Below are 143371 nucleotides of genomic sequence, written 5' to 3' on the forward strand. Positions count from 1 at the left end.
TTGGAGCTGGTCACGCAACACTTCAGTGTCACTAAAAGAACCACCACATCTTGGATTGATGATGTAGGTCTTATTGGGGATGCAACAGGATGCGTTATTGCTTCACTACAAAAGATAAGTGGTCAAATGCGTCCCAGTGTATTTAACTTAATACCAGCCTATGAAGAGACTCTCAGTGGACACACAACTTGTCCTTTACGGAGGGATGGGAAACGAGAACTGGTTCCAAATAGTCCAATCCATTGTAATCACAAGCCTCCAAGTTTATAATTCATTTTATTGAACAAGAGGGAGTCGTGGCAGAGAAGAAGAAACAGTCCAAGGTGTGGCTTCATTTTACGAATTAAGATGAGTGCTGCTTGTAATGTCTGTAAAATGATCATTTCAAGTAAGAGTGAAAACACTAGCAATATACTAAATCATCTTTCCTATCGACATGGGCTTAAACTCCAGGAATGCCACGTATCTGACACTCTATGCACGACCACCGCTTCACAAACAAGCAGCATGTTCGTTATCAAGTTGTCTGTGTAATAACAGCTGATTTTTTCTTTGACTAAGAAAACCTAAATGAAAATGAATGCTGTACAAATATTCAAATATTGTAGGCCTACTTTTATTTCAACACAGAAAATTGATTGGAATTCAATAAGGGAATCGATGAAGAATCAGACTGTTAAGCTGAATGGATAATGGCCTTGGTATCAAAAGAATATTATCAGTTCCCATTCCCACACTTACTAGATTTAACATTTTGCATTTTCTCCATGCTGCAGAATCTTTTAGGTGTATCTTTTTTGTTGTTTGTGTTTAATTAACGGATTCAATTTTCTCTCGTTTTAATCGATTTCGTCAAATATTACAGCTTCATTGCTACAATAATGATTTAATGATCATGTGATCTGCTGGGGATGCCTTGTGAGCACATGAAGGCACCCATGAGACAACTTTTCCACTTTGCATCTTGACATTAAATGTGATCACTCGTGTGTTTTTCCACTCTCCCAGCACAGGCGACTCTGAACGGCACTTCTTGTTCAGATTCTAGTGAGGTGCGTTAATGGAGAGCTGTTGCATCACAGCAGATATAGTATATCTCTTTAAAATGGTTCTGCACTGACAGTGGGCTTTATTGGAGGTCCAAGAACTCTACCTTGTACATACTGTACATACAAGATTAAAATTTCTTCTTTATCACAGCAAAAACAAAAAAGTGTATGATGATGATTTTTGTGGTGTCTCACGTCTTCTTTCTGTAAAAACATATGCCCTAATATTTCACACATCTCATCCTAAATGTGCCCGATTCTTCCATCTGTCAGAGTGATTCCTAATTTCTGTCACGGTTCTCTCTCCTCTCGTGCGCATTAATTTGCTATCAATAATAAGCTCATCATTCGCTCAAGTGGGCCCAACAAAAAAATTATGCATCATGCAATTATGCATATTACGTTGTGATTTAGTTGCCAGCGAAAACAACTGGATTGTGACTCAGTTATTCAGACTGCATAAAGAACCAAAGCCATTCGAACAGCAAGAAAGACTGCAGTCGACGGGAAGACACATACAGCACGGAGATGCTTTTATTAAGCTTTTTCTTTCACAATTGCTTTGTCTCAGTTTTCACACCAGTCCCAGTCTCTTTGTGCCAAATGTTCTAATTATCATTATGAGCTAAGAATCATTTCTCTATAAACACTTTTTAGTTTTAAATTTAGGTTCAGTTTTTTACTTTGCATCAAGAATTTTGCTCCCATGCTCTGTTATGTTAAAAAAGACTACAAACTGTTGTTTCCCGGACGCCTTCTCATCTATCTCACAGTTCAGTAAGCATTGATTTCCCCCCATTTGATCTACGGGACCATCTGACCAGACAATCTGCACACTCTGCAGCCCACCACAAGACAGTCTGCTTCACTGCAGACTTCAGAGGCTTCAGCAGCTCCATTAAACAACTGCTCACATGTTTAAATTGTCTCTGGGGGTGAAGCCTAACTGCAGAAGTTGAGACCATCACAGAGACTTCGCTGTCTCAGGGTCTGCCCCTTGTTTTGCTTTGTGTAAGGACACACACCAGGCCTCACTGCAGGACACCAGTAGGTCTCAGATATTTGACTCTAGCACCACCTGTTGGCTTAAAAGAGTAACAGCAACATCCGGTTACTGATGAGCTGATTGTGTTCTGGTGCCTCTGAAGGAGCAACTGTGAGTTTGAAAATTACACTTTAACACTCTCACTTCATGATTTCATGAATTCAAAATTTGGGTTTCTGCAGACTCTTTATGCATTAAGCTTTGGTTTCAGACAAGAGAGTGCTCATTCACTCTGAAATCACATGATCAGCACACCCTTGTCTTGGTCCACCATTCAAAATAAGTTTGAGTACTTCTTTCAACATCAAGACCCGAGTCGAAATTACTTTTCTATGTGAAAGATCAACTTAAAGCTGCACTAATTAAACCTTTTAAATGAACAGCTGATGAAATGATGACTTCCTGTAATGTGAAAGGGATCACTCTTTTTGATGAACCCACATTATGATTATTATGAACCAATTCTGCAGCTCCTCTCAGCTCTACAGAGCTTTATTATTGTAAGGCAGGTTTCTCTCCCGTCTCTTACCTATAAAGTTACTAGTTACTGAATTAACTATCACAGGGCTGTGGGTGAAGTAAGACCACAGGGACAGATTCTCTGTGTAACTTAATCCACTTTAATGTCTGAAAAATAATGTAGGACAACACAACATCAACAATAATAGTGGCATCTCACATCTTATATATATATCTATATATCACTCCGCCAAACTTAATCATAACTCTTATTACCTGCACGTAAGGTGCGTGATATTAAGCCATTAAGTGTGACACCTCTTCCTAACATACAGCAAGCGAGTGAACTCTGACAGATGCGGTGCAAAAAAGTGTCCAGATATACTAGGAGTGACAACAACATTCAGGGAGCCTTCCGAGCCCTGAGGGACCCTAAGCAACGGCTGGTTGGTGCTCTGAAAATAGGTTGAAAGTATGCAAAGCTCCACCAAAATGGAGCCAATGCGATCAAAAAAGCAACATATCGCTTAGCCTGTTCTCTGACACACAGAGATGACATCAGTGCCTAGTGTTCCTTACTCAACTCTTTAACCATTATAAGCACACCCTCTGGGTACTAATAGCGCACTGCATTTTGCCATACTTGTCGGTGTGAATGTACTCATGTAGCGACTGGACTCTAGTGTCGTCTGCTTTGTGTTGCTATAAAGAGGCCCAGACCGTGGATATCTTTGGAGGAGATCTCCATTTACTCCTGACAACTATGACAGGAAGAGCTGAAAACAAAATCCTCCGTCAGATACAACCATATAAGCTCCAGCCCCTACACAAATTAAGTGACACAGGATTATGTTACCATAAAATGAATTTATAAACATGTCTTAACAGCGCTAAAACACGGAAATTACTACCAGAGCAATATTGCTTACCTCTCCCATGGACTACAACAGCAAAAGGGGAGAGGTAAGGTGGGAAACACCCCTTTATAGATGGGGTACCCCCAAAGGTGAACGTAGGGGGACAGAAACTGAGTATCAGATGTTCCACATATTGACTATGGAGACCTGAGCGTGTCAGGTAATAACAACTGAAACAACTTGTGTGTAATTATAACACAGAATATTACAAATGTACATTTAACTGCTGTATAATTGACCCTGTCACACTCAAGAGTACAGAAGAATACAAATTGAGACACAGTAGCAGTTAGCGACTAGCTGATGAACAGCTTTAAGCAGCAGAGACAGATATTTCTCTCAGAAGCTGAGACCAAAAACAGAGTAAATGTGGGTGTCACATTCACCAGTTGGCCAGAAACACAATCCCCATGGATGTGTACATAAGTAATTGTTTGATACCACATAACAGCTTCATAAGGTGATAAGATGTTTGGTTTACAGCTTGTTGGCTTACATTTAGTTAGCGGAGAGGACCCTAGATTTTTAACATTTTTACATTTTGTACATTTGACACATTTGTATGTTAAAGGGGACATGCAGGACATGTCCGACCACATTGTGCATGTGAAGGAATGTATAGACAAGTGTTAAATTTGGTGTCAGTTGGTGTGAAGCAGGAAGCTGGCTTAGTTGCTGGTGGGGTGTGTTTCACACAACACAGTAAACGACTCAATTCTAATAAACACCTGTGTTCATATTTTGCTGAACCCCAGTAAACTGCACATGTAGACAAATATAGCATGTAGGAAGTACTTCAGTTGCAGGTTTCTGGTACCATGTGTTTGATTTCCACTGCTGTAATATTCTTGTGTAATGGAACCACAAGCACATTGTGTCCTAAACCACACGTGGGCCAAGTAATGCCTATTGCAGTGGGGCCAAGGTCGGGGGATATTGCACATGAAGCACTTCTTTAGGTGGACTAAAGCTGAACTCATCTGTGTCTTCCTGTTTCCAGAAAGAAACTAAAGTTTACCAGCAGAACACAAACACACCTCAATCATTCCTGCTCATTTAACCACCCAATGTAGCTTTGACGAAAATGTTTAGTATTACCTCCCTGAAGCACGTTTCAAGTCCCTGAAAGCTGATTTCATGAAGCAAATTTAATACAGACCAGGAGCTGCTTTAAACAGGCAAAAATACGAGGTTCTTTCATGGGGAAGAGAAAAGGTGATTTAATTGATTATGACTGAAGCCAGACCACCCTCCACACAAAAACATGTCTGATCTTATAAATGCACTTCACATTGTCCACAGTACACAGAACCTCCTCAGACCCAGGACCTACCAAAGACAAGGATTACACTAATTCTAACTTTAGTTTCAATTATGTAAACACTCTTTGACGTATTTTCTAATGTTGATAAGATGGGATATCCTGGGGAATATATGAATATTATTCTCTCCCCAAAACTTTTTTTGTACTCTGTTGTAGGCTACTATTTGGTGCAGAAGCTCTAAAATGAATGGATGGATTACTCAGCAGACCCCAAATCATCAGGGGCCACTCTGGCTTTCACCTGAAAAATGTCACTCATTGTCGGTTAACACGTACCAGCCTGGGAGAGACTGACCAAAAAAATGAAAAAGAAATGCAAACCAAACAAAAGGCAGCACAAAATGGCCACCACAAAGAGTCACACACACACCAGAAAAAAAAAAATCTATAACGTCTATGAAGACACACAAAACACGACAACAAAACAAGAGGCAAAACCACCACAAATTCTGTGTGTCTTGCTCCTGTGTAGAAGAGGTGGTGGGGCCTTTTGCGTGTCTGTGCCCAGGGGCCCATTGTGTCAAAATCTTCCCAGGATTTAAAGCAGTATAAAAAGGCAAAGGAGGAGCTGTCGCTGTGTGCTGTGTCCTGATGCCTTCAGACGTTTTGGGAAGACTGGACTGAGTTTTCTCTGCAAAGCTTATAGAATCATTTAAGTTGCCTGTATTAGACTGTCTTTTGTTGTCACTCTGTCGATTTGTTAATAGGATTGTGTTTTCTGGGTATTTGGGTTTCTGTTTGCTGTGTTCTTTCCCTTCCTGTGATCCTATGCTGCCTTTCCGTCATTTGACCCTCTACACACCTGACCTGCATCAGCCTCGTTAGTCCTTCCCTGCTCCAGAGTTTTTACCCAACCAATCACCTTATGCCTCTCACCTGAGCTTCTCCTCCTTTTTCTCCACCTGCACCTCATCTCCTCATCAGACTGGTTTGTATTTAAGTCCTGGAATTCAGCTCAGTCTTTGCTGGATCCTTGGTTTTGTTATGTGGTAATCACTTTGCCTCTTTTCTACTGTAACCCTCAGTGATCTGTGTTTGTGTAGTGGTGGAGTTAAAAAGCTGCTGAGGACCCCTGAATGCCAATAACTGTTCCACTGGATCCTTAAAGATACCATATATCTTGATTGAACACCCTGCTGAATAAGACAAATTTCAGTGTCACTGAATATATAAACAGTTTTCACTTCCCTTTCTATTAATCATAGAACAAAGTGTTGCATGTCAAATGCTTCGTATGATTTATCTGAAGGATAAAATTGCGAAGGTGGTGGACAAAGTGAGCAGTTGAATGCAAAATGAGGTGGTGGAGGCTGCCTGTAGGATGGAGAGATCAAAGACAGGCAGAGTGAAGCCATAGCCAACGGTTAAGATCCCCTATGTGTGTGTAACAAAAAGTGAAACAGATAAAGTATCTCTGATGGATTGGGTCTGTTGACTGATATTTCCTGTCTTTTATTTTTTAATTTCAATCATAAAATGTCTCCGTGTAGGCTGCTCTGTTCTTGCCTTTGTGATAAAGTATTTTAATATCTTTTGTGTTATTTCTGTACATACCCTTATATAGCTGTTGTTAAGTCAGGGAAGTCTCTGAAGGACCAAAGTGACAAGGAGGAGGATTTATTCCCTCCAGTTTAATCATGATGCGAGGGAGACAAGTGTACAGACAGAGGAGGTGAGAAAGGGTGACTCACACAACCTGATGAATTTCAAATTTAACCAATAACCCACTTGGTGTGAAATAGTCCTCCAAAGTCAAGGCTACCCTGTCCTTTATGAGAGATGATAACCTGGACTGAAGGTTAAAATGAGTTCTTGCTTCTTCCATATGTACCAAAAGTTTATTTTGACAGACCAAACATTTAGCCCATGTCTATGATCTGATGTTTTAACCCTTATTGTAAGTGATGCAGCCGTGCTTTACTCTTATTGAATCTTTATTTAGTTTGCATTCATGAGAGTGCATGATAAGTCAGCTAGGTGAGTAAACATTGATATACTTGGTAGTCAGCACTGGGACCTTTTTTTGGACTTTGTTGGAAATGATGGGGCCCGGGCTCTTAGGAGTGGACTGTATGGACTAGCATGGTCTGAGGTCTCGAAATACATCTCCATATAGGTTAATGTGCTCAATATGCTAACTGTCTCTTCAACCTACCTGATTACCCCTGAGAACTGTGATGCTGTGAATCTTAACTCTATTATTTATTTTTATTTTATATATAAATATATATGTATATATATTATTTTATGCAATTACGTTCACTCACAGAAAATGCCACGGAAATGGCAAGGCTAGCTGTTTCTCCCAGTTTAAAGTCTTTACGCTAAGCTAAACTAAGCTAACTAGCTGTAGCTTCATATTTATTGTAAAGACATTACAGTGGTAATGGTCTTCTTCATTCTTTTAACTCAAGGTCTACTTACTAGATTTATTACTAGATTTACTAGATGTATTTAGATAATGGTTGGTCCATCACTTTGGTAAAAAACCTCTGTAGCAGCTAGCTAGCTAGCTAGTAAGTAGGCTAATGTTAGCATGTTAAACATCAGCATGTTAGCATTGTCATTGTAAGAATGTTAGCATGCTGACATTAGCCCAAAGCTCTGGTGTGACTACAGCCTCACATGGCTGCTAACAACTGTACACTCACAGATAGACAATAATACATCAAAACATATCTTGTACAGATTACAAATACTTGCTGATCAAATGTTTGAAAACAAAATACAAAATTCTGGTATGAGAAAAGGCATTTAATTAAATAAACGTAATTTAAAAAGACAAAAATACTCTGTAGGGACTGACATTATATCACATTTTACGCCTTTAGCCTCATAGGGGTCTGACTTTAAGCTCTCTGCATCAAAAAGATGAACTCACCACTCACCATTTCCTTGTCTCAGAGTCAGTGTATTTTTAGTGAAATGCCTGAAAATGCCTGTGGTTAACACGTTTTGTTCTACCACATTAAATGCATCAGCAAATACCCCACTCATGAACTCTGAAGACAGTTTCAGGGTGCCCAGTAGTTGACCTGGTTGAGCAAGTACCCCATATACAAAGGCTGTTTTCTTGCTGCAGCGGTTGCAGGCCTGCAGCTTCGACACCAAACCACAGTCCTTTGCTGCATGTCATCCCCCCCCTTCAAATTGTATCTGTACCATCAGATAAAAGCAAAAAGCCCCAAAAAACATCTTTAAAAAAGGCAGTTGCTAACAGTGGCTAAATCAGACAACACATCAACACGTCAAGTCGCACCAAACAAGGCTTTGCAGTCTTGTTATGGTCGTGACTTTTGGTCATGCAACCAGTGTAGTTCGTTTATGGCCAAATGTTAGTTTACTTCTGGTGATTGCATTTAGGCTTCAGTGATCACAGAAAAGATGATCTTGCTGAACAATTTTAAACAATTGTTTAAACAACCACGTTGGTTTGATACAGAGCTTATTTTCTGCAGTAATCCAAAAGCCAATGCAAAAATCCCATAGGTTTTGACAAGGGAAACAGTGCGAAACTAGCCTCCATGTTGGCCAGTCATCAGGATATCAGGAGTGCATGCTGAGTGCTTTGTGTCAGTCACTGTCATGATCAGTCGAGCTACCTGAGTTCATATTTGTCATACCCATGTTTCCTGTTTTATTTTTAAACTCTACCTTGATTAAAGTGAGTTTCTTCCCTTCTCTCTTCTCTTCATTCATCAAAATGAGGGAGTAGGGGGAGAGTTCAGTCCGCACAGTTACTGATCACCCGTCTACTGACCTGAGCCTGATTAAAGATCCTGACCTTTTATCTGAGTCTGTGAGTCTGCTTTGTGAGTCCTTCTCCAGTTTGTGCTTGACAGCCACAGCTACGAGCGCTAACAGGGTCAACAGCCAGTTGACAACCAGTTCTTTCAGTGAGTTTAATCAACTGTAGTCCCTTGGCAACATCAAAATCAATCAAATAATACCAGGTTTTTAGCCCCTCTCTCAAACTCAACTTTGCCCTCCTCCATTTAAGAGCAACACACATGAACTGCTTAGTGATTTGTATTCTAATAAAAAAAAAACACAAGATTTTAATCTACACACTGACAGATTAGATTGTAGTGATTCATGCAGAGTTGTGATGTTCAGATGGTGAAGCTTTATGGTGCAACGCTGTTGTTCTAGCACATTTCTTTAAACGTCAGTGAGTGTATTGGCTGGAAAGATGAGTCTAGATGGGGTGGGTGGTGTTGAGGAGGTTTTGTTTTCTGTGATAGTGGTCTTCACAAAACCACAGTTTATGACTAGTTTGTGACTAGCCGCTGCTTGTGGTTAGAACTTCCATTTAAGGTGCCGTGCAGGCGAGTTGTGCAGCCCTCCACCTCTTGTATAAAAGGTGTGTCACCAGATGCACAGACACTTGAGATCACTGCTATCTGCCAGCATGGAAAAGTCTTCATTCCTCCTTGTGTGCATTCTGGTGGCATGTTCAGGTGTGCTGATAATGTCTTGATTGTTTATTTATTGTGTTATTTATCATGTTAACTGTTCTTCAGCATTTTTTTTGTTTCGCATCTTCACAGTCTGGACAGTTGACGGGAAGAGACTCAAGGTCACCATTGACGATCAGGAGCAGCTGGACATGGAAATCTCAGTGATGGCTGACAAGGAAGTCTCTTTGAAGGACGGCGAGGAAGTCTCTGTGAAAGCTGGAAAGGTAATATGGCTGCTTCAAACACTGCTAGTCCAGCATTCATCTTCAAATATCAGATGACAGAACATTAGATGATCAGCAAAGGGTCACTTGCATCTTTGCTGTGTCTCTGTAGACTATGCAACCTGAGGTTGCACTTCCTTTTGAAGGTTTTGTAACCACTGTTCATATGGTGGTTAAGTTTACACACATTAGTCAACTATAACTGACCACACTATTTATATATTTTGCAGGTGTCAGCCAAACATCTATCTAAGTAGTATTTTATTGTCTCTCTTGTACGACATACACTTTGGAGATAATTGGATCTTTAAGTGCGTACCAAAATGTCTATGAATTTCAGTCAGATTATGCAAACTGCAGATATTCTATTTCATCTCTTGGAGGTAAAAATGCACAGTGGTTCCAGCAGCATTACACCTATGTGTGTAACCCTAAGCTTGGCTTTAGCTTGACACCGATCTAATCTTAAATCCTGACTTTATGTCCAATCTCAGCCTAAACCCAACCTGAATTAACTGTCTGCATGGTGATGTGGTCGGCAAGTGTAGTTTGGTAGAAGAAAATTCCTACGTGAAATTGCTCACAACAAGGTCTGTGGATTATCTGGGTCATTAATTCTGGAAAGAAATATTGCTGTTGCATTTTTCAGATGGTAATCTATTTATTTACTGATGCTTGACGAGCACCATCTAGTTCCATTATATTAGAAAGAAGGCAGACATCTTTGCAACTCCCACCTAAACATTCCATATTGATAAATAGCACTACAGTTAAGAGGTAAAATATGTATTTGATATTTTGTCCCATCAAAAGCACCTGTGACTCATATTATTTTATATTTAATCATTGGATTGTTAACACTGATGCAACAATGTGTAAGTAGCATTTTACTGCTGTAGCTGCTCAAAGTGGAGCCATATTTAACTACTTTACATGCACATATAGTGGTTCTCAAACTCGGTGCAGCCACTTCAGAGATCACAAGATAAATCTGAGAGGTAGTGAAGTGGTTAATGGGGGTTGGAAAGAAATAATCTGTTGTTTAGGAGTTCATTTTTATGAAAAGGGTAACACTTTACTTAAACCTCCTATTCAGCCTTTATAGCAATATAGACATTTACAACATACTATAATGTAGCTGTAAGCAGATATAAGGGCATTTTTAGGTGTCACAAGGAAATATTTTGTATGACAACTATGTTATATCATGTTATATTGTATTATGTTGTCAGTATATTGTTAAGTAGCAATGACAAATATGTTCATTAACACTTAACAAACTTAAAAAGTTTCTAGTTTATTGTTTATTTAACATTCTTTATCATGTCAAGTATTAATTTCATGATACATCTCTTCACACAGCTTCCCGGTGTGTGCTGGGCGTGCAAGTGGGCTTTGAACAAGGTGAAGAAAGCTATCGGACCCAACGCCACTGCAGAGGTAAATGAAAATGTTTAAAAGGCTGACAGATTGCCGGTGCATTGTGGGAAAGACTGGTAACAATCATAACAATTACACTCTTACAGAAACTGACAACAAAGCTGAAATCCATCTGCGACCAAATTGGCCTCTTGAAAGCTCTGTGCCGCAAGTTTGTGAAGACGCACCTCGCAGAGTTAATCGAGGAGCTCACCACCACTGATGATGTGAGAACCATTTGTGTCAACACCGGAGCCTGCAAGTGAGTCACCAGCCCGCCACTTTAGCATTCGACTAACAACATACCCAGAAATATTGAATCTTTACAAAGTCCTTCAACAATATTCATTATTCTATGGAAACAGTTAAGAGACGAAAGTATTTGAATTGAATGGAAACTGCACTTGTGCCTTTAGTTAAGCTATGGCGTGTCAAAGGTGGCACACACACCCAAGGTTGCTGACCCCTGCTGTTGTGTGTGGTACTGTTTTATGGTACATACTTATCCCCATACAAATAAATATAAAACAAATGAATATACACACTAATTAAATTGTAATTAGGGTCCGGGCAGCTAAGCTGCCAGGACACTATTGTAATCCTAGGTATTCTTTTTCTTTCTTCTTTCTTCTTCCGTGGAAATCATACTTCCTATGGGTGAAAACTCACCAAACTTTGCACAAAGGTCCAGTCTCATGCCAGATATCCTCAGCTGTAAACTCAAGCCAATAGTCCTGATGGTGGTGCTACAGCAAGTGTCTAAAGTTCAAAACTTTGAAAATTCATAACAAATCAACCATACGTGCTACAACTTCACAACTTTCATCAAACTGTAGCCCCAATACTGAAGAAACTTTTGTACATGTAAACATATTAAAAATTATGAAGTTCATCACTCTGTTTGTTTCAAAAACTGTAAAACTTCTTAAACCTATCTCCTCCCATAATTTTTGCAAGTGTCTCAATTGACACCAAACTTGCTACAGAGCATCTTCAGACTGTCCTACAAAAACTACGTTTCTCAGATTTTTGATTTATCAAAAATTGAGCCTACAGTGCATCAAAATGTTTGACTATAAACAGTACTGTAAACATATACATGCAAATTCTTGCTAAATAAATCTTCAATGTTCATGAAAAAAAGACAAAATTCTAGAGTCATGGTAGATGATGTGTGGCAAATTTCAGAATTTTTTGGAGTCAATGTAAAAATGGCAATTTTAAACATCAGTTTTTCACTTATGGAGCAAATCAATCATTGTTACAAATAAATTACCAACATCTCCATGCTGTCTAGATGCAATATGTGTATTTTCAGATTTTTGTCTTAATAACTGAATTTTTTACAGTGGTTTGAAATCTGCCTTTCCATACACGGATGGCTGCTTTCCTACACAACAGTGAATGGCTTACTCAATTTGTGAAGCCACTGTTGAGTTGCTACTTGCCAATTAGCTCAGAGCGGTAGATGACCATCTTAGGTTCCAGAGGTTGCGGGTTCAAGCCTCAACAGGTGCAGAATCCACATTGTAATGTAATCATCTTCTTGTGCTCCAGCTTATTGCTTAAAATTGCCTGAGCGTGACTGATCACTGTGCAGCATCTTCAAGTCTTTTTTCTGCTAGAAAATCTGCCTTCTCATGCCTGAAAATAAACCAAACTTTGCACAAAGATCCAGTGTCAATACTTCAGCATGAAACCATCTGAGGCTTCTCACTTTGCACATAGCTCACCTAGTTAAACATCAGTTTTTCACTTATGAAGCAAATCAATCATTGTTACAAACAAATTACCAACATCTCTATGCTGTCTAGATGCAATATGTGTATTTTCAGATTTTTGTTTCGATAACTGAATTTTTTACAGTGGTTTGAAATCTGCTTTTCCATGCATGGACGGCTGCTAAACCTGCACGTCTGGCTTAGTCAGTTTGTGAAGCTACACATGAATTGTCACTGACTAATTAGCTCAGTGAGATAGAAATTGATTCTTAGTCTCAGAGGTTGTGAGTTCAAGCCTCAGCTGATGCAAAAGGCAGATTGTGTTGCTAAATTCCTAAATGTCTTCCAATTCTTCTGCTTGTTGCTCAGAATTGCCTAAAAATGCCTGCACCTGACCCATCGCTGCACAGCAGCTATAATTATTTTAATCTTTTCCTGTTTCTCTGATGTGCTCTCTTCAGGCCAAAGGAGTTGGACCTGCTGGATTATCCACACGACGAGGATTCAGAGATTGAAGTGATTGAATATGTCCGAGATCGTATGCGTGCACAATAATCACGCTTATAATCACGCTGCAACCAGTTTGCTTGTGGCAGTGACGTACTGACCAACAACTCTGTGCATTACAATATGTGATAAAGGATTTCTTACAGCTTCTTTCTGTCACTGCTTTTACTTTGTGTTGCACTTTATGCCTGTAATGTTATTTTCTATTTTTGCGTCTGCACACAATGATATCAATAAAGGTTTGCATTTCAAATGTTATGAGTATTCTTTGTTGGTCTAGGTTAGAATTGCATCTGCAGCCTTAAACCCTTTTAAAATCTCATAACTTCAACTTAGGTACAAACAAACAAAAGATAAAACGCTCTTAGTCCATGAGAACAAGCTTTAACAGTCAGACAGTGACAGTGTACAGCTATATTTCATGTTCAGAGTGACTGAAACAAAATTAACATGACTACAAAGTGGGCTCCTGCCAGCGCAAAACCACAAATGAAACTGTTGTGGTTTTTGTGGCGAAGCTTCTCAGAAAATTTTGTTGATTTTTAAACTTGAATTCCTCTTTTATAAACAACAGTAACTGCGCAAAGGCATTTAGTGCTTCAACAGAAATAGACTGCATTTTATTTTATTAGCAAATTAAAAAAATAACAGTGGTGAATTTAAATTGCACCTTGTGGCATACGGAGAGTGTCTACATATACATACATGTTGCTTTTAAGTATAGACAGTTGGCAAAAAAAAAGACCAACCCTTCAACCACTGTTCTAATTTTCCTTTAACAGGATGTTGTTGTGGGCTGTTAGTACCCTGTTCTCACCAAAGCAACGACAAGACAGAAGTGTTACTTGCAGTTTTGTGTGAAACAGGTCACACGGGCTGGAAGACATGTAAGAATGGCTCACTGCAGAATAGAGTACACCGATGGCGACGTTAAACCCTTTAAGATATAAAGGCTTTTAATCTTTATTGCTCAGATTCAGATATGTGACTGAAAAGACTGAGGTGTTGCATAAGACATGGCCATTGGTCGTCCACTCAGATTGACACATCTCAACGACTAGAGCTCTGTACATTCATTCTCCAGGGGATGAATCTTGACCACTTTGCTGATCCTCTTGACTTTTCATGGTCAAAATTTCACCTTATCTCATTCTTCAATTATTTAAGCCCACCCAAAAAAATCACTTGGGAGGTTGGTGTTCACTTCCCATATGAATGTAGCGTCAAACCATGATGTTTATGTTGATGTCCCAGCGTTGGTTGCGGCATCCTGGAATGTCAACAGCAGACGCAGGAGGACACCTATCGTGTAACATGTAGATGTAAAAGGCCACAGACAACGCGGCACCAATGTGTATTCAATGTTGTCAGATAAATAAGTAAAAAGTTTTGCTCTACAGGATTTATAAAACTACAAAGAAAAAATGCACATTGAAAGACCAAATGAGTTTCTTTAATTGTTTTTTCCCCCCTTAAACATCAAATCATACAGTTCAGTGAATGCATGATGACAAACACTCTTAACATACAGTCACAGACTTTCACTAATGCACACACATAAATAAAGACGTACAAAATACATGAAACATATAAGCTATTTACACACACTGTCCGTAGACATCATGTCACTGCGTCTGCATTTCTGTGCAGTTTGCTCTTTTTGAAGATTTGAGTGTGCAGAAAGTTCTCTGTTAATGATTTCATATGGCTCAAAGTTTAGTGTCTCTGATGAACAACCTGCCATCATCTCCACAGCACATTTCATTTTTCCCCTCTTCATGAGGAGGCCGCAGTAGAGAGCAGGCACCTGCTGTTTCGGTCAATGAAGCGCCCATGTGACCGACCGGCTTCCCAGCTCTGCTTTAGGGCCTGACGGTCCAGCTTGTTGAGTCCCTGAGAGCAAAGACGGAGATCCTTGACCAGCTCTGACAAACCGTCCAGACCTGCACTGTCCCAGGGGCCAGACACCGCACAACCTGTGGAGGACGCAACCAGAAGCTTGTTTTATCTGTTTTTGGCTCAACGTTGTATTGGTCATGATAAAAGGTTATAATAACACCTCCTTGCCATAACCTTCTCACATAATCAATCTACCGTTTGTTTTTCACAGTAATTAGTAGCTAGCTCCTAAAATGTTCAGGCAGAGGGTATTTGCTGTAGCTGTGGTTGAGGGTGATAGGCTGTCAGCAAATGGTTTGTTGGACACAGGAAAACAGAGATCTGTGTGGGTACATGAGACCCTAAGAAAGAGGGTGGGTCATGGGGAGTACCACCAGTTGGTCCAGGAGCTTCTCCTCCATGATGGCCATTTACAGGCATATTTTAGGATGACTCAGAGGCAGTTTGACAAAAGTTGGGCTGTATAGCTCTGGGTGTCCAGCAACCACTACCACCAGTTTCTCCTCCATTGTTTACCAACTATAAACTTGTTGTCGTGACCACCACAGAAGACCCGCCTCTCAAATCATCTCATTGGACAAAAAAGATGATGTAAAAAGAGATGACGTGAGGCGCTTTTTTTTTGCTGAGTTGAAGTTCTTCCAATTTGAGGAGTTCAGAGCGCTCCGACAAAAACGCCAGGTGCCTAGAGCGCAGCAACCTCGAGGTTCGGTGCAATGCACAAACCGCAAGCAAAGAGCTTCCTTGTCATTAAAAACAATAACAAAAAGGAGCTTTAGTTTAAAGCAAATCACACTAAAAATATTTTTCACATTTACTATAATAGTAATATGCCACCAGAGGCAAAGAAGATGATTGCTAGAAAGCAAACGTAAACAATGCAGGTTTTAGATTCTAACCCCCAAAAAATGAGTCTATAAATGTTTCACGTAGAAGACAACACATTCAGCACATTTATTCAGCCTCAAACACAAGGTGTGTTTTGTTGAGAAATGGGGACTGTGCACCAAACACAACAGGCTACCTGTAACTTCAGTTCAACTTCACACACACACATACCTTGGAGGTTTAGAAGGGTCAAAGGTCGACAAGCCTCTCTGAGAGAGATCAGGATGCTGTGAAGTCCCGCTGAGGTGACAGATGGATTACCCGACAGGTTCAGATTGACCAGAGTGGGACATGAAGGCAGGCTCCTAAGGAGAAATCAAAAAGTTTAAACAGACACAGAGAACTGCAGAAGCAAACACAGGATGACAGATTGGACAACAAAAATCTTTTTGCGTCTCTCTCTTGTATCTGAATTCTGAACACATTCACAGACCTTTGGCTTCGAAGACATCATTACCCCTTAATCATTATATGGAGACTGTTATAATCATGATTAAATGTATGCATGTTCTCACCTGGCCAAGGTGGCTACACTGCTGTCCGTCAACCCGTTTGCTGCCAGACTCAGGTGGGTCAGTGAGCAGTCGTCCTGTGCCGAAAGACAAAATGTTTTAATTTGTCTGCACTGTAATGAGAGGTACAGTAGGACATGATTTATGTGTGTGTACCTGCGACAGGATTTTGGTGAGGTGTTCCAGTGCTGGGTAATCAGCTGGACCCCTGCGGACAGCAGACAGGTCCAGGTGTGTGAGGCAGTGGAGAGGCAGAGTCTTCAGCACCAACTCAAAGCCAGTGGAGCCCAGTGCATTGTGGGACATACACACTGATTTCAGGTGGCCCGATCCTGAAAGATCGCAAGGGTATTTAGCTATAAATAATCTTTTTTTTTTGCAAGCTGAAAAGATTCTGTTGGATCCTGATATGAAATAACATCATCGTTTGTCTCCATTTTATTCTTATTAAAAACATGATTTAAAAACATTTTATTGGTTCTGCTCAGCTTTAATTTAAAACCTATGAAAGCAAACACAACTTCAGAGTGTCAGAGACTCACCTATCAGAGCGCTGGCGAGCATCAGTCGATGCTGCTGCAGGAAGCGAGCGGTGAGGCCACATGCCTGCAGAGACAGCTTGGCTAACAGAGGGCAGCAGGACAGCAGGCAGGACAGCGACTCGGACACGCTATCACCCAGCTGGTTCATACTGAGGTCAAGCTCCTCCAGGCACTGTGAGAGGAAAATGACCACAAACAGTAATGTGCATGAGAGAGATGTCTTGATTAAATTCGATTGATATTAAACCGGTGACGTGTCAGTCTCAGACGTGATGGAAAAGCAGTCACTGCGGTTTGTGACACAGGGTGGGGGAGGGGGGGGGGGTGCAATTTCAGTGGTTCACACTTGGTTGACGGGACTTGACTTTAACAAACTGTAACATGTACGCTGCAGTGTGGGGGGAAAAAAGCCTTTTCTTTAGCGTATGGAAATCAAAACTGAAATTCAAAGTACCACCACAGCAAGACCATTTATACCACTAGTAGACACTACGTTCAGACTGCAGGCAAAACCAGCCAAAATCTGATCTGTTTTGCTCATGTGTGACTCAGATCTGTGTCAACAGCACAATCATATGGAATGTGATCTTGTCAATTCTGACTGGGGGGAAAAAGACGGTCCTAAATGAGATACAGGTCTGATTTTTTGCGATGTGACCTCAGTCTGAGCAGTCATATTGGAATTCATGCGGCTTTCGTCACCATTCTGCTCTGGTGGGAGTCATGCTGTGAACACTATCCCACCACTCGCGGCTCAGACTATGCATCCACACACTCGTCTGCGCAGCAGTAGCAGCCATTACGCCACACAAAGCCGTATTTAAAACGTTGGCTTCTCCTCACAGTCTTTCTCAACCTCGTTATCATCTGCTTGTGAATTTGCCAGCTTCAACTGCACATCAGCTTATAAACTAAACTGTGAACTGACTTCAGCAGCCTCCATGTTTTCTTACATACATCAGTGTGTTGCGTGTGACATGTCCAATCCATGACAGGTATGGGACCAAACTATCTTTAAAAGAAAACCGTGATGACAGCAGGAGAACTAAAAACACTCTTTACCGGAAACGCAGGATGACTCTGTGCCTTTAAAGCATTCACGGCCTTCTCCAGCCCCTCCCCTGTGATGCTATTGGCAGAAAGGTCCAGCAGCCGAAGCCGAGGCATGGTGACTGTTGTGGCGACCAGCTCGGGCAGAAGGTTGTCATGGAGACGGTTGCCGGAAATACGCAGCTCAGTGAGGCTGGCCTGCAGTTTCAGGGCACGAAGGAGCGGGTTGAGGGAGGAGGGCGCCAAGCCGAGGCCGCACACCGACATGGAGGAGCTCCCATCCTGCACCTCGCACAGCCGGGTGACACGCTTGTTCTCATCTGCAGGGCGACAAAAAGATGCTCCAGGATGGGTTATAGAAATGTGTGTGTGTCTGTGTTTGTGTGTGTTTGTCTGTGTGTGTTGCTCACCCACTGCCAGGCTGTCACAGGCCTTCTTGTAGCGCTCAGGGAGAGGAGGGAGATCCCAGGAGCAAACTTCAGCGAGAACCTGCAACACATTGCACTAGCGTTAGGTGATGCATGCACACATTGCTTTAATCAAGCACCGGATCTAACAAACCACAAACCACCCAAACCAGCACAGCTGTCAGAGCCCTGTGTGTGCAGGCAAGTTTCTATAAGCTATTAATAACTTATATTTATATAACTTTACCTGTGAATTAAAAAAATAAACAAAGAAAAATGACAACGTACCATCTTAATTCTGTCCTGATAAGAAAAGGTAAAAGTAATCCTAATAACACACTGTTCTTTACACCCGTCCTCACCTCTTCATTAGTGTGCAGAACAGCCAGCAGCAGGTCCTGCGGGGACAGAAGAGCACCTTCCTTCTGCAGCGAGAGGCGCGGCAGGAGGCCACATTTCTGGTAGTAACGCTGAGCAGCTTGCTCGCACAGCCATGACACAGTGCAGGAGTCGGCCTCACTGGAACAGAGGAATGTGGATATGGACAACTGTAAAACCAACGTGGAATCCCTAACATGTACAGAACCAGCATAATAGTGGTGTCATTCACTACTAGTTACACATATATAAACCTTTGTGGAACTGGGATGAGGAAAACATCTTCCTGAACTCTGACCCTCATTCTGATTGGTGGAGGCAGTGATGTGGGCATTGGAGCAGCCAAAGTTTGAGCTGGAGCCTGAAATAAAATCACAAATTAAGAAAAATAAATACAAGCAAAACACAATGGCTCCTTTAATAACATGATTAATAATAATACTCTATTTACAGAGTGTAATGAGTTTGCAGTATTCTTTTGTGACAAGGTTCAGACCATTAAAAATGCCATCAATTCCACAACACCAATAACAACCCTGCAGCCACCTAGACACTTAGAGCTGACTCATTTTGCACCTGTAACTGACAAAACTGTCCAAGAGATCATCACCAGTCTGAGTTCGTCTACATGCTGCCTCGATGTGTTACCCACTAGATTTCTAAAGTCTGTGCTGAGCAGTTTGTTACCACCACTCGCTCACATAGTTAACATGTCACTACAATCTGGAACATTCCCAAAGGCCTTGAAAACTGCGGTCATAAAGCCTCTCCTAAAGAAGAGCAGTCTTGATGCCACAGTACTGAACAACTACTGGCCCATTTCAAATCTGCCGCTTTTAGGCAAAGTCCTTGAGAAAGTTGTTTACCAACAGCTTACTGACTTTCTCCTAAAGAGCAACTCCTTTGATGTTTTCCAGTCAGGTTTTAGACCCCATCACAGCACTGAGACTGCTCTTATTAAGGTGACAAATGACATCCGCCTCAACACTGACGCAGGCAAAGTCTCAGTTTTAGTCCTGCTAGATCTGAGTGCTGCTTTTGACACTGTCGATCATGAGATGCTTTCACAGAGACTAGAGGACTGGGTGGGCATCTCTGGCACTGCCCTAAATTGGTTGAATTCCTATCTAGAAGACAGGAAGTACTTTGTTGAAATTGGTAACTGTGTCTCAGACCACATGGCCTTGACCTGTGGGGTGCCCCAAGGGTCAATCCTGGGACCCCTTCTGTTCAATCTCTACATGCTACCTTTAGGCCAGTTAATACAAAGTAATAATGTGTCCTACCACAATTATGCAGACACTCAGATCTATGTCTCACTGACAGCAGGTGAATATGGACCAGTGGATTCACTCTGTCACTGCATCCAACAGGTCAGTGTGTGGATGCAAAACAACCTTCTCCAGCTAAATTCAGACAAGACTGAAGTCATCGTATTTGGTCCACTGAAACAAAGAGAAAGTGTCAGCAGTCACCTCCAGTCTCTCTCTCTAAAACCTACAAATCAGGTTAGAAATCTCGGGGTAATAATGGACTCAGACTTGAACTTTAACAGCCACATCAAATCAATAACATCAGCAGCTTTTTACCATCTAAAAAACATTGCCAAAATCAAAGGTATAGTGTCTAAGCCTGACTTGGAGAGACTTATCCATGCATTTGTCTCTAGTAGGTTAGACTACTGTAACCTGCTCACTGGCCTCTCCAAACAGGCCGTAAGACAGTTGCAGTACATCCAGAATGCTGCTGCTCGGGTCCTGACCAAAACCAGGAATCTGAGCACATTAGTCCTGTGCTCAGGTCTCTACACTGGCTTCCTGTGGCTCAGAGAATAGACTTTAAAGCAGCTCTGCTTGTGTACAAGTCTCTCCACGGCCTAGCACCAAAGTCCATCTCTGACATGTTAGTGCCATATGAACCATCTCGGACTCTGAGGACCTCAGGGACTGGCCTCCTGCTGGTGCCCAGAGTCAGGACTAAACATGGGGAATCAGGATTCCAGTTTTATGCAGCTAAAATCTGGAACAGTCTTTCTGAAGATGTGAGACAGGCCTCTACTCTGACAATGTTCAAATCTAGGCTCAAAACAGCTCTGTGCATTTCACTGTGCATATGACTGAAAGGATCTTATCTTATCTGCACTCTTCTCTTTTAAAGTTCATTTTATAATGATTATTTATGTTTTTATTTTGTATTGTGATTTTAATGCATTTTCTTGTTCTGTAAAGCACTTTGAATTACTTTGTGTACGAATTGTGCTCTACAAATAAACTTGCCTTGCCTTGCCTTACAGAGTCCTTTTCATAGAAGAGATATAGCTCAAAGTGCTTTACAATAAAAAATAAAAATGCGACGCATTAAGAAGGGCAAAGAAACAATAAAATTAGACAATAAAAAGACAGTAGATGTTACAAAATATATAAGTGAAAGTAAAAAAGAGACAAGTGAGAATAATCAAAATAAATTAAAATATTAGTTAAAAAAATAAATAAAATAATATTTTAAAAAATAATAATGAAATAAATCATAATAAAATAAATAAAAATATATAAATATACAAAAATAAAATAAGGTAATAAGGTATAAATATAGGTTTTCAGTCGTCATTTAGACATGTACACAGAGTCTCTTACAGCTCTTGGCAGGATATTCCATAACTCTGGAGTGTAGTTAAAAAAAGCTCTACTGTCTATTTTTTTTAATATACTTTTATTAATCCCCCTGAGGGGGGATTCAATTTTTTGACACACAGGTCCGAAAGACACACACATGCACAAACAGGACCTATACATGCACAAAGTGGAGAGATGTTAGAGTGAGGGGGCTGCCCTTGGTCAGGCGCCCTGAGTGGTTGGGGGGGGGGGGGTTTGGTGCCTTGCTCAAGGGCACCTTGGCAGTGCCCAGGAGGTGAACTGGCACCTCTCCAGCCACCAGTCCACGTTCCATGTTTGGTCCGGACGGGGACTCAAACAGGCGACCCTCCGGTTCCCAACCCAAGTCCCTATGGACTGAGTTACTGCTGCTCTTGTGCATATAAGCGTGTGTATTTAAGGAACGAGCAGTAATAGATCTGAGAGTTTGTAAAGGATTATAGAGTCTGCAGTGCACGACAGTCCTGAAGCATTAAGTGCTTTATGAACAAGAAGACGACTTATAGTCTAATCTAAAATAAACTGGGAATCAATGGAGTGTAACTAAACCTCTGGTAATATGCTCTCTCTTCCTTGTTATGTTCAAGGTCTAACAGCATAGTTCTGAATGAGATGAAATCTTTTAACGGACTTTAAAGGAGAACTTCACCAAATCCTGAAATGAAATCAAGGCTAAGATGTGCAAATGCTGAAACTGAAACTGTGCAGCGTGACCTCATGCGAAGTTAAGATGTAAACTATAGTCAGTTTAGATCTAAAGGTAAAGCTACGATACAATACAATACGATACGATATGATAGTTTGTTGTCACCATAGGGAAATTTGTCTTGGACTCGGGAGATGCAAAAGTAACCCCTAAGCATCAAGCGACATTATTTAAAATCCAGGTTTGGGTTTTAACTGCACCGTCAGATTCCCACACCCGCTGACATACTGTACCTGACAACACTCCAGAACAGCCTCTGAAAATCCTCTGATCCACCCCAAACACCTGAAAGCTGACTTTCTTCAATCTGCGGCCGTGTCTTAAAATGGCGCTACCATTGGATCATCCCTCTCTTATTCACCAGCACATTCATCACTGTCTGAAGTTAATCAGGAATAAAGACATACGCCTGACAAATGATGTTCCACTTATGGCCCCTAGTGATGCTGAAACATTAATAACTGTCACTGAATAAGTGATGTGAAATCTCTTTTTGAACTTGAAATGAGTCATTTTAGAGGTACATTACCTCACGTGTATTGTTCCTAGATTTGACTACATCTTTAACTCATCAGAAATCTTTTCTCACCTGCATGTGTATTTGTGGGGGTGGTGGCGTCTCGGGCCTCATGTCGTCATTGTCTGTTACCGTGGGGCTGTGTGACCTGTTCACCTCTCGCCTGCCAAGCCGCACCATCCCGGGCATCTGAGTCATTTTGACCTGCTGAGGCCTCTGAGAGCCGTTCTTTCTCTGAGAGAGACTCCTGCTGGAGGAGTAAGGAGCTGCAGATCCTGAAAGAGAAGAGGAACATGATGAAGGTAAACTAAGCAAAGAAATGTGGAGTAAAATAAAGTAAGACATAAAAGTTGTTTTATTACCTCTGTAGGCATCAGAGGTTAGATGTCTGCTTTGATTTCTTGCTGCTGAAGCAGAGGCCATGTCCTCCCCTCTCATTTCGTCCTGCTCCACCCGAAGCCTCCTCTTCTTCTTCGGCTGGAATTCCCCCAAATCATCCTCCAGCCACTCGTCAGCCAGATACTCCTCCTCGGGAATGAGGGCTGATTTGCTGCTGGATGAAACAGCTGGCGTGCTGGAGTACTGAGACTGCGACAGACGACTTTTGGCGCTGCCCAAGCCTCGAATGGCACTGTGGTACTCCTCGCGTTCAAAGACAGACGGCGCGGGAGGCTCCCTGACGCTTTCTCGACACGAGCTGGGGATCGGGTTGGCTTCCTTGTTTGCGGGGACTTCCTTTTGACTGGGGGCTGCTGGGATGTTGTGTCTGGGGCGTACGGCACGGAGAGGACTGATGGGACAGTCAGAGTCGCTGTCATCTGAGGAGCTGCTGTTATTCTACGGAATACATATACATGCAAATCACGTACTGTAATTATAGATCTGAACAACACAGCTTCAGTGGCAGAATGACAATGAGTCTAAAGCCTTTACAAGAAGAAATGATGTAATATCAAGCATTTTTATCTACATACTCCACTAAGAAGCACTTGGCAGACATTACCCCATACAGAACAGCCGCCTCTGTCCCCCTGGCTCTGTGCCGCTGTGTTGAGCCGTTGCCCTGCCACCGTTTTGGGCTGGCAGGTGCTGCATTCACCTCTGGGTTCCTCTTGGTCCAGAGCCAGTCTTGGCTGGAGGAACAGCCCCCTCCAGAGGACGACAGCGGCTCAGAGTTCTCAGCATCAAACAGCTGGCTGTCCTGCAGGGCATCGAAAGGCTTGGCTGGGGCTGGAGCGGCGGGCACTGTGTTAGACAGAGATAAGTGGAGGGAAAAAAACGGTGTCTGAAAGGATGTTTAAAAGGCGAGCCGAGGCTAAACTGTTGTGTTGATGATGTAAAGGCCTCACCTCCCCCTGCAAGCGCCTTCCTCAGCAGCCTCTCTGTAGCCATGCACTCTTGCTTGGTGTCCTGGTCCAACTCTTTGCTGTACGTCCTCTGCCACTGACGGAGGGTGTCCATGGCAGTGTCACCCTGACAGAGAATGATGAAAGCATGAGACATAGATGCAAACATTAAACCCATTTGGATGGATTTAGTTGCCTGGGGGATGTAGGGTGATTTCAGTATTATCAGTCGTTGATTCTAGCCCATCTGGAGTTAATATGTCTTCGTGTTTTCACTCCTAAAAACAGCCTCATCAGTGTTCAGAAAGATAGATTGAAGTAGTTTGCACTGTCTGAAGAACCAGCTCCTGTAATTTACCAAAATGCCACACACACACCTTGGAGTTGCGCTGAGTGACAGAAGCCCCTCGCTCCACCAGGAGTCTTGCGACTTTCAAATTGCCACAGGCGAGGGCGTCGTGGAGAGGAGTCACTCCCTCGCATAAGGGACCGCCAGGATCATTAATGTTAGCACCGTGCTCCAGCAGCAAAGCCACAATGTCTGCATGACAGAGAGAGTTTGGAAAAGGTTTTTTAGTTTCATGAAACTACTTTTAAACAAGGTTATAAACAGTCAATCCTAACTTAGTTACCATAGTGACCGTGGTTGCAGGCCTCATGAAGAGGAGTCCAGCCACAATAGTCTCTGGGGTTCACCGGGTGACCCTGACATGAAGACAAGCAGCACATTGTTGAGTATCAAACCATCCAGGTTGTGTTTAACAAGAATTACCAGTCTTGTTTTTCTCACCTGTTCCACCAGATACTGCGTCTGCCTCAGGTTTCCGTCTATACACGCTCTGTGCAGAGACGTCTCGCCCTTCTCGTTCCTCTTGTTCCACTAAAGCAGGAAAACGCATACAAATAGAGCAGAGTGTAAAAAACTGGAGATGAAAGACACGGGATACAAAGACGAGAGCGACGACTGGTACATGACTCACCCTTCCTGCCTTCCTCCTTCCTGACACCATCTTGTCATAACCCTCCAAATCATCATCTAGATATGAAAAGTCAAATGAGACAAACATGATGTAACGTAAGGAGATATTAGGATCTATTTGTGTAGAGATGTCAGTGGGGCAGAAAGGGAGTTCTACCTGAGTCTGAGAGAACGACGTCACTGTCATCCAGAGGTTCACTGTTCTCCATCTCCTCCTCTTCATCCTCCTCACCATCGCTCCCATCTGGATTCCAGCCCTCGGCAGCACACAGCTCCTGCAGCCTCGCCTCGGTGTCATCAGCCTTTGATGAGCCGAGACGTCGCTGGGACGCCAGCCAGAGCCTCAGCACACGTTTCTGGAGAAGGCAAAGTGAGCGTTCATACACTGTTGTTAGACCCTTCCAAGACAAAGTATTATTCTTTCACATAGTAGATGGATTTGCAGATGAAAATGAATCAACCTTTTGAATCAAGTTTAATGTTTTTTGTTATGCAACTTTCAGCTGCTCCTTCCAGCTCACCTGTAGTCTGGTCTGCCCAGACTTCTGAGCGCAGTGCGAGGCTCTCGTGTAGCTGCTCTCTATGTCCTCGAAGACACAGCCGCTCTCCTCCTGAGCTGCTGCGATGTTGAGCCAAGTGCTACACTCCTGACAGACACATATGAGTAATTATTTGTGACTTGGTCCCAACATGATTTACCTACATCCATAAAACCCAGATAATATCACTTGGCCATTTAAAAAGAGAGCACTGTTGGGTGAAGATGTGTGTCATGTATACCTCAGTAGAGCTGCCCTGTCGTAGAGCCAGCTCCTGTCTGTAGTGCTCCACCGCCTTGCTGTGCTGTCTCAGGTCTGTGTAGGTCGCAGCCAGGGACACGTGGATGACAGCCAGCTCCCTGGCAGGCTTTCCCAACGCCTCAGCACCCCTTAGCTGCATTACATCAACAACAAGGCTAAATCAATTACCTTAGGTGTATGAACTGAAATATAAGAGGAGTTAGAAGGCAGTGAATATTGGATGATCAATATATATCTTACCTGAGCTTGATATGCATCCAGAGCTTTGCTGTAGCAGCCAACCTTACAGTACAGGTCCCCCAGCTGCTCTGACAGCCCCACAGCCTGATGGGAGCTTTTGCCCTTATCCTCCCCCAACTCTTCCTCCAATTTACAGCCCTGGTCGGCTGTGAAATTCAAACAAATCACGCCGTCAACTCAGCTACCTCAGTGAAAACAAAAGTCATTTTAATTAAACGCAGACTGAGTGGATAAAAAAAAGTCTCTGTCACCATATTTGAAAACTTTCTTCACGGCCTGCCTGTCCAGTGGCTGCTGGGAACCCAGCAAGAGAGCTTTTTTCAGAGATCGTCTAGCTGCCACGAAATCACCCAGAGTCAGCTGCACCTGTGGATAAATGTGACAGAGATGAACAAATTACAAAACCTACAGCCACAGTAACAGAAAATGGGTACACTGGTTGAATGCAATTGGGCTATTTTTGCTGTAGCTTTTTAAAGAATGAGTTTATACCTTGCCAATGCAGTGAAAGCACTCGCTCTCACTAAACTTGTCTTTGATCTTCCTCGCGCACTCTTTGGCCTGTTCAAGGCAGCGCACGGCATTAGACTGCTGACCATGACGGAAGTAGATGTTGCCCAGGTTAAAGTTTGCACGGTAGAGATCCTCAAGCAGCTGACTCTTCCTGTACAGGATTAGAATGAAGAAAGCATGATTAGCAACACTTAATGGTAATCTTTTTATGTACAAAACACACTTGAAGTTAGTACACTCACTCTCAGTAAAGAGTAAGACAACAGGACACCTTTCTGACAATGTCCCTATCTTCCCACCTGAGTTTTTAAATCAACATGAAGTTAAGGAGGATGTTCTTACTCTGCAATAAAGACACTTCGCCTGATAAACTCGCTGCAACGTTTGGGCTCCCCCAGATGATCACAGACCAGACCAAGATTGAGGAAGAGACGTGCCTTCATCTCACTTATCTCTCGCCCCGGCACAGTCCCTGGAAGTACGAAGAATTAAAAATGTTAGTACAAACAAGGACTACAAAAACCATAGGCACTAGTTAATTTAGCACCCATCATATAATCCCCGAAAAGCATATAGACAAACAGACCTTCTAGGCGATCATTCACAATGACCAGGCTCTTTTTGAAGGCGTCCTCTGCTTGCTGCAAACTGCTCTTTGACTGGTCGGATTCATACCGAAAGAGGTAGGTACGACCAATGGTGGCTAGCGCTCTTTGCTCCTCAGCGTGATCTCTGACAGAGCGGGCCAGGTCCAGGTGACAGCGCTGGTGCTGAAGAAGAAAAATACATGTTACGCTCTATGTTTGTATCATAAGAATTGGTTTAATGGCCACAAAGTCATTTTTGCAAGCAGTTTCAATAAAGCAGACCAATCTACTCACTTTCAAAGCAGCCTCAATGTTTCCCATCTCTGCATAGCACTCTCCTATCTTACGATTGGCCACGGCTCGTCCAATCACGTCGTTCAGCACCTCAGAGAGAGACAGTTCCTGCTGGTGCTCACTAATGGCAGCCTGATAATCACCTACGTGACACAAAAAGCGGGAACAAGGATGGATGAGTAAATCTAGAGCAACACTTTACATTACTGGACATCATTGGATGGGTTATTGTGACAAGTGCAGAGAGGCGGCAAGTGCATGTACACATAAGAAAGAGGGAAACAGGAATTGATTGCATATATGCAGGGATTAGGACTATTAAGGAAAGTATACGCGGGAATGGAGTGGGGGTCAGGCAAACGATTGGTGTATGGCGTTTTTGAAGGACGACTGGATTGATTAAAAGACTAGTAACCACATAATGAGAGGGGGTGAATCAATTAGGAGGCAGCAGCAGCTAAAGAAGACAGTGGTGGGTTTAATGGCTTGAAGCAATTTGACTGTATTTCCTGATCTTTGCTGGGTAACAATTTTGTGGGAAGGGAATTAAAGGCTTGTCCCATATATATGTTTGTCCCAAAACTCCAAACTCATCAGCTCTGTGTGTATATTTCACAAAATGATGAGTGACTCTGTATAACCTGCACAATCACTACTATCTATTCAGATTGAAAACTTCTGATCTGTGTCCTTGCATCTATCTGTCATGTCCTTATTCCTTTAATGTACAATATAAATGCAATCTGCACATATTCCTATGTACACACTTCTTCATTTAACAGTAAATTCAATATCATGAATATTAGGAACAGCTCACCATTTCTGGACAGCAGCTCTCCCAACTGATTGCAGATGTTTGCTTCCTCTTTGAGGTTGTTGTTGTTCTGGGCTTTGCTCTTTGCTTTCTGCAGCTCTGCAGGGTGAACACACATTATAGGCTTATATCATATCAGCTTCTAGCAAATCAAAAAAGTAAGTAAAAGCAGATCAATACTCACGTTTAATCTCCCGTGAAGAGCTCATCTTGATTCAGCACAGATGGGTAACAGCTTTGTTAGCTAACACACAGCTGGTAGTAAATGACAACGCAGCGCGCTTCACGTTAGCTTAGCGCTAGCTGGACGAAACCCAACTGACACATCGGAAACGATCGAAACAAACCACTTTTTCACCTCATTATCACTGCGACATGACTTTGCTAGTCCATGTATATCATCGCTGTCATTTATATATCCGATCGTGATCGCTATCTCATCAAAAAAGCTGCACTGTAATAATATCAGTAAGCATATTTTAGCTTTCAGCGCTCAGTCAACTTTACAATGCCGCGCCAGTACCGCGCGAGCCAATAACTTCCCTGTTCAGTGTAAGGAAGAATTTCACCCTGGTGTTAGCCTGTCAGGCACAAATCCCGCAGCGCTCGCTGGGATTAAAAGGTCATGTATCCAACTCTGCCCTTAACCCGGATCATGTGCTGTAACGTTGCACTTAGACATAAAGTATGTGATGTATGAACGTGTCTGTGGACGATGTACAGCATGTGGACAGAGTGTGCCTGTCTGTCTGACAGACTATACTCAGGGCAACAGTATTAGTTTAAATAAACGCTGCCGTTCATTGGCTAACGCCAGAGCGTGACGTAGTTCTACATAGAAACAGTATCCATGTGTGGTAGGTTGTGTGAGGAGTAACTAGTGTCTTTATTCTGTTACAATTCAGCAATTAGCGTTGTTTATACACTCAAATTCACACAATGAAAGCTATAGTACAAATGGCGGAAGTATTTTAATAGCTTGTGAGTGAAACAACAGATAGAAGTAACAAACAATGAGCAGCTGGTGCCTGTTACCTGGTGTGACTCTGCTGTGTGGAGGCCAAGTGATGTCAGTCAAGGTAAAAAGGTAAATGAGGTAAGAGTCCCTTTTGTAACTGAGCCAGTTTTGAAGAACACATTGACACATTATTAAGTATTACGTGTTTTGCTGTGGCAAGGGACATAACTGTTTTGGTTTTAGAGTAATTTAAAAATACTGAAGGTTAAAGCAAGGAGCCCATTTACTTCCTGGAAATAAAAAAAAAACTTTCAAGAATTGGAATTGCTAAAATTAATTAATCTTGTAATAATGACATAGCAGGGGGTCAAAATGCTAATATCTCATAGTTATTAAACCAACTGATATATCCCAGTGGGCAATATTGGCTTTACAGCACTGCCCAGTTTGGCCTCTGGGGAGCACTGACAAGTTTGGGTTTTAAAATGTCACTGTATATCACTTAAAAGTCTAGTGTGTAGGATTTAATAATAATGGTAATAATAATAATAATGCATTTTACTTAAAGGTGCCTTTCAAAGCACTCAAGGACACCTTACAAGACACAGTTAAAAGAAAAACAAGCAGCAATGTATCCATAGATCGTAATAAACAAACTATTCCATAATAAAATTACGAGATAAAAATCGTAATTATAAAGACAAAGTATAAAATCATCATCAAAAAGTCATCATGAATATGCGTGTCTCCATTAAATCGGACCGGATATGCCAGCTTGAAAAGGTGTGATTCCAGACGGATTTGAAAGTGGAAAGGGAGTCAATATTGGAAATGTCGCGAGGCGGGGAGTAGAACGGCTGAAGGCTCTAGAGCCCATGGTAGTCAAGCGGTCAGATGGTGATGTGAGTTGGATTGCAGAAGAGGATCCAAGAGTGCAGGAGGATGTGTAGATATGAAGGAGTTCAGACAGGCAGGAAGGGGCTTGATTATGGAGGGCCTTAAATGTGAGAGGCAGAAAAAGTGTGATATGATCTATGGAGGGAGTTCTACTAATTACACAGGCGGCTGAATTATGAAGACACTTGGTAGAGAGACCAAAGAGGACAGAACTGCAATAATCAGTACGGGATGTAACCGAAGAACGAACAAGGATAGCAGTGCTCTGAGGTGTAAGTGACAGGCAAAGATGAATAATAATTCGAACTGTAGATGAAAGTATGCAGAGCAAGTAATGTTATTAATGTGGGCCTCAGAGGTCAGTGCACTGTCCAGGATGACACCCAGACTCTCTGGTGGCATCTAGCGGTGAGGTTGCAGAACTGAAGGACCCCCTCGAAAATGAGATGATTCATCTCAAGGGATTTATCCCACCCTATATTAAATTTCTTCAAGCTTTTCCCGTGTGCCGAGTGTGTAGGAGAGTTACGGTGGCCAACAAGAAAATGCAAAACACAAAAACACAAATGGCCCTATTTAGAGTCAGTGTTTGGTTTGTCCATCCTGGGCTACTGTAGAAACAACATGGCAGACTCAGTGGAAGAGGACCCTCTCTGTATGAAGATATAAATGTCTCATTCTAAGGTAACAAAAACACAATAATTCTTATTTTCAGATGATTATAAACTAATTAAAACATAATTATGAATAGTATATTTTATTTCTGCCAATACATGCCTCTATTCTCCACACACTGAACCGTTTAAATCCTAAATTTTATTATAAGAAAGAGGACATTCATCTGATTATTTGTCGTCTGTGTTGCTTTGTGCATTTGGTGGCTCCTGAATTTGCTCTGTCAGCAGGACTGCTGTGGAGAAGGATCCACAAATCTGAAACACAAACAATGCCTAACATTACTTACACAAATTTTCAGATTGACGTCCATGGAGCTAACCCAAATTCATGATCTTATAATCCAACTGCTAAAAAAAACAAAAAACGGGGGGACACATGGCCGGTGACGTCGACGCTGAGACGTTTTTCGATTGGCTTATTCAGACGGACAGCAGACCTTGACAGACAAATAGTGGTGCAGCCTCTAGTGAGTTGCTAAACTGAGAATTACAAACATTATTTAGCTTTTTATGAGGCAGATTGATAAGCATGTGATGATCAGACTCTGTTGGGAGCTAATGTATGTCGTCCTCTGTTTTTAATCCATCATCTGACAGAATATAGGACCAAATCATCATTGTCTGTCTTAATATTCCATATTATATGTCCTCTAAAATGATGTAGATTTCTAGGTCTCTTGTTTAAAAAAACTCAGCTGGCCTTATTTTTGCTGGATGTGTTGACACATCAACCTGTGTAATCAGTTTTTGGAGCATCCAAAAATATTCCCAAATCTGAATCCCTTGAGAAACAACAGCAGACGCAGCAGACAGCAAGAAAATAAGAATCAGAAATTATTTATTGCCACGTGGGTTTGCACATACAAGGACTTTGGTGATTTAGTGCATAGCAACAACCACAGTGCAAAAGTCTGAAGACATAATATGAAAATAAATCAGCAATCATAAAACCCTTCATTCATTATTCAGGTTTACGTTAAACAAAACTAAAATCCTGCAACCAACAGGCAGAAATGCATATCTGTTATTTTGGGTCAGAGATTTTTGACATGCCAGACACGAGACTCCCGCATCAGAAGGAGCTGAGAAGCCTTTTCACATCAGACACAGAGCTCCCTCTCAGCCTCTGTGAGTCTGCATCTCTAAACCGTTGACCTTACAAATGAGCGTGCCGCATCATTGTGAGAATTGGTGTTTCTGGGCGGTGCAAAGTGGAGTAGAGCACATCAGAGTGCAGGATATCTGAGCACAGCAGAGCACAGAGAGGCAGGCACATCCGCCGCTGGAGGGATCAAATCTGTACCATCTGACGCTCAAGGATTTATGGGTTTAGTCAAAATTGCTTTTCCCACTGTGGAGATTAAGCACCGTAGGATGTTTTCCACTCAGGCCATAGAATAGCTGAGTGTAGCTGCTGCTGCTGCTGCTGTTATTTCCTCCCCCTTATCGACTCCGGCGGTGGAGACGGGAATGTCTCAGCAAGGCAGAGTGCTCCGAACCCTTCAGGGGAGTAAATTCTGACTGACAGGAGAGGTCCGTCCTCTGGGGAATGTGAACCATGCAGGTGGATGCTGTTCTTGTGCTCTTCTGTGTTTGGCTGGCGGGTGCAGCGGGGAGGATAGCCCAGTCGAGGGGTCACAAGCTGGAGACCTACAAACAGAGCAGGTAACGTGAAAGGAGACATAAATGTTTCAAAGACTAAAACTGTAAATGCTTGTTTTTATGGTCTCACTTAGACGCAGAAGCTGTTTTAAATGAAGCTTTAAATGCAAACGTTAAAGCTCTTTTCCCCATAAGGGCTTTATTATGTTCTTATAGATGTTTTCTGAGGTTTACACGATGTTGTCCGGTGTTTCCTGTGTCACCTGTGCCGCTCCCTCCCCCTCTGAAAACAGACTTATTCAGACAGCAGATTGGAGAGCGGAGAGAGGGAGAGAGAGAGAGCGAGGGAGACCTAAATCCCCACATCTATTTATGCACTACGAGCGAATGCTGTGTTCTCTTGCCCCACAACTGCTGCGGGCCAGTTAATGATTGTTTCCCCCACTGGCAGCAGTTGTAGCCAATGTCATTTCCAGGTGATTATTTAGGCTAATTGCTGCCTTGTTAATGCGTCCGATGGATTAGATGTTTTAGTCGGGGACTGAACTACATCTGGGAGTCGTCAGAGCACCCTCAATTCTACACCGCCACATTATTGATTGAATTGGCTTCAGCGCTGGACGACCTTTAAATGGGAACAGATTGAATTTGTTTATCTGACTGTTTGAAGTTGTGTCACTGCTGTGAAGTGCGGGGAGCAGCGTGTGGAAGGGCAGTACTTGGAGAAAATGTCACATTTACACTACAAAAACAAGCCACTAGCATTTTGGAAATGCTGATAATAATTGTTTTAATGATACACTTATATTTGAGGCACACACTGAAGCATGAAAACACTACGTAGAAAGCCGAATGCTTAAATATATTGCAAAATTTAATGCCGGTGTGTATGAAGTAGGGCTGCAAGTCAGTGTTATTATTATCATGACTGATTGCCTGATTATTTTCTTGATTTATCATTTGGTTTGTAAAATTTAGGAACAAAAAACATGCTGTTCACAAGCTTCCAGAGCCAACGGTGACAGCTTACAATGTCTTGTTCAGTCTAAAACCCAAGAATACTCAGTTTATTATCATATAAGACAGAAAGTGTTTTAAAAATATATAAAAAAATACAAGAGCAGCAAATATTCACATTTAAGAAGCTTGAACCAGTGTTTTTCCCCAATTTTGCTTAAGAATGACTGAAAACAATCAAAATAGTCACAACTTTATGTCAGTCAACTTATTTTATCAGCTTTAATAAGAATATTAGATGTTTTAACACTGCTGTTAAGTGCACTGAACACTATATGGGGAAGCACAGCCTGGCATATTCGCAGTGGAAGTCTCTGACGCACATTTGAAATGCAAATGCGATCATTATTTAAGCGAGTCAGTTACATTTGGAGCACATTTTGAAGCATAAAAAACAGCTGTAAGGTATTTAAAAAGATGAATGTTTACATGCACGGCGAAAATTGTCTGAATGAATTTAAATTGCATCCTCAGATGGCTTTGAGCACCTGTCGAGATCTGCGAGCAGAGGAATGACTCACAGGGGCTGCAGCTAATGATTATTTTCATTTTCAGTAAATGTAGTGATTTTTTTGTTTGGTTGATAAAAATGTCAGGAAATTGGGTAAAATAGCCATCACATTTAGCTAAAGCCTGTCTTCGGATGTCTTGTTTTATGCGACCAACAGTCTGAAAGCTGAATATATTCAATTTGCAGTCATAAATTACAAAGAAAAGCAGCAAATCTTGTCGTTTAAGAACGCGGAATGAGCAAATATTGGCATTTTTGTTTAAAGGAATTGTCAAAATAGTTGCTGGTTAATTCTGTCAATCAAGTAATTAATTAATCGACTTATCTTTTCAGTCTTAGTACAAAGTCAACCCCTTTAGATGGCTCATGGGAATATTTGCATTTTATCTGAGGTGTAAAAAATAAGGAGCAAAATATAAAAATTCCCTAAACCACCAGGATAGATTGGACTTTTTCCCAGCATTTACATGTACAAATTCAACTATTCTCTTGTGAAAATATTAGCATGCAGCTCAACTATACCCCGAGGTCTCCAAGTGAGAAAGTGTCTTTGCATTAATCTCTGGTGAAGATGATAAGGTTTTCCCAAGCAGCATATGCCTCATAATGCTATCAGCGTTGATTTATTTGCATGCACTTAATATATTCAACAAACCCTGTCAAATCATATAATCCCCCCTGCCTTTAGATACAGTATCACTTTCCATGCTGTAACTGTTGTTATTTATAGATCAGAGGAGATGTCAAACAGCAATCAGCTATTAACCGTCTCATCCATGTGAGTGATATAAATTTGTTTGACATTCTGTACACTGCTGGCTCTGTATGTACATTATGACAAACTGTCAGAGCACATTGATCTCACTGAATATGCGTTAAACAGTTCTTTTTAATTTAAACAATCCTGCGTGAAATTACAGTCATTTAAAGTGATCATCGGCACCCCAAGGTGATTAAGATGGTCGTGTAAGAGGAGCACAATCGTAATCATCTGTGGAGAATCTTCAAAAGGCAGAAAGCACAAGTGGCTCAAAGCTGCGTCGTAATTTCTAAACACCAGTGTCGCCTTATCAATCAGGTTTTCTTTCCCCCTAACTAGTTAAAAGTCCCCTCACATTGTGTCTTCCCTCTGCTGACACACACACACACACACAGTCGGAGAATACAAATCAAATGTAAATCTCTCATTCCTCTTCCAGCAAGGGGAAAAGAAAAAATCTCATGCACTTATGCAGAAGTTGAACCTTTCCTTCCCCGTGTTTCTCATCACTCCACTCCTCCTCTCTCTGAGTGTGAAATTGGGAAAGCGGCTGGATGCTGCTGGCGTGTGTTGTGGGAGTTTTCACTGTATTACTTACATTTTCTTTTCACTTGCTGCCTTGAGGAGGGAAGCGGAGAGAGGGGATGAGTGTAGGACAGCAGAGTCCCACACAGGAAAACATCTGAGGAGAAAACCCTCATGAGGTTTAAAAGATAATTCTGAGTGGTCGCTGGATGATTATTGAGACAGAAAATCACATTTCGATCGTACAAATGAATCATCCTGCTTCTTTTTTTTCTGTTTTCCTTCTTACTTTTGATTTTTTCCACGCCTCCACATAAACATCTAAAGCTTTCACTCTGTTAAAATAGCTCATTATTTTTAAAGGAAGCACCCTGCAATATCCTGGGTGCATGCTGCTGTAACTAGCAACATTTGCCATACATTTTCAATACCATAGAAATGTAACAATGAAATGAATGATAAATACGCCGTTATCCCCACCTGTAGGAGTAGATTTCAGGGGGACACAAGGGACATATCCTCCTCAGTATTAAGAGCGTGAGCATTTATCCCTCTCAATAAAAACATAAAAGAAGCAGATGACTTCTACTTTGACAAAATTACATAAATTTACACCATTAATTGATGCAAAATGCACAAATCGATGCAAAAAAAAAATTCACCAGAATGCAGGATCTCCCAAACCCCCTGTTTCATACATGTCTTCCTCAGTGTTGTGGCAAAGTCTACACCCTTGCCCCCACCTCCCACCACTATTTCCTATAGTTAAAAAATATCAATTTAGCAGCAAAGTAGGGGTTTAAGCTTTTGACTTCAATGATATCACAATTTAAAGGTCCAGTGTGTAGGATTTAGGGGGATATATATGGCAAAAATGGAATATAATATTCATAACTGTGTTTTCATTGGTGTATAATCACCTGAAAATAAGAAGTGTTGTGTTTTCATTACCTTAGAATAGGCCGGTTATACAGTATCTATATACAGAGCAGATCCTCTTCCATGGAGTCTGCCATGTTTCTACAGTAGCCCAGGATGGACAAATCAAATCTTGGCTCCAGATAGGACCATTAGCATTTGCGCATCAGCTGTAGGTCTCCTACACACTGGGCACACTGGAGAAGTGTCAGTTCTGCAACCTGACCACTAGATGTCACTAAATCCTACACACCAGACCTTTAACCTTACTGAATTGTAAATATACATTTTAGATTAATTTTAATTTCAAAGTAATGAGAAACAGAGCGTCAGTTGGTTGGTTGACACTGTGTTTTTGCCTTTAGATTACATTAAGGGTGTGTGTGCAATGGCTACTCAGATCTTACGAGGATGTGAAGTTGACGTCAGGCTGTGTTATTTTTTTGGAGGGAGGCGCCGTCTTTTTAGAGTTGCGCTCTGTTATCCATGGCTGCTACAGTGGTTAAGCAACAGTACTAATCATGATAAACAACATAGATCCATATGACTTGACTTGATTATGCATCTTCATTCATATTCCTGCACATTGTAAAATTAAAGTAGAGATGAAACACTGAACAATATGACTGTGGTGCATTTGATTTTTATCTTAGGTAAATATACTGCAATCAAACTTGATATTCACCCAGATTTGCTAGAAAACTAGACCACATATCATTTTTTTCACCAGTAGGACACGGCCATCTTTTAACAAGCTAGTTGGTGACATCATGGGAATGGTTTGTTACTGTGGAGCGCTAAATGCAACTTGTGTCTTTCAGACTAGTTAAATATCTCGTTTTTGGACCGATGGTGCCTTCAAATGTAGTCGTGTGAAGTCGTGAGTCCATGTCAATAACCCCCTCTTGTGGTATTCATGACCTTGTAAATGGAAATTTAAGCATTGAAAGCATTGAGTCCAGGAGTTGTGATGTATTTGCTGACATTTTCAGGAATGGCGAAACCCATGGACGTTCATTTTTCATTGGATGACAATGATTGTTGTAATTTTCAATATGTCTGAGGAAATTGTTGCTACTCCCAACAGTGTCATCTTTTTCCTCTGTTATGTCTTTGCGTTTCCTGCATACGTTCCCCACACGCTAGCTCACTAAATTGTTAGCCTGGGTGGCTTTTAGACGCTGATAGTGGCATCCATGTCACTGCTGCATATCATTTACATGATTTCCAAAGTTGTAACCACAAGCTCACAAGTTCCATTTGAAGGCAGCATGAGTGCATATACATATACATAACAGGGGTAACAGAGCACAAATCTCACAAGATCACATCACCATCTGACACGGCGTGATGTACCTCAACCTTCTTTATATCACAGTGTAAAAATACTCTGTCCTGCATGCTTTCAAAATCAAAAGTACTGATGTAAAAGTATTGACTCATAAAGCACCAAAAGTAAAAATACTCATTGTACAAAATGAGCATGGGCAATTCAGCATGTATATTATATCACTAGATTATGATTAGTGATGCATTCATGTGTGTCACAAATGTTGCAGCTGTTAAGGTGGAGTTGGTAACTGCTTGTTGCTTTATTCTATAATAATATATCATAATTTATTGGTAATGTATCAATAATCTGAATCTGTGAAGTATACTAGTAACTAATATTGTCAAATAAAAATAGTGGAGTAAAAAGCAGCATGAAATCGAAATGTTCAAAGTACAAGTACCTCAAAGTTGTTCTTAAGTACAGAACTGGAGTAAATGTACTTACACTCCACTGCTGTCTATGTGACAGTAATTTCTGTTGTAAAAGAAGTCTTAAAATACATAAAATTAAGACATTATACCCCATCCATCCTTTACAGTGTACCCAGGCAGCATGTAAAATTTAATTATGGTTTTCATAAACTCTTTTTTTAACTGTTGCTGCTCTCTGAGTACTGTTTTGTGTCCACAATGACCTCTGCAGGAATCTGGCCCATTAACCCTGCAGCGCTGCATGCATGCAGGTCTGTGTCTGCAGAGCAGAAACAGTGTGTAGACAGTCGGTCTGCTGTGTGGCGTAGGCAGGCAGAGAGGGGGATTGGAGAGGCATTTCTGCCAAGAGGATTAGGAACCAGCTGCTGGATGGACACAGACAAGTAGCACCCATTGCCCATCACAGCTCTGCAGCGAGCCAGAGAGACCCTCTTCTCGCTGTTTCATTTTGCTCGTTGCATTTTTCATGTTTCCGTGCAGTTTCTCCCTCTCTCGCCTGCTCTCTCTGTCTGTCTTTTCCTCTGTGGTATTTCCTTAATGCATGTCTATGGTTGTCACAGGGATTTGTCCCTGTCTGTCACAGCATGCTCTACTCTAATAATCCATTTTAGGGTTTTTGGAAATCTTTTTTTTTTTTCTCCCACTCTCTCTGTCCGTGGCCTGAAACGGCTGCCTGAAAGACAAGTATACAGACGCAGCCCTCTTGACAAGTGACACCAGAGAAGAGCTGGCTTCCTCTAAATCGGATGTGATGAGGAAATGCTCTTTTGCCCTTTGTGTGATTTGTGGATAAAATGTGCGTGATGTAACCGGATGTACTACATCGTCTTAGCAAGTGAGAAGCATCAAAACAAAACAAAGAGGCGAAATTATTGTTCCGACTCTCAAGCTGTGTAGAGATAGGCTCGACGATGACATGTGCATCATCATTTGTTTCAAAGTTAAAGCTGCAGCTGATGATTATTTGAGCTGTTGATTATCTGCTGATTGTTTTCTCAGTTAACTGATTAATCTTTTTGACTAGATGTCTTCAGTGGTTTTCAAGCCACAGACCCCTTAGCTCAAAGATACACAGACCAGGGTCCACTACATGTATTACATGTGAGATAATGCTCTGAATATTTTCAGGTCTTCTCTCGTTTGCACTTGCCTGTCGCTGCTAAGTCAGCAGCAGTTGTAGCATGTCGAAGTGTGTAAGCCTCACCCTCTGCTATTTTGCTGGTGGTCTCTGAGGTGGACAATGTGTCAGAGTCTCTTGCTCGAAAAGTTGCAAAACGATCCATAGTGGCTCATAAGAATGTCTATACACTTGGAATAATAATACAGCTATCTGAATGATATATTTCAATAGTAAGTAACTGTTGGAGAACTAGTTCACCTCGCCATTATGTTTAAATACCACACAGTGATTTAGCGTTAGCTAGCTCACAAGATTGCACAAGGATTCATGCGCAACAGTTGGCCTATCATCAATGTTGTGTGCTGTAATTAAATATGATATATTAGGGATGCACAGTAATATTGGCTTTAAAATGAATCAGAATCTGTTGACATGCTTTTTCTTAATTGCTCTGAATTAATAGTACATACATTGAAAATCATTGTATTACATGTCTCCATTTGCTGGTGGGCCGTCATGATAAGAGCATGCGTGCATAACATAATGTTGATTTCACTACAGAAGAGGCTGATGATCACTAAAATTAGATGGGAAAAAAGTGGATATATCAATATTAGTATTGGTCAAATGAGTTGTTCCATATCGGCATATCAGATATCGGCAAAAAAATCTAATATCGTGCATCCCTCATATGTGTGTGTGTGTGTGTATATATATATATATATATATATATGTATATGTATGTATGTATATATACATATATATATATATATATATATATATATATACACAGTATATATACACACACACATATGAGGGATGCAAGATAAAATGGCCTGTTCTTGAAGAAAAAAAAAATATGTATATATATATATTTTTTTTTTTTCTTTAAGAACAGGCCATTTTATCTTTGCTAAAAAATATGTTGAAGTCATGTTAGTGTGTAGCCTATTTTTAGACATTTTAAATTTGAAAAAAACAAAAACAAAACAGGTCCCCCTGTTGAAGACCTAGGTTTCAGACTATTAAATATAGTGACCAACACTGATTAGTATAATTTCACAGAGAACAAGGTCTCCTATTTGAATTGCCTTTTTTTTTTTTTTTTTTTTTTTGCTTTAGTTCCAGTCTAAATAAATTTAGATAATAATAGAAAGTATACAAAGTGCTTTACATGTCAATAATTAAAATAGAGAAGACATGAAAACAACAACTTTTAAAAGAACTGATAAAAAACACTTTGGTGTAGAAAAACTGAGGGAAATAAAAGAGTCTAAATGAACTTAAAACTCTTAAAATTGTTTATAAATTGATTACTGTCTTTATCAGTTTATCTGACGATTTTGTTCTTGATTACTTGAATTGTTTTTTGATAGAATTTCTGAAAGTAGAGGAAAGGGCCCGTCATAATTTTCCACAGTCCAAGGGGATGTCTTCAGATGTTTTATTTTGACCGACCAACAGTCAGAAACCCAAAGATGCTCAGTTTATCGTCATGTATGACAAAGACAAGAATCAGATCTTTATTTAAGAAGCTGGAACCAACAAATGTTTAGGGTTTTTTTTTGGTTTGTTTTTTGTTTTGCTTAAGAGATGACTAAAATGAGCTTCTGATTTTCAAATTCATCGTTGCAGCTCTACATACTTTATATAACAGCAGAAATGAAAAGCCATGTAAAGAAAGCTAAAACGACAGCTTGATTTGACTTTAACATTTCAGCAGTCTCACCTACTTTGCATAATGTTGTGCTGCTTCCACTTGTGACAGATGTTCTCATTCATTTATTTATTTATTTATTACTGTTGTTAACTTATCAGGTCACGAAGAGAGACCAGGATGGATGGGGGTGGAGGCCACAAATCTGGAAGGTGAGTTTTCTAAATCTTTAGTTAAAACAGTATCACAGTAATATTGATTCTTTGGCTAACTGATTTAGACGTTTAAAACAATGCACTACAGTATGTACCCCTGAAGGCTTATTGTGAGTCATTACGAACATGTCCTCCTTTTTTGTTTCACAGCCCCATTTACAAACGAAGTCCAGACATGACGAAATCTCTGATGACAAAATCTGAGCAGCTCCTGAGAATAGATGACCACGACTTCACCATGAGGCCGGCATTCGGAGGTCAGATAAATGAGTTTCAGTTGTGCAGCTCAGACATGGTGGGTGCACGCTGCAGAGGCTTCATGCTCAGCTTTGTTGCAGTGGTTGTTGGTTTGATTTGAGCCTCACAGTCCTGTAAGCATTAAGCTCTTGGAGACATTAATTGTGTTGGAGTTTCCAGTTGCAGTTCTTTACATCACAAGAATGTTAATACACTCGGTTAATACACTTGCTTCAGCGCTGTACATTAGAGGGATTTGCTATCAGACAGGCACACAGGCTTTTGTAATGAAATATAAATATATTTATAATCCTTTTAGCTGTCTTTAAAGGCAAATAACCACAAACACGAGAGCTGTATTTAACAAAAAAAAAAAACCTAAAAAAAAAAAACAGCCATGAGGCTTTGAAGAGAGAAACACGTGTTGTTGTTTTTTCAGACCGCAACTACTTTTAATCACACGACAATCTGCTGCTGAGATCACATCAAGTGACCCTCGCCAGACCCTTTAGCTGCTGATGTCCAGCGTCAAGTGTGTCTCAGCTGCAAGTGGAAGAGAGAGAGCTGGATTTCATCCACTGCTGCACCAACTTTGATCCATTATTGTGACCTAATTGTATTTGTGTACTACTATTGGAGGATGATGATGATGATGCAGAGTAGAAAGGCTGAAATAGGTCAAAAGTAGAATCCCAGCCAGACCGACGCAAGCAGTTGTTCTATATTTGTCTGACTCATTGTTCTTTTTGGACACGTGATATCCAAAACAAAAGGTTCAAACAGTATCGGTTATGGTCACCTTGACTGTTTTACCCAGTGTCGCCCAAAATCAGGCAGAGCTCAACTGGCTTCTGGAAAATATCACGTATGCATTTGTTATGCTTTTCTGACATGAGTCCATTTTATCTCAGGTCCTCCAATTCCTGTTGGAGTGGACGTTCAGGTAGAAAGTCTGGACACCATCTCCGAAGTGGATATGGTAAGTATGAAACAGCCTGCTGGTACTTTTTAGAATAATGTGTTACGGATTAAAAATAAAACACCAGTGTTGAGGAAGGTACTTAAGTATATTTACTCAAGAGCTGTCCTTACAAGTATGATATGTATCATTCCCATATTGAAATGTCTAAAAGCGATGAGACCTATGTTATATATTTTGTTGAGTCATGTACTTACATCATCCCAAATGTTTCTAACAATGTTCAAACCAAGAGAATTCTGTAATTTTATGTTACATATGTATATACATATCCTCCTTACCGCCTCTAGTTGCTCTAACTTGTGGGCAAACAGGAGAAACAAGGGTTAGCAAGCAAGTTACATTAATTAATGCTACTGGTGGCCAGAGGGTAAAGGATATATTTATATATATTTAAAATGGGCATGAATGGGTCCACATGCCTTGTGTAGGTATGGGCGCAGGTAAAAATGAACTCAATGTGTGCGAGCAGTGGTTGAGAACAAAAATTATCAGGTGCCCAGGCTGGTAGTGTGGACACTCAGCAGCTTTTGCTTGATTGTGAACCACTGTATTTTATGGCAGACTGACAAAATATGCATGTTTGATGGAACAATATTTTGAAGCTGAGGATGCAGCTGACTGGTAACAGTTTCATTTCATTTACTTATTTATACAGGAAATGAATTAAAAGAAATATTGTGCATTACACTTAAAACTGGCCTGACTCAGTTAAAAACTGGTTTTCAGCAGGTTCCTGTTACGCAACATAAACACATTACAATACAGAATAAAAACAGAAACAATCAACAGAGGCAAAACAACAAAATGTAGGCAACTACTATACACAGACGATGCAGAGTAGCAGACTGAAGTGGAGTGAGTAATATGGAATTTAAATCAGTGGTTGCAGGTCTGTCCTTCCATCAGATAGTGTTTGTATGCAGGTTTGAAATGCGCAGTAGAGAATATTGCTCTAATGTAGTGTGGGATCTCTGATTATAATTGTTTCTGTAAGGTGGTACAGGGATAAGTGCATGTGAAATTGTCACTTTGGATATGTGGAAAGAAAATTACTACAAAATTGGTTATCTTTAAGTCACTTCGCATTACAGTGGCATCAAGTGGGAGCTGACTTGCACATGTGAATGTGCATAAGCACAAAATGGTGTGTTTATTCATGGGTTGGGTCTTGGGACTCATATTTATGGATGAGGCAGGGTCTGGACTTGAATACAAATTGGTTCAGGTACTGAGTTTGGTGCGTTTGCCAAACTGGACCCTTTCAGGACTCTGCCTGTGGCTGTTTTGTTAGAATTAAATAGCATAACATGAATAAAACATGTTTCCTTGTCCATGAGCATGATTTTTTGCCTTAGCCATATCAGATAGATATTCACCAGCAATGGTAGCTATTTAACAATGAAAACAACTACTCCTATGATCCCACGCTACTTCACAACATCATTAAGGTCTGTCTTTTGTTATTGTTCTGATTGAGAGACCCCTTTCAGCAGAAGTTACATGCTGCACATTTAAGAACAGTTTTGTGGTACTTTTCTTGAGTATTTCCATTTTCTGCTTCTTTCCACGTCTACTCAGATATGTCATTCATCTCTGTAATAAGTACAATATAACATCAAAACACATAACAAGTTTATAAAATACAGTGTGTTGTTAAAGATTAAACCTGTGGCTTAGCTGTTGTTGTGGCTTGTGAAAAAAGTATTGTCTAGTTGGGACACAAAATGGTTTACATGTTTTTTTGTGTGTGTGTGTGTGTGTGTGTGTGTGTGTGTGTGCGTGCAAGCTCAGGAATATTAGTCAAACTAACATTTATTGTTTTAATAAGATATCTCAGAGTCTTTATGAATGTTTTTTGTATTGTACATTCAGAGAAATATCAAACGAGCTGCTTGTTTATTCATTTTAAGAGTGGCTCTTATCTGTTTTTACAAATGAACTCTGTTAGTTTTCAGACGTCCAAGAGTTAGTTTGCAGTTCCACCAAAGATCTCAGAATTCAAATGATCTAACTGTTCACAAAAACAAGAGAAATATTAGATAATACTCCAACAAACAAATACAAGGTTGTGTATCAGAACCTCATCATCTCTTGACAGCACAGATTTATCCCGAGAACCTTTGCAGGCGTCCGAACCCTAGGGTGGGAAGCTAAACAACCAAACTGTGTATGGTACATAAACTAGCTCCAGCTCAACAAGCTACAACAGTATAAAGCATGTCAGCACCAGTTTCTTGTATTCCTGTAGGACTTTACCATGACACTGTACCTGCGTCACTACTGGAAGGACGAGCGGCTGTCGTTCCCGAGCACCAACAACCAGAGCATGACCTTTGACAGTCGCCTGGTGAAGAAGATTTGGGTTCCTGACATGTTCTTTGTCCACTCCAAGCGCTCCTTTATCCACGACACCACGACCGATAACGTCATGCTGAGGGTTTACCCCGATGGCAACGTCCTCTACAGTCTCAGGTAAACACGTCGACGGGAGCCCAGAGAGGACAATCAGGTGTCTTTTTAAAAATACTGACAAAATGCTTTCACAAGCAGTTTGTATATTTGGAAAAAAAAGCCAAAGACTAAGGCAAAGAGGCTGGTGATTCATCTCTAAAAAAGAAGAGAGGTTATTCTCCTGTATTGTAAAAAGAAAATTAGGAAAAATCATCATAAAAAAGCTTTTTACAACAGCTGCAGGACTAGAGCTTTCCTATGATACCACACACATCATTGTGCTGTCATCCCATCACGCTATAAATCCAGATTAATTGTCTACAAAATAAAAACCTGACGAATTTCTTTACAATCCATTATACAGATCTTGTTATCAGTCACTTCATATAGGGAGGAATATCGTATCTTAACACGTCTCAGGCTTGCGTGTGTTTTTCCCTGTCTATCCACATTTGTAGTCCGGCTTTCAAGATGCAAATATCTCCATATTGTCCAGCTGACACTCCATCAAACTTTGTATGACAAGACCAGCCACTTCACCTTTGCGCACCCAGACAACGGCAGCCTAATTATGCATGCATGACAGGGCCGTAGTCACCATATACATTGAGGGGGACACGTGCCACCCCACCAATGCCCAAAATGCCCCCCCAATATATAACTGAAACTGAAAAACAACAACAAACTTTGTTTACTGCAAACAAAGTGCCAAATATTATCTTGGAGGACATCATTGCACTTGGTTGACTATTTTTCTATCATGTTAGATGTAAATATTGCATGTTTCTTTCAGATAAAACAAATTTTTGATACATGTAAAAATGTAAGAATTTAGTCACACGGATTTGTTTTTTTCATTGATATAAAAATTAATATAAAATACAGGCACATAGAAGGACATGGAATGATGGCAAATCTGGATAGCCCAGATTGTCCTGAAAAAACAAGATATAGAATGTGTATGTAGCCTTTATAATGACTGTGATATGAGCTTAAAAGTAAAGGCAGGAAAAATATCCCAAAAACGCCTAGGGCCCATAGAGGGTTAATGATTTTGGCAGCGGGTGGTGCATTTTTTGGAACAACATTTCTGTGTCATTTGATCATGTGTAATCAGTGTAGCTGATGAATGTGAAAGTGTCGAGTTTTGAGAGGAGAATGTGAAATGCCTGCGACGTCTGTCACTGCAAGGACTTTTTTTATTCAATCATCAGGCAGTTAATTTATAAACATGTTCACATTCACAACGACAGCGTGAAATTAGGCCATCTAATGGGAAATTGGGGGGAAAGAGGGAGAAGAGGGGAAACAAGACTGCAGGAAGAAAATACAGGAAAAGGAAAACTGAAAGAAACATTTGAAGGGACAGATAACCAAATCAATCAAAAATGTATATATCTTCTTACTGGACATGCGCTGCTACTTATTAATTTAGATTAATTTCCTGTGAGTTGCTGTGTTGGCGATACCGGCCGTAGAGATGTGTGCCTTCTCTCAAATATAATGAAACTACATGGCATTTGGCTTGTGGTGCTCAAAGGACATTATACTATATATAGAACATAGGAACTGTTTTCTTTCTACCAAGCTGCACCCAGCAACCGTATCACTGCACAGAAGGAAGCATCTACTCATGGACTAGAGGCTTGTTATTGTGACACCTCAAGATGTAAACAGTAATCGCTACCTGTTTTCCCTGCAGAGTCACCGTCACTGCCATGTGTAACATGGACCTCAGCCGCTTCCCTCTGGACACCCAAACCTGCTCGTTGGAGATCGAGAGCTGTGAGTGAATTTATCAAGAATATGAACAGATATTTCAGAGAGACAATCATTTTTTTCCACTGCTAACAAGTTGATTTATCCATACCACCATCAGGTCAAAGTTTCCTCTTGACTCTGTAAAATTAATTTCTGCCTGGCCTTGCTCTGCCTCGAGTCAAGGGCCACTGCAGTGCTTTACTCTTTTCATCCCTTAAGAGTAGAACTGAGCTCATGCCGGGACTCCTGCCTGTAGCACTTAACTCATATGGGGACCTTTGTCCTTATCTCTTAGTCCTCTTAGTCTTCTAAACCCCAGTGCACATGAAAATGTTGAAGATCAAATGTGCATGTCCTTCATATCACTTAATCAATTTACATTTAACTTCAAGGTTCTTTTGGAGGAATTCTGACAGTCACTGCATCTCCTCAAACTCTGGCAAGGTCACACAATGAATTACAGATGAAAAGATCTCCTACCTTTTTTATATGCTGCTCGCACAGAGTGAAGAGATGCAGCAAACTGGATGTCGTTCCCAGGGCCATCCTGCCGACAATGCCAAAAATATTTTGTAGCATAAACAAGACTTAAAAAAAGGAGAGGCTCAAACATGGAGTTGCACATGTGAGGGGTTTACTCACGAGAAAGCCAAAGAGTTGGTACATCATGACAATTTATTGTGTCTGACAAACAGTATCAGTTGACACACCTACAGCTTTAAACACACATTAAAAGGTGTTTCCTGTCACTTAAGCTGCTGTTTTCCTGTTATTTAGACAACCAGCTCCGAGAACAGTTGCTTCTCCCCACATGAATAAACGCCAGATCATTTAGCTGAAGCCACGTCAGGATAATAAGGTTATGTCAGGGTCACATACACGATAATTCCAACCTTTCTGACTGTTCTTCGAGCACCATCACTGTGTTTCACCTATGCACAAGAAATATCAGCATTTGCTGAATACATTTACACCTCTTGTTCATTTCCATTTTGGACACTATATAGGCTTTCCTCTTGTGCTTGCCTCAGACCGCAGTGTCGCATTTGCTCACCAGATATCTCCTGAAATCTCAGATGTATCGTGCCATGATGTGCCTCTAGCATCACCCCATTTAGCTCCTCTGCTAGTGAGGCTCAAAGACGTCTTCTTGGACTGCCAGTGCTGCTTCAGAGTTGCAGTCTTGTCTTGTAAAATCGTCTGTATCCCGTGTTTTGTTCACATTAACATCCAGCATTGTTTGTGCTAAATCCGTCCTGATTTGGTTCGCTACAGATGTGCTCACTTCTTCTTCGTCTCCCCCCTCCAGATGCATACACAGATGATGACCTGATGCTGTACTGGAAGAAAGGCAACGAATCCCTGAACACGGACGACAGAATATCTCTGTCCCAGTTCCTCATCCAGAAATTTCACACCACCACCAAGCTGGCTTTCTACAGCAGCACAGGTAATCCACGACACAACAGGCACTTCTAATACATACGGTAAACTGCACTGATTATGCAAATGAGCCAAATGTGTGAATCGTGCATGTAAAAAGTAGATCACAATTGAATTACAACTTCAATGAATCTCATTTTACTTTATAAGCCTTTTCCGACTAAAGGATGGAGCCTTCCTTACATACCCTTTGAATGTCACACCAACAAGAATGCACTAATATTTAATCCTTACAGTGAAACGAAATGAATCAAACTACTGCCAACCACTTGTACGTGGCTGGAAAGCCACTGTGACAGCCCTGCAGCCTTCTTATAACCACATGTCACTTTCTAGCTCTCAAGAGCGACCTGAAGCACAAAAAGGATTTCGCGTCCTATCTCTGCCTGCCACAATAGCTGGGAGTGTTTGCACGGTGTATCGGCAGCTAACACATGACGACGTAATGGTGATGTTTCTCTTTCTCAGGCTGGTACAATCGTTTGTACATCCACTTCACCCTGCGGCGCCACATCTTCTTCTTCCTGCTGCAGACCTACTTCCCTGCTACTCTCATGGTCATGCTGTCATGGGTGTCCTTCTGGATCGACCGCAGGGCCGTCCCCGCCAGGGTGCCACTAGGTAGGACAGAGTTTCCTTCACAGGGCAGAGTCGTAGCAAAGAGCCCTGGCTCTACTAAAAGATTGTTTAGTTTGAGTGTGGGGAAGCAGGTTAGCAGAGTGCAGTGGTTTTCATCCTCTTAGCCCAAAGTTTTTCGAAATACACTTATTGTTTTCTTGCTGAGAGTTAAATGAGAAGATCGATACCACTCTCACATCTGTACCATAATTGTACAGTAACTGGTGAGAAGGCTTGGCATGAAGACTATAAACAAGAAGAAACAACTCGTCTGGGTCCATCCAAAGGTAACACAAAATGCTTATCAAGATCATTATTACTTGTTTGTTATTCTTGTTTCGTTGCCCAGAAGCCAGCAGAGATTCCAGGAAGTCACTGGTCCCAAGCAAAGAAATAGACGGCCCAAATTGTTGTTTAGGCACTTTACTTTTTGTATGAATGAGACCAGGGGTAGGCGACCTGCAGCTCTGGAGCCACATGTGTCTCTTTAGCCTGTCTCCAGCAGCTCCCTGTTGCTTTGACAAAAAATTACATAGAAATTAAGTTTCATTTAATTTTCATATATCATTGTTGTTGACCTAAAGTGATTCTTACATTCTCCAACTGTATAAATATGTGCCCTATACACATTTTGTCATAGGTCATGCAGCCCAGCGTCCTATCCTCTAAATTTTGTTGAACCTCAATAGCGGTGGCTCTTAATCCATTTGATCCAATAACACTTCAAATGTGTAGAGGAGCCGCATGATTAAATCATTTTATCCCCATTCAAGTTAGCACAGGGCTTAACCAGAAGTTGCCACGCTTGGCTGACGTAAGTTTTTGTTGTGCTTGCTCTGTCAGCCCATTGCGTAATCTTATACCTGAGAGGCTGAGCTTCTTTGGGCCTCATGTGTTCATATAACTTTCATCAATGAACTTGGCCCCTACTCCAACGCTGTATCCAATGCTCTTTATACATCCATGGGACACAGGGTAAATCAGCTAGTCTGGCTCTGCTCATTCAAAAATAGTCCAGCACATAAAACCACAACTTTTTTTACACTTTGTTTTTATAAGAATTAAACAAATAAGATCTAAAATGTTTATTAATGAGCTTTAGATGTGCTAGGCTGATTTTTTTGCTTGTTTAATTTTCGACAGAGCCAAGCTGGCTTTGTCGCCCTGTTTCCAATCATTATGCTAAGCTAAGCTAACCATCTGCTGGCTGTAGCCGCGTATTTACCGCACAGATGTGAGAGTGGAATCAATCTTCTCATCTAACTCTCTGCAAGAAAGCAAATCAGTGTTTTTCCCAAAACTGTTTCTTCAATTAAAAATAAGTGTCAACTTGTAGCACCTTGTCTCTGTGAGCTCTGAGCAGTTTATCGAGTGATTTCCCATCCCTGGCTGAAGCATTATAATGTTTCTTAAAGGAGGTAAATTCAATTGTGCTTTCACAGGGATAAAGTAATGGACAGGAGAATCTGCAGCCCAGTCACCAGAAGAAAATGTTGGTATTGTACGTTTCTGCAAACCACAGAAAATTTAATTTGTACGTAGTTTTAGTGGCGTATCTGCGGCATTTCCAGCTGTGATTGAGGCACCAAAAATGGGATGTCCGTGTTTTGCATTAACATATATGCCAACATATTTTCTGGCAATTTGGTTAAAATCGTAGAAATATGTTTCTATTGTCTTATATTATCTGTTAAAACATCTCATGACCCCTCATGTTTTTCCTGTAACCCTTTCAGGGGTTCCCGACCTGCAGGTTGGGTACAGGTGGCAGAAATAGTGAGTAGGGAGTCTGCTCTGCTCTCTCATGGTCTGGATTACATGATGGCTCTCATATAACGAAGCATTTGCTGAAATATACAGAGGAAGTTATCCAATAAGTCATTCATTTTTTGTTTTGCAGCTGAGACTAACCTCTGACCCTCCTGTGAAGGTGGTAGAGCAGTTACAGAATGTTCCCACAGTGACTTATAAAATATTGTAACAGATTAACAAACAGGTGCACACGTTAAAATAACTGCAGCCCACAATGACACAATACTAGTGTCTCATGTTTCTATGATACTTAGCATTTAATTTTAGCTTCCCAGCCCGGTGATACAGTACGTAAGCACTCTGATGTCACTAAACAGTTTGTGTGTTCCACTCCAGGCATCACCACAGTGCTGACCATGTCCACCATCATCACCGGGGTCAACGCCTCCATGCCGCGGGTCTCCTACATCAAGGCAGTGGACATTTACCTCTGGGTCAGTTTTGTCTTTGTCTTCCTGTCGGTGATAGAGTACGCGGCGGTCAACTACCTCTCCACCGTACAGGAGAGGAAAGAGAGGAAGCTGAGGGAGAGAGTAAGTGCTATTTCATGCGACTTTTCTGTGAGTTTGTTCGTCGCCTGCAGTTAAAAACATGGTTAACCTATGAAATGTTGATCTTTAAATGATTCACATGGGCACTTTAACATTACTAAACCTGTCTTATAATCTCTCTGCTTTTACTGCACTTAAAGAAGAGTGCTTAAAAATTAAACACCTAAATATATGTAAATCTCAGCAGCTCTTGGAAGCTTGAAAGTACTGATGTCCTGATTTCTCTTAAGTTTAAGTGCAACATTGCCAAGCTTGATTTTAGGGGGAAATAGTTCAAAGACAAGGTAAATAAACAGCTGTATTTTTATTAAGTGATGAAATCAGATTTCTTTTCATACAGGGTTTGAATAATGAATGAGTGACCACCAGCTCATTCTCTTTTTTTTTCAGGTTTTTTTTTCATGTTGCAAGTAAAGATGAGGAGGAAAATGCTCTGATGTTTTCATTAATGATTAATTGAGACAGCTTGACTGTGCAGCAAACATTTTCTTCTTGTTTGGTGCTGTTTTTTTTCCTAGTTGTAACCCTGATTTGGATCTGTGCAGAGGACATCACGACCTTTAGAGTTGTAGTTTAACACCCATCCCACGGCATATGATTAACGCTTTGAAATCTGGAGCAACATCACTTTTCTTGTGCTGCTTTCAGATGCTTTTCTCAAGTATTTAACCCTTTGAACCTGAAGCAAATTGATGCGGATTTTTTTTTCCAGCAACATGGGGAAAAAAAGGCAATGAGTAACTTGGTAAGAAATGTCCCACAAATTGGAAAAAAATGGAAAATTATTTAAAAATAAAAACTAGGGAAAAAAGAAGGCTTGAGAAGAAATTATTATTATTATTATTATGATTACTAATCAAAATTATTATATTTCATTCTCTTTCACTCTTTCTGCATCATTTCTTTATTTTTAAATTTCTTTCTTTTCCCTTTGTTACTACATTTCTTGTTTTTAATTTTCTCTTTATACTACTCTCTTGCTAATTTTGGGGTCATGTCTTCTTTCGTCGCTCATTGCCTTTTTTCCATGTTTTTAAAAGAAATCAAGCCAATTTGCTCAGGTTTCAAAGGGTTAAAGGGTAGCTTCAGTATTTTTCAGCCTGGACTTTATGTTTTCATGCTGTTGTTTGCATGTATGTACGTATGTTTTTGTTTTGCCTGAGCAACTACGAAAGAATACGATACGATACGATACGATACGATGCAGTACGATGTGGTACGATACGATATACTTTATTGTCCCCATAGGGGAATTTGTCTTGGACTCAGGAGCTGCACAAGTATTGCTACCTTACAATAATAGTCCAGAAGAAATTAAAAGCATACACCACAAAAAAACAACTTAAAAGCATACTACACATAACAGTATTGCATGTCAGCCACTCATGTATTTGCACATAACACCAGCACACAATAGAGCACCATTAACAAAACACAACACAACCCCTACAGCATCAACAGACATTATTTAAAATCTTTATTTAAATAATATTTTTTTTATTTAGGTTGGCAAAAATGAATAATGATTAATAAGAGTTATATTAATAATGACTAATGGGAACAACAGTTTTGAAAAACTGGTCCAGTATTAAGCCGCAGCCAGCAGCTGCGATACAGGCTGCAATACAGACAACATTGCTTTAAGGATCCCTTCACAGATGGACCTGGGGCCTGTATCATGAAGCAGGATTAATGTCTTAGCGAGGTAACTTCAGGGTTAACCCTGGGTTTTCGGTCTCACGAAGCCGGTTCAGTTCTTATCGGGGTAGATCACCATGGTAACTTACTCTGAACGGCTATCCTGCTCCGGAGCAGGGTAAGTTCAGGGTTGAATCTGATCCTATAAAACGCACCACCCACTGGCCAATCAGCTGTTCAGAAAAAAATGACTCTGCTGACAGAAATGCAGCCCAGTCATGACGGGAAGTTTAATTCATTTGATTGATTTTGATTTGAAAGTTTATTTTGAACATTAAAAAAGAAAAGAAAGCAACAACAACAGACAATGAAAAGATTGTTCAAAAAGGAGTGGAAAGAAGTTGTAATTTCATCCCACCCCTTCATAAGAAAGAAACTGATCATTTGCGGACACTTAATAGCACCATTAATTAGTGCCAACATTTTGTTCTGTTGGAGGAAATGATCCCTGTTAAAGATAATGGGCCTAATTGACAGCTTTGCTGCTGGAAATGTGGAAAGTAGCCTATCATGTCTAAACTTCATGGTGTTTGAGGGATTTTCCTTTTTGTTTTTTAAAGAGGGACACTAGGTATATTTTTGCGCAGCTGTTAATTTCTAACACAGCTCAATATCAGGATGATTTTATTCAGACTACCAATTTGGTGTTGATATGATTTAATTGTGGCGTCAGCTTTAAGCTTTATTGTAGCATAGGCTATATAACGTTATGACAAAGAAGACCAATTTATCAGATGCAATGATGTTAGACGATAATTGTAATACACGCAATTCATCTGCGCTGCATTGATTTCATGGGATTCAAGGGTGTGATCAGTGTCAGATGTACAGGTACAGGTACTGTAGCTACTTGAACCAGTGATGAGTCATTTAACCTACACATCATCTTATTTGCTGCCTTGTGTTGTCTTGATTTTTCCCTCTCTCCTCCTCTATTTCTTATTTCCTGACCCGTTTTTTTTCTTGTCTATTATGTGATTTCATTGATGTTTTGACAGGGGAATTTCTTTGATAAGCTTTTAGTGGCTTCTAACCTCTCTGGCACTTTTCTTTTTTTAATCTTGTAAATTTTATACTGTCTGTTTTTAACATTATGTGGAAAATAAACTAATCTGAACTAAAACTAAATATTATTCATCCCGTTATGCGTTGCCACGCATGTTTCCTCCTCCTGCAGCTGCCACGGTGTTGGCCTTTTCTGTAAAGTTGCTTTTCTCCTCCTCATATTTTAGTAGAATTACTCTATGAGCCTCACGAGAAATACTTGTTTCCCCTCACATACGGCGCTCTGTGAGGACGCTCAGTGACGCCCAGTGACGCTGCGCTTCTCTCATGATTGTGATTGGTCCACTGTGTGCGCGTTCACGGCTCTTGAGAAAGCAATCCTGGGTTGAGTTACCGAGTTGATATCCAGTGTCGTGATACCGATTATCCTGATTGCCATTGTTAGGGTTAGTCAACCCAGGACAGGTCCGGGTAACCCAGGAAAGGTTGATCTCGCTTCGTGATACAGGCCCCTGTTTGTTACAGAGTAAGATCCTATTTGTTTAACCAGAAACAGCCCTGAAGTCACTATCACGAAACCCACCAGACTCCATTTAAATAAATAGTAATTTTAGCATGTATAGAGCCAGCATATTTGCATATCTAACTAAGTACAATAGGTGTTTATTTCAACCGAACCAGACTTGGTGATTGTTGGAAAAGTGGAAGATGAACCATGATGGTTTTTGAGAGTTTTATTTTATTTCTATCGACTAACTTTGTTTTACAATGATAAAATTACTGTTGCGTGAAATGGAGTCTGGTAGGTTGAGCAATTTGGGGGTTTCAAAAAAAGCATCTTACTCTTTAACAAAAAGGTCTGTCTTTGTAGGAATCCTTTGTATAATGTCGCAGACACTTACTAAACATAAATTGATGATGCAAACGTGCCCCGAGTGGTTACATTGTAGCTTGTATTGCAGCTGACAGCTGCAGTCCTCTTTCTCAGTCCTGGACCAGTTTCAAAAATCTTTCCCATTAGTCACTCAGATACAAAAACATGTGAAAATAGCATCCAGGTTGAAAAATACTGAAGTTACCCTTAAGTTTAGTTCATATTCTGCTGAGCGTTGCACCTGAATTATATTTCTTGGGAGCTTGTAGATTTCAGTGTGCAGACAGCCTTGTTCTTTTGCTTGAGGATGTTCTTTTGAAACATGACCACCTCATTAAAACGTGCGTCAGTCTAAATTATCGATGTCCAGCAGGTGCAACAGCAGGTGATTAAAGGTTAAAAGTCAAATGAAAATATTAAATTCACAAAAATCAGATCAAACCCACATTTACTCTGAAGCTTAAGTATTTTTTAAGCTCTCTATGGGCTGACTGGAATTGACTGAATGTTAAATGGCCAGCTGATAAAATTCTCACTGCATCCTGCAGATTAAGTTTCTCATTAATAGCAAGAAAGAAAAACAGCTGAAATAAAATGAAACAGACATTATTGGATCTCTGTAAGTCAACATAGGAAAAACATGACCTGATTTTATATTAAAAATATTTTACAAATTAAAATATTTCTTAACTGGTAGAAACATAAATTAATACTTTATGTGCATTTCCAATAAACAGATAAATATTTTCTAAATTGGCTCACTTTAAGCTGCTCTCGGGGCTACGGCAAATTATTTCTGGGACTACAGCTTGTGTACTATATTGCTATTCTTCATCTGCCAAATGCTGCAGCATATGGAGCCAAATTGCCCACGTACCCCGAGGAACATTTCCAGCACAAACATCCTTCTATAAATGTTTCATGCCAAAGTTATTTAAAGGCCCTGAGTGTGCAGAAAAATGATAAACATTTAACAAACTAATGTATTTTTTTCTCGTTTAAGTCAATGACTTTACAGAAAGTTGTATTCACAACAAACAGATGTGTCAGATGACTTTTATGTTAACTTTTTTATCTCTCTAGCTGCCGTGTACGTGCGGCATTGGCAACCCGGACGAGATGATGATTGACCCCCAGATCACTGGCTACGGGTCGATGGATGTCAACACCACGGGAAATTATGGGATGCCAGAGAATGGCGGCCGCCAGGATCGAATGTTGGCTCAGGTGTCACTGAATGACCCGCAGATCGCAAGCCAGGTGAAGCCATCCAGAGGCTACGTGAACATTTGGATAGACACCCACGCCATAGACAAGTACTCGAGGGTTGTGTTTCCTGGAGCGTACATCCTCTTTAACATCATCTATTGGTCCATCTACTCGTAACCCGGGTTGCAGAAGTAGATCCTCTTTGGGAGTCGTCCGTGATGAGACTCCAGGAGTTTGGCTCCTTTGTGAAGGAGTGGGAAAATATTGGCATTTGATGCTTTTCAGGCAGAGAAACTGCACTTAAGATGCATGGGGACCATTGACAGATTGGTGACCATTGCCTTCTCGACCCAGCCACTTAAAACTGAATGAGCTACCGACAAGCAGGACAGTCGTCGTCACTGGTTTTGTCACTCCATCAAATCTATGTGGTTTCATGTTGTAACTATAGTGCTGTTGGTGGAAGGACATTCTTGTTGTCGCCTGAGGACTTCACTGCGCAGAGAGACGCACAAACACGGACCTGTGTAACTCAGCCACACTTCAGTTCTCGATGCAGTGACTCTTTTTCAAACTGGAAATGTGAGCTAGAAACTGACATTACCAGCATATGGACAGACTCCATCTGCTTTGCATATGAACTAAACTTGACAATCAGTGGCAAACTAAAAATGTTTTAAGGAATAGTTTGGCTCATTTGCTTTCTGGTGGAAAGTTTGACGAGAAGATTGATACCGCTCTCATGTCTGTACATTAAATATGAAGCTACAGCCAGGGGATGGTTAGCTTTGCCTAGCACAAACACTGTCAACATGGGGCACTGTAAATAGCTACCCTGCTCTGTCCCAGCTTCAAAACCAACAAGTTATATCTCCTTTGTTTCATCTGTACAAAAATGGATGTGTAGAAACAACATTTTTCTATTTATATAAAACCATATACTGAATCACATATTTGTTTACAATTACTTTGGGTAGAAGATCCACGCGTCACGTACATAAAATCAAACGGCACAGAGGAGACGCTGCCTCAACTGGTTATTTTAGTGCCTCAATCAGTTTAGTGTAGTTTCTTAGGATCCCCATTAGCTAATGCCCTGATGGTAGCCAGTCTTTCTGGGATCCAACACATAAATTGCACAATTTAACAAAAAATGTTGTACATTATATACACATTCAAACATCACATTACATAGAAAAAACCCCCCGAAAAAATCCCTGTAAGGTTTCGTAGGTGGTAATCCCTTACAAACAGGATGAAACCAGGCAGGATTGAGATGTAACAAGGGGAAATAAGCAGCATGACCAGCAGGGATTGTTCAGAGCTCTGTTTTTTCTTTACTTATACAAAATAAGCAAGGTACAAAATGTCCATGATCTTTAGTTACAGCATAAGATTTTACAAAAAGGGTAAAAAGGCTTACAGGCGCAGCAGATGTGACCCCCAACCTGACCCCCTCTCTCTGACACACAAACTACCTTCCTCACCTGGCATATCTACCCCTGGCCTGTACCATTACATAGAAAGGTTCCCAAAAACCCCATTACCATACTATAGACAATACATGTACAAATTAACCCCACTAATACTTACATACACACAATACAAATAAATGCTGACTAATACAGGTTAAACAAAACACATAATAAACTGACGAGAGACCAAACAAAAGCCAAACTCAACACAAACCCTCTACCCTCTCCCCTCTCTGCTCCTACACTCTTGGTTCAGCCTAACCAGGTAATTATTGGAGCCAGCTGGAGTCCTGTGGCTCATGTGTGCACTCCATGAAACCATGCCCTCCCGGAAGTTGACCTCAGAGACAAAGAGGAGTTAGCAGGGTTCAAAATAAAAGCACAACAACAACCAAAAGAAAACTTCCTGTATTAGTTTAACACATCCAACTTTACTATATGTGTGCAATGTTTGTCACCTTAGTGAGGGGGATGCTTCCCAGCACCCTCACAATCCCTCATCAAATGCTAGACACTTGTTAGACACTTTCATAACTTACATTAATCTCATTTACAGTTTGTTCATACAGTTAATTGCAATAAATACTCCTTTAATGTTATCTTGTAAGGTAATGCAGGGAAAATAGTCCAAGTATAGCGTTGCTTGAACTTATACTGATATTTTTAGGTGAGTATTTATAGGCAGGTAAAATACATTTTGTCCACAGCAGTACAGGTGGGCAGCTTTGGATCAGACTGTCCACTAATTAGAAGATCAGCTGTCGATCCCTGGCTCCTCCAGTCCGCACGTCGAAGTATCCTTGAGCAAGATAATGAACCCTAAATTGCTCCTTATGGCTGTTCCATCAGTGTGTGACTGTGTTCAAACTGTGTGTGAATGGGTGAATGTGACTTGTAGTGTAAAAAGCGATTTGAGTGGTCGGAAGACTAGAAAGGTGCCATACAAGTGCAGGTCCATTTACATTACTTAGCTTCCATGCCGGTAGATTTGGTTAATCAAAGTTGCTAGCAAAACAGCACAATACATAAAATAAGCACAGCAGACACATCAGACCATCGTGTTTACCTTCATTCATTCATTTTCCGTAACCACTTATCCTGTTAGGGGTCGCGGGGGGGGGCTGGAGCCTATCCCAGCTGACATTGGGCGTGAGGTGGGGTACAACCTGGACAGGTCACCAGACTATCACAGGGCTGACACATAGAGACAGACATTCACATGGGCAATTTAGAGTCGCCAATTAACCTGCATGTCTTTGGACTATGGGAGGAAGCCGGAGTACCTGAAGAAAACCCACGCTGACACAGGGAGAACATGCAAACTCCACACAGAAGGGTTCCCGCACCGTGGGGTTTGAACCCCCCACCCTATATGCAAATCAGGAACCCTCTTGCCACCGTGCCACCTCTCTCTCTCTCTCTCTATATATATATATATCTTTACAGTTGTAATTTCACATATCTCGGCGGTTTAAATCAATTGATAGTTGTCAATCTAGAAGTGATTGTAGCAAGACATCATGTGATGAGATCCATTTCTTTGCTGGGACCAGTAACTTCCCGGAGTCTGCATTGGTTGTCTGGCAACTGCTCAGAGGCAATAAACAGTCGGGGACATAACAGAGCATGTACTTTGCTTTTACACTTTAGTTTTTGTACAGATTAAACAAACAAAAGTGAATTAGTGAGCTTTAGTGGTGCTGGCAGGCAGACATGTTGTCTTTGGAAAGAGGCTAGCTGTTTCCCCGTTTCCAGTCTTTGTGCTAAGCTAAGCTAACCGTCTCCTCGCTGTAACGACTTGAGATTGGTATCAATGTTGTTATCGAACTCTTGCCGAGAAAATGAATAAGCGCCATTTCCCAAAATGTGGAACTACTTTGCTGAAAGCCAGATAACCTGATTATTCTTAAAGTTTTTTCTTTTGCAGCACGTTAGTATGATTCAGTATGTGTTACATTTTCTTGTGATCTTTGTATCGATGCAGCTATTTTGCTGTCGAGCTACTTACTGCATTGCATTTGTGTAATTTGATAAAGTTTAGTAAAAAGGGCAGAATAATGCAGTCTATTAAAATCACAAATGTAAAAATATATGTTTAGTAAATCCCAAACACCGATCATGGTACTGACTTTTTTTTTTAATGTCCTTATTTCTTCTTTTTTTTTTTCAATACAACTGAAGCTCATCTCCTCTGTTTGGTGTTGTGAGGCTTTGAGGTTCACTGTGACCTGTTAGTTGCTAGTTTTATCGTCTTTTTCAGCTTAAAACAACTTTATACTTCATTAGACAAAAGATATATTAAAGATATCTTTTGGTGGTTCATGACATTTCACTGACCAAACATACAGATATTAAATAAAACTTTGGAAAAAATGTTATATATGAGAAAAAAAAAAGTTTAATAAATGTTTTGTTTTCTGACATTGTGAAATTATTGGAGCGGAGCTTTGGTGCTGACCCACACAGTCACAATAATGTACATCTTAAATCTCCATGTAATAAATTTAGTAGGTACAAATGTGAATGTGAAATGAATATTGCTGCAGCAGACATCAATTAAAAACAGCTAAAAACACATACAACAGACACAGTTGAAGCATTTGGCAACGTTTTTCTGGTGCAACCTCTCAAGTCCCAAATTTTTTATCTTGTTTTCCTGTTTTCTTATACAGTATATTTAAACAGTGCTGGAGGATAAGCTTTCACACTTATTAGACATTGGATTGCCACCAGCTCCAGGTCTGATTACTGATGAGCTTTCATACCAAATCATATAAAATGCATATTCTGTAATACTATTAGCTGCTCACATGTGACGTAAAGGGATATACTGTATATTTATATTTTATAATAAGCTAATTTTATGATTTCTTACAGGCAAAAGTATGGATGTTGAAGAAACCTTTTTTTTTTTTTTACTCTCCTTTATATCCCAGAGGGCAATTTAACAATTCAAACTCTGTGCCCTGTCATTCCTCAAAAAAAACACTTTAACAAAGGGATCACTGCAGCAGAAAGACATGAAAAGAATAAAGCATCAAAAAGATGTAAAGAACCGGATTTGCAAGCACATCTATGACCACTCAAAGACAGCCAAGGTTTTGAATCGACCTCTGTGCTGGAGGAAGCATGCTTAGAAATCTAAATGAGTGAATAAGCCATTAGGATTGCTTAAAGATGCAGAACTAAAAGCAGATTCACTTCCTGATCCGGTCAGGGGGTAATATGGTAAAGAGTAGAAGTCAGTCCATCAAATTACAAGGACAAAGATGGCAAGAATAATAAAGTGTTCTTTATTGTGGTTCTTGATGTAAGGATAGCAAAGATGTAAGAGTGTCGGCAAATGGGCGACATCATACTCCAATCCATCCAAGCCAGCCAAGACTAGCGATTCTGTGAGACTGTAGTACTATTACACAAAATCAAATTTTGACCAGAAATCATCCAATAGTTTTTCGGAGATAAAAACAAAACCATCAAACTGATGGCAGCACTAGACAAAGAGTCAGGTGATCACCAGAGACAAATTTCATAATTCGAGAACCATGAATGTTTAAACAAAATGTCATGTTAATCTATCCATTAGTTGTTGAAATATTTCAGTCCAGACCAAAGTGGTGGATCAACAAACCAACAGACTTAACCATCCTTGAAACCATGGCTAAAAACTATGACTGTACATTAAGATGGACAACACGTCTCCATGTCCTCTCACTGTACAAAAATGAAGCCAAAATATCCTGGATACGACAGCTGCCATCTTGCACTGGTGACATCATTCGGAGCCGGAGTCTGTGCTTTAGCCATCTCCGCAGTATTGAGTTCCCGCCATCCGACCAATCACTAACAGTGCCACTGATTGGCGCACACAGCTGTCAATCATGCCGTCAAACCCCCTTTTTATAGAGTGCTCAAGGGATGACGTTTTTCTGTAGCCCGACGTGGAAGTGAGCGTCGCCCTGGTTCCCTGGTCAAAAAGCCAATTCTGGATTGTTGCACAAAATAAACTCTGTAGCATGTTTTGTTTAGCAAAATAATCTTTACAAATGAGCAACACTTTTATGATTTTCGAAGCTTAATTGCAATTGCCAGAGGTAAAAAGCTAACGTTAGGCTATGAACGAACTACACCACAGTCGCATGTCTTAGCATCCTTATCACAACGAGGCTGTATGGCTAAAGTTCTGTAGTCTCATTTAGCATTAGCAACCACCTTTTTGTAAGACACACAAAACTTCAAAATTCACAAGTGGGGTATTTACTGATGTATTTTATGTCGTAGAACAGAACGTGAAAGTCTCTTAATAAGCTTGTGTTAACCATAGACCTTATTTCAGGCATCTTACCAAATACCCATTCAAAAAACCCACTGACTTCGAGTTGAGGGAACCTGGAGTGCCAAAACGCTACCTAATTTCCAGGTTTTATTACTCATTCCTGGAGCGCTCTATTGCATCAAATAACTAAGCAAAACAAAACTTATCCAAAAAACAAGAAGAATTACCTAACGACAGAAACCATGTCAAAACTTATTTGACAAGAACTTTGAGTTTGTATTTTGGCCCATCCGCTAACATGGAGGGGACGGGGTCTGACCTATACTGCAGCCAGCCACCAGAGGGCGATAGAGACATTTTGGCTTCACCTTTCTGTTGTGCCTTCCTCTTTATGATACAGTTTATTCTAAAACCCATTAAAAAATACACAAAATGAATACCAAGAAGTTAGCCACACACTTCTTAGTTTCACATAAGTCATACTTTTTCCTTCTATTTAAAACTGTGGTGTTATTCTACTTCTATTTACTTCTTGCTATTTACTTCCCACGCTGATTTTAAACCACAAGCAACAGCTGCTAAAACCAGTTCTAGTCTGGTGGGAATGAGCTCGTCCAACCTAACAAAGGTGGTATTTGAGATACTCATAAGCCCTGTTGTCGTAAATATTATAAACCACACTGCGTATAGCTTTACGTCTCTATCCATCAAAAGGTACAAACTGTTGGAAGTGCTGTTCCCCAACGTGAGCTCTTTAATCAAAGCCCAAAAACCCTTTACTAACTTGTCAGCTATGAAATTTCCCCATAATTACTATTAAAGTAACTTTGTGGAGCTGTCAAAGCTGTATCGCTGCCTTCTTGTAATTTCTCCTATTTCAGATTGGCCAGGCTGAAGTCGTCTCTCACTTGCTTCAGCAGATCAGGGCTGCACACTACATCCACAGCTGTCATAGCCAGGGCTTTGGCTGTCCTCAGGGTGAACAACTGGGCCTTTTCAGCTCCTGGCACAAGGAAAAAAGCAAAAGACGGGAAAATAAAGCATCTCGGCAAATACAAACTGCCAGTGACCTGGAAAGACGCTGATGACTGAAAGCGTCTGATTGCAGTGCAGTTCGCTTTCATCACAGGAAACAACATCTGCTCCCGACAGACATGTGCAGCTGTACCTGCTGCTTCGGTGTATTCCTCAGTGTGGTTGAGCGCATCGGTGCCGATGTAGAAGAAAGGATGGATACCGGGAACTATGAATGATACGTTGCCAAAGTCTGTGGAACCTGCCAGATAATTATGAATACACTGTGATAATGATTCTTTGTTGATAGGGTAAACAACAACAAAGACAATCACTAGACTGCGGCACTGCTGTTACACTTTTTTACATCTCTATTGCACAAACCAGAGAAAGAAAAAGATGATAATGTGTTTTTTTTCACATACCAGCGAAGTTGGCCGGCTGCTCTGGGAACTGAATCCCCAAAGCTTTCCCATTGTTTTCATACAGGGTTGCCAGCGTGGCATTAGGCAGAATGTTATAGTAGGCATGATATGGATAGATCATCTCCACCTGAGGGAAACACAAGCACGCCCTCATTCATAAACTGTAGCATACAAAAATAGACATTACTATCATATATCAACAGAATATGGAGACCTATGCATCTGTAATGTGAACTGCCTGAAGCAGGTGCAGATGTAGGAGAGAAGCAGCCTGGAGATAAAGGTGAATTACGTAACAGCAGAACAACACTCAGAGCATAATTACAGGAATATGTTAAAAAGGGCGACGTTATATAACAGTCAACTCCGCCGTTGCATTCCTCAGCAATTATATTCACACACACTGTTTGCTCTTAAATCTGTGCCAGAGGGGAGCGAATGGGAGACAACGTTTTTAGGTTAAGCTTACTCGGCAGCCGGTGGCAACAGCAGCTGCCCTGAAGCAAGCCTCAGCTTTGGCCTTTAAGTCATTAAGATCCTTAACCAGGGGCGTGCGCAGATAAAAGTCTAGCTCCGTGTAGGCAGGGATGATGTTGGGCTTCACCCCTCCATGTTTGATGATGCCTGTAGGAGGGGAAATGGACACAATGGAGGACAGTTCTCATGCATATCGGCTTAAACATTAAATGGACTTTAAGGTGAGCTTGTTTAAAATTAACTATGAAGCTCAGCTGAACACAGATTCTTCCTCTTCCTCACCATGAAGCCTCCAGTCTGGTTTGAGTTGCTGCCTGAGTGCAGAGAGGTTGTTGTAGGCCAACACAGCAGCATCCAGGGCGTTCACTCCCTCCCAAGGGTACGCAGAGGCGTGAGATTCCTTCCCATGGTACTTCACCATCACCCTATTTAACATCAATATAGCGGGTTAAGGGTTATTCATTAGAGAGGAAGTTGCAGATCCAGAGGGGCTGTGATGGGAACTTACTCATCGAGTGCGACACAGGGCAGGAATGAAGCATCTTGCTGAGTCGGGTGAGCCATGAAGACGAGGTCGACATCAGCGAAGGCTCCCGCATTGATCAGGTCAATCTTTCCTCCTATATCCTCCTCCGCAGGAGTTCCCAGAACTGTTATCTGGTATAACAAAATGTTGAATTCAGTCATTTGACAGCATCATATTAGCTCTGGTAAAATAAGTGTTTTAAACTAAGAGGAGGACGTTCACTCTTGACCTTTGAAACAGTGGTTTTAACTCAAGGTCCACTACTTAGAAGCGTTTTCAGAGTACACAAATCTAACATTTAAAGTCTCTCTTAATGGATGGAATCTGCTTCTTATGCAAAGATGGCCGCCTTGAAACGGAGACAGGGGATACAGATTTTTCTCTCCCTTACAGGACCAGCTTTATGTCCACTGTGATGCAATGTGGAGGCGAAATGTGATGAGTAACATTCTGGATTTTGTTAAGATATTTCCTGTTTTATTTTGAAGTACTAACCTCTTGTGTCATTGCAGTTTCCTGTGTTTTCCCACCTTTCATCATCCACACCTGCTGCCACTTACTCACCTGCCCCTGATTACCTTCTTATCCATCTCTGTGTGTATATAAATACCTGCCAGCTCCTCATGTCTCTGCCAGATTGTCTTTGTTCCTTTGTGTTATAGCTTTTTAGCAATCTGTGTTTGATTCCCTGGATTTTTTATTTTTTTACTTTGCCTGTTTTGGATTTAAGGATTTTTTTGCCTACTCCCTGTCTGTTTTGTTTTTGGACTGAAGTACAGATTGTGTTTTTTTTTTTAAACCCTACTCTGCCTCCTGTGTGTTCTCTGCATTTGAGTCTGAGTTTTCACCAGAGTTGTTACATCACGTTAAAATGGGGCTCAGATAGTGATCATAAGCAGATATTTTTATGACCAAATACAAACTTTAGATAACGTTAAGTCATGGTTTTTTGTGGCGGGTAGCAGACACACATACGCCCGTGACGACGTAACAACATTAACGAGTGCTTGAGCAACACTTCAACAGCGACTTGGCAATAATATAGCTTGTTGCGTTGTCACTCGTAATGTGAACACAGCATAAGTCAACCTTGAATTAGTCAAAAATAAATAAATATAATAAAACAGACTGTCTGTATAGAATACACTTTCATAATATAATGTCTTTTAGACATATCAAATATGATATGTTGCTAATGATTCAGATTGGCACCCTGAAATATACCTGTTTTCATAAAAAAAAAAAACACACACACACACACACAAAAACATAATGAAAAAATAAAAAATTGTTACATTTGCTATAGGTTATATGCCCTCAAAAATGCAAACCCATCTCGTCATTATTTTTTTTTGTTCTTTTTTTTTGAGTTAAATAGTGAGTTGCATTCTATAGCAAAAGTAAATACTTATTCTACATAAACTCCAAAAACTATGAATAAACTGCATATTAAGAAAAATTAAAGCATAATTTCTTATTTTCTTTGATATTTTTGTCATATGCAGGTATGCAAAAATGATTGTTGGTAACATTTATGTTCATGTTGTCTAATGCCAAGTCTCTATTTGATCATGGGACAAGACGATATGATACAGTATCTAGTTTAGGCGTAAAATCTGTCATGACTGAAAAGCTGAGCACATCTACAAGTCCAGTGAGCAGTCACGCCTTTCAAGCATAAACGCAGCAGTAAGAAATGACAAGAGAAAAACAAACAGGAAGAGAAAGTAGCAAAGTTCCCTCAATTAGTTTCCTTTGGATTTTGTATAAACATTTGCCAGTGGTGTGTGTGTGCCTTATAACTAGTAACTAGTGTGCATTAGGGCTCATTATAACTACCTAACGCCACTGCTGCTATGAACTGATGACTAAACAGGCATGCCAGGCAAAGGCCCAGGGGCCCAAAGTGTTGGGGCCCTCCTGGAACTTCATCTAATAAATGCCTCTGAAATTACCAAGTAGAGAACCAAGAGACACAAAAACACTACAAAGAGATGCAAAGGACTGAAAATATACACAAATAACCACAAAGAGACACAAAACCACAAAAAGATGAGTAACGACTACAGAAAAACCTCAACAACAACAAATAAATCACCACTAAGTCTGTGTATCTTGCTTCTTTTGTAGGAGAGGAGGTGGCACCTTTTGCAAACCTGTGCCCAGCTGCCCATTGTCTCATTATCTGCCCATATTTACTATAAATAAAAAGTATTATGATGCAAAATATACTCATGTAATGCAATAATTGGTAACTTTTCAGCATAATTATTGGAAGTGCAAACGCTGATTTTTGCAGACTCGTCGAATTTATAGATATATCACTGGAGATAATAAAAAATATATTTAAATCTATTAGCTGATGTCCCTACTGAGAGTCACCATGTTTTGTTATTCTTGGCCATTTTTCCTTACTGTCTATGTAACAGGCTAAATGTTGTGTTTATTTCGGTCAAGTCTGCCTTTTTTTGTTTTTTGATTTTATTTGTATGTGGGTGGAGTATGTTTGTTAGTCTGTACGTATATGTAAAGTTGTTTTGCAGATGAAAATTAAATCAAATATGAAAAAAAAATAGCAAATAACCTCAAAAAATTAAACTCGTATTAGATAACCTCTTGTACCCAGGATGCATCAACACAACTTATCTTATCTGGTCATCTATGTCATAAAAATACATGTATGTAGTGTAAAAACATCTCCTGCTGTTATCTATGAAATGTGATTTTATTTCTTTTATTGGTTGAGTCGTATCGTTTAAAGAGTGACTCATCAGAGGAGTTGACTGACAGATTTATGGATATTACAAGTGATCATAACAGAGAGCTGTCACTTGATCTATGGCTGTTTATTCGTTGCTGGTTACCTTCACAGGTCCAGGGAGCCCAGTCTGCCTCTCTAAAGCAGCCTTCAGCCCCACAGCTGCAGCAGCTCCCACCTCTGCTATCAGATTGTGCCCGCACGCGTGCCCGATACCCGGAAGTGCGTCGTACTCGCACAGGAACCCCACATTCACAACCTGTTCACCACCACCACCACCACCACCGACCGGACCCCAGCTAGCCCGGAATGCTGTCGGTATCTTGTAGTGAGTCTCCACCGTCCATGTCTTGTCCTGGGAGAAGAAGCGCACCAGCCTGTCGTGCGCGTGCGTCTCGTTTCCGGCGAGTTCAGGTCGGCTCCAAATGTCCCGACTCAAACTGTGCAGCTCATCTTTGTGTGTGTCTATGCACCGCTGCAGGGTGTCTTTCATCTGCTGTGGTGTGTCCATGTGTCCGGACTGTCCTGCTCAAATTTTGCCCCAACCAGACAGAGAGTGGTCGAGACCGGAAGTAGTTTTACCGCTGTAAATTTGCATTTGACAGCATAGTTTTCTCTAATGTTTTCACCGGTTTTCACTCAGTTACTTACGTTAAAGTAGCAATACCACAGTAGAAAAACAGAAATCCTGCAATTAAAATCATATTTAAAAATAGTCAGGATCAGAAATACTTTATTGATCCTGAGGGGAAATTGTGATTAAACAAGATAAATAAAATGGAAATGAAAAAGTAAATACAAATAAAATGTGCATTGTGCCACAGTGTTAGACACTAGTCCTTTAAAACCTGAGCAAATTGGCTTGATTTCTTTTAAAAACATAAATAGAAGGCAATGAGCAAAGAAAGAAGAAATGACCCCCCCAAAAAAGGAAAATTAAAAACAAGAAAATTAGTTTAAAAAAGAAACAAACCAGGAAATGACCTGGAAAGAGTGCTTAGAAATTATAATAATCCTGTAAAATAATTTTCAAAGGTAATAGTAGTAGTAATAATAATAATGATAATGATGTTTTGTGTGTGTGTGTGTGTGTGTGTGTGTGTGTGTGTGTGGTGAGGGAGGGGGGGGGGGGGGGTCAATTTGTGCTCATTGCCTTTTTTTTCTTTCTTTTTACCATGTTAAAATAAAAAAAATGAATTGCACCAATTTGCTCACGGTTCAAAACCTTAAATACTTGAAAAGTGATGTTGCTCCGGGTTTCAAAGGGTTAAGATATTAAAATATTAAAAATAGAATATATATCATCACTGAGCTGAGGCTGTAAGTGTAAAATCTAACTTCAGTATATACATCAATAGAATAAAATAAAAGTAAACAAGTTGTATACTGAAATATATTGCAGTCTTATACTTGCACAGAATATTGCACAGTTTAATAGTGTAATTGCACCCAGTAGATGATAATGAATTATAAATGCAGAGGGTGAATAAATTCCAGATGCCAGTCTACTGACTCAGAGCAGCTGTACAGGTTGATGGCCACAGGCAGGAATGATTTCCTGTGGCCTTCTGTGGTGCATCTTGGGGGAATGAGTCTGTCACTGAATGTGGATGGGAGACATTGTCGAAGATGACATGTATCTCAGGCAGCATCCTTCTCTCTGACACTGCCACGAGAGAATCCAGCTCCACCCCTGCTACGAATTGGCTTATTGAGTCTGTTGGCATCTGCTACCGTCAGCCTGCTGCCCCAGCACACAGCAGAAAACAAACTCACAAAACATCCTCAGCATTGTGCGGCAGATGTTGACGGACCTCAGCCTCCTCAGGAAATAGAGGCGGCTCTGGTCCTTCTTGTAGAGAGGTTGTGTGCTTGCACCAGTCCAGTTTATTGTGTATATGCATTCCCAGGTACCTGTAGTCCTCCACAATGTCCACACTGACCCCATGGATGGAAAAACGCATCACTAATGTAATACAATATTATTGTTATATATATTATTATCTAATATAATGTATTGGTTTTGGACATCAAGGGGCAAAGGGGCATGTGTTTGAGCACCCTCAGCTTCCCTCTCTGCACGTGTCTGTACTCAAGGAAAGTAACCTACAAGTAACTCAAAACAGTATTTAAGTACAGTACTAGAGTAAATGCATGTAGTTACTTTCCACTACTGGCTAAAACGAATGCCCTCTAATACAACAGTGCTGCAGTCAGTGATATTTTTGACTTAAGTAAAAATAGAAATACCAAAGTTTGACAAGTAAAAGTCCTTCATCTAAAATTTTACTGGAAAGCAGTGGCATAAAATATACTTAATGTACCAAAAGTAAAAGTTTTCAGAAATGGCTTATTTCAGCAACTATACATTATATACTGCTGGGTAGTTTAATCCATAATAATATATCATAATTGATATTTTAACTATATGTTGTATTAATAATCTGAATCTGCGATATAATTAGGAACTGCAGCTTTAAAATCAATGTCAATGTAGTAAATGTAGTCATGGAGTTAAAGGGACAACATTTCCCTATTAAATGTAGTGTAGAATAAGTGCAAAGCATAAAATAGAAGTACTCAAGTAAAGTACAAGTGCCTCAAAATTGTGTTTAAGCACAATATAATGAAGTTAATGAACTTACAGGTATCTACTCTCTACCTCTGGTTAAAAATGAATTCAGTCTAATACAACAGCTGTACAATAAATCCTTCTCTTCATTAATGTTAAGCATGCACATCGTTCTGCTTCATATTCTACCTTGAACAATTCAGTTAACTGAGAATGAAGGGAAGAAATCCTTGACAATTATCGAGAGGGTTTATTCATTTTATCTATTTATGTATTGCCTGCAGCAACTCATTTGACTTTGCACACACTGCAAGCAAACAGTACCGGTTTTAAAACTGTTTTATTCACTGTGGTCGTTCTGACAGGCTGCAGTTTGTGGTGCCGTGGAACCGACAGCTGTTTCTATTATTTTGTCCACCCTGTTTATAACAATGAACATTAATGCATTAATGCAGGGCTGCATTAGTTGTAATAAGATAATAAGGTGGCAGGTAGGGGTGTATTTTTAGACACAGATTTACAATTTGACTTTGAACCTGGAATCTGCTGATTTCAGTGTTTTCAGCAGTAAACATGTTACAGCTGTGTGTCAGTCACACTCTTGGAGTTGATTGTATCGTCTGTTGGTATGGTACACATGTGCTTCAGTGTGTAGGCTATTGTTTTGCTGCACAACAGATCAGTCAATCATTTATTAAGGACCACACGGCTGAATGTAGAATTTGTTTTCAGTACGGCATGGTGGCAACAAAATGGCTCTTTTGAAAGTGTTGCTGACCCCTGACCTGTAGCCAGACAGCCATGATGTAGCATATATTTAATGAGTCTGACAAGTAGTAGGCTTTTTGTGTTGAGCTACAGTCCCTTTTATTTTTGTGTTAAAATTTGAAAACGCTATTTAATTTAATTTAGTTATTTATCTAAAATATTTTGTCATTTATGTCACATTTTCTGGGATGTAGTTGGCCTCAACGCCTGTTTCTGTTCTTTTCTACAATATTTTTTCCACAGATGAAGACCATCCTGATGGCTGCACCCACCTTATAGTAACAGAAGCACTTCCAGCTTGCTGATAGTAGTGATGTACTGCTGTGCTTCCAGTTCTACTTTCATCAAACTAAAAAGGAGCCTAGGTAATATATTTTCATATGGAGAGTATGAGATTGATGCTGCAACACTTTTCTTTACATTTTGTGACTCATACAGAAAATATGTTGGTTGTGCAACACTGTGTTTTCCTCTTAAATGCACTGAATTGTGCACAACAGAAATAGAGAAAACGTATGTGAATGTCCTCTTTTATTAGCACCAGCCTTTAAATGAGTCTCTTTAAAGCTGGGTCGCTAACTGCTGGCCACTATGTCACTCAATCCATGACTTTTTATCTGGTTACATGTTTGTAATGGGATTTATGGTTGTGCGTAGACCCTACGGCCTACACATGTAGCCTACGCCATTGTGAGCATTTATAATTGTGCAGTTACACCTCCAAAACACTAGTCAGCAGCAGGGTTTCTGTGAAGTGCTGTAAAGTTAAAGTAAAGTAAAGTAAAGTAAAGGTAAAGTTCCACTGATTGTCACACACCTGAGTGTGTGAAATTTGTTCTCCGCATTTGACCCATCCCCTGAGGGAGCGGTGAGCAGCAGCGGTGCCGCACTCGGGAATCATGTGGTGATCTAACCCCCCAATTCCAACCCCTGATGCTGAGTGCCAAGCAGGGAGGCAATGGGTCCCATTTTTACAGTCTTTGGTATGACCGAACCCACGACCTCCCAGTCTCAGGGCGGACACTCTACCACTTGGCCACTGAGCTGGTAAGTTGATTCAAAACACACATTAAACCAGTGTTGCCAACTTAGCGACTTTGTCGCTATATTTAGCGACTTTTCAGACCCCTCTAGCGACTGTTTTTCAAAAAAGTGACTAGCGACAAATCTAGCGACTTTTTCTGATGTTATTGAAGACTTCTGGAGACTCTGTTGTGAGACCACGTATCATTCTTGTTCTTCTCAATGAGCAGCGGGTGCTGCCGTGGGCTGCTCTCTCGCCCCAAAGCACTGACATACAGCCCAGTCCTCCCTCCCAGCTGCAGTCAGAGCAGGAGGCATTAACTGCTCCATGTGCAGACTGCAAGTGAATCGCGCATGCGCGGAACCGCCGCTGGCTGAGGGCGGGATGTAAATGTAAAATTGTCTTTGTCTAATATAGATCACTGAAAGAAGGTTCATTTGTAGTTCTAAATATAGTCAGGGTGTTTTTTTTTTACACTGTTTTTGTCTCTCCCACGACATTTTTCCTCTCTCCTACAGCGTCCATTACAATTACATGCATATGGACAATTATGCAAATTAGGCGATGACGTCATTTAGCGACTTCTAGCGACTTTTAGGGCAGCCAATAGCTACTTTTCTTACTGAGGAGTTGGCAACACTGCATTAAACACACATTAAACATGGCTTAATAGAGACAATTTCAAACACGAGTACACAAATCGGCTTCACTATAACTCTCAGCATTCACAAACACTTTTTCCTTTTTTTTTTTACACATTTTCCCCACAAATACAACATGCTAACGTTATTAGCACAAGCCTATGGCATTTTACATTGTATGCATTAGCCTAGCAACGAGCGATCTTTTCCTCTTCTCATATAAAACCAGAGACAACAGCAACACTTAACAAAGGTAAAGGCACACAGTTTTGCTCCATTACAACTCACAAGGTTCACTGACAAAACAACTGTCTTATACTAAACACATTTTCTAAACAAACATAACATGCTAACGTCATAAGCACATGTCTATGGCATTTTACATTATGTAAATTAGCCTAGCAGCCAGCGATCTTTCCCTCTTCTAATACAACACTGAAGACAACAGCAACATTTAACAAAGGTAAGGGTACATAATTTGGCTCTATTACAACTCACAAGATTCATTGACAAAACAACTGTCATATAACATTACTTAACACATTTCCAAACAAATATAACATGCTAACGTCATTAGAACAAGACTATGGCATTTTACATTGTATAGATTAACGTTAGCCTAGCGGCCAGCGATCTTTGCCTCTTCTCATGTAACACCAGGGACAACAGCAACATTTAACAATGGTAACGGCACACAGTTCAGCTCCATTACAACTCATAAGGTTCACTGACAAAACAATTGTCTTACACTAAACACGTTTTCCAAACAAATATAACATGCTAACGTTATTAGCACAAGCCTATGGCACTTTACATTGTATGAATAAGCCTGCCTTCCTCTACCCATATGAAGCCAGGATAAATCACACACAAGACTTAAAATGCTATTTTAGTGGAGGCTTTATTGTCTTCACAATTTATTGTTTATCTGTGAAATAAAAGTCAATAAAAGCTTTGTTTCCACTGAGGGAAATGGTGTCAGTATACAAAAACAGACAGGAGGTCTGCGTCACCGCGATGCGTAGTTACAATTCTGATTTGTCGATTTAACGCAGAAGTATAACTTCCCCATAAGAGTGGCTAACAGTGTGCTGTAGGGATGATTTTTTTAGCCCAACCAAGAAGTTTGTGTCAACCTGGTTCTCTCTTTAAAAAGTCAGCAGCATTTAATCATTGGATTTTGATTATTGCAGAAAATATGTGGCTCAGAAGGTAGAGGGGATCTTCTCCAAATCAGAAGATTAGGGGTTCGATCCCCGGCTCCACCAGTCCGCATATCGAAGTATCCTTGAGCAAGATATTGAACCTCACATTGGTGTGTGAGTGTGTTAAAAACTGAGTAGCAGGTGGCACCTTGTATGGTAGCCTTATCCACAAGTATGTGAAAGGGTGAATGTGACTCGTAGTGTAAAAAGCGCTTTAGTGGTTGGAAGACTAGAAAAACGCTATACAAGCGGGGAACTGCCCATTAGTTCGACAGCCCATTGGTTCGACATCCCATTGTTCCGACCATATTAAACTCATTGTTCTGAAGTCCGTTCCGAAATCATCATGATGCCCTGTGGTTAAGGTCTGGTTAGGTTTAGGCACAAAAACCACTTGGTTAGAGTTAGGAAAATGGTGTGGGTTAAAATGAAAAAGAAAGTCACAAACACATAAGCCGTGAGTCTGCTCCGCCTCAAGCCGGTCGTGGCGCACCATATGCCCGCCGCGAGCCGTTTAGCACTGCGGACATTCGGACTAATGGGATGTCGAACCAATGGGCTGTCGAACCAATGACATGGACCCTACAAGTGCAGGTCCATTTATCAGTGAAGTTTATGATACTTACACATTTTGTTCAGCAAGATAATCTTCACAAATGAACACTACGTTAATGTTATTTGAACTGTCAAAGCAAATGCCGGAAGTAAAAAGCTAAGTCCTATCAGGCCTCTAAATGCCAACAGGAGTCATTTTACGTGAATTGTTTTGGTCCACTTATAGATTTATATGTACATAAAATCGTAGACAGATATTGTAAATGACTGTTAAACTTTTTAAACTTATTTATTTATATGAACTGTAACAAATGATTTATTTTATTTGCTTATTATATTACCTAATATGGATCTATGGCAGTGGTTCCCAACTGGTTCAGCCACAGGGTCCAGATTTCTCCTTAGTCATTAGTTCAAGGTTCACACAGTTTAATATATTCAGCTTCATACTTGTATTTGGCCATGTTGTTGAGCTGCTTTGCTGTCTCTGTCAAACAGTTGTCCATTAGTCACTCACTCTACAGCAGGAAACGGCACTTCTAAATCAAAGCATTGTGCTGGAAATTCACTTTACTTCAAAATAAAGTAACCAAAAATTTTTTTTTTTTTTTTTTTACAAATGCATGGCTTTCTTGAGACTGCATCTAAATATTAAATGCAGTTTAATTTAAATCTGGAGCTTTGCATAGGGCAATCAAATCATATTGTACATATTAGACAAACTAATGGATATTTTTGCATGTTAGTAATATACATGCAACAAACTGATGCTTCTCCACCGTGTCTGACTTCATTAAGATACATCACAAGCCCTCCATCAGGCCTGTATGTGCTGTGTTGTATTGAATGACACTAAATGGAGGCTGGGACTAAAATCCTTCTCCCATCTGTCCGTTACCACACTAGAGGGACCCAGAGTGACATACTTAGGTAGCAAGCTCCTTCTGCACATGGCGCTGCATTTCATTAGCAGTGGATATAAATCAGTATTCTGCTGGGCTTCGTGTTTTACCTTGAACATTTGAATGGACCGAGAATGAATAGAGAAACCTTGACAATTATTTAGAGGGTGTTATTAATTAATTTATTTATCGCTTGTAGCACTCAGATGACTGTGCTCAGGCAGCAGGCAAACAATGCTCCCCCTCGCTGAGGATGAACTGAGAGCCCTGTGAAACAAGGTCAATTAGTGCTGAATGAATAAAGACGAAGCTCCACAGCTGTCACACACCCAGCGAGTGTGAGTGTGTGTGTGAGAGAGAGTGAGAGCAGGTGTACTTGTGTATGTTTTCTGTCTGTATTTTGAGTTAGAGGTTAATTGGGGGCGGTTGTCAGTCACAGGAGGAGACATGTTGAACAGTGCTCAGCAAGCTGACATCTGACATGGCCTGTCTGTCAGCTTACTTTACGCCCCACCGGTGACGCCGGCACTCTCCATTGTGTATCAATTAAGTGACATGGAGGGGAGGCATCCATGTGTCACCCCATTGTCTTATTCAGGGATTTTCCCCTTGAGCATGTTTAATTTCACATCATTACACGTGTTTTGGCCTCATATATTGGCCAGTGCTTCCTCAAAATGAAGGATTTTTTTGTGTGAATCATGATTTTAATTTAGTACAAGAATAATTATTTCAAATATCACTCTGGTGATAAAACAGAGGTGCTGCTGATAAATCCCACATCAGCTCAGAGGAGGATGAAAACCAACTGCACTACAGACAAAAGTAAAAGCATCCACCGAGTAATGCACCAATAAAAACCTCCCATGACACACATTGTATGTTAACAAGTGCTCGATATTCCAAGCAGCGTTGATATTTCAGGTTGAGCCAGTAGTCATCGCACCCCGCTGGAGTGATGCACGAGTTGTGATATATGCATACAGGCGTCACAGCAGCAGGACGCCCCAGAGGAACGCTGCTTTGACAGCCACAATGAATAGAAGTGCTGCTGATGACAGCGTGTCTCTGAAATGGGAGATGAAACAAACAGAGTTTGCTTGAATGTGTTTGTGTGTGTGTATGTGTGTGTCTGTGGTCACAGCGCAGAGTGTGGTCCACATACTAATGTGTTTGTGCCTCTACTCTACTCCAGCCTCGACCTATGGAAGCCCATAAAGACCAGAAACAAAGTCATGATGAAAATAAAAATAAAAAAGCCTTACTAAATCAGTGTAAGAGAGTGGGGGTGAAATATATCAGGGATGTGACTGTTGCTGAGAATCTTGAATTCCAGATTTCCGACTTAAAAATGCAACCCACATGAATCATGCACATCTGCAGGGGGGTGAAATGGAGAGCATTTTAGGACATCTACAAGTGCATGATTTTTTTTGTATGAACTGTGCTGTACAAATAAATGTGACTTGACTTAAGCAGCAGAATAATACGCATTATTTGGTGTAAACATATTAGGTGCACAGATATGTACAAGTTCAGTAAAGTAAATTGCATAGTTCTCTGCATCTAAAGCACCAGTGGGTCGGTAAACTCTAGTAAATAGTCTGTGCCATAAAGTGGGATGAATGTCAGCCAGCTAGCTGCCAGACTTAAAACTTTTCTACTTGAAAATAAAATTGTACGTTCTCTAAAAATCCAACCCAAGTCACTGAGATTGCTCTTTTAATTCAGCTTCAAACAATGCCTTCTTCAGTGTCAATACTTGAACATTTGTCAGTACAGCCTAGTGTTGACAGTCTAAAATTGGGTATCATGGCACGACAACCCCAATTCAAAACACCAAGCTAATGTTTTGTTTACTGAAAATTCCTTTGCCATGCCCATAAGATTGTCCAAGACAGCTTGTTCAAGACAGAAGTTGTGATATGACTGTTGGGTTATTAATACATAATTCTCCATTTTGTGCTTTCTAGGGAGGCTGTCATGACAGCAGTAGAATAAGTCCTTTGGAATCCGTTCTGCCTGGTGGTCAAGCACTTGCCCTTTTGGACTCTGACAAGGTAAGTGCCCTTTTTGCAAGACAGTTTTTTTTTTCTTTTTCTAATTTTATACTTTAGTTTTTTTTTTTAAATTGGGCCCATGGTATCAAAGTGTGTTGCAATGCCCAACAAGTGCATCTGAGTTCTATTTCTGCATGACTGCAAGAGTCCTTCCCCGTCCTTCTTCTGCTTCTTTTGTCACAGTCACCATGGTTACCACACGCAAATTGAGTAAATCTATGTGTCTCTTACCTGCCATCACTGGTGACGGCCAGCCAAATATTATTTGCCCCAAGTCTTGGCATTGTTTGTCACTGTGGTAAGAATAAACCACAGTGAGTGTTTGGGTAATGAAGTAATTCATATGTACGTAAGTAAAACTGTGCTACTGCATGTAACTTTATTTTTATAAGAGCGTTGCCCATCTTTTTGCTTGAGCACCTGCCCCTCCCAAATGTCTGTGCATGGCCCTGAATGTGCCTGGCTCTCAAACCAGATGAAGATGGAACAAAGCCTAAGTGAGCTTTAACCTCATATTAAATTTTAAAACGACGCAAAAATATGAAAAATATAAAATAAAATATACTTGCAACTCCTCGTCACTTGTTTCATTTTTACAGACCAGTATTTTTTTTATTTTTTTTTAAAGCGCACACTAGAGGAAAGTCAGAAAAAAATATTTTTTTTGTTCGTATACTGTTAATCATCTGACAGCCCCTCTGATTCATCTAATGGCCCCTGTTGGGGGTCCCAAAACCCAGGTTGGGAACCACTGTTGTAGCCTAATGCAAATCACATGCGTTTCATCAGAGCCAGGGTTGGGTAGAGACGGATTACATGTAATCAGGATTATGTAATACAGTAAAATTACAAAAAATAGGTAACTATAATCAATCCAGATTACATTTGGAAAAAAATGTGTAATTAGATCATAGTTACATTTTCAAGGATTACTTGATTACATTTTTGATTATGCCTTTAAAATATGGCAATTTTAAAATTATGATGTTGACCAAAGCTCAAAATGGTTCAAGCAGCGGCAGCCTTTGTTTTTGTGGAACTCAAATTTTTGCATCTGTGACCATTTTTTTTAGTGTAAGGTTTCATATATTGTTAATGTTTGATTTTGAAGTAATCCACAAGTATTCAGATTAAATTACTTTTTTTTTTACCCAGTGGGTTACGTCACTTATCACAATAATTGCCATGAAATTTGTATTTAGTAACTGACTACATTTTAAAGTAACCTGACCGAAGTCTGATCAGAGCTGACCAATTTGCAAACCATGCTGCTGTGATTGAGAAATCTAAATGTATGTCATTTCTTTACAGCTCATTTATTTCGGTATGATTTGATTGACAGACCCTTGAGCCTGTATCATGTTATATCATAGCTTTTGAGCATTTTAACTTTTATAATAACTACCTTGTCATAATTTATTTTTTCCTTCCTTCTCCTGGCACAAATGGACTTCCATATTATCCTCAACTCCACCAGTTCATTTTCATCCCAACAGACAAATGTGAACCCTGACAAGTCGTTGATGAGCCTGATTTTAAACATGAGGTTCCAGCTGACTGAAGGAAACTGACAACGTGTCAGTCGTGCTTGCTCTGTCCTGTCAGCATCACTATCAGACAAAATGCACCCTTAGAGGAGTCCCCCGGAAAGCCAGCCTGCAATGTTCGATATTGCACAGCAAGCTGCTTGGTTGTTGGAAAATATCACCCGAGGGCCTCCGAAATGTGACTGTGCATGTGTGTGTGTGTGTGTGTGTGTGTGTGTGTGTGTTTGGGGCATGTGCAACTTGACAGTCCTGTCTCTGTCATTAATGTCACATCAGTGCACACAGTGTGCCTCTGCGTTCTCCGAGCTGGAATACATTAACACCTCGGTTTATCAAGTCGTCCTGCATCTTCAGGCGGTGGAGTGGGGGCGGGATGGCGCTGTACAACATTTGTTCATGTTTTTGTGATGGTTTACGGTGGAGCGGAGCCTCAGCCTGGTTTCTAAACAATGTAAATCCACAAAACCAACATTTTTTACACTGTCAGGAACGATGTTTGTGAATTCTGTTAAACATAATCCACATTTTTCATTAGTGTCTTTGCAACACTGATTGAAATTAGACACTTTATCACTTCTTTAAGTGATTTCCAGTAAATGAAGCTTTCACATTTGCTGTTCCTAACACCGTTATAAAGAAAAAAAACAAATCCTCTGGCACACAGATAGTGACACATTTTCTCATCTCAGGTTGCAGCAGACAGGAAGTGATTTGGTTGTAATGGATAGAAGAAGAACTTGATAGTCTGCACATACACAGAAAGCCATTACTGCTGTGCAGAAACAAAATAGAACGACAGATATGGGAACAGAGATGTCATGGTAATATTCACACAGTGCAAAATGAGAATGTCTCACTGAACTACAAAACCTAAATTGCTGTTTGAACACAACACATTTTCCTGTCCTCACTCTGTGTATTTTCTTGTCTGTCTGCACAGCTGCCCTCACTGCTTCGGAGGCAGTCCTGCCGTAGCAGTGCCCTTTCTTTGTTTGACACGCTGAAAAGGCTGCTGTCTGCACCCATAACATCACCCTTTGTGGGCAGTGTGTTGAACAGTGGGAGTACGAGTAGTCCCTCCAACCACAGGCGAGCTGCAATCAGCGGGGTGTGTGCAAAGTGGAGGTGAAGTGCAGTTCTGAACTCTCACTGAGTTGTTGTGCTGGATGATCTTTTATGATTACCACAACAAATTCATCGGTGTATGATAACAAAAGGTAGCTAAGAAAGCTGAAACACATTGTTCCTCACATGTACTGTCCCATTGTTCACCACTAATAATGAAGCTGATAACACTATATAAGTTTTCTTGTAGGTTACACCTCTTTTTTAGCCGCAGCTGAAAAGGAGGAGACTTGTTCAAAACAATTGCTAAGCTCAGAGACAGCTGACACATTGATTGTGCAAAACAGACCACAGCTTAGCTCGATTTTAATACGACCCACATGTATTGCAACTGAAAGGTTGATACTCTCCTTGGTGCACTGTAAGCTTAATTTGTAGTCTTCAAAATTCACTGGGTGAGTTCCTGAGGGGGCAGGATTAATTTCGGTTTTCTGCTCCAGAGGAGGGAAGAAACACCTCCTTCTCTACAGAGGATCTCCCAGCTCTGATAATTGCCACAAGCAGAAACCGTTTAAATAAAACATAGTCTGGGGTGATGTCAGGCGGCTGGGGAGGGGGGCAAGAAGTCTGCAGAGAGAACTGAGGGATCAGTTAGGGATCAGTGTTTGTCTCTAATAGCGGAAAGATCTGAGAAGACAACACAAGAGAAATGTCAGTTTTAAGTTTTTCAATAGGGCAGTGGGGGAAACTGCTGCGTCAGAATAAACCTGCCAAACATTAGTCGGTCTGTGTGACCTGAAAACGCAAGAGGGGCTGCTGTTGATTAGATAAAACTACAATTTAATTGTCTTTTCCTGTGAAATATATCAGCCATTATACAACACTTTGTTCTGACTAGTGTTGCACGGTATACCGGTACTAAAATAGTACTGCGGTACTAGAGTATTCCAAATGGTGCTATACTGCATTTGGAAAATACTGGTACTTTGAAATTGATTCAATTCATTAATTTAGTTAATTTATTTTACTCAATTATGCACACAAATGCCTTTCTTGTTCCTATTGGAGCACAGATTGCACAAGTGGTGTGTATGACAACACCTGTATCAACATTCACAGCTGGCGCACATGAAAAAAGGCAAGAGAAAGTCTGAATCGCAAAGGGAGACAACACAAACTTGGTGGAACATTTGAGTTACCAAACCGTGACGTTCATACCGAGGTACTTACCGAACCATGATTTTTTTGGTACCGATACACCCCTACTATTTATTGTTCTAAAGGTTTGTATCCAAAAGGACTTTTCCTTACGAAAAGTACCGAAGAGTATCGAAAAGTATCGAAATTCATATTGGTATTGGTACCGAAACAAAGATTTTGGTATCGTGACAACACTAGTTCTGACCAAGCAATTTGATTGGACAAGAGGCATTTAGTTAGCCGACATTAAGTGTTGTCATAAATGAAACAAATTACCAAAAATAACATTTGAGTTAATAATGAATGGTCAGAAAAAGACGCAGGGACAGAAAGAAACCTGAATACTGCTCATATGACATCAGAAGACGACTCAGCGTGCCGTTTAAGCCGTTAACTCTTCACACGTATTCCACCAAAGCAACTGTCAACAGACTTACTTCACTGGTTGCAAAATAAATAGAAACACACAGATTTAGCCTTCATGATACAAAGCAGCTGACCTGTGGTAAAGTGTAGACCCAGAGGCAGCCCCATCTGAATGCCCCTTGTGACCGCGGACCACTAACTCCGATCAAGGCAGCTGATGGCTCGAGGTCAAGCAGGAGGAAGGCCGAGGGCAAGTGGCGGGATCCCACACAACTGTGTTCTGGATGGTAGAGCTGAGCGAGGCAATCCGTCTGGACTGCCCCATGTCTGTCTCCATAAAGCTGGATAATTAGTTCATCAGAGAGCCTCCTTATGTCCTCCTTAAGGTCAGCTATCTCTCTTACCCACATGATGGTGAAAATTACTGCGTCATAGACTTTGTTTCTAATATTTGTCTGAGAAATAATGTCACAGTGTGACTGCCTGTGTTTGTTACCAAGACTGCCTGTCTGCAGAATAACAAAACTAAGAGTCTACAGCCATGCTAGCAGCGTTGCTTTGAGCTAATGCTAACATGCTCACGACAATGCTAATATGCAAATGTTTAGTAGGTAGGCTGATACTCACCAGTTTAGTTTAGAGTGCTAGCAAGCCGTAAACACATGCCTATTTTTGCAGGTATCTGGTTAGAAACAAAAGGGTTGGTCAAATTAAAATGTTGACCTAGTGATGGCGCTACCTGGGGCATTTTTATACATTTTAACTGTTGTCGTGAGTACAAACACACAGAGCACAAATATTAGCCTACACTGCGAAAAAATGATGCAGTTCTTTTTGCAAAGTGATTTTCCGAGCTTTCACACCGCAAGTAAAGGCATCAGCCAGTAACACAGTGTGGAACAGACAATGTGACAACAATGGCCCACGTGATGCAACTGCACAAATTTGCCTCGCTGCCGGTATAGTTTTGATGTGGAATATTTGCAGGCAAGGAGCCTATTTTGCATTTTCATGTTGTTTATTTGTCATGGCCCCAGTGTGTAAAGTTAAAGAAGTAGAAAGCAAAATACCAGAATGCACTGCGCCACATCACACCAATAAACACCCCTGGTGGGTGACATAATGCAAGCTTGTCTGTTTTAGACCAGGAAACAATATGGCGGCTTGCTGGTAAAAACAATTTTAATTACAGTTAAACAGTAAGCCAAAATATGTATCTGAAAACAATTAAAGCAAGAAATAGGCAACACAGTAACAGAATCTTGGTTCATATTTGTTTTTATCTGTTTTTTCAGCCTCTGTCTTTACAATACAGGAAACATATGGCGCCCACTTGCTGTTAACAAATGCTCATATTACAGCCAAACAGTGCACTAAAATATGTTTCTGAAGACATTTTAGGCCTTTAGACATTTCTCTCAATCTGCGTCTATACTCTTTGTTGGGGAATACCACAAAATTTGGTCTCAATCTGACATCAAGTAATACAGGGCCAGAATCAGTGATATCGATTACGATACAATATGATACAATACGGTGCGATGTGATACACTACTTTTTTTAAATTTGAAATGGCTTATATGCTTTTTACATAGGGTAAAGCAGTGTATCATGATTTATGAGGTGAATAATCTTTCTGCTAGTTTGGAAATGTGACATTAACCAATGCCAAAGATCTGATTTGGCTAAAAAAATAATTTCACTATTAAATACCTGGATATTCCTTGTCTGAGCCTCTCTGAGTGTATAAATACACTGCAGTGAACTCTGTTTCTGTGTCAGGGGTCTGGATGCTGAGGCATTTCCCTCCTCCTCACTTCTTTTCAGTTGCAGCTCCAAGCTCTTGTTCTTGTGGGTTTTTTTTTCCTCTTTTATGAAGCCATCACTGCTATTATGGCTCAGCTTAGGGTGCACGCCGCGGTGTGTTGTGCATGTTTGACACATACATTGTATGAGTGCAGATAGCACAAAGGTAGTGGAGAAGCAAACAGTACATGCACTAGATGTGTTCATGACAGGTATGATGTGGAAGAAAGAAAGTCGTCCTTCTTGGTATCAAGCCTATCGACCCTAGGATTGATCTTCAAAACAAAAATGTAGTATCTATAGTGTTGATATTTTGGTATCGATCTGCCCAACCCTACTCTTTGTGTCTGTGGTGGCATACGAAAATGCAGAAGTGCAACCTGTAGTTAGAGCAGCAGTACAATGGAGTGAGGTTTACCACAGTTTTTGCACATACTACCTTCATTATTAAGGTACAAAGCCAGTTGAAAATCAGCAGTATTCCTTTGACGAATCATCAATAGTTCATCCTGAGGGGTTGTGACACATTCATGCGTGTATAATATCTCCTGGTAATCACTTAAAACCACAAATGTCAACCTGATGATGGCACCAGAGGAAAAATCGAATTAAAAAACGACAAGAAAAAAGCCTGCAAACGTAAAAACAGTAACTGGGATTTACTATCTAATGTGTGTACAAAATTTTCATTGCAATCCATCCAATAGTTGTTGAAATATTTCAGTCTGCACCAAAGGTGGGCAGACATTGCCGTCCCCAGAGCCATGCTGCTAGCAAGGCTAAAGACTGGGAAAAAAACCTATAAAATAAATTTAAAAGGGTAATCAAACCATATAATTAGTTCTTGTTTATTTCAAAGCGTAAAGATTAAATTCACAGTGTCTTCTGTGCCTTTACTTTGTACATAAATACCACAATTCTCACATAGTTCACGTTTCACCTTTAGAAATGAACGCTTTCTCCTCTCTGTGTATGTTTGTGTACTCTCTCCCTCTCCCTGCCTGTCCTTCCATCTCCTCACATCCTCGAGCCTGCCGTCATGTCAGGGAGAGAGCTTGAGTGTTAATTGGAAGCTCTCCCACGGGAACTCGTAGGCGTCTTCCTTGTCCTCTGTGTTTATCGGCTAATGTGATTGCCACGGCTCTCTCGGATTCATAGCTACTCCTGAATAATGAACATGCTTAGTATTCCTTTCAGACTCTTGTGACCTGTTGTGCGTGAATGATACTTTAAGCGTTTAAAAAATGAAACCCCAGCTGACACAACTGGATTTATTGTAGTACAACAGACGCTGTGGTGTGTTGTGTTTCTGATGGTCGCTGTGTTGCAGGGTTAAATGGAGCCAGCTTTGATGCATGACTTCTTCTGACACTTGTAAAGATTCTTTAGGATTATCTGTAGTGGGGTTAAGTGATAATGTGGCATTCTGGGAGATATTATAAAAGACAACACTACACCCAGTTGGTTTTTTGACCTGAGTGTCATAGATTAAACTCTTCTTCTCAGCTCAGTGGTGTGATTTCCATTTGTCTTTCACTAATTTCACCCGACAAAGATTTAACTCACAACATATCCAGCTTCTACTACGCTGCCTGCAGGCCCAGAGGTCACGTTTCTGAAGCCGAGAAGTGAAATCTTTGCGTGAGCGAGATAATGCGTGCTCATGAAATTACTTTTGTCTAATTTGATTTCATCGAAGATAGTCTCACAAGAAGCTAATCCTCCTCGTAAGGCTTTTCTATTTGTTTTGATATTATGTTTGATGGAGATTAAACATGGCCTAATATGTCTGAGTGATATTGTGTTTCAACTTAGAAACTAATCTCATTATTATTCCTCAGCCGGCTGTTCATTCAAACATCACAAATCAATAATCAAACAGTTTTTAATATGCGTTCCACACCGCTGCCATTGATTCTCACTTTACATGCATACACTGAATAGGATTACAGTTACGTAATTTCAGCTGGTCAGAGAATTAGTCGGCATCATAATAACTTCAAATTGTTAATAATTCTGTTTCAATAGCAATAAATTACCTGTGTCAGTGTAATAAAGATGAATACAATGATAATTAAAACTTGAGTTAGTGCAGCTGTAATTTTTACACAAAGACTCACTCAACGGCCGTTTGATTACTATCATAGACTCAGCCTTAAACAATCAGACAATCATCAGACAGGATGTGGAGACAGGGTTACTCACCACGGGGTGCTGTTCACAGCCTGATTAAAATGGGAAGCAGCAGTGTCAGATGTGGAGCCTATTGTGAAAAATGTTTCCTGCTCATCCCTGCAAAAAAAAGTAGAGTTATAACAGCTTGATATTAAAAAAAAAAGTGTCCAGTGAAGACCGTCAGCTTTGTATCTGTTTTCTTCTTGGCTTGTTTATCGTCTTGATAGTTCCTTTTTATGTTCTCGCCATGTTTATTCATATCTGCTTTGTTCTAGCGGGATTTTCTGACAGTTTTTCTTGGTAGTTTTCCTGTATTATTTGTGGATGTGTGCAAAGTCAGGGCATTATCCACACTCCAGACACCTTTTTTGTTGTGACACATACGTTTTGTTGGTATGTGTGTGTAGACATCAGTAATTGAAGCATTAGTATGTGTGATAGTGCCTGAAATGTGCTTTAATTGCAACAGTTTTCCATTGTTTTTAGTAGTTCACAGTGAAATATAATAACAACTGCTGTCAGATTCACATGAAACCTGGCTCTGATATTCATTACTTGTAATTATGTCAGTGACCTTCTTAATCTTGTGTGTAGCTCAACTGTGAGATCATATTTTCCCCTTGACCAAAACTCTTATTAAATGTACATTAATTACAACAGTATGTCATTGTTTTTATTGGTCCATTCATCTAACATTTTGTTGCACACAGGCTTGTGTAATAACATGCTACATGTAATTGGAATTATGTATTCATGTTGCAAACAATAAGTAACTATAATCAACCCAGTTTATATGTGGAAATTTGTTTTACTTTGATTATCTAGATAATTTAAAATTTGTATATCCAATGCTCTATGCAAAATGTATTTTATTTTATTATTTTTTTAGTATAAGGTGCATTTTTTTCAGTGTTTGATTTCGAAGTGATCCAAAAGTATTCACATTAGATTATATCTTTTCTTTTTACTTTTTAAAATCCAGTTACAGTTATTGCCATTAAATTTGTATTCAGTAACTGACTTCATTTCAAAATAATCCAACCCAGCCCTGGTTGCACACCAAAAAAATTAACAACAGCTGGTCAGATTCTCATGAAACTTGGCATTGATATTTATGAATTTCAGATAATGATTTGTAATTGTAATGATTTGTAATGGCCCCTTAACCTTTTGTTTTTTCCCACCACATGGTCAGATTTCCCATTTCACCAAAACTCCATTTACTGGCAAATATTTTAAAACCTTAAGCCAAAGTTTTATAAAAATTTACTGAGCACTTCCTCAGTCCCCGGGTTTGAATCATTTACATTACTGACACTTTATTACCTTTCCTCTATTGTCATTCGTCATACAGTAAAAATCTGCCTTGCATCGTACAATAAATAACAGATGGCAATTTACAGAGCATATTCATGCTCCCACGGAGATTAACCCTTTTGCTTTTTAGGGAAAAGTTCACCCCTAAATCCAAAATACATATTTTTTCTCCTGTTGTGCTGTTTAACAGTTTAGATTGTTTTGGTGTGGGTTGCTGAGTGTTGGAGATATTGGCCGTAGAGACGTCTGCATTCACTACAATATAATGGAACTAGACAACCCGGTCTCACTCATAAGTCATCAAAATCTGATGCTTGATGTCCTTTAACGTCGGCACGTTACATAGCCAGTTACCATTATAGTTTGTGGTGGATGGGTCCAACAAACAAATGACTTTCACCTAGGAGAGCGGTGTTTGCCTTCTGAAAGATTCTAAAGCCAGACCCTGTTCTTTTTTTCCTAAGCCCAACCATTTGCTTTTGTTGCCTAAACCAATTTTTTGAAGGAAAAAAAATGTCAATTTGTGGTGTTGTACCCACGTAGTGCGTTATTTTGAAAGAGACTGTATGTAAACATTAGATTTCCTGAAAGAAGACAATGCATGTAATAGGCAGTACTTAACTTGGCATCCCAGAATGTCAATAACCAACGCACCCAGGGTACCTTTCACATCATATCTGGACGTGGAAAGTCTCGGAATGTCTCGTTCGTGGTTACTCAAGATAATCCACAGACCTTGTTGTGAGCAATTTTATGTAGGAACTACTTTCCTTCTACCAAACTACACCCGCCAACTGTATCACTGTGCAGAAGGAAGCGTGCATCTACTCATGGACTCTGGCTCAGGCTCATGACAGCACAAGATTGAACATAACATTAGCTAGCTCAGTGGAGCTAGCTGAGTTAGCAGTAGATGCATGCTTCCTCCTGTGTAATGATACAGTTGGCGGGCATTGTTTGGTAGAAAGAAAGTAGTTCCTACATGAAACTGCCCACAACAAGGTCTGTGGATTATCTTGAGTAACCAGGTCCTGATTTCTGGAAAGAGACATTGCTGTTGAGTTTTTTAAGAGAGAAGGCATACATCTCTACAGCCAATATCTCCAACACTCTGCAACTCACACCAAAACAATCTAAACTGATAAATAGCACTGCAGGTAGGAGGAAAAAAAATGTTTTATGATTTTAGGGTGAACTATCCCTTTAATGATACCACAGTGTTACACCATGCTCAGGATAAACCTCTCAATCTGAGCCTGTCGCAGCTTGTCTAATAGAAAAATCATGTTCTCTTTGTATTCAGGTGTGGAATGAACAGCCTTGTGTGGTTTATTTTGTCTTATTTTTTTCCCGACAATTGCCTGCATTTTTTGCATTTTTAGGATGCTATCACGCTTGTCTTGTTTGCTTTCAGCTTCAAGGTAAAACAACTTAGAAGACAAAAGAGAGACAAACAGAACAAAACGGCAATGCTTTCAAACTCTATTACATTCAGCCACTACATCCAGCCTCCTGCCACTCTGTTTCCAGCTCCCCTGTATTTATCTCTTTTCAGCAACGCTGCGGCTATTTTTCAGGACTGTGAGATAGGTGTCCTCCTTTTTGGAGGTCATGCTGTTGGCATCTCTGTTGGTTTTTAGCTGACACACAAAAAAACCTCTCTGGGATTAAATAAAATGTAATTTTGATACAAATAGAGCACTGATGTTCGTAGACGGAGCATAAAACGCCACAGATAAAATGACAGGAATTTTTTAAAGCTTTTTTGTAGATGCAATAATCATGCCTCTGGTATTTGATAAAAAATGAAAGGCATACTTTAACCTTCACTTTGTAAACAGTGCTAATGCAAGCTTTATAAAACAGACCCAGATGGCTGTCCGGACAGTAATGACACCTCAAAGACAAGATGAAGAACAAATCCCAGCTAATACTTTTACAGCACTCATTAAGAAGGCACATGAATTCCTTCTTCTAATGATTATAGCCAAAACCTGTCGGCTTTAATAATGTAATATTAGGCTGTCTGTCCCAAACTCCCAGGGCTCATACATCAAAGACATAATTTAGACACCTCCTCTGACGCCATAGACCTCCTAACACTTACTCACACACACACACACACACACACACTTAGCAAAGCAAACTGTGAAACGCACAGAAAGCTTCACGTTCAGTGAATCTGATTTAGAGAACCATTAAAACATGAAATAAAATGCTGATTTCATTGTAGGAACAGGTGTTGTCGCGTGACACGTCATTAATCAATCAGAACTTAACAATGAACTCTCAACTCTGGCGGTCATGACCTTTGACCTCAACCACAAACATGTATTTGAGAGAGACGGATGAGGGTTGAACCTGCGTGAACCCAAAACTGGGTTAAACCACTGAGCCGAAACTGATATAGCACACATCTCCTAACATGACTCATGTTGTGCAGAGGCTGAAACAACCTGCAGATACAACAGGACTACAGTGTATTTATATTTGTGTTGTGACTTAAAACAAAAATGAATAAATGTCTGGGGAGGTCGTACATTGTTCTTGTCAACAAATACCACAAAAAGACCAACTAAACCAAAAATGAATTGATCCTCCGAACAAGTACTGACTGTGTCCCCATAACTGATCGCCTGTAACTTACTTCTCTGTGCCATAAAGCATCATTGTTGATCACTATTGTCTAACTCACCAGCCGTCTGTCTGTTTGGTGTTGAGCAAATAGTGTACAGTGTGTTTTATCATTGAAAAAGTTTTGTCATTGAAAATATGTCACTATTAGAGCATAAAGTTGTGGGCCAGAAGTTAAAGCCAGGGTAGGCAGAAATCTGGAAAAGGCATAAAACAACAGAATTTGAAAACACACCCTCCTCCTGCTTTCACCTCTTTGTCCTAAGCCCCTCCTACCAGACAGCCACAGCAGGGATTTAGGGCTGTCCGCTGCTATGCTAAACCTGGCTTGTGAAATCTCATGAACTAAGGCTTGCAAGCCCGTAACTTAGGCCCAATCCCAAATCCCAGAAATGTACTCGGACTTCCATGGGTGAGTGTGACTTTTCCTATCTGGGGTGTGTGTGTGGTTGACTCGCTGCCTGGTTGGCGAGCTTGCCTCTCACGACCAGCTCACTCAGACTGGACGACTCCACTGGACACCCTTCGAGCGTCCTTTCGTCGGACCAATCGGCCAGCTAGCTCTGTGGTTCGTGGTTGTTCAGAGTGAATGTGTATTTACATGGATATGATACATTTATGATGGAGTGTCAAACGCTTTCTCAGTCTCTTTCGTCTTCAGAATGCCTTGCCTCCGGCGTCTCCCTTGTGGCGTGCCCGCTCTGCTCAAAGGCCTCCGTGGCTCTCCCTCCAGGTGCGGCTAATAACGGCTAATGAGTCAATACCACCAATCCCCAGGTGTGACGTCAGTGCAGACCCTGCCTCCTACCACCTCCATAAACCACACCCACATCTACAAGACATTTATTAAACTACCAATAAAGCTTTCATAACACACACTGAGATTCGAGGCTCTCGCCAGTGTTAGCTACATATACGTAAACTTGAAGCCAAAGCTGTGAGCTTTTAGCTTCGGTTCGCAGACATTTTCCCTTCATATCTGAAAAGCTTCTTTGATATTGACATATTTATTTCATTTACTGTCAGACTCTCTTTTCGAAGTTCGTCTTCCTTTTTAGGCACTTGTTGCCATGCTGAAATAGCGGTTTTTCTCCGCACTATTTTCCACCATTTACTCAGGCTTTCACCATCTGAAGGCACATGAGTGCACATCTGCATTTGTAAAACAGCCAATAGGAACGTCTGCTCTCTGAAATCGCCTGTGATTGGCCAAAGACTTACATCACAAGCTAGATTTTCTAAAGCCTGAACTCAGAGCCAATAGGAGGGTCAGAGGTTTGCACTCAGGCCACTTGAATTACACGTTTATTAAAGTTTATGATGGGATTTTTACTGAAATTTTCACCAAAATAAAACTCTTCTTAATCTTATCTCAGTTATTAAACAATGAACTGCAGAGTTGTACAATAACGCTCTGTGGTTTGTCAGTTTGTGTGAGTATGTCCACAGTAATTCAATCCAGTGTTAGTGTGAGATAGATTGTAGCATCTTAAAAAATGACAAGCTGGAGAGTAGTGAGAGAAGGATGAGCATATTGTTGGTTTTGTTCTATTTTTCTCAAGAGATTTGTTGACAATAACAAAAGTAGGCTGTCACCCATATTATCTTCAAGTGTAAATGTCATCTGAAACAAAGAACAATATAAATGCAAACCAACCACTGCTCTGGACTCAACTATTTTCCCCAGAAGTTCACACTGAGGTATTGGGATACATTTCTATGCAAGCACTTTTTTTAAAGCAGTGGGTCACCATGACCTTGAACAGTGACCCTTTGATGAAACAGTCGATGCAGTGGTGAGCATAATAATTTGCTCTGTCACTCTGGTGTGTTCCTAAAAAAGAGTGCTGGCAACTGGCACACTGCATCAATGAGCAAAGAAAAAGCGATGTCGCCCGAGGGATCACAACAGTCCTGCCGTGATGATAGACCCAAATAATAACAGAACCTGAACGCCACACATTCAATACGCCATCATCAAACTGTGGATTACTTCTTTTGTGGCGTCTCGGAGTCTCTGCAGAGTTAAACACACACTCAGAAGCACACACAAATACACTTGTGTAAGCCAGGTGACCTTGTGCAGCCGTGTCTCCATGGTGATGCACCTGAAAAGCTTACAAAGACACGGTGCAGCTTTTATTATCGTCTCAGCTTGTAAATCAGAAATAAGATTGATAATTGTTCAAGACGAACAGTTTTCTGTTTTTCTTCTTAGGGTTGGATGAGAAATATATACAAATTGTGATGCAAGCAACAAAGAAATCAGCGAAAGGGAAGAGAAAATGTTGAATTTAAAACAGCCTGGAAATATTTATTCCATTTGGCAAAATTCACAGCAGTAAAAAGTACAAAAAAAGAGACTTCTAAAACACACACAGGAGTTTCTTTACTTTATTTTATACACTGCCACTTGCTCGGTAATACAGTGCTGTCGGAGTGAGTAATATCTCCACAGATGATTCGAAGTTTAGCCCACATACGTGTAAGCCTGAAGTCAATTAGGCCGCAAGCTGTGAAGTGATAAGAAGTGGGGGGGTTATAGGTATAAAGTGAAGGAATCGTCTCCGCACGCCAAGTTCAGCATGATGGCTGGTGGCTGGCTGCCAGCAGGCTTGTTTATGCTCTGTAGCCATCAATCTATTTTCCAGCCCAGATGGCAGTGATTGCTGTAGGAGGGGGAGATATGAGCTCTACCTGATGAGGATTATAATCAAATCTGTCTTTATGTGCTGTCACTTCTCAAAATCGACTTCTTCACGGACACTCTGCCGATGTACGCTGATAGCGTGTATTGGTCATTATCAGCTTGTGTCCAACTGGTGACCCTGGGATACGCCAGGATGTGTGAAGATGACAACAATGCACAAACAATCTTACATCAGCGATCTTACAGTTCTGCGTGTGTCAGCTGCACCGGTGACACTTGCAGTGAAAAACACACAATGAATCAAACACAGCCTGGTTTATATTCAAAGTATTGGCCTACTACAAACATGTTTCTTTCTTCTTCTTTTTTTATTTGGCAGAGGAACCAAGAGCCTCCCACGATTCTCCTGGTTTATTTGTGAACGTTGATGATCTTGTGGGCAACAACAAAACAGCACAAAAGTTTATTTCAAGGGTGCATAATATCCTAATAATTTACTTGAAAGTTTCCTGGAGAGAACTACACGCAGTGATAGATGCAGCAGACACTTTACTTAAGTGAAAGTATTAATACCACACCGTACCAACAGATTTATAAGCAGCCCTGCTTTATATATCAGCTATACTGGTGACCTGTTTTCATCACTGTATGTATGGGATCTCACCTTATTTGAACTTTGCTATTGTCTAGTTGCCTAGTCTTGCTAGTTGGTCTATATTTTGTTATATTTGCAATGTATTTGCTTTTATTGCTATTTTATTCCTTGTATAGTGCACTTTTTGTATCTGTTCTCCTCAAGGTTTGTATTGCAGAGCAATTTCACTTTACATGAATAAAGTTCTACCTTATCTTATCTCGAATATTCATCTTGCCTCGCCTTGCCTTGCCTCACCTCACCTCACCTCACCTCACCTCACGTCACGTCACGTCATCTTACCTTACCTTACCTTACCTTACCTTACCTTACCTTATCTTTTTAAAAATACTCTGTTACTAAAGGCCCTGCATTGAAAATGTTACTTAAGTGTAATCAAGAAAATAAAAATTAAAGTCCTCTCTGCAGAAAAAAATAATTAAATTCAGACTTTATCAAGGACAGAACTCGTGTGTGCCCATAGCACAATGAAATTAAATGAAATAAAATAAAATAAAATTTAAGTAAAAACAAATTAAATTCAAAAAATGATAAAATAGAATAAAATAAAATTTAAATAAAAATGAATTAAATTAAATGTAAATAAAATAAAATTTAAATAAAAATGAATTAAATTAAATTTAAATTAAATTTCATTAAATAATACAAAAATAAAATTAAATTTAATTTCCCAATGATTATACATTTACATACAGGTTGTAACACCAGTGGTTCCACATTAATCAATTTAATAAATCAAAATAACTGAAAGAAAAAACAGCAAATTCTCATATTTGAGAAGCTGGAACCATGAAATGTTTTTGCATGAAACATGATGTTTATTAGTATTTTAGCAGGTCAGCTGAATGCCCAAAAATCTGGCAACAGGCAAACACGAAAATTAACACAGCTAAGACTTAGGTTTTCGGTAATGATTAAAAATATGATGAATAAAACATTTTGGGGGTTTAAGTGCAGCAGCCCTTTCCTCTGGAAATCAGTGATGTTTAAAATCAACACATTTAACAAAAATGACAGTCTCTCAGGCTCGTCTCTATATTTCCTCTACATTTAGCAGCCCATTACATTTTACATCATAATTTACTCTTATAATTACACTTAATTATCCACTTCATGCATTTACAGAAGTTCACTCTGTTTTAAAAACCAGAAAGCTGCATAATTCACACTCTGCTTACAAAATGAGAAAGACAAATCAGTTAGTAAGATTTGCTGCAGTTGTTCTGTGATTGTGTACCAGATATTCTTCTGACCTGGTTTGGATGACTTGACTCGCACAAGACGTCACAGTGGTTCAGTGTCATCGGGAGTTTAAATGTCATCTGCCATTAAAGTTCATCTTTGAACCCAGCCTTTTATTAAGAAGGTCTTGGTATGCAGTGTATGTGATATCATGACCCTGAGATTTTATTCTATGTCCTGTGGCTCTGCTGCACTGCCCAGAAAGAAGGCTGTGTTGGAATAAAGTATTCATAGACTATTGGATCAAGGAGTTTTCTTATAATTGAGTGCACGATAAATCTAAATTTATCTGTTTGCCAGACATGCTTTTATCCACCAACGTGGGGAGACGTTAATAGAGAGTCCAAAGGAAAATGACAAATATTAAAAGGAGAGAAGACAAACTTTTATCAGCATCAGATGGAGCTTTTTTTTCCTTTCATGAGTCAATTTTGGTTTTGTTCTCTTAACGCTGATGAGTTCACACACAACCCACATCTGACCAACAGTCAAGACTAATGCTTCATGAGCAGCTGAAGGCAAAACACTTGCCAAGAAAGACCAGCGAAGTCAAGCTGCTCTTTACTGCTTACCACAAATGCATTTAGACTGATGGACGATACGAGACTTGAAATATTTTGCTTTCCCTGCAGTATGCAAGTGAGTGCATGATTGCAGCAGTGCAGAGGCATATTTTGCTCAGTTTTTTGTGACAAACCTTTACCTTGCATGTAAATTCCCTATATAAAAATAAATTTAAATAAATGCAAGTATGGACTTGAGTTACTTTAACTTTCTGCAATGACCAAGAAAGACAAGACACATATCTCCGACCAATTTGACACTCTTTGTTCTTTAATGATCTTTAATGTCAGCTTATTTATTCTCTTCATATTGTGATAAAGCTAAAAGCTGATGCACAAAGTATCTCTGTGATGAAAGCACCTCCTCTGGGGTGTGAGCGCGCTCTGAAATTGTTTGCTGGATGCATTTGCCAGTAATGGGTGAATAAATGTGATGGAGTGAGCAGAATGAGAATGGATGAGTGCTGCGGCAGGTATGAAATATTTTCAAGGACATGCTAGGTGGGAATCAAGCTCAAGCTGTGAATATGATGCAGAATATGAGCATTAGCTAACCACTGTACTGCAGTGTGCACTGCCACATAACTCAGCCTCAGTTACTCTTTCAAAATACACATATGCTCTGCAGCACGTTTTTCATTTTTGTACAATAAATCCTTAACTGTAATTTTTTTTGTGATAGTTTCACTGAGGCTGGATCAGCAGTGTTTCGTAATGCATCCATGTTCTCTTTCACATGGCTGTATCTCTCCATTTTAACAGGAGCCAATAATCATAGGTCTGCCTTTTTATTTATTCATTTTTTTTTTATTTTTATAGCCTATATAAAGCCTACCACAGTTGGTAATGTAGGTTAGTGTGGCAGGTAAAGCGTATACGAGGCACAGGTGCAACAGATGGCCTCATCATGCATGGGTGACAGAGAGGTCACACTTTTTTTTTTTTTTTACCTCTCACGCATTACACCAGAAAGCCAAGCCAATGGTTATATCATCACACAGGTTTGAATTATAATTTTAAATAAAATAGAATAAAATACAAAACACTATGGACACAAAATAGAGCTGTTTCATAAAAATCATGGAATTGTAAAACTATAAATCATAAAATCAAATATGATTTAAAGAGTTGCAGCAGTGTGAAGCGTAAATAGAAAGTAAAAGTGTAAAAAGAAAGAGTTTCAGACCTGCATCAGGAAGTCAGAGCTAGTTAAAGGCTAAAGTGAACAGATACATTTTTAGCTTTCTTTTTAAAAAATATTTAGCGAGCTAGTTTTCCTGATATCTGCAGGTAGTGTGTTCCATAACTTTGGGGCGTAAATGACAAAGGCTGCACCCCCAATTTTCGTCTGGCTGTTGTTGGGAACCTCCAGTAAACCAGCAGCAGATGATCGCAGTGTTCTTGGAGGCAAATAGTTAGCAATGTAGCTCGGTTTCCACTTTGTATACAGGGAGAAGGAGCTTAAGATGAATTCTTAGCTTGAATGTTGTGATGCTCCATTTTGATGTAGAGTAACTGGTAGTTTAGCTCACTACATTTTCCAAGTAGCTTGCCCAACACTGGTCGTTCTTCTGACTTTGGTGAGTTCATGAGCTTTAAGTTGTGATGCAGAAACAACATGGAAGCATTTTAAGGTGCTTTCACACCTGCCCTGTTTGGTTCAATTCAATGGAACTCAAGTTTGTTTGCCCCCTAAGTGCGGTTCATTTGGGCAGGTGTGGACACAGCAATCACACTCAGCTGTGCACCAAAACAACCGGACTTAACCCAGACCTTCTTGAAGAGGTGGCCAGTTACGAACAAACTCTGGTGCAGTTCGTTTGTGGTGAGAACGTGTTCCGACCTCGATCTGAACCAACTGCAGTCACATGACACATTGTTTGAGTTAAACATGAGCATGTTACAGTCCTGGAGGATTATTAATGTGCACCTCCTCCTGCACTGCCTTAATATGCACATTCAGCACATCCAATGCATCAAAACATTGTTTTCTAGTTGGAGCTGTGCCTCGTTTTCAAACTGTATGGTTTGACTAAAATGAACAATGACAGCAATATAGTCCACGATGAGCAGCGCTAAAATCAACCTGCGTAGTTGTCCCTCCATTGTGACATTAGAAAGTGTCACATTTATCTTGCAAGTGTACTCTTCTTCAACGCTTCGTTTACTTCCTGGATTTTCCCCACATGGAAATTCTGATCAATCAAGAGCAGCTTTCTCACACAAGGCATTTGATCTGGTCCACTTGTAAATGCTGCCGTGAGAACACAAACCAACTCTAGGCAATTATGCAACTTTGTAACAAGATGAGTCCCTGATTTGGACCAAAGCAAGACAACTCTAGGTCTGAAAGCAGCCTTAATGTCTCACCTTGAAGGACCTGATTGTCATGATCCTGGGTTTTCTGTTTGTGTTCCTTGTTTCATGTTGTTTAGCTCATATTTAATCTGCTTCCTGTTTTATTTTGTAGGTTCTCCCCTCATGTGTCATGTCTGATTTTACTTCCTGCCTTTGTGTGTTTTCCCGCCTGTTTTCTGCCACACCTGTTGTCTTGCCTGTTCCCTGACTCTTCCCTTCACACCTGTTCTGTATTAGTCTTGTCTGCTACACACTTGTTGTCAGCCAATCCCTGTTTCACTCCTTTTGCCCACGTCTTCCTTCTTTAGCTGTGTCTCATCTTTGTGATTAGTCTTTTGTGTATACGTACCTGTGTGTTTCCCTTTGTTCTTTGTCAGTCTGTCTGCGTATCTTCTGTGTCCCTGGTCTTCATGTCTTTTCCTGGTTGTTTTTTTTATTGTTTGGATTTTGTTTCTGCTCCCTGTTGGATTTTGAGTTGCCTGCCTTTTGGGAAAACCTTGAACAGCTACATTAAAGCTTGCCTTTTGTTGAAAACTGCAAACCTGTCTGTTTGATCTGCTCTTCTGAACTGAAACTGTAACACTGATGGTGTTTAAAGAACCAGTCGGCCCATCGCTAGTGGCCAGAAGGTCAGTTATTGCAGTTTTAAAGACTTTTTACACTGCTGCTGTTAAAAAACTGCAAACACTCAATGCTACTGCCAAAGTGAGACGTGTTTAAAAAGGTTAACAGCTAAAAATAAATTCAATTTCACAACTCTTCTTCCTCCTGACAGATACGGGCCATGTGATTACAGGTGACTGTTAGTCTCATGGCAGTCAGGTCCATTCGTGGTTCTTGTCAGTCTGTGCAGCTCTGCAGCTGGGTGTGGGGCAAATGAATTATTCTCTGGCTCTGAATCAGCCAATGGCGCTGAAAGCTGACTCCAGATCATGCTCTTGCTGTTCTGGGTTGCAGTTTCCTCTGGAGCCGCGGGGCTACTACTGTAGGTACTGAATCACTCTTCCTCCTCAAAACCACGAGAAACAACACCGAGAGAAACAGCTCATCTGAGCTGTGATTTGAAGCTCTGCTGCCTGAGTAATTCATCTGTGCCTGTAGCATTCATTTGCATAGTGTTTGCGCAAGTGAGCACTCACTGAACCACCTGCTAAATCTTTGTGATTACCACTGTGTTCTGGTGAGATAAAAAAGGTCTTTATGTGACTAAATGGTGCATGAAGGGGATTCTACCCACTGACCATTATGCTGTTAGTATGTCTGTTCTGCAGAAAGAAAAATAACCACTTTTGCGACACAAGTTTGTGCGTTGCAACTGATTAAACTGTTGAATTACATTGAAAACTTACATTTATTTACTGTCTGTTTGTACTGGTATTTTTTTGGTGTTCAGACAGTTGAGAGAAATTCGGTCACAGAAGGCATTAAGTCACAACTTTCTCATCCTCTCTGCTGTGCTGTCATCCCCTGCGAGGAAGATCTGTCCTGAAAATCTGATGCCGGAGAGAAACATGATGGGGAACTTCCGCACTTCACTTACTCCCTGTTTACTTCTCTGATGTTGTTTCCTGGGTTGGGGAGTCGTTTGAATTAATCAGTTTGGAAAAAAATGCATCAACGAACACCTTTGATTTGCCTAATGAAGCCAGGTTGACACATATAATTGTTTAATGAAGTGATTAATGAGGATGCAGACGGCTGATGATAGGTGATGACACATGAAACATGTACATGTGACACGACGTTGAATGCATTTATTATGTTTGGGTCTTTTTTTATTTGCTGAATGATTTGAATCGAACGCCGTTTCATTCTGCTGTGCCACCGTGGCTACAGCATGAAGTGTCTCCAGCTGGGGAGGAACACAATACAGAAGTGGCAGATTAGGAAACTGTTAAGAGCTGTCAGTGTTCAGCCACAACCTCCTCCCCTTCTCTATTTATGCATCTTTTCCTCCTCACCCTCCCGCCTGCCCACCCTCCCTCCCTCTTTCTCTCCCCACTCTCGCCCATTTTCCAACCCCTCCACACAAACACATCAGAGACAGACAGCCTGCTTTACAGTCTGCAACATACTGTGTGTGTAAAAGGCTCCTCTGATTTCACAAAATTTTCCCCTCAGAACTGTCTTGCGCAATAAAGAAAATCAGTAAAAATGTGCTTTAATTCACATGTTTCTGCATTTAAGTGTGTTGCTAGAATGTGTTGGAGGATCTGAGCCAGTGTGGACTTAAAGTACTGACTTCATAACGTAGGCAGCCACTAAAATAACAATTGACTGTAAATGGAGAAGGATCAATATGAAATGAGACGCATAATGGTGCTTTTCGTGAGGAATCCTGCGAAAAATCAATCACTGTAAATCACTGGCAATATCCACCACCAAAGACAGATGGACGTGAAACAATAGCAGCAGCAGCCTCCCATAACTGCACGGCCCACATGGTGGAAGAGGATTTAGAAAAATTGAACTTCTACAAATCGCTCTTACAGTCGTGTTGAAGCCTTTTGTCATCGCAGACAGCTTTGTCTTTGAAAATCCCTCCCTCGCTCGCTGATGCTTTGGTGAGAATGACACTGAAATATTGATGATAATTATTATGATGGATGTGGATTGCAGTACCCTCCCCCTTGCTTCGAGAGATAATAGATGCTGCTTTCAAGCCAAAACCACATTAAAACTTTATCCTGATGAAAAGGAAAACACCATGAGCAATGGAACACAAGCCGCTTTACATATATTTAAATTAATTATAGCCGAATTCCACAATCAGCAGTCATTAACAAGATGTTTCACTTACACTGACTGTGTAAACTATCTTCATATTGGATATACTGTTCTGCCACAAGTGATCAATAGCTGCTTGAATCTGCTTCAAGCGCAGCATAACAAGTGTTCAGTAATTAGTTGGATGACTCCTCAGCCTCTTCTGTTCTGCCAAAACTGGAAGCACTGGCATCATGTGCACAGTCTTTCATTGTTTTCCCATGATGTTGCATCGCCAAATGTCATGTATTTTCCACAACAAGATACATGTAATTTGGGAGATAGCTCTGCTGGGAGTGCATAGTGGAAATAATTGCGCAGCTGCGCAGGACAGGAAAAGGACTCTTAATAGTGTGTGCATGTGACCCCCAACTGCAGTAAATAAATAGATAAATAGTGGAGGATATTCAGAATGGACTTTCAGTAGCACTGTGGCTGTAAAGGACATTAAAATGACACTGTATGGTGTCCTTTTTTAATTTTACTATCAGCATGAGATTACAGTAACATTCATACTACAACAGCAGTAGTGGAAGAAACATTCACATCTTTTACTGTGTAAAAGAAAAAAAATTAAAGGTCCAGTGTGCAGGATTTAGGGGGTCTATTGGCAGAAAAGACCTGGAGCTAAGAATCATTGTGTTTTTGTTACCTTAAAATAGGGCATTTACACTCACCAGCCACTTAATTAGGTACACCTGTTCAACTGCTTGTTAACACCAATTACGTGGCAGCAACTCAGTGCATTTAGGCATGAAGACATGATGAAGACAACCTGCTGAAGTTCAAGCCAAGCATCAGAATGGGGAAAAAAGGTGATTTAAGTGACTTTGAACGTGACATGGTTGTTGGTGCCAGGCGGGCTGGTCTGAGTATTTCACAACCTGCTGATCTACTAGGATTTTCACACACAACTATCTCTAGGGTTTACAGAGGATGGTCCGAAAAAGAGAAAATATCCAGTGAGCAGCAGTTCTCTGGGTGAAAATGTCTTGTTGATGCCAGAGGTCAGAGGAGAATGACCAGACTGGTTCAAGATGATAGAAAGGCAACAGTAACTCAAATAATGACGGGTTACAACGAAGGTCTGCAGAAGACCATCCCTGAACCAACAACACGTCCAACCTTGAAGCAGATGGGCTACAGCAGCAGAAGACCACACCAGGTGCCACTCCTGTCAGCTAACAACAGGAAACTGAGGCTACAGTTCACACAGGCTCACCAAAACTGGACAACAGAAGATTGGAAAAACATTGCCTGGTCTGATGAGTCTGGATTTCTGCTGCCACATTCAGATGGTAGGGTCAGAATTTGGTGTGTACATCTTGCCTTGTATCAGCGGTTCAGGCTGCTGGTGGTGGTGTAATGGTGTGGGGGATATTTTCTTGGCACACTTTGGGCCCCTTAGTACCAACTGAGCATGGTTTAAACACCACAGCCTACCTGAGTATTGTTGCTGACCGTGTCCATCCCTTTATGACCACAGTGTACCCATCTTCTGATGGCTACTTCCAGCAGGATAACGCACCATGTCACAAAGCTCAAATCATCTCAAACTGGTTTCTTGAACATGACAGTGGGTTCACTGTACTCCACTGGCTTCCACAGTCACCAGATCTCGGTCCAATAGAGCAGCTTTGGGATGTGGTGGAACAGGAGATTCACATCATGGATGTGCAGCCAACAAATCTGCAGCAACTGTGTGATGCTATCATGTCAATATGGACCAAAATCTCTGAGGAATATTTCCAGCACCTTGTTGAACTTATGCCATGAAGAATTAAGGTAGTTCTGACGGCAAAAGGGGTCCAACCTGGTACTAGTAAGGTGTACCTTATACAGTGGCCAATGAGTGTATATCTACATATGGAGCAGGTCCTCTTCCACAGAGTTCATCATGTTGTTTATACAGTAGCCCAGAACGGACAAACTAAACACTGGCTCTAGCTAGGGCCATTTGCGTTTTTGCATTGGCCACTAGTTCTCATACACCAGGGGTCAGCAACCTTTACTATCAAAAAGCTATTGACTTCAAGACGAGGGGACCAGGTGTGCTTAAATGCTAACTCATTTTATGGGTTTTAGGACCCATTCCTGCAGCACTCTATGACATGTCACATAAATATAGTGGAGCAGTATAAAGTAGCATAAAATGAAAATACTCAAGTTAAATGAAAGTACCTCAAAATTATACCTTAATGCCTGGTGTGTATGATTCCAGCAGTAAGGTTGCAGAACCGAAATTTCTCGTGTGCCAAGCATATAGGAGAATTACGGTAGCCAACCGAACTCAGTCTCACTCTGAAAATGTCGACTACCGGCGCTGTCCTTTCACATCAGCATGATACACAGCCGTATCAAAATGTGGCAGGACAACAATGTAAGTTAAGGGGGCAAGAGTCTGAGTAGGGTGAGAGGGGTGGTGGATGGGTCCAGCAACCATCACCTTTCACCTGAGAGGCTGGTGTTCACTTTCCATATGATCGTAAAGCCAAACCCTGTTACTTCTTTCTAAACCCTACCTCATGCTTTTGTTGCCTAAACCCAACCCTGTGCATGTGTTGGCTAAACCTAACCATGGGTGTTTGTTGTTGAAGGGGGAAAAAAAAGTCAATTCGTGGTGTTGTACCGACGTAGTATGTGTATTTTGAAAGAAACTGTATGCAAACTGTAAATTTCCTGTGAAAACTGAAGTGAAAACAGACAATGCATGTGACAGGCAGAACAACCAAAACACCCAGGGTACCTTGCACGTCATATGTCCATGTGGAGCGTCCATGACTAAGCGTCGATATGTGACAAGATTGGAGTGAGAATCTGTTGGGCCGACATTCAAACACAAATGTCCTTACCTAGAGCAAGTGTTTGGTTTGTCCGATCTGGGCTACTGTAGAAACAACATGGTGCACGCTGTGGAAGAGGACCCACTCTGTATGCTCATTCTGAAGCAACAAAAACACAATGATTCTTATTTTTAGGTGATAATAAGCTAATGAAAACATAGTTATGAATATTATACTCCATTTCTGCCAATATATCCCCCTAAATCCTACACACTGGACCTTTAAGTACACACTTGATTAAATGTCCTTAATTGGGTTCCACCATTGTCCATAATGGGATTGATGTTTTGCTGTATTATTTGTGTCATATATTTGAATTTATTGCAGTATTATCATCTTAATTTCTTGTTTCACAGCCCTTGAGTCTTTGAACAGAAAATCCCACTCACTGCTCTTGCTCAGCTACACAATTTATTAGTAACACTAACGCTACTAGACCTTCATCAAGAGTGTCTTCGTCAATGGAACACTCTTGACCAAGGTCCAGTAGGACTGAAATGTTAGTGGTACTAATAAATTGTGAAGCTGAGCAAGATCAGTGAGTGAGGTTTTCTGCTCAAAGACTCAAATAGCCTATTCTAACGCACCTGCATCTGAGACAGATGGATGTGTGAATACCATTCCTCAAACTTGTTTTACAGCCCATAAAATACTTACCATTGTATTATCATAGTGACATTGTCATTTTTATTTCTGTTTGTGACTCCAGCTGTAAAACAAGATTAAAAACAAATGCTCTCCATCTGCGGTTGATGCTGACAGAAAGTTTATTTGTATCTTTGTCACTGGCGTTTGGTAAGTTTGTTCACAAGAGATCTGACGGAGAGTTAAACTGTATTTCTTCGTCTGTCACTTTTTCAGAACATCTCACCAAAGGACTGCAGTTGAAAAGGAACCAGCTGGCTAACACTGGCACACTTACAGGAATGTTGACTCATGTGTGATGTCCTTCTCGATGAAAAGATGCGATGAAACTGACGTCTGATTGACCCAAAACATTAATAATGTGACTGTGTGGGATAACATACTGTACATCTCTTTGACTGAGGATGACAAAATGGGTATATATTTCATCATGCATTGCCTGTTTAACATATAAATGTAAAAGGTGTCCTTATTTACTGTGAAAATATTGACTTATGTGGCAAATAGAAGGGTTAGCACTTGAATACGTTGCTGCACACTGACAGAAGACATGCAAAAAAAGGCATTTAAAGAGGCAAAAATGAATATAGCAGCTATGATTATTATAATGACTGTTATTGTGATTATAATTGGGACACTGAACGATAAAAACACACGGGTTAGAGGCTGGTTTTCATGTCCTGCCTGCAGCAGCTGTTTTGCTCTTGTATAAATAGGTGTGGATGATGCTCAGAGATAAACTTCCTCCTGCGCTCAAACACCTCAGACCACGTGACCAGCAGGCGCACAAAAAGGAGCCTTAACGCCGCCCGCTCCTACAAACACACACACGCACACGCATACACACTCACTCACACACTCTGTCTCCACCGGCTGCCTGCCCGGCTTTACTGTATTTGACATTGACAGTATCTGGGGAGTCAACACACGACAATTCCCCCGGCGCATCATCCAAACAACAACTGGCTTCCAGTTCTTTGTGGAGTTGCTGCAACTGTTGGAGAAGAAAGTGAAGACAGCAGACTGGTTTACTCCCAGTTTAGTTAGATTCGTATTTTTTTTTTTGCGTTATGGATCGGGACAAGATGTTTGTGCTCAGAAAATCAAGGTACGTTTTCTTTATTATTATTCATTTCTGTGTTAGTTAAATAATTTACGCGTGCGTAATTTGTTCTTATTGCTCATTATGTTTGCGCAGCTTTGATCCAGATTTTCTTTTAATATATTTCCCTCGCAGCGGGTCATGTCATGTTTAATTGGCAACACTGTTCCTGCTCTTTAAGGAACATCTTATTCCAAAACCTTCATGCAAACTTAACTGTACATAATTAATATCATCATTACTGGCATCAAAACGTAAATGGATCATTGGACAGATCTGTGCACTCTTTATCTTGTTTCCCTCCCTTGATGCCTAATTAATCCAATGATTATTGAGGAAAAAAAAACAAGCTTAATGCCTAATGACCTGCTTTAATTAATAAGAAAGCCTGTCTGTCCTACATACTTAATGCCATGATTTCCCCCGAGGCTGCACAGGTTTGTCATCAACTGTTCAGTTTCCCACTATTGTCTGGGATGCATCTGCTCTGGAGTCAGCTGGCCGATGCACAAATTCCCCCAATATCTCCCAGCAACAAATTCATGTTCTGCTGTGTTAACCATTCATGTTTCTGCATGTATTTAAATATTTTAAGAGACAAATGCAATAGATATTTTTTTTATTAAATAACTGCATTCTTTATGTTAAAAAAAAATCTTCTTTTTTTCTTCGTAGGTGTCTTTTTGCATGGATTTAATGCGGTTACATCACACCCCTCTCCACTGAGCATCTCCACAACCACAAACCAGCCATGAAGTTGGCTCTGCACAGGATAGCAGGCACCACGATGAGCACACTAACGACAGGTGTCCAGTATCTCGGCTCCAACGACGCCAGCTACGATGACCCCTCCATTGACTCGACTCTAATCAAGAACCAATTCCACTTCGAGAAGCCGCACTCTGCCTCCATTAGCAACTCCCTCCCCGGACTCGTCCCTGGAAATAAGGAGGTCATTTATGGTGGCCTCTCACCCATTTTCCCCACCAATGTTTCAGACTTTCTGCTGAGTAATGGCACCTCTGTGGAGAGCGGAGGGGCGCCGCAGTGTGGGGAGGACTTTGTGGACAACATGGAGTGTTTTATGATCCTCACTCCTGCTCAGCAGCTCGCAGTTGCCATCTTGGCGCTCACCCTGGGTACATTTACAGTGCTGGAGAACCTCATGGTGCTGTGTGTGATCCTACACTCCCAGACGCTTCGATCTCGGCCTTCCTATCACTTCATAGGCAGCCTGGCTGTGGCCGATCTGATAGGCAGCATCATTTTTGTCTACAGCTTTCTGGATTTCCATGTCCTCCACAGGAAGGACAGCCCTAATGTTTTCCTATTCAAGCTGGCAGGGGTCATCGCCTCCTTCACCGCCTCTGTGGGCAGTCTGTTTCTCACCGCAATCGACCGCTACATCTCCATCCACAGGCCCATGGCGTACAAAAGCATCGTCACAAAGACGAAAGCGGTCATTGCCTTCAGTTTGATGTGGACCATCTCTATTGTCTTCTCGCTGTTGCCGCTGCTGGGGTGGAACTGCAAGCGTCTCAACTCTGTCTGCTCGGACATTTTTCCTCTAATCGACCAGAAGTACCTGATGTTCTGGATTGGGATGACAAGCATCCTGGTCCTGTTCATCATCTACGCCTACATGTTCATTCTCTGGAAGTCTCACAACCATGCTGTCCGGATGCTGAGCCGCAGCTCCCAGAGGAGTGTGATCGTTTACACAGCAGAGGGGACCAAAGTGCAGACGGTGAGGCCCGAGCAGGCCCGCATGGACCTCCGCCTGGCCAAAACCCTGGTTCTGATCCTAGTGGCCCTCATCATCTGCTGGGGCCCGCTTCTAGCCATCATGGTTTACGACCTCTTTGGGAAGGTGAACGACTTCATCAAGACTGTATTTGCGTTTTGCAGCATGCTCACCCTGCTCAACTCCACGGTGAACCCTGTGATCTACGCCATGAGGAGCAAAGACCTGCGCAGGGCCTTCCTCAATATCTGCCATATGTGCTGGGGAGCATCGCAGTCTCCGGACAACAGCGCTGAGGCTGACTGGCTCAGGAGGAGTGTGAGAGCCGCAGCAGGCAGGGCGGGGAGAAACGGTGCCAGCTGTGGAAAGACTCGAATAAAAGTAGCCCAGGTTACCGTTTCTGGAGTGACTGAGAGTTCTACTGCCGAGCCGGTCTAAAAAACAAGCTCTGGTACAACTGTGAAGTTATTGTAGAATAGCCCCTCCTAGTGCACTGCTCTGTTACTGTGAAGTGTGCCAAAAAATGACTTAGACCCACAACTGAATAACAAGATTTTGTTACTTTCAAGCTGAAATCTGTAACATTTATATATTATTATAGCCAGCTGTATGATGGAGAATGCCAAAACTGTTCATTATATCTTTACTCTCTCACTGAGAAATGGTTTGTCAGGTTGCACATGTCTGATCGACTAAATTTAATTCAGTACAAACCTGACACTCTGCTCTGTCACCTTTGCTGTGGTTCGAATGTGCATAACGTTACAGATTTCAGCTTCAAGGTAGAAAACTACGACGTTCCCTTTTGTTCCTTCTGTTTTCACATCACATCATAGCAATATTGTGGCAGTAATGCGAGGTGAAACTGTGTCTACCTTCATGCAACATGTCAGTTTTGAACGACAGCACACTGCTTGTAAGTAAAAACTCAGCAACCCATCAGTGATTTGAACTCAGCTATTGTTGATCTTGTAAGACCATGATATTGTGAACTTTGGCACTATAATGTAATTTGACTTTATTTATTGTATATTTTTTTAAACTTGTACTTTGCAAAGCAAAATGGTGAGTCATTCTTTGAAACATGAACAGCTTTTTGATCAAATCAAAACTTTAGTCTGTAGTGATTTGGGAATGTTACATAGCTGCTTATTACACATGTGCTTATGGAACAGTTAGAGCATTTTGTGAGAAGCTACACTTTGGTATTTCTGTGACGCATCCATTGTGCCATGGTGTCTCATAATGGTGTGTGTAAGCAAGGACATGAGTTCAATAAATATATGAAATTTGTCTATTTTTATCATAATTTCGTCAACATACCTGGTGTCTTTTTTTCCTGAATAAAACAATGGAATCTCAGCAAACCATCACATCAGCACCCGCGGCTTATAGTGTGTGTGGTGAGATTAGGTTAAACTTAACTGTCATTGCACAGAGTACAATACTGAGACATGTGTTTTTGCATTTGCATATGTATAGTGGTAAGCAGATATAAATACACTATGATAGGTATTAATAGTATGGACAGTATGCAGACGTGGAGCAGTTACAGGCAAAATATACAGTGCACGTTTTAGTACAAGTAATGACAATTACTTGTGACCCCCTGAAGCAATGTCTACTTGTCATAGGTGTATTACTGAACAGGCCTATGGGGCCCAAATGCAAATGGCACCCCTAAGAAAGCGCATTTGTGTGAAGTCACTGTGAATAACTTTTCATTTCTTGTCAGAGGGCTCAGTCGTCATGTCAATGTCAGAGCCCCAGAAGTCCTAAGAAAAGAAAAACTGAAGGAATAGCCTAACATTCACTTTGAAGATGTCATAAAAAGGAAACTTTTATGATACAGTTTAAATTAGTGTTTTTATCCCCACAGTTTTCCTACAGGACTTGACATGTGCTGAACTGGCCTCTAAGCAATATGGGATATTCAACTCTGTGGGGATAAAAACAACAGCATGTTGTATCTGCCTGAGGTGGGACCTTATATGCATCGAGGCCAAGGGGTCCACTGTGTCACAATTCACCTATGCTACTTGTAACCCCTCCTCACAGGCTATTGTCTTAATTCAGATATGAATAATGAGCAGTTTGAGCAGAGAAAGACTTTTAAATTTTTAACTTGAGGACTTTAGGGCCTTACTAGATGAAAATATTTCTTACAACATTAAAACATAAGTTGAGAAAGGTTAGGGGGAAAAAATACAAATAAATTTTTAAGTATTCCTGCATCCTGTGACCCTTAGACTTTTTGGGGGGCCACTGCTCCATAAAGCGAAGTTAATTGTTGAAGTGTGAGTAAAGTAAAGTCAGATTTGTGTTTTTCAACACATTATACATGTTAGAAAATGTGAAAAGTAAACTAAATAGTACTGAACTGTGGAGTTGGACTGGTCAGGTCTGTGGGGTTTTTTTATGTAACACTGCCCTCCTGTGTAGATAAGAGGGATAATCTATTTATTGTCCGTTATTTTCCATGGATTGGTCATACTGAGGAATTGAGTTGTGGTTCATTAAAAAGCAGAAAGGGGCTATAATGTGAATAAATTAAATTGGAAAAAAATCGGATGATATTTGCTGTTTTAGGGCGTTATCATCCTTTTATTTCTCATCCTTTGCCGTGTTTCACTACACGACCCAGAATGCATTGTGGCGCAGTTCGCACGTGACGTCACGAGCCGGAGAAGCCGACAGCCCCATATCAAAAACAAGCAGCTAAGTTGCGTTAGCTAGCTCCCTGTCTAACAGCAGACAGTTGGCCCGCAGCCGGCTGGTCGTCACTTCAACTTTTGGGAAGCAACTTTCAGAGCAACACGAGTTGTTGACCGCAGTTGGACAAACCGACACCCACCTCAACAGGTAAGAAACAGTTTTATTGAAACGTGCACGCGAGCGCACTGTTCTGCCAACGGCAGCCAAAGCTAACGTTAGCTTTGTTTTCTTTTTGATTATTGGCTAGCAAGCACGGCTAGCGTTAGCTTGCTAGCAAATATTTAAAGCCTCAGCTGCGCAGTATGCTTAGCGTGTATCCCTCACCGCAGGAAGCTGGTTTTAGCAGAACAAGTCACACTGTAATGAGCAAGTCGTGTTGAAGAATGCTGTGGTTAGCTGTTGTCTGAAATAACTGAAGTTATCGCTTCATTATTGTCTTGTTTCGGCATTTTTGCACCCCCCCCCCCTCCTTTTCCTTTAACTAACTGAAGTCATGGCGTGTGGAGCCACCCTGAAGAGGACCATGGATTTCGATCCGCTGATGAGCCCTACTTCCCCTAAAAGACGAAGATGCATCCCCGTGTCCCCATCGTCCTCATCCTCATCCCCTAGGAAGTATCTTAGCATGGAGCCCTCGCCATTTGGGGAGTCGTCGTCAAGGCTTAGTGCAGGTAATGTTGGCCAAGTTGGCCTGCTTGGTGACCAGCCAGGGGCTTGGGAGGCATTAGCAACACCTTGAACCACACTGTGATAAACAGGAAAACAAATGTGCTTATCAGTGTGGGGTCCTGACATGGCAGCAGTTTTATCTTCACCAACAAACCTCTCACTGTTTTTTTACTTTCTTTTGTCCCCCCAGAACAAATCCTCAACAGCATTAAGCAGGAGTACAAACGCATTCAAAAGAGGAAGCATCTAGATGGAGGCTACCAACAGTCAGAGTGCTGCTATTCTCCAGAGTCCCCATCCCAGTCGTCTACTATGAATGTTTCCAGCATGCCAGGTTGGTTGAGTAACACACTGCCTACAGGAGAGGCTGCTCCAGAATTACCCTGACAGGCACCCAGAAATACCACACGCGCCTCGATTCTTAGGTTTTTCTTTTTTGATTTGTGCAGGAACGTCCTCTGGAGGCGTTTCTCCCACTAGAAAAGAACAGCCATTATTCACCCTCAGACAAGTTGGAATGATCTGTGAACGCCTGCTGACAGAAAGGGAAGAGAAGGTGCGGGAGGAGTATGAGGAGACTATGACTTCAAAACTGGCAGGTTGGTACACATTGAGCAAGTTGTTGTGACTCAGAGGAACACAAATCAACCTGAACCTGAAGGTATCCAGTTGTAAATCATGGCATTTGAGAAGCAGATCGTGTTGATGATTGAATGTAGGTCAAAGTTAATGCACTTATCTTTCCAGCACTAATATAGTTGTTTTATTTTGACTGCCAATAATGAGTTGCATACTGAATTCCTTAGCTTCCCTAAGTTCCCAAGGTACCAGAGCCCAAAAATTATGCCCTGAAGTGTCTGAGCAGCTGTCAAAAGGAAAGTTATGATATTAAATGTGTTTATAAAATGAGCAAAGCAACCAAATCCTCAAAATTGTGACACTGTAGCAGCATGTGCTTGGTATGTTTTACTTCACAAAGCAAGATTGACTCATTTCTGACCACAGTAAATATGATCAGTGACTAAAAGTGATCGATACCACAGGCGTAGATTTCGGGAGGGATGCAAGGGTCACGTTTCTGTCAGTATTTAGAACATGTGCATTTGTCTTCCCACCCTAATAAAAAATTAAAGTAGCAGAGGACTTGTATTTTGACAAAATTGTAGACATTTTCACCGTAAATTGATGCAGAAAAGTTACAAATTTGTGCATAAAAATTCCCCAGATTCCTGTGAGAGAACCCCAAACCCCCAGTTTCATGTGTCCCTCCTTCCCAGTGTCGAAATGAAACCTACACCCTTGATCTGCGCCATAGCCAAAAGTCTGTGGGAAATGATAACATACGAGACAAGTTCCAATAATGCACACAAGGCTTCACATTTAGCTGTACAGTACTAATCCTGATTTCCTGTCCTGTACATTTCAGAACAATACGACACCTTTGTGAAGTTCACACACGATCAGCTAATGCGACGATTCGGAGAGCAACCTGCAAGCTGTGAGTTCCTTCATCTCATCTTAAATTATTTCCACATTCCTGTCTCAAACGCTGGATGCGAGAAAGTCTCGGATCTTGGCCCGAGCTCCGCCTTTTGAAGTTTAAAGTAACAAGTCTGGTTTCTGTATTTTGTTTCATCTCTCCCTCTTCTCCAGATGTTTCCTGAGTGTGGCCCAGAAATCTTTGCAAGACGGCCTTCTCTTGCTGCAAGCTATCATGTGATATCTCAAGTAAGGAGAAGACGACGAAAACTAAAAAAGCTCATCATTGTAAGAGATTCAGTTTAGCAAGTTTAAATGAAACTTTTCTTACTGTGCCATATTTCTGTCTTTGGGCAAAAGGTTTATATGAAGCTGTTGTCGGTTGTTACCACTCTGTTGTAAGCAACTAGGTGCTTCCTTATGTAAATGAATGGACCCTATCTCTACCAGTGGCCTATGTTCCTCCTGCTGTACGTGTATCTACAGTTATCTCACTTTTGTAATGATTCCCAGCATTCCAGGCTTTGTCACTTGTTTTCTGTTTGTTACATGTAAATAAGATAAAGCAGCGCAAGAGTTTTACTTAAGGTTTGCTGGTCAATCTGAGAGGAAGTGGAAGAAACGCAGCAGAACAGAGAGGATGTGTTTGCAGTTTGTCCTCTGTTCATTGCTTTTTAAAATTGAGCATAAAGTGGGCAAGTTTTTTTTTTTTTGTTCTCCCTACCAGTGTTTTATTTATTTTGATTTTTGTTTTGCTGGTATCACTTTGAAACCAATGTACTTATTGGACAAAAACAATAAAAAGTCTTTTAAAGAGTTGAGAATTGTTGTGCTGTATGTTGGACTTTTCTGTGGCTATATAAAACGAAGAAATCCTTCTCATAAAGATGTCAGAATCAGGCTTTTTCCTAACGATCTTACTCAGTAAATGACAACTCCTGCACAGCGTGTCCACCCCTGTAATCTTTATTCATAGCCTTTATGAAAAAGAACTCCTTTCTTTTAATTAACTACGCTATGCTTTGGGCCTAGCAATATCAGCTCTATGATACCAAGTTAAGTTTCAACACTCTTAGCACTAAGTTTCTTGGAACACCCAGTACCTGGTGATAGAGCGGCACAATGCGTTTTGCTTAGTGCACAACTATGAATACAAAATAAACATGCACAGCACCATGATTATCAGAAACTACTCCCATATATTTTATTAGAGGGAAATATACAAAATGTAAATCCATTACGAGTACGAGTAATTGAGGTTTGACAGCAGCCACAGATAAGGTATATGCAAAAAGGTGCGTGTGGCTTCTCTGAGTGTTTGGTCAGCAGCCTCCCCAGGTGAGTCGAGCCACGTGGTCAGTCTTCTGCTTGGTGGACTTTATGAAGCCCAAAAATTCGAGCTCAGACACAGCTCGGATGAAACGAGCACTAGAGAACACGCTAAGGATCAACATTTCTCCATTAGGGTTATTCTTGTTTCACTGTCATTCACACTGATCAGCCGCAACATTAAAACCACTGAGAGGTGAAGTGAGTAACATCGATCGTGTGGTTACAATGCCGGAAAACCATTGGTGCTGGCGTTCATGTGGATGCCACCTGACAAACACTGATCCAGACAAAGTACACCCCTTCATAGCGACGACTCCCTAGTGGCAGTGGCACCCCAGCAGGACAATGCGCCATGCCACACTGCAGAAACTGTTCAGGAATGGTCTGAGGAATGTGACAAAGAGCTCAAGGCTTCGACCAGGCCTCCAAGTTCCCCATATCCCAATCCGATCGAGCATCTATGGGACGTGCCAGTACCCCAGAGGTCCTGTGTCCGTGCCCATGTGTCTGGGTGTCAAGCACCAGGGCGCTGGTGGTGGATCTTCTGAGTCCTGTGGGCTGCGAGGTGGAATGCCAGTACATCCCATGAATGCTCGATCTAATTGGAATCTGGGGAATTTGGAGGCCGGGTTGACACCTTGAGCTCTGTCATATTCCTCAGGGCCATTCTTGAGCAGTTTTTGCAGTGTGGTATGGTGCATTATCCTGCTGGAGGGGCCACTGTCATCAGGGAGGCCGATGGGTGGGTGGTGAATGTCAAGTGGCATTCACATGAATGCCACGACCTAAGGTTTCCAAACAGAACACTGCACTGTAACGAGATGTTCAGTGTTATTCACTTTACCTGTGGTTTTAATGTTATGACCAACCACCTCGTCTATCATGAACCACCATCATAAGAACTAACTGTGTTACATGTCCTTAAAAAATTAAGATAGTGCTCTCTCAATCAAATCATCACAACATTAAGCGAGTATGAAAATGGTGGGATAGTGTGATGGGGAAAAACATGTTTGCAGATAAAGGATACTGTTTGACTTCATCCACTTTCCCGTAATTGTCAGAATCTGGGTTGTTCCCCTCAGCCGCAGAGACAACAGTGGCATAGGCCTAAAAACACATAAACACAGGTTTCATGTCAGTATCAGGTCCATTCTGGGCTGATATTTGATTTTCAGATCAATAATGTGACACATTGATCCGATCTGGAGAGGAAAAACAAACTTCCAACCATCAAACTTTGCAGGGCAAAGGTGCTGTTATCGTAGAGAGTTAAAATCGCACGCTGTGTAAACATCATCTTGTTTTCCCTTAAAGAAACAGGCTGGTGTAGTTGCATTACACTATCAAATTATTAAATATATATACTCACTTCCAGCCAGTCGTAGAGGTTAATCAGCCTGCCGCACTCAAGATGGAGTTTGTATGCAATGCAGATATCAGGAGCAGCGTTAGAGACGGTCCCATCCTCCGTCTTTAGGCTTTCGTTCTGGAAGAGGAGTCAAACAGGGAAGAGGCTCCAGTCAAGTTCATATTTATCCAGATGACTTAAATCAAATTCCATAATTTTCCATACTGCGTGGGAGCCCTGCAAGACAGTTACACACTTGATAAGAAGAAGAAGAAGAGGCACATGTACCTGGAGATAATAGTAGGGACTGTTAAGTGCAGCCTGGATGGAGGTGCGAGGTGTTGCGTTGAGGTGGCGTCTCACAGTGGCAGAGGAGGTGTAGTAGCAAACTTCATACAGTGTCTGAGACTCTGGGGGAGACAGGTGACTCCTGGGTGGGAGAGAGGTATCAGTCAAAGAAGAGTTTCTATAATGTTTATGTAATTAATTGCATAAGAAAGGGAATGTGTCTCACTTCACTAAGCTGTCGATAAACTCGAGAGCTTCGTTTCGTAGAGCCTCGAACGGACTCAGCTTCTTGGACCTCCGAGTCTCGTTCATCTCCAGCAGAGTCTAGATTAAATGAAAATAGTCTGAGGATTCATGGTTCAAACACATCAGCAAGGGGGAGTCTATTCACAGAAATGCTGTAAAGATTTAATTCTTCACAAAACTATAAAAACCTTCTGCAGCTGGAACAGGTCGGTTTTCTTTTGAAGATGTTTCACTGGAGAGGTGAGACTCTCTTCCACGCTGGGGGGAGGTTCAGCAGTTACTGCTGTTGAGAACAAGATGAAAGAATGTCAAGGGGTGTTGCATATTTAATACCTACAATTATAATTATTTGACAAAGGGGTGAACACACAGTTAAGGAAAGTAAGCAGCTCTAAACAGAATAATATCGTGTGTGTGCTCTCGTTCATTTTATCCACTCACTGTCCAACTGCTTAAATTTGGCGAGCATATCCTCCAGCTGGACAAGAGCGCTCTTCATTTTCTTTGCTTTGGCAGCCTGCAAAATCTCCACACACTTCTGTAGCAAAGCGATGAGCTCGTCTTTAGCCAGCATCCTGCAGGGAAACACAGGAGCTTTACAGCTGAGCATGGTGACTTCAGACTGGGTTGTTTTTTGACTAACATGTGGTTTGCTCACTATGATAAGCTAGTGTCAAACAACAATACAAACAATGCTGCCTTACTGTATCATAAAGGCTATCTGGCCACCAGGAGGAGCAGTAATCATCAAAATACCCTTGAATATGCTGCCATCTAGTGGTGATATCTGTCCATAAGGTTGGCTGGGAGGGAAGTAAGACATGTTTATGACAAGACATCAAAACTAGAGGACTTTAGGAGCGTCTTCGAACACATTTGTTGGTCTCACTTGTTAACAGGTTTATTTTTGTGTCATGCACACCCAAGTTCCCAACTCACAGGGGTTTACCTGACACCCAAAGCACAGTAGCAGTGGTCGCTGCATAATTACAGCTTATTTAACAGCTCGGTCTTAAAGAAAATAGTCTGCTTTCTCTCCCGAGCTTGGCAAATAAAATCTGCCATAAAATGTTCCCTCCCTGGCGCACAACTTTTTTTATAGTCATCCAGCCAAAAGAGATCAACATAAATGGATGTCATTTTACTAAAAAAAAAAAAAAGACATCCCTTATGTCCTTGCAGACAGGACAGTAAACAAAAAACAGACCGCTTTCCCAGTTTCACCTAGCTCACACTCTAAAAAGTCCGTCCTCCTCTGGAGAGGCATTAAACTTGCCGCTCTCCTGGGCTGATGGTTATGTTCCTGAGCTTAACCGCACACAGGGAGCTCTGTCTTTTGTTTAAATTACACTTCACATAAAGTTCCACACTGCAGCTCTTCTTTATGGGATGATAAGTTCTTAATTAAGGTTTCTACCATATATCAACAGACCATTCCCTCCATACATGACAACATTCTGCTCCTTATCACCTGAATATCATCAAGTAACCTGTCCTGGAAAATGAGTGACAAACTGTTTGCTGAGAAAATGAGTGACGAATCACTGACCATGCGGAATATCCCAATTAAATATCTCTTTACGGTCAGACATCCAGACTTACTTCACGAGTTTCATGGCTGACTGGTAATCCTCGTTCTCCCATACGTTCTTCTCAAGACATATTAAATGGAGCTCTCGTATCTGTCACACACAAGTAATTCAGTGTTAAAACAAACCAGGAACAAAAAACTGACACCATTAATTCAACAGTTATTTTGCACAATTACACAGCAGCACTTTCTTGCCTGTTTTCCGAGGGGGTAACGAGGTAACGATGATGTCAGAGTGTGGAGACATCTCAGGACAGGATAATAGCACTTGTGGTATTTGTGAAGGTCTTTTATCAGCCTCTGACACACCTCCTAATAAGAAAAGAAACCTGAAGCATGAGATTCTGTCTGAGTATGTGCACTCATTGCTGTCTACTGCCTCAGGTGAAGAGATAAAACACAGAATGTACCTTTAAATGAGCGTCATCTGTGAACAGATTCACTTGTTCCTGAGCTTCTTGCTTCTCTGCATACCTACAAAACATATCAAAACAAAAAAAACACAGGTTAGACGTGATTTAAAGGCTTAGTGTCACGTTTGAAAAGGTGAATCAAACCCTACAGGAAGCTGCTAAACCACATTAAATAACATACAAGTCACCTGTGTGTTCACTGCTTGAGTTATTGCACGTGTAAAAAAAACCTAAACTGTGCGTACCTTTTGAACGACAGCAGATGCCTGATCCTCTCCAAGTCGAGGTGACTGAGCTGCATCACATTAAGCTGAGCCTCCTTCTTCTTACAGCACAGTACGCTGAGAGGCTGACTGTGAAAGTGCTCCAGCAGGGCCAGCTGCACCGAGACAAAGCACAAAGTTTGTTAACTATAATGTGCACATCGGAATTAAACCTACAGACAAAACAGACGACCGGTGCAAACAGAGGATAACACTGATAAGACACATACTGGATAAAGTATTTAGAAGCTACTCTGTACCTGGATGCCTTTGATGAAGTTCCTCACTGAGAAGTCGTGGTAGAGGAAGATGCTGATCAGCACCTGCATCACTTTACCGTTAAGCTTGAAAGGGAACTGAGATGTCAGGATCAACTGGAAACAAAGACAACACAAAAAAAATGCAATGAACCCCCTGATTTCATTTAAAAGCCGACACAACAAGAATTTCACTAAAAAGAAATGTGCAATATAGCGATGGATTAAAGTTTATGATGTTGGTGTCATGTTATTGTGTCTATCGCTTGTATATGCCCAAGTGGCTAAATCTCTCCCTCACATGTTTAAAGACTTACTGAAAAATGTAAGCATCCGTGATCAATAATACAGTTGAGAATTCAGTTTGACATATTCTTTAAAGCGTGTATTGTTCTTAATTTGGCTGCTGAACACAGATCTAAACACTGAAAGAATCTTAATACTGCAGATGCTTTATGAAGTAAAAATAAAAGTAAAAAACCTGCACAAGTAGGGAGTTCTCTTTCAAAAATTAGACATAAGAAAATTCAGGTGAAACTGTTTTACTTGTTATAATGTCTTCATGACTGTAAAAGTTATGCAATGATTTAAATAAAGGAATACTTAACCCCCCAAATTAGATTTTTATATACTTTATTAATCCCCCTGAGGGGAAATTAAATTTTTTCACTCTTTTGTCATTAACACACATGCACAAACAGGACCTATACATGGACAAAGTGGAGAGATGTCAGAGTGAGGGGGGCTGCCCTTGGTCAGGCGCCACGAGTGGTTGGGGGTTCGGTGCCTTGCTCAAGGGCACCTCGGCAGTGAACAGGCAACCCTCCAGTTCCCAACCCAAGTCCCTATGGACTGAGCTACTGCTGCCCAAATTATCATTAGTCCATCCATTATCATTGAATTCATGATCATAACTTAATCCAAAAACTCAACCATTCTTCATGAATTGAAGTCACAGCCCACATTTAACAACACTATATCAAAACGTCAGTGTATAAACTTTTACACAACTCGTGCAGTATAATTCAAGTCCATGAACTCCATGAACAAAATCAGTAACTTTACCTTGCCAAGCATGGGGGCTGCTGGTCTACCGCTGCCTCGATTGGTAGTTTGTTTGTGTTATTGTGTGACTGGTGAATCCAAACTAACCATTTAAAACAGTGAAGTCACACAATAATACAAACCAGCTAACTGATCGAGGCAGCTGTAGACCAGTAGCTCCTGTGTTCAGTTGCTGTTTTTGTCAGTGTAGTCTGGCTTTAAAGAGAGCATCGCTAAGTTTCACTTTCAGATCAGCTCCCTGTCAGAAAGGTCTGTCTGTTTGGGAAGTACTGAGCATAATGCACGACAGATGGTTATATTAGTTTTGCTGTTTTGCGGCAATATTTTTGCAAGCGCACCATTGCTGTGGCACCACCCAGAACGGTTGTGATTGGTTGACAGAAATACAAGCAGTCGGGGCGTTTTTTTCTCCAATCTTAAAGTGAGAGTCGGCCCAGTCAGACCTTCCTTTTCTTGAGAAAGGTCTGGTGAGTGAGACTATGCTGTTGTTAATCGCCAAGCCCATTTAATTCAATTCATCATGAATTTTCTCAGGTTTTTGGATTCTTCATTCACTGGAGGCACGCTGGAAAAGTTTTATCCTAAAGTCAATATAACTAACTGATATACAAATGGTCATTTGAGGGGTGAAGTATTCATTTAGGAATAAAACTTTTGTGATCTAAAAGTTAACACAAAGTTCTGGAAGCTCCTAACATGATATGACTGCTCTGTGTCTGAGAGTGACAAAATACCTTGTCTATGACTGTGGCCAGGTGCTGTGTACAGGAGAGGGACTGGAAGAGCTCTATACACAGCAGGGAGGACACAGAGTGGGGCAGCATGTGTTGGATGGTGCTGGGTGATGTGGCGATACCAAAGATGAACATCAGCGGAAGACGTTCGATGTACCGGCTGTGGAGGGGAGAACATGTACATGGAGATGCTGTTGTTACAGCTTAACAAGGTGATAGATGAACTTCTTCCTTCTCCAAAGTTTGTAATTACCTGCAGATGAGTATGAAGTCCTGAAGAACTCGTGGGTTGAAAGCCTCCAAATCTTTGAAAATAATCACAACAGGAGGCTGCGGAAGATCATCTCCATCAGAGGAGCTACGCTTTTTTCCAGGAGTACCAGATTTCTGAAATACAGTCAGAAACTCCTTCAGGTGATCAAACTCTTTTTATGCACCAAACTGCAAATCTACAATAATGTACACTAGCTATGCTTCATGGTCCAGCCCACCTTTGTTTTGGTATTGTACCAATCACAGAGTGTACTGAGGGAGCAGTGCACACTCTTGTGAAGCTGAGCACTGGTCAGCTCAGCCTCCTCCTCTTCCTCATCGTCCACACTCACAACAGTGTCCATTAACCTCTCCAGGACCCTCTTCATCAAATGCTTCAGTGCTGAAATGATGAAGCAAACAATATAAAGACTGCAAAATAATAATTAAGCTGCTTCTATTACTACTCTAAGATAAGAAGATGTGTTTCTTCAAAATCAAAGACAACATGATCCTGAGTCCCTCACCTCCGCACTCTTTGGCCTGTACAGAGGCCACATGAGGAGTGACAGACTGCTGAAGCAGCTCAGACAGACTCTGAAAGGTCATGTCATGATCTGGGACGTTCACACCTGCGGAGAATATCAAAGAAGAAGAAAAAATGTGTGACACTAAGTTAGACTGGGCGTCAAGAAACCCTCAAAAGTGATGGAGTGCGGGAATTATTCTTTTCCGTTATATTCTAAATTGTCTGTTGTTTGGATAATCAGCCAGCTCATGTCATATGTGACCGCCTCGTCAACAACATACCGAGCACAAGCGCCGCAGTGGGAATCTCACTCGCCCTCATCTGTGATGCCCAGTCACTGTGTAGGCGAGTGGAAGAGCACTTCCTCGTGAAGTTGAGCAAGCTGTCCAAGATGTTCCTGTTGAGCTCATCCTGCAAAACCTTACAGGCAGCAGAAAAAAAAACTTGTTTAAGGTCTGATGTGCAGGATTTAGTGGCATTTTGCGGTGAGGCTGCAGAACTGAACCTGTGTAACAAGCGTGTAAGAGAACAACAGTGGCCAACGCAAAACCGCTTATTGACTCATCTAGAGTCAGTGTTTGACTTGTTAGTTCTGGGCTACTGTGGCGTACTCTGTGGAAGAGGTCCCACTCTGTATGTTGATATAAACTCCTAATTTTAAGGTAACAAAACCACAGTGATTCTTAGTTCCAGTTGTTTATTCACAAACAAAAACATAGTTATGAATATGATATTCCGTTATTGTCAATAGATGCCCCCAAACCCTACACAGTGAACCTTTAAATATTTCAGTTTTGATAAGGTATTCAAATACGTAAATTAATATTTTAAGGCCATGTTTAACATCTCCTTTAGAAGGTTTTATTCCAAAATTATGCACTGCTAAGGTTGCATCTCTCACGATGTTACTAGATTGGAGTCACAAAATGAACAAATCGCACTTTAGTTTTTGCACAACAATGTTCGGGCATGGAAATAGCTTTGAAACAGCTTTATACTTTATTACACACTTGTAGCTATTAAAAACAAACCCACTGTCCCCATATGAGGACACCATTTAGTTCAAAGACTACTTTCTGTTCAAAGACAAGGCTTAGTTTTTCAAGCATATCAGATCCTACTAATCCAAAATAGCTAGAAGAAAAATGCATATCAGCCAAAAACTGGGGTCTCAGGAGGATATGTGCTATGCTGCTGAGACACAACTAATGGGTTTTGCAAAGCTGCAAAACATTTGCCATCAGTGAAATGTTTCTAATGTATAAAACTGTACCAAATCATGGCAACACCATGTGAAACAAAATGCTGTTCAGGTTGAATATTCTTACCTCTGTGTTTGTTTTGATTTTGTCCCACAGATCCTGACAAAGCTTGAATCGCAGGTCACTGTTGTCAGCAGCTTCACAGCCATGGCTAAAATGATCCTCTGTAGAGAAATGACACACAGGGGAGTGTTAAGGTTAGGACACCTGACAGCTGACAGCTCCAGTGAGGATACTCCCCTATAAACATGAGCAAAACTCACCTAAACTGAGCGTCTTCTTCTTCTTAGCACTTGGCTTGAACACAAAGCAGCCCTGAAATATCAACAGTAACAGTAGCAGTTAACATTAACTATGAACAAAAACAAAGAAACTTAATGTGGCCATGCTGTGCCAACTGCCAAGCTAGTTTCATGAGGTTTATCGTAACATAATATTAAAATATGACGTTACCTTGGACACAGATGAAGTAGACATCTTAGCTTTAGCTACACACAACGACAGTTTTATATTTCGGATAGTTCAGTCGCTAACTTTGGCTGCTGTCTGGATAAAAGTAAAATATTTCTTTAAAATACCGGTTATGCCTTATTTAACAAACTAGCTACTACTTCCCGCCAATGTGACGTTTACGGAAACGGTTGTGTTCAGCTAACAAAAGGTTACGCGCCTGTTCATAGCTGTGACAGGTTTGATGTCATCGAGCATGATAAAAACTGTCATAATAACCACAATTAAAACAACAAATGCGACTTCTAAGTTTTTACCCTCACTTAAACTTAATGACGTTATTCCTCTCCCTAGGTATAAAGGCGCAGGACTTTTTGCAACATTGCTGATCTTGAACACCCCCAACCCTTCACAGCATCCCTGTTGTCCCTGCCTCTCCGCAGCTCCAGGTCAACTTCCTGTTGCTGTGTTCATGTAAAGATGATGCTACTTATACTGTTATTATGATAAATATACAATACTAGTAATTTAAGTAATAGTATTAAGGTTTTGTTTTTTAATATAACTATTAGTTCACTTTTCAAATGTAATAGGTCGGGGACTGTTCGTTACCTCGAGGGTGGTACAAAATGGAGGTTTTTCAAATAACCTTAAGCACTGAGGAGGGACACACGTTTTTTGGCTAAAGGGAGGGGCATACAAATGTAAATGGTTGTGTTAATGTTACCACTGATTTTTAAAGAAAAGTTACCTGCTGAGGCATGTTTTCTTTAAAAAAAAAAAAAATCCCAAATTACATCATTTATCATAACCAAAAACTTTAAAAACAAGTATTACAATTGGATGTTCAAATTTCTGGTGGTCCCTGGGTATTTCATGTGCAATGAATGCTTCTGTCAAAAAAATACAGAACCAAATTTGAGCTGAAAATAGGGCTTTCAAGACCTTTCATCAAAATTACTTTACTCTAGGTCTCATTAAAATTTGGAGAGTAAAAAGCCAACGCTTTTTTCAACTCCAGGATTTCATTCCCAACTTTTAACTTTCAAACATTAAAGACTATGTTTTAAAAGTCTACTCAGTAATTTATAGTGGAGGGAGGGTTATGCATTTTACTGTCAGGTGTCTGTACAAGCTTGTTAGGACATGTGGTACAATAATTTCTTTGTATAGATTTCTGCTGGTTACAATGCAGATAACATTAGGAATAAACTTTCATTTAAGCTAGATTACTGCAGAAAGTTACAGAAAAGTGTAATTAATTTCAGTGCAAATTAAATTTAGTAAACATGACCAGTAGACATGAGGATTATTTTAAGTGATCTAGTGTCAGTGTTTTATCAGAAATTCAACAACTAAATATGCAACATAATGTCCATAACTCTTCTGTTTTCCATATGAAAAGCTGTGGATTAATCTAGGAAGCCCGAGGAACAAATGTACTCTATGGTGAAATAATGCTGTAAACAAGTAAACTATCAGGAAGAAATTGCCACACAAAAAGATCTGCAGACAATATTTTACAAAAAGAACCAGTAACATTTTATTGAACACTTTGTGGAAGACATGTAAATATTACAGATAGGTCTACTAGTGTTTAAAAAGGATGAAATAAATACAAACAGAACTTGAAATCCCATAGGGATATATAAAAACATAGTTTTTCTTTAAAAGTCTCCATTTAGCAAAAGAAAAAAAAACATCTTCAGTACTAAGCATAAATACAAACATGTTTCTAAAATCTATGCCCTATGGATTACCTGGTTATTATAACTAACATACATACTTAAAATCATCCAAGACATTTTTTCATTAGGTACAAAATAGGCCATTTCATCGTTAACTGTGACCATTAATGTTAACAGTTGGAAATCTGATGCATTAACAAACAAACCATTCTGCAGCATAACTTCTCAAATCCTGAGTGAGGTCGAGTTGAAAACAAAATATCGGGCTATGATCCACTATAAAGCCACTTTTTTATTATGACCATGGGCTTCATGTCTTGTAGCTGCTTTAGCAAAAGATCAGCACCGTCTGAAAATGTTTTATCCATGACAATCTTGACATTGCTCACCGATTTGAGATTTAGTGGATTTCTGAAGTCTACCAGATTTTCACATCCTTTGATTTCATCTTTTAATTTACCTTTTGTTGCAGATTTCTGTTTTTGAGTTTGTTGTCTCTTGGACGGCAGTTCAGCACTAGATTTTTCGTTTAGTTTGCGTTTGGAAGTGTGGGTCGACTCTGAGGTTTCCAAGAACTTAAGGAAAGAGTCCTCAAGTCCTAAAGGCTTGAAAGACCCTGGCGTGACTGCGTCGTCACGTTGTTCTTGGGCTGTGGGGGTACCAGGATTTGAGTTCTCTCTTGAACTGTTAACAGTCGTACGATTCCTAAGGGTCTGCATCCTCTCCGGACAAGCTGGTGTGGGTTGTGCAGGCTTTCTGGGACGGCCTCTTTTAATTCCTGCTTCTGTCCCGGTGGAAGCTTGAGATTCTGCGCTGTCGTCGTTGGACAGCTTGCTGTCTTCTTGGCCTACAATTCGTTCCACCAACTCATCTGTTTTCTGATCACTGGGCTTTTCGCCCTCATCTGGCTCCATCTCCTCAGAAGAGCTGGACGCATCCTCTGTTTTGCTTGTCTCTTTGAATCGGGCGCGTGAGTACTTTTTGCAGAAAATGAACTGGCTCCTGTGGTCTTCAATGTATCTTTCTGTGAGGCCATGAGTGGTGTAATGCTTAAATATACTTCTCTCAGCCCGCTCCACTGCATCACAGCCTATTATCATGCATGGGTACTGCAGTGCGGACTTCTTGGTGCACATGGCCGATGCCTCATCATGTGATTTTAGTGTAGGCTTTCCAAAACTGGTCCAGTGTTCCATGGACTTCCCGTCTTTCTTTTTAGTGTTTTTCTTCTTCACTTTGAGTTTGTTTTCAACATTCTCTTTCCCGTTAATTCCCGGGAAGAGCCCTACTGATTTAGTCCGTCTTCCATCGCTTGCTTTGGGATCATAAACATATTCGTGCTTTTTTATCAGGTGACGGAGGAGGTTTGATTTAGTAGTGTAAACGCGATCGCATCCCTCATACTCGCACCTGAAAGTTGGATCAACTGAGCCACTCTCAGAGATGGCGATTTCCTTGTGGAAATTTTTGATGTGCTCGATGTACTTTTCCACAGAGTTGAAGGGGAGCGCGCACTCTGGCCGGTCACAGTTGAAAGTCCCCATGGTCATGCTGGCCATCATGGAGGTGGCTTTGTCACGGGTGAACTTGTGAAGTAAGAGGTAATGCTGCACTAACCTTGTGATTCCCATGAACACCCTGGAACAGTTTTTCACTTGACACCTGACTTCATCACCTTTGTCTATCCTCTGATGGATCTCCGGTGCATTTTTAACACTGGCCTTTTCAGTCTCAGGTTCAGGTTTGCTGGGAGGCAGAGATGCCTGATGCATGGCCCTGTAATGGAGAATCAAGTTCTGCTGGATGGTGAATGCAGCAGTGCATCCTTCGTGAACACAGCGATATGGTCTATATGGACTGTAGGCGTTGTCTGTATCACACATTTTGAGACTCAACTTTTTCTCTTTTCTTTCCCGTTTCTCTTTCCTCTGGTGTTCGTCCTTTGTTGGTGTGCTTTTGGAGCTGCCTGGTTTCTCTGGGGAAGATGAAGCAGATGCAGTAGGGCTGTACATCGGCTCCTTTACTTTGCTAAACGATGCATCTGATCGTCCTTGCTGCTCCTTTGCTTTGCCAACCGGACTGAGCTTCTCTTGTAAACTGGATTTCTGTTTCACATCTGGACTATTGTTTACAACAGCTACTTGAGGTTGCTCTGGGGCTTTTTCAGTAACTGACGTTACCACCTCACCTGATAACCTATCCGTCACATAGTTTTGAGGTGGTGGTGGTGGTGGTGGTGGTGGTAGTTGTGCGACAATTGATACCTCAGGCATGGAGCCCTGTTTAACTGCATCTCCTGGTGAAGTGATTTCGGTAACTTGTGGATTGTTCTCATTGTCTGTTTGAGGTGCAATTGCAATGTCAAGCGGTTCTTGTTTTATGGCAGGTAATACAGCTGCAGACCGAGCTGCAGATTGTGTCGTGCGGTTGGAGTCAGCAGCTGCACGGCCAATTAAACCGTCATCCTTGTTCAGTCTAAATGCACGCCTGTTTCGAGCACTGATCCTCAGCTTCTGCATTTCTGCCTTTGATAATCTGTGGACTTTTTCATAGTGAATTCTCAAACCTGTCGTTCTTGTGAATGTTTTGGGGCAAATCTGACAAGGATATGGAGACAGTTTGGATGGGGTCTTTTTAAGCTCTTCTATCATCTCACTGGAGTAATCGTGCATTTTACTCAAGTGTTTGAATAATGCCTCCTTTGTCATGAATGAGTACTCGCACTCATCCTGGTCACATTTAAAAGGTTTCGGTACCTTTTCAGTGGGCTTGTCATCACTTTTACTCAGTGTTTTACTAGTTTCGATGTCACGGGCTGTTTCACAATGACTAACATTTTGCTCTAATGCCAGAGCACTCCGCATCTTCCCTTGTGCAGCCTCAATCAAATCTAACCTTTGGAAAGCATGTGATATTTCCATCAAATGATCCTCATTATAAGGTACAGCAAGGGCTGGATTAGCCAGCTCTCCGGCCTTTTGTTGCTGGTTTTCAGGGGGAAAAGGTACGGAGTCTGAATAGTCCATTATATTTGTATACTGGGGCTCCTGTTTCAACACCATGGGTGAAGTTAAAGTGGTCAAGCAACAAGATTCCTGTGAGAAATCACCATTTGACATGCTGAATACTGCTCCATTAGTATCAGGGACATGGGGATCATTGAGAAAATCAAGGAAAGATGTTGGCAAATCAGCCGTTAGGTCGATTTCATCTACAGGCCTGCACTGTGAGCGTTTAGATAAGTGACCTCCGAGAGACTTGGTGCTTGTAAACTCTCTAAAGCATCTCCTGCAGATGACTTTACCATCCTTAATAATAGCTGGCCATTTGGTTCTCTTGCTCAACCTGCTGCGTTTTCCTTTCTGCGAGTCAGGGTCAGAGGGGGTGGCCTCACAGTCAGCATTTGGACAGTCCTCTTCATAAGGGAAATCTGTGTGAATGCCGCTGTTTGGGCTAATCATGCCATCCACGGCGTTGTCCATCTGTTCGTAACAAGGAGTGGACACATTCTCTGTTTTAATTATTTCATGCGTAGCTTTTAATGCAACCTGAGCCTCTGGGCTCAAACATTTCATGGGAACATCGACTAACGAGCCTTGAGTGAGACAAGAGTTTTCACTATGAGCATATGGAGTGTGGTAACTTCCCTCAGGGAGGCTATCAATTGTTGAGATACTGTTGCGTTTATCCAACTGGCCTGTCATACTTGCACTGCTTTTTCCCACATCTACGCTGTCTGCACTATCCTCTGGATGCATTAGTCCATACTGATGCCCTCCGTTATGCATCTGCCCTCCATTATCAAGCATCAGAGAACTGGACACATACTGAGACATCAAACTTGAATCTGAAGGAGGTTGTGACATAGAGGGACCATGTATAGCTGCCATTGAATGATCTCTATCAGACGGGAGAGACGCTGTGGTTTGATAAGGGTCTGCCTGCCACTGGGGATAACCTCGAGGGGGGTACTCGTTCATGTTGAAGGCATCAGGATAACAGTTATTCATGGGAGGTGAAGACCAGGACTGAGACATGTCTGACTGCATCATTCCACTAGGATTATTTCCCCATGACGGGTACAGTGTGGGGTTCACCATTGGAGTGATGGGCACAGGCTCCATTGATCCAGGATAACACTGGGCAGGTGAGGTTGAAGATCCCATTGGGTAATCCATTTGCTGCATCCCAGGTTTGTTGCATAGTATTCCTGGCTGATATGGCCTGTTCCCTTGGTTCTGAGACTGATTAGGTGAGGCTGGCCCACTCGGTGCCTTTTTTGCTGTAATTTTGGCCACTTTGTTGTATTTCTTTGCCAATTTCCAATCTTCAAATATTTCAGGGTGCTGCTTCTTCACATGCCTGGACAGACTTTTGTTTGTACTGTATGCCCTTGTGCAGTCACTATACGGGCAGCAATGCAGGTTCTCCTCACTGCCAGCAGTAACAGCAGGTGTGCTGGAAGGATATCCTTGCAGCGAACAAGGAATTTCTACCTTTATTTGATTTGGAGAGATTATTTGTGGAACCGCTTTTGGAAGTTCGTTGCCTTGTACATTATTGAGCTCTTCTCCCTGTTGAGTTGCCACAGGGTTTGTTGCAAGTGGTACAGGATTTGCTGGAGGGATCTCACCTTGCCCAGCCACATAATGGTGTGCATGATGAGCCTCAGGTGCTGGTGCTGGTGCTGGTGCTGGCGCTGGCGCTGGCACTGGCACTGGCGCTTGCACTGGCGCTGGAGTGGGGTTTGTCAGCGGAGTGTAGCATTTCTCTGGTTCTTTCATTTCAGGATCTCCTGCAGAATTCAGCATGCTTTCAATCGAGTGTTTAACTCTCACAGGGATGGGTTCTTTAGCAAACTCTGGTAATCTGCATGGTGATGTGTTTGCTCTTGATGCCTCCTTCATATACACGTCTGTACTAATCCTTTCAATACAGACTTCATTGCTCGGGATGCTCTCTGGTGGTGGCTCTACTTTTGAAGTCTCACAAGGGTTTTGATTTGTAATGGGCAAACTGATTACTGCATCATTTGGGCCATGATTCTCTTGGTGAGACACGAATTGAGACTGAGAGTAGAATATTTTGCCACAGTTATCAGTTTGGCAGGTGTACGTAAGGTAATGCTGAGCCTCGTGATCGTACAACAGGTAGGCCTCACTGAAAACTTGGCCACAGTTGGGGAACATGCACTGGGCCTTGAATTCAGGATGCGTTTTTCTATGCATGAGAAGCTCAGAATTGGAGTTAAAGTTGGCCTTGCAATCCAGCTGTATGCAGATGTATGGTTTGCTGCCACAGTGCATCTGCAAATGATCATTAAGATGTCTGACATTAACAAACTGCCGTCTGCAATACTGGCACACCACTTTCTGTTTTTGTATCTCTAAAAACCTCATGGCCTCTTCGTCGTTCTTGTGAGATCTGACATGAGCCATGAGGTTGCGGAAAAACTTGAAAGCCTTGGAACAGTTTTTGACAGGACAGAAACAGTCTTGACTTAAATGTGTGTCTGATGTGGTTTGTTCTGTCTTAACAGGAGACGCCAGCTGGTCGCCAATTTGAGAGTCAATTTTAACAGGACTAATGCTCACCTTGGCAGCAACTTTTGAATTTTTTGATGGACTTTTAGGGGACTGAGGTGGTTTGGTTACCTTTCTAGCAGCTTTCATTGCAGCTAGTCTCTCTTTGCAAGATTGCTTTACATGTGATGCTACATGTGGCTCTAAAACCTCCCTACTTTCAAAACTGTCAGCACAAATTGGACAAAGATACACTCCGTCTTTGAAGTGCTTCTGAGCGTGCCGAACAATTCTGTGACCCAGGAACTCCTTGTCACACAAAACACAATACTGCATGTACGCTCGCCAATTTCTGAACCGAGCAGACACAAAACCCTGCTCCCGAAGTTTCTTAGCCTCTCTGTTTTTCTCTCTTTCGTCCGTGATTTCATTGAGTTCATTCGTAGTGGTTAACAGAAAATCCTCCAGGTCTCTGTATTCAGGGAGTTTTCCAAGAGCACTTTCCACCTCCTGTTCGTCTGTGTCGTTGAGTGTGTCAATAGATGACACAATAGCTGCCTCCTCGCCCATCAGTGCCAAGCAGTTGCGTTTCAGTGTTTTCCAGTCCCAGAACTCTGGATCAAAAGGCCACTGTGTCTTGAAGGCGAGCAGTAACTCGCAGCGTAAAGAATTGGGCACTGGCAGACTCCCGTCCTCCTCAGGCTTTTGGTCGGGTTCGTTGTACAGTGACTCCACAGCATAATACGAGTCAACAGTGGGCTGGAGGAGGAACTCTGTCAGCTGGCATGCACGCTTAACTTCTAGATCAGTTGGCAAGAGGCAGGAAATTGTCTTGCAGATGGTGGACTTGCTATCTTTATGGTCACTGGATGTCATTTTCAGAGCTTGAATGCACATTTCCACACACACTGGAAGCCCCACCTCTCCAACCTACGGAAATAAAAAATTAACATAAATACCAAGCGTTTCCTTTTGAGCCCCCTTTAACAGATGTGGTATCATATGGGTCATTGTTGGTGTGAATGGTTGTATGGAATGGTTCTGCTATCAGCAACAAAATTTGTAGACCATTTCTCTCTTCTTACCTCGTTTTGGATTACTTTGATCAGAAACAGAATATGACAGACGCTCCTACAGAGAAGAGCCATCTCTTTGCTCTGTCCAAGAAATGCATCAGCGGATGACTCTAAACGCATGAGTAGCTTACTCCAGAACAGTGTGAGTTCCCTGCAAAACATCACAAATACAACTCTTAAAACCAACCAACAATTACTTTACACATATTCAGATTACAGATGACCCCAAATCTATAAGTGAACTGCACTGTTTTAACTTCAACTGTTGTTGAGTCATTCATTCACAGTTGTCCTATCTTCCCTCAAGTACTAAGCCAGGTTGTCCAAACATTTTTGAATGGGCGCCAGATTAGATAATATGAAAATAACTTTGGGCTGCTTCGTCTGGGTTACAAAGTAAAATCATGTACAAATGAAACAAACGTAACTGTTCCATCTTCCCGCAAGTGAAAATGTATTATAGTTTCTGACGCTCCTGAAAGCTTCATCCCTCGCTGTCAACTTCAAACTTTTTTGCTGTGCCCATGTCTGATACCTAGCAGGAAATCTTTACTGTTAGATAACCGTTCTACTTGGTGCATGCCTACAAACCATATGATAGCCCTGCTACCATGACTGGAAAAAATGCAAAGTGATTTTGCTTGAGTAACCAATATTGTGTGGAGGGGCTATTGTTATATTCTAAAAGACAAGCCACTGGCCGCTTACAATCGGTCTGTGGGCCACAATTGGCCCCCAGGCTGGACTTTGGGCATGCCTGTATTAAGCTATTAAGAGACACGGACCTTCAAACACACAGTCACTGAGGGTATCTTTGTGCACAATATTACAGAGATTGCTTCAGGCTGGATAAAAGTCAATTTCATAATATGTTTGTTCCATGACTGCTGTATTCCTGAGAGTGATTTTGTAAGTGATCTCAGAGTATTTATCTGAAACAAACAGCAACACTTACCAGGCACAATAAACGTCTCCTTGGAGAAGCTGTCGCTTGAGAAAGGCAGAACATAAGCAGAGAGCTCCTTTCTCATCTCCCTCCGACTCCAAGTTGCAGATCATTTCAAGAGCGTCTTTACAGTCTATTGACGCAATCTGTTAGAGGGAAAGAGAGAAATAATCGAAGAAACAGTTTAATTAAATTGGGCCTTACTATATGTCATACTTGACAACACTGTTGGACCATTTTGTTATTATATCAAACAAGTGCTTAACGATGAGTTTTGCTTGTTAGATTTTATTTCAGTTGTTGAGCACTTACACAAGTATTAAATGCAATGACTTTGGGTCCTATTTTACTCCAAAGCAGCGCAAAGCAGCACACAGTGCAGCACAACTGTCATTACTAGTTTCAGACCGACGCAGCTGACATTTTCATGGTTGAGTAAGTAGCATATGTGCTTGCACCCATCCGCGTAGGTCTTAAAATGAGGTGTGGTCAAGTGCACTGTTAGCGTATTGATATTTTGAGGCAGCAGAAAGTGATCACGCCACTGACCAACAAAAATGCGTTGGCCAGTGGCATATGCAGTGCACATAATGCACCTACATAGGAGCATTCACATCGCACGTACACTCTGCTTGTTACACACACAGTATGCGTGGATGGGTCATGATTAATGAGGAAAATATTAATTACACTCTCTAAAATGTGAACAAAGCAGAGAGCAGTGCTGCACAGCTGCTATCCGACTCCCCGTTAAGAGAGACATTGTGCGCATTTATGTATGAGGAGCAGTGTTATTTCAGAAGCTAGAAGTTTAGTTCAGTTTCCTCTTTCAAGTTTAAAACTACGGTTTTTAGTTTGCTGCTTAAATGTCTCATGATATTTGCTGCAGTAACATTACTGCTCTTACTTCGTTACTCTCAGCAGAAAACCACTTCTTCAGTTTGCCACAACCATCATGCAAAAAGCAACAACACCTGGCTTAAAAGCGAATGGGAGATGACACTCATTTTATCCTCAAAATCAGTTGCTCCATCCTCAAAAATTTTATCCATCTGACTTTGCGCCCAGATTTTGTGCCAGTTAACTTGCAAAAGTGGATGTGCCCTAAATACACTTGTGCCATGCATTAAGGGCATTAACACTTGGGCACTTGAAAATGACAAGGTGGTACAAAATGCAAGCCAGCCTTTAAATCAAGGGACTGTGTTGCTGTGTGTCATTTCTTACCTCCTCCATTAGCTGCTCTTGACTTTTTGTCATGCAGATGCAAAGCAAGTAGGTTTGTTTGAAGTTTCCTTTTCCTTCATATCCCGGATACTCCGAGCACATCTTGGCAAGAACAGCAGCTTTATCAACGCTGTCCACTTTCATCAGGTGCTTTACTCTCATGTTCAGAAGCGTGGCACCTTCCAACTCAAGAAACTCATGAACTAAGAAACAAAAAGAAGATAGGGAGAAAAGGTAACGAGCTGCAGATGAGATGCAATTCAGACACTTTTATGCAGTAACAACTGTACAAATCAGCTGTGGTGCATCTTCAAGCCAAGTGCCAACTAACCTTGCTCAGTTTGAGGGGTCTGATTGGATAGGATGCTGCTTAGTGTGGTGTTGGACCAGACGCCATCCTGTTGCGCCATAACTGAGAGCAGGCGAAGCTGTGTGCTCCCACTTTCTTGCAAAAGGCTGTGTGCCAACTGCAAGAAGATAAATAAAGATGTAGTAACCCAATTACTAAAACTTCAGTGAGTCACACTTAAAATGTTCAACACTCAGGAGTCTAAAATAAGTATTATGACAATGTTACTGTGGGGAATGTGTCACCGTTCAACAGTTTACATTTCTTCAAAAGAAGCGGCGAACAGAACGTTTCATGAAATGTCGTTCTTTAAGAGAGAACCCACACATTCAACCTCACATGTATTTATTTCTTTCCAATGATGAGCTAAACCAAATGTATTCTAATTACTAACAACTTCTCGTAGCTTATCACCGCAAAGATAAGCCTCAGAAAAAGTCCCTGGGAGCACTGACCTTCATGGAGGACTGGAACTCCTCCCATAAGGCACCAGGGACATGCTGGGGCAGTAAGAGCAGCAGCTCCGCACAGCTCCTGTGAATCCAACACAGTCATTTGTTAAAGCCACATTTAGGTCAAGGCTGTGCACACACTCTCCACAAAATTAAGGGTACCAGAATAACTATTCACAAAGTATGGCGCGGTAAAGTCAGTGTGGCATTTGGGCAATATAATAAAGATGACAAAGAGAACAAACGGGGCGTGTAAAGTGAGACACTTTCGCTACATGGATCAATATAGGTGTACATGTCGGTGTTATTAAATAGCCCCTGTTGTTTTTCATACAGTAGAAATGAAAAACAGCTCAGAGTGGCAATATCAGTAACTGTGATCGAGGGTTTACAGAAAAAAAAACATCTTAGACATTAATAACTCTCTGATTCTCTTCATCTGTGTGTGCACTGTGCCTCCATGTGCAAAGTATACTCTGCAGCTCATCCCAAATATGTCGACGCTCCCCAAGAGGTAGCCTACATTTCTATTCCGACTACAGCCTCAAGGACTTTGCCTTCATGGGTACTTCAAGAGCACATAATAGTTCCTCAATACTGTTTGCAAAGTATTTCAAAACTTTTCATATCTAAATTTCCTCTGGGATTTAGGAGTGTTTGGTTTCATTCTTATTGTCAAATACTTAGCATCTTTCATGTAAGATCACTGTCTGCCTCTGCAATCACGACTGCTGAGACAGCAAGAGACAAAACTACACCAGGGAAACTGCAAACAATTATTCAATCAATAGCATATGAAAACTTAATAATTTAAGTCAATTTTCAAGCCCAAAATGCCCAAAATGGGATGTTTCCAGGTTCTCAGATGTGAGGATTTGCTGTTTTTCTTGGTATTACATTATAGTAACTAACAATGTTTTTGGTTTGGAAATGTTGGTTGGACAAAACAAAATTTGATGAGGTGACCTGAGGCTCTGGGATATTTTTTAACCAAGTGATTAATTGATTTAACAAGAAAACAATACACAAATTAATCTGAAACAAACATTATCATTATTTGCAGCCCTATTCTTATGTCATGTGCACATCCAACACCTGTGACCCATTCTTTGCTACATCGACTTTGCACAATTATACAAAAGTTGAGACTCACTGAAGATGCTTTCCCCAGTGTATAATGTATAATGTATAATGTATAACACAGATTACGGATCAAGTTCATGAGGGAAATGCTGTTAGAAAGAATAAGAAAAGCAATTCAAGATTTTGAGAATTATTTTCTGCGACACCTGTGTCAGTTTCTACTCACAGTGCTAACTTTTCAAGTAGGAGTGGCACGTTTTCACATTCGGCGGAGAGACAGGAGGCGGCCTTGGCGAAGTTGAGGATGGCCACAGTGTAGACCTCAAGCAAAGGCAGTGGATCCTCATCGGTTTTCCAACGGCCGGCATGCTCCACAAGGACCTGAAAGAAACATAAAAATAGAGCAGTTAGAATAAAAAACGCAGATGAATCGGTTGTTTTTAAGACACTCTAAAAATGCATGTTAGTAAGAACAAACAGTGTGTATTAATAACTAATATATTCTTTAGCACTAAAACAATCAGTCCTTTTTCGGGCAAAAACGCATTCTCTGTTTCAAAGTTCTCAAATGTGAGGATTCGCGTTTTTTTCTCTGAATTATTGTAAATGTTTTTTTAACTGCCTTAATAGAAAAAAAACTAATTGGAGACATTACCTGTTACACTGGCATTTTACACAATTTTCTGTCATTTTATTAACTCAGTGAATAATCTATTTACTTTAAAACTAAAGTGGCTGATAATTGAGGGAAACTATGGAGTGCTGCACTGGGGCAAGAAACCAGGTGTTGGCTAATATAAAATATCTGGTGCTCTTTGGGGACAGGGGACGTATTCAAATAAGAATAAGAAACAATGACTGAGAGTAAAAATCCTAAACTTATTATATGAAAACTTAATAAATACTGTGAAACTTTAATTAATAGCCCATCCTATTATTTACTTAAATCACTGAAAAACCCTTTAGATTCTTTTCATGTGAGGACCCTTATGGACAAAAGGAATATGAATAGCTTACAGGGTAATCAAGGAACGGACACATAATTTGAGGTCGCCAGCGACCTGGTTTTATACATCCAAAAAACTTCTATTATAAAAATAAACTACTTGGCAACCAGACCAGATTTCTAATTGAGACAGGCCTTCATTTATCAAAATGTGTAGCCACACTGGGCTCGTAATTGTGACTAGGCTTTTCACTGAAGTTTTATGGTACATATAAAAACTTTTTAAACCCTGATGAAGACTGTTTAAGTCAAAATGTGTCATCTGTGTCTTAGAATAAATAAATAAAGGACTTTTACTTACATTTAAATTAAGTTTATTTATGAAGCACACTTATGTTATTTTACTTTATTTTACAGCACTTACGTCAGCTCTGGTTGTTCATATCAATCAAAGTGCCATTGATGCTTTTCAGACTGGCAAACTATACCATGTACTTATACATTCTTAATCCTAAAACCGACAGATTAATCAATAATGGAAATAACAGTAATGTATTCAGACTTATTTTGCCCTTATTGGAAATTTCTGTGTTCTTTTTTTAGCTCAACAGTTGTATAGGTGTTATTAAATACAGGCAAAATAAGCTTAGTGACGCTCCTTCGACTATAGTATGAGCCAAGAAAAGTTTCGCCTTGGTAGTAAAAGACAAAAAGTAGGCTTTGTAATTACTACAGTATTAAAATAATACAAACTTGGTGAGAAAATAAACTCAATCCGCTGTTCTAGGACTGAATATAAAGATGTGATCTCAATTTGGATTCAGTGTAAACAGTAAAACTTTTAATTTGTGGTTTGCTTTGATTTTAAAAAAAGGCCACAAATAACTTTTAGATGAATAAAAAAGGCATGCTCTCATTACATATCAAAAAAAGGATAAAAATACACATGGATCCATAGTTATTTATATCATACTGATCACATAATTCAGCCCAGATGTAGACACCTAATTCAACAAAGCACCAAAGTTATGTGGCCCTGCAGAAAAAAAAAATCTTCCCTCCCCCCCCCCATCACCCAGCTCCAGTAACGCCTAACCTTCATCAATGAATTTCTTCTGCACACACACACACACATATTCAAACAGATCCATTTCATCCCGAATGACTCCATTATCCCTGTAGTTGTACTCTTAGCAGATAAACCTCCATCATGCCTGAACTGCACACAGCTCCAGCTCCAGCCTGCAGCCCCGGAGGCTCGTCCCCCCTCTTTTTCTCAAATAACTTTAAAGTTGAATGAATCCCTCTCCACACAAAACAAACCAACCCAATGATCAAAACTCATTTGGTGCATTGACAGTAATCCTTGCAGCATCGGTGGGCATATCAGCTAAATGGAGACCTCGCATCATATTTTCGTGGTCAGGGCAAATTAATGAGGAGGGATGTGTAATGGAGTCAGTGACCACTGCCACACTTTCCCCTTTTAAATCACAGTCTGAGCCAGCTGCAGGCACATCGGCTGCTTTAACATTGACATCAATCTAACATCTTTATCTGGGGCTGGCTATAAGGCTGTAATAAACACCTCCGCTGGTGTGGGTAGCTGGATTAATTAGTGCAAAGGCCTGGGCTAGCACCTTGGAAAAAATCATTGATCTTTCCGTACAATACAACAGCTTCACAAAAGTAGCCTCTTTTTACACCAAGCTAAACCCAGCGTGGAGATGCAGCGTTATTACGCGTGAATGGTATTTTCCACGGGCGACACAAGCGCACATTTCAGTGCATATCAATGCAATCGCTGTGTAAAATCTCGCTAACGTAGCTACCCATTTTTTGCACAGCATGACCACTGCACAGGACAGGGGGACCCTGCATACCAGCTAGCAGCATTCATCTGCTATTAGCTATCTGGCCTGGAAAATACGAGTAATACATGCACGGCGCGCACACACTGCTGTGACTTCTCGCCGCATGGATGGTCAGACTTTGCGTGTAAATCCACGCCACGGACACACATCATTGAGAGAATAGCAGAAACCCGCCGAGGAGTATTTTTCCTCATCTTGAAATGCCAGGCTGCTAGCTAGGCAGCATAGCTCCTTAGCTACATTGTTGTAGCAAACGTAGACGCGCATCCTCGGCCAGGAAGCCAGAGGGGCTGCAGGCTGCCCGGGATGAGCAGCAGGAGGACGGGCTAACCTGGCAAAACTCCTGGCAGAAATGCAGCGAGGCCTCCAGCGGAGACTGCGAGCTCTCTCTCAAAGCTGTGGTCAAACCCTGGAACCGCTCTCGGAGCTCCTCGATAGCTTTCCGTGTGTCATATTCCTTCTCTGTCTCCCCCTCCGCCATCTTCACAACAATCACGACCGCGTACGCACAGATGTTACGCTGCCAGACTGGCACACGCACGCGCACGCAGAGGGGGGAAGGGAGAGCACACAGTGTGCTCCACATACACACATACCCCTGATGTCAACAAAGCGGTGACACAAAATGACACTCTGCACACAGACTGGACGTGAAATGTTTGCTCATCAGCTAATCTCAGAGTGATTGGACTGCTGGATTCCCCTGATGCTATTATCATCCCTGCAAAGATACTGCAGGTCAGCGATGACCTCCAGGCGCTGTGCATCATTACACAAACAACCTCCAACATGAAGGAAAATCTATTGTATTTTCACTAACGTTTTAATCAACCTTCAAAATCCACCAGGCATGATATTTGTGTTGTTCTTGTCCCTCCAGAGTGTGGATAGATTACTGCATGGGCCTGCCAGGCACAGGTTCAGGGGCCCAACGTGTCAGGGTCCCCCTGGCCTTCACCTGCAAAATCTCGCTCAAGATAACATATACTGACAAGGAAAAGACTCAAAATGACCACAAAGAGACACAGAGAGACCACAAAGAGAGATGCAAAGGGTCTGCAAAGAGACACAAATATGGGCACTACAACTACAAAGAGACACAAAAAGGATTACAAAGAGATCTAAACAACCACAAGGAGCCTCAAATTAGCTAAAAAGCAACCCAAAACAACCAAAAAAGACACAAAATGATCTCAGAGAGATACTAAACAACCACAAAAAACACGGAATTAGGTCTACATCAAAAAAGACACAAAAGTATGTCAAAGAGACAAAATAATGACAAAAACTGGCAATATAAACACAAAGAGACACAAAACAACCACAAAGACACAAAAAAATAACAAAAAGATGTAAAGGATCTGCAAAGACACAAAATACACAAAATAACTATAAAAACAAGCTATACACAAACCAACTACAAAGACAACACAAAACAACCGGAAGGAGAAACAAAACTATGCCTTCATCAAAAAGACACAATATTATGTCAAAGACATGCAAAGGATCTGCAAAGAGGTGCAAGATACCTACAAAAATGGGCAATGCAACCACAGAGACACAAAAAAGATGACAAAGAGATGCAAAGGATCAGCAAAGAGACATAAAATAACTGCAAAAACAGGCAATACAACCACAAAGAAACACAAAATGATTACAGAGAGACACAAAACAACCACAGGGAGACACAAAATGTGGTCTACCTAAAAAAAAGCCACAAAAGTACTTCAAAGAGATACAAAACAACCACAAAGATGCAAAAAAAGACAGCAAAGAGATGCAAAGGATCTGCAAAGAGACACAAAATAACTGCAAAAAGTGCCATACAACCACAAAAAAGACACAACATGACTACAAAGCCACACAAAACAACTGAAAAAGACACACTATTATGCACAAGGGAACACAAAATTACTACAAAGCAACACACAACCAAGAAAACCCACAAAATTACAGTAAAGAGACATAAAACAACCACAAAGACACAAAAAAGACAACAAAGAGATGCAAAGAGACACAAATTAATGATAAAAAATCAGGCAATACAAGGCAATACAACCACAAAGAGACATAAAAATAACTACACAGAGAGACAAAATTACTACAAAGCAACACAAAACAACCAAAAAAGACACAAAGCTAAGTCAGAGACACAAAATTACCTCAAAGTCACACAAAACAACCACAAAGACACAAAAAAAGATGACAAAGAGATGCAAAGGATCTGCAGAGACACAAAATAACAACGAAAACAGGCAAAACAACCACAAAGAGACACAAAGAGATTAATAGGGACTGCAAAGAGACACAACAAAACTACAAAAATGGGCAATACAACCACAATGAGACACAAAATGACTACAAAGACACACAGAACAACCACAAGGAGACACAAAATGAATACAGTGCAAAATGGCCAAAACCCCCCACAAAATTGCACCAAAGAGACACAAAACAACCACAAGGAGAAACAAAATTGCTGCAAAATGAAACCAAACAACCAAGAGACACATAATTACATCAAAGAAACACGAACTAGACAGAATGAGACACAAAACAACCACAAAATTACCTCAAAGAGACACAAAATGACCACAAAGAGACACACAGCCACAAAAAAGATGCATAACGACTGCAAAGAGACACAAATCCACCACAAAGTCTGTGTGTCTAGTTTCTCTGTAGGGGCGCTGATGGGTCCTTTTGCATATCTGAACCCAGGGGCCCACTGTCTCATAATCCACCCATGCTCCAGAAAAATGAGAGTGCACACCAGGGTCAGCTCCAGCAACATCCCTGATCCAGTGTGAAACGGCTGGGACACATCAGCAGGGCTCATATTCACTAACAGGGCTCAGTCATGTTAACATAAGTGTTAAAAAAGTGTTATGTTTGCGGTTGTATATTACGAAAACTAAAAAAAGAGTGACTCCAAAATATTACTAGTCATTGTATAGTTCTTATGACTGAAATTTTGTATAACCTACAAAATGAAGCTAAATTAATATCCACAAATAAACTGATGGATTTATTCTAAATTTCCACGCACCACCACTGACACAAACTTAAAATTAGATAAACTTTTAATGTCAAAGTGTAAATTCTGAAGCTGTTCTAGAGGGTTTTTTTATCGTATTGAGCCATTTTTATCAGCAAATAAAGTTTGCTCAGTTGTCATGCAATTGTAGAGGATGATATTGCCATAATTTTCCCCTTTTTTGAGCATTATAAAGACTTCTCTCTGATGTTGGCTTCTATTTCAGTTTGGTTGTTTATTGGCTTTTTATATCTGGCTGCCAGTTGTGATTGGAGTCAGATTTGTCCTGGTACAAACCTGTTATTAACCTCAAAGTCCATTTTCACTTTCACACAGTTACTTTTGTGCTTATTACCTACATTGGTCATTTATCCAAAGCAATTTGGTGATTTGCAACATTCACAAAACAATTGCTCCCAGCACACTCACACCATAATCCAATGCATTTCAGTTTCAGACACAATCATGACAATATAACATCTGGGTTGCACATTTTAATTGCTTTTCAGTCTACAGTTACTCCTGTACTACATCTATCCAAATGTAGGCTAAGTACACAGACACATAACCGCCACAAAAATATCATCTGGCAACACATGAACATAAACTTTAAAACAGAGAGCTTGTGCAAATTAAAAGAAGCACAGTTTGCTGCCAAGCCGAGCGCTGCAGAATGGTCCTCCGGTTTCTCGTCTTCATATCTTGTGGAAATAGCAGGTGCTGCAGTGGCAGTCTGTGTGGTTTCTCACCCTTATGCCGGCCACCTCTGTCTGAAAGAGGCGCAGGTGAGGAGGAAGACATATGAGTGGTTACTGACAGAGTCACATCGGTCTGCAGCAGCACATGCTGTATGGTCAAATGCTGTTTTTAGAAGTGTGAGCAAAGGTGAGTAAAGGTATATGAGTATCTTCAGCTAAATGTTCATCATAATAACAGACAGGAATCTGTCCAGTATGGCCAGTATGACCTGGAGTGAGGATTGCAGAAAGCAAAACTTGTTTCAGTGATCATTTGGGCACCTGGATATTGTTTTTAAGACAGATTTAGGCAGTTGTGACTTCTTTAACGTATCAAAACTAAAATTACTCATCCTGCAGAACACTGGCCCCTGTGACTGACCAGATGATTCCCAATCTAGAGCCCCTCCAAGAGGTGTCTGTGAGATGATCGATGCAGAGAAGAAAAACCAAAGCTCTCTCACACAAATCTGTATCTTTGCTTTTTGTTAAATATTGGGTAATTTCACCTCTTTGGACCTTGAACAGTCACTTAAATGAAACCATCTGAGAAGTTCAAGGGGAATTTTGGTGGAACTGCAAACAACTAATGGATATCTGAAACATATCAAGGACCTCCAAATAGACACTGATTTTCTGTAACCAAAAAAGGGTGGGGAACCACTGTTTAATTTTTAACAGTGCATTGTAAGCATGTCTGTTATGTTGCACAATATCTTCCTCAGAACTGCAGTGAAGTCGAAGTATAAAATAGCATAACATTGAATTATTTAAAGGTCCAGTGTGTAGGATTTAGGCGCATCTACTGACAGAAATGGATTGTAATATTCCTAACTATATTTTTATTAGTTTATAATTACCTGAAACGAAGAATCGTTGTGTTTTGGTACCTTAGAATAAGCCATTTATAACTACATATGGATATGGAACACTGCTCTAGATAGGGTCATAGGGTCATAAGGTCATAGACAGGGTCAGCCACCGTAGCTCTCATACACATTTGGCACATGGGAGAGGTTTCAGTTCTACAACCTCACCGCAAGATGCTACTAAATCCTGCACACTCAACTTATTAAAACAATTTTTGTGACTCTCACATGTTGGTTACAACAGCATAGTAGAATGATAAAATAACTGAAAAAAAATAAGAGCTGACTGGACAAAAACTACTTGAGTAAATACACATTTTTACAGCCTGAAGGACTAGTGTGTCTATTGATTATCCAGGCCAGTGTCGTCTTTTTGAGTCTTGCATGGAGTCCATTTCTCCCATTTTCTTTCTAGTTGTGCTTCTTGTAGTCTCAGTATGTGTGTCAATATCTCCACTGAAAAAAAAAAATCTTCCACAGTTGTTAGCCATTGGTCCTTCATTGGTGCTGTTTCTCTACCCCAGTTCCTAGTGATACTTGCTACTAGCAATATGTATTTTAATATCTATCCCTAGCAATAACAATTTCCTCAGAGAAAATACTATGTAGTGTACTAAGTATGGCTTCTTACATAGATAAAGCACCAAACAACTGTTAGGAACCATCATAGTATGTGCTAAAGTTCTTTACATACCATTTCCCAAAATACAGCCATTCGACCTTTATGTTAAATATAAGGGCCTAAAAATTGTACTTAAGTAAATGAACTTAGTTTATTTACACTACTGCTGACCTAACCAGTGCTGGACCTAACATTCATTTCCCTGGGCAAGCTCTATTCCTACACACACACACACACACACACACACACACACACACAAATAAATATCATTATTATTATCAGTAGTAGTAGTTGTAGACATGTCGTTGTTTTCCTGTACCTCATAGCTGTGTTTTGCGACACAGCACGTGGCCTCCGAGGTGATGTTCTTCGGGATCGTCATTGTCTTCATGGCCTTGAGAGGCGTTGGATATGCTCTGGAGAAGCAGCAGCCCATACACTGGTAGACCGGACGATCCCTTGAGAAAACACTGTTCTTCCTCAGTGTGCACTCCTCGCAGCCGACTGGAGGAAAGACGATACTATTGATCATGGACAGCTTGTGATACAGTGCCAGGGACATTTGAGATCTTGAGATTGAGATTAAAAGCACAGTGTATAATCTTTGTGAGTAGAGACAAATAAAAGCAGACGAGAGCACTTAACAGTCTTACTGTTTGGTAAGTCAATGTTGGGGTAAGAATCAGCTATGTAAAGTAGAAAAGACAACAGGAGAAGATTCAGTCCAGCTGATCTCACTGAGCCCATTGTGGTTGCAGCAGTTACCTAATAAAACAGAAAATGGTCAGTCAGAAATCTGTTGGATCAAGACATGAGTAAGTCTGAGATAGAAACAGAGTATTACCATGTTGAGGGAGAGTTGACTCTTCATTGTGCCTCTGTGCAGGTTAGCTTTTTATTGAGGACGTCTGTCCCGTCATGTCGTTTTATACCCATGTCCCTCAGTCTGTGGCCTCTTCCTGAATTAGGTGGAGCCTACCAACTTTATCAATGATCTTAGCGACTATCAGGCCCCTTCGTTACCTTTCCCATAATCCCTTTAAAGGACAGAATGATCAGAATAAATCCCGGAAAGTCAAAACATAGTTCTACAAACATCATTCTTTCATCTTGACTATGGATGCTACGTTTAATCCCTGGGTTTTTGTTACTTGGTAACTGGAGGTTGTTATTATTTGTCATGTCACAGCAAAGGGAGGGTCATTGGTGTTTTTCTGGGACATTTTGTTTCGCAGCAGAAAGACCATTTGTAGACTGTAAGTGGCCTTGAAGTGTTTTTAGAAATTAGGAAGAGTGTCAAAGTGTGATGCTGAAATTTCACTTTTAAAACAATGTCTTCACTCTAGGTACGGAAGCGCATTCAGGACAAAAAAAATGAGAGGAGGAAGTTTTTTTGATTGTTTTGAATTAGGAGAATAAAGTTGAAATGTTGAGAAAAAAGTCAAACTACAACTACTCGCTTTAGCACATGGCTGCCTCCACAAATGCATTGTGCAGATGAACTGGTGAAATTGTACAGAATTGGTTTTAGTGACAAGGCTGTTATTTCTTTTTTAGGACTTTAGCATCTGTTCAAAGGGAGAAACCACAAAAACTTTGGGAAGTTTTTGCTGGTAATGGACGATGCAATGGTATCCATTGCTACACCTGTGGAGGATTGTATCACAAGACACAATTTGATGAACCAAATGAGTTGACTTTATTCTCGACATATCAACTTTATTTTCAAAATGCAAAGTAATAATTAAAAAACTTCCCACACCTCCCATTTTTTTTCTTTATGCCTTTCTCCTAATACTCCTCAGCACACTAGGTGTCACGGACTTGTTAAAACAGTTGTTGGATCCATTTCTCTCTTTTTAATATCCTTAATACTACAGGGTGATCATTACGCCTCTGGGACAATGCTGTTCTGCCACTGTGTCAGAAGGGAGTTATCAGCGGATCGTGGCGATTGGCTAGTCAGTGGGATATATGTGTAGCCAGACTTAAGACGCTCTGAATGTCGTATACAGCTCTCTTAATCAAATTATTTGCAAAACTCTCTACTGAAATGCTGCTGTATGTCTTTGCTTTAAAGAACAAATTTCAATTCCAAAAAATAATGATAACCCTAACTAAGCAAAAGTAACAATTAAACATTACAGCAATCATTTATTTTTGGTGTATTCTTTTTACCCATAATTTTACACTACAGTATATCAAGGCAAAGCTCATTTCAGTGCTGTGGCTTCTTGAAAACTGGGGATTTGATGGATGGAAGAAGCTATGAATAATTGGGGATATCTGATCGTTGTTAAGGAGTATCCATCTGCCCGCCTCCGACATCCGAAATGTCAAGGATGAATATGAATTTATTTTGCTTTTCATCTGTCTGTTTACCTAAGCACCCATGTCCTGTGTCCTTGGTTGTGATGGTGATAAATCCTTGGCCTAAGACTCGCAATTCACTAAGTATGGAAGATGTTTTAAATCACACAGATGTTTACATGCTATTTATTTGGCTTTTATCACAGTACTTGTTTTGCCTGATGAAGGTCTAGTACCGAAACATCGCAAATAAATTTTATATTGCAAGTCAGACAGTGTGCGGGAGTCCTTTTGCAATCACAGTACTTGTAACCTTTTAATCCTATTATAAGTGGTACTACATGTCATTCCTGCTGATAATACTGGCTGTGGCATTGTGTGCTGTTGCTTTGGCTGTATGGAACATGCAATATCATGAACATCAAACAAAATGTCCTCTAAAATAAATAGAATTAACACACAAAAATTATTTTACTACACTGGCCTTCTCTCTATATTTGTGTTCTCTCATTAACCTGCTTAACAGCCTCCTGATTTGTGAAACAAGGAGCGGTGCTGAGTTTCTTATGTTCTGCAGGTAGCTCAGATTCGCTCTTTGTATGCTACATTGATCCGTCTGGATGAGAATGAGAACCAAAGAGATGCGGAAAAGCCCCAGGTGCAGAGTAAATTGTGTGGCCTACACGGTCACGCTCGGTGAAACACTAGTCAGATATATTTTCAGGGGCTCCGGTGTCAGCACTGCCTCTGTTGCTGCAGAGGAGAGAGCACGGAGAGGTTAGCAGGTCATGTCTGCACTCAGCCAAGCTCAGTTTAAAGCCAAGGTGCTCTGGATGGCATCGATATGTCAGTGACATCAGACATCAAATGG

At 40.8% G+C, this 143371-nt stretch overlaps 9 protein-coding genes and 1 long non-coding RNA gene across 12 annotated transcripts; 5 read left to right on the plus strand and 5 right to left on the minus strand.

The window, feature by feature from the left end:
• Nucleotides 1-9100: 9100 nt before the first annotated feature.
• LOC125901396 (uncharacterized) lies at nucleotides 9101-13378 on the plus strand. Its single transcript, XM_049597086.1, has 5 exons — nucleotides 9101-9254; nucleotides 9345-9478; nucleotides 10841-10918; nucleotides 11005-11159; nucleotides 13080-13378. Exons 1-5 carry the CDS (start codon nucleotides 9170-9172, stop codon nucleotides 13171-13173), a joined length of 546 nt encoding a protein of 181 aa, XP_049453043.1. The 5' UTR covers nucleotides 9101-9169; the 3' UTR covers nucleotides 13174-13378.
• Nucleotides 13379-14578: 1200 nt separating this feature from the next.
• tonsl (tonsoku-like, DNA repair protein) lies at nucleotides 14579-28754 on the minus strand. Its single transcript, XM_049597029.1, has 28 exons — nucleotides 28433-28754; nucleotides 28252-28347; nucleotides 27435-27577; nucleotides 27140-27323; nucleotides 26896-27025; nucleotides 26533-26704; nucleotides 26292-26406; nucleotides 26041-26186; nucleotides 25781-25933; nucleotides 25522-25647; nucleotides 25158-25356; nucleotides 25002-25057; nucleotides 24812-24901; nucleotides 24654-24726; nucleotides 24399-24562; nucleotides 24025-24148; nucleotides 23679-23920; nucleotides 23038-23512; nucleotides 22748-22950; nucleotides 19056-19162; nucleotides 18786-18942; nucleotides 18427-18505; nucleotides 18029-18336; nucleotides 16967-17138; nucleotides 16581-16756; nucleotides 16428-16501; nucleotides 16084-16217; nucleotides 14579-15101 (listed from the first exon to the last, which is right to left on the minus strand). Exons 1-28 carry the CDS (start codon nucleotides 28455-28457, stop codon nucleotides 14902-14904), a joined length of 4323 nt encoding a protein of 1440 aa, XP_049452986.1. The 5' UTR covers nucleotides 28458-28754; the 3' UTR covers nucleotides 14579-14901.
• Nucleotides 28755-29089: 335 nt separating this feature from the next.
• On the plus strand, nucleotides 29090-59688 carry LOC125901022 (gamma-aminobutyric acid receptor subunit rho-1). Of its 2 annotated transcripts, none has more exons than XM_049596368.1 (10): nucleotides 29090-29344; nucleotides 40816-40866; nucleotides 41020-41126; nucleotides 42018-42085; nucleotides 44337-44560; nucleotides 46242-46324; nucleotides 47610-47750; nucleotides 48212-48364; nucleotides 50510-50706; nucleotides 55385-59688. In XM_049596368.1, exons 1-10 carry the CDS (start codon nucleotides 29340-29342, stop codon nucleotides 55685-55687), a joined length of 1332 nt encoding a protein of 443 aa, XP_049452325.1. In that variant the 5' UTR covers nucleotides 29090-29339; the 3' UTR covers nucleotides 55688-59688. The 2 variants fall into 2 exon arrangements, with proteins under 2 accessions (XP_049452325.1, XP_049452324.1); XM_049596367.1 differs by lacking the exon at nucleotides 29090-29344 and adding an exon at nucleotides 31986-32445.
• Nucleotides 59689-60375: 687 nt separating this feature from the next.
• LOC125901023 (peptidase M20 domain-containing protein 2-like) lies at nucleotides 60376-67018 on the minus strand. The gene is made up of 7 exons (XM_049596369.1): nucleotides 66568-67018; nucleotides 63686-63834; nucleotides 63460-63602; nucleotides 63170-63324; nucleotides 62701-62827; nucleotides 62430-62537; nucleotides 60376-62264 (listed from the first exon to the last, which is right to left on the minus strand). Exons 1-7 carry the CDS (start codon nucleotides 66970-66972, stop codon nucleotides 62134-62136), a joined length of 1218 nt encoding a protein of 405 aa, XP_049452326.1. The 5' UTR covers nucleotides 66973-67018; the 3' UTR covers nucleotides 60376-62133.
• On the plus strand, nucleotides 66757-91633 carry LOC125901024 (uncharacterized). Its single transcript, XR_007450925.1, has 4 exons — nucleotides 66757-66875; nucleotides 70045-70166; nucleotides 76102-76188; nucleotides 91328-91633. It is a non-coding gene; the product is annotated as an uncharacterized LOC125901024 (long non-coding RNA).
• A 10647-nt stretch (nucleotides 91634-102280) lies between these two features.
• Nucleotides 102281-106126, plus strand: LOC125900751 (cannabinoid receptor type 1B-like). Its single transcript, XM_049595947.1, has 2 exons — nucleotides 102281-103128; nucleotides 103798-106126. The coding sequence occupies exon 2, from the start codon at nucleotides 103874-103876 to the stop codon at nucleotides 105302-105304; it is 1431 nt and encodes a 476-aa protein (XP_049451904.1). The 5' UTR covers nucleotides 102281-103128; nucleotides 103798-103873; the 3' UTR covers nucleotides 105305-106126.
• Nucleotides 106127-107553: 1427 nt separating this feature from the next.
• On the plus strand, nucleotides 107554-110553 carry LOC125901356 (akirin-2-like). The gene is made up of 6 exons (XM_049597016.1): nucleotides 107554-107728; nucleotides 108073-108252; nucleotides 108441-108584; nucleotides 108700-108849; nucleotides 109677-109748; nucleotides 109904-110553. Exons 2-6 carry the CDS (start codon nucleotides 108075-108077, stop codon nucleotides 109912-109914), a joined length of 555 nt encoding a protein of 184 aa, XP_049452973.1. The 5' UTR covers nucleotides 107554-107728; nucleotides 108073-108074; the 3' UTR covers nucleotides 109915-110553.
• A 394-nt stretch (nucleotides 110554-110947) lies between these two features.
• orc3 (origin recognition complex, subunit 3) lies at nucleotides 110948-120093 on the minus strand. Of its 2 annotated transcripts, none has more exons than XM_049595896.1 (20): nucleotides 119766-120093; nucleotides 119576-119627; nucleotides 119379-119476; nucleotides 118332-118470; nucleotides 118049-118153; nucleotides 117761-117924; nucleotides 117523-117656; nucleotides 117270-117429; nucleotides 115474-115587; nucleotides 115196-115329; nucleotides 114948-115011; nucleotides 114733-114849; nucleotides 114549-114628; nucleotides 113388-113521; nucleotides 113135-113226; nucleotides 112927-113024; nucleotides 112701-112842; nucleotides 112434-112550; nucleotides 112092-112171; nucleotides 110948-111157 (listed from the first exon to the last, which is right to left on the minus strand). In XM_049595896.1, the coding sequence occupies exons 1-20, from the start codon at nucleotides 119787-119789 to the stop codon at nucleotides 111052-111054; spliced, it is 2154 nt and encodes a 717-aa protein (XP_049451853.1). In that variant the 5' UTR covers nucleotides 119790-120093; the 3' UTR covers nucleotides 110948-111051. The 2 variants fall into 2 exon arrangements, with proteins under 2 accessions (XP_049451853.1, XP_049451851.1); XM_049595894.1 differs by having other exon boundaries at nucleotides 113135-113229.
• Nucleotides 120094-121272: 1179 nt separating this feature from the next.
• znf292a (zinc finger protein 292a) lies at nucleotides 121273-135519 on the minus strand. The gene is given in 10 exon segments (XM_049596365.1): nucleotides 121273-127902; nucleotides 128058-128199; nucleotides 129004-129140; nucleotides 130222-130424; nucleotides 130553-130688; nucleotides 131026-131104; nucleotides 132332-132486; nucleotides 135257-135452; nucleotides 135454-135477; nucleotides 135479-135519. Coding segments are annotated over 10 exon segments (7299 nt in total). The 3' UTR covers nucleotides 121273-121716.
• Nucleotides 135520-138443: 2924 nt separating this feature from the next.
• On the minus strand, nucleotides 138444-141127 carry cga (glycoprotein hormones, alpha polypeptide). The gene is made up of 4 exons (XM_049596606.1): nucleotides 141035-141127; nucleotides 140844-140955; nucleotides 140510-140694; nucleotides 138444-138732 (listed from the first exon to the last, which is right to left on the minus strand). The coding sequence occupies exons 1-4, from the start codon at nucleotides 141059-141061 to the stop codon at nucleotides 138658-138660; spliced, it is 399 nt and encodes a 132-aa protein (XP_049452563.1). The 5' UTR covers nucleotides 141062-141127; the 3' UTR covers nucleotides 138444-138657.
• Nucleotides 141128-143371: the final 2244 nt, after the last annotated feature.

This window comes from Epinephelus fuscoguttatus, linkage group LG14 (genome assembly GCF_011397635.1).
Source record: "Epinephelus fuscoguttatus linkage group LG14, E.fuscoguttatus.final_Chr_v1".
Classification (NCBI taxonomy): domain Eukaryota; kingdom Metazoa; phylum Chordata; class Actinopteri; order Perciformes; family Serranidae; genus Epinephelus; species Epinephelus fuscoguttatus.

Bases quoted from the DNA above. Each gene is read 5' to 3' on its own strand.
- LOC125901023 (XM_049596369.1), bottom strand. From the start codon at position 66,972: ATGGACACACCACAGCAGATGAAAGACACCCTGCAGCGGTGCATAGAC. The intron at 63,603-63,685 runs GTAAGTTCCCAT...GATGTTAAATAG, and splicing joins CCCTGTGTCGCACTCGATGA to GGTGATGGTGAAGTACCATG. The intron at 62,265-62,429 runs GTACAGCTGCAC...TCCTTGTGCCAG, and splicing joins GGAATACACCGAAGCAGCAG to GAGCTGAAAAGGCCCAGTTG.
- LOC125901356 (XM_049597016.1), top strand. From the start codon at position 108,075: ATGGCGTGTGGAGCCACCCTGAAGAGGACCATGGATTTCGATCCGCTG. The intron at 108,253-108,440 runs GTAATGTTGGCC...TTGTCCCCCCAG, and splicing joins GTCGTCAAGGCTTAGTGCAG to AACAAATCCTCAACAGCATT. The intron at 108,585-108,699 runs GTTGGTTGAGTA...TGATTTGTGCAG, and splicing joins GAATGTTTCCAGCATGCCAG to GAACGTCCTCTGGAGGCGTT.
- tonsl (XM_049597029.1), bottom strand. From the start codon at position 28,457: ATGAGCTCTTCACGGGAGATTAAAC. The intron at 26,407-26,532 runs GTATAAACTCAT...ATTTATCCACAG, and splicing joins GCTTTCACTGCATTGGCAAG to GTGCAGCTGACTCTGGGTGA. The intron at 23,513-23,678 runs GTAATGTCTGCC...TGTATTCCGTAG, and splicing joins AGGCGGCTGTTCTGTATGGG to AATAACAGCAGCTCCTCAGA.
- LOC125900751 (XM_049595947.1), top strand. From the start codon at position 103,874: ATGAAGTTGGCTCTGCACAGGATAGCAGGCACCACGATGAGCACACTA.
- cga (XM_049596606.1), bottom strand. From the start codon at position 141,061: ATGAAGAGTCAACTCTCCCTCAACATG. The intron at 140,956-141,034 runs GTAATACTCTGT...CTGTTTTATTAG, and splicing joins GTCAACTCTCCCTCAACATG to GTAACTGCTGCAACCACAAT. The intron at 140,695-140,843 runs GTAAGACTGTTA...TCTTTCCTCCAG, and splicing joins CAACATTGACTTACCAAACA to TCGGCTGCGAGGAGTGCACA.
- LOC125901396 (XM_049597086.1), top strand. From the start codon at position 9,170: ATGCACAGACACTTGAGATCACTGCTATCTGCCAGCATGGAAAAGTCT. The intron at 10,919-11,004 runs GTAAATGAAAAT...ACACTCTTACAG, and splicing joins GACCCAACGCCACTGCAGAG to AAACTGACAACAAAGCTGAA. The intron at 11,160-13,079 runs GTGAGTCACCAG...TGCTCTCTTCAG, and splicing joins GTCAACACCGGAGCCTGCAA to GCCAAAGGAGTTGGACCTGC.
- orc3 (XM_049595894.1), bottom strand. From the start codon at position 119,789: ATGTCTACTTCATCTGTGTCCAAG. The intron at 115,588-117,269 runs GTATTTTGTCAC...CTTTGTTTCCAG, and splicing joins TGGCCACAGTCATAGACAAG to TTGATCCTGACATCTCAGTT. The intron at 113,025-113,134 runs GTTTTTATAGTT...CATTTAATCTAG, and splicing joins ACCTGTTCCAGCTGCAGAAG to ACTCTGCTGGAGATGAACGA.
- LOC125901022 (XM_049596367.1), top strand. From the start codon at position 32,339: ATGCAGGTGGATGCTGTTCTTGTGCTCTTCTGTGTTTGGCTGGCGGGT. The intron at 41,127-42,017 runs GTCAGATAAATG...ATTTTATCTCAG, and splicing joins CATGAGGCCGGCATTCGGAG to GTCCTCCAATTCCTGTTGGA. The intron at 42,086-44,336 runs GTAAGTATGAAA...GTATTCCTGTAG, and splicing joins CCATCTCCGAAGTGGATATG to GACTTTACCATGACACTGTA.